The sequence below is a fragment of the Staurois parvus genome, unplaced genomic scaffold (genome assembly GCF_062004578.1).
Source record: "Staurois parvus isolate SC_StPar_1 unplaced genomic scaffold, SC_StPar_1.0 ptg000216l, whole genome shotgun sequence".
In the NCBI taxonomy this organism is placed as follows: Eukaryota; Metazoa; Chordata; class Amphibia; order Anura; family Ranidae; genus Staurois; species Staurois parvus.
Window position 1 is genome coordinate 1,980,692 of NW_028318012.1, and position 144,179 is coordinate 2,124,870.

Sequence of the window (144,179 nt, forward strand, 5' to 3'; positions counted from 1 at the left end):
TTTTCCAATCCAAGTGCCTACATTATCTGGTGTTTCAAATCCAAGGCTTTTCCAATCCAAGTGCCTACATTATCTGGTTTTTCCAATCCAAGGCTTTTCCAATCCAAGTGCCTACATTATCTGGTTTTTCCAATCCAAGGCTTTTCCAATCCAAGTGCCTACATTATCTGGTTTTTCCAATCCAAGGCTTTTCCAATCCAAGTGCCTACATTATCTGTTTTTTCCAATCCAAGGCTTTTCCAATCCAAGTGCCTACATTATCTGGTTTTTCCAGTCCAAGGATTTTCCAATCCAAGTGCCTACATTATCTGGTGTTTCCAATCCAAGGCTTTTGCAGTCCAAGTGCCTATATCTGGTTTTTAGTCCCGATGAAGGGGTGTGTTGAGCCCATTGACTGTGCAAAATAACAATCTTTTAAAAGGTCTATACAAGTTGGTGTGGTGCTCCCATCCTTTCAAAACTAGAATAGTTCCAGAAGGCAAGGATTGGTTAGGAGAGCCTCACATTATAAAGTTTTGAGAAATTTAAAGGGGAATGTACAGTGATTTTTTTTACAATTAGATTGTAAAGTATATGGTCAGCTTAGGAAATCAATGGATGATTCAGATCCGTGCCAACCACACAAAATGAAATACCGGCTTTTAGCTGACATAAACTTTATAAAGGAAATTGTGCTTTGGCCATGCAGAACAAAGGAACATGTTCACTCCAATGCATTCCCCTACAGATACTGTACATTTTTATGTTCTTTTTGCTCTTCTGCTGCTTCATTCAGCATCCAGAAGTGAGAGAAAAGTCCAGTGCAAGATATGAGTTGCTGGAGTTGTACCTCACGGAGGACTATGGACTCTCCATATGACAGCACTGATTGGGCCAGCACCAGGGGTGGACTGACCATTTGGGAACTCGGGCACTGCCCGAGGGCCCGGGGTCAGAAGAGGGCCCCATGAGATGCCCCTGGTACCTTTCATAGGCTTTTTTGGGTGTGGTTTGAGTGTGGGCAAGGACACAGGGGCCCCATGATCCCCTATTGCCCGGGGACCCTATGAGTTGTCAGTCCGCCCCTGGCCAGCACTAGTACACAAAGTGAGTAAAGTGCTCCTTCATGCTCAGGAGTACCTGATATTTCCTTTGACTCCTGTGGCCAAGCAGGAAAGGAGAAGGGAGTGCAAAAAAAGCTGAGTGGGTGAATTAAAATCAACCTAGTTCTTTACCCTGAATGGTCAAAACACAGGTTTGCTTTAAAGTGTATGTCAAGGCAAAAAAAAAAAAACACATGAAGTACATCTCTGCAATTCATGCACATTTTCCATACCCTGAGGGTACAGAAAAATATCTGTGGATGTGCCTGAAATGCACACAGCTCCCAAATTCTTGTTGTGGGCTGACAATACACTGTGTTTTGTGGACTGAATGGTGTCAGCCCTGCCCTGTTCTCTTTCGCTAAAATTACTGAATCTTCCCAATGTCCACATCTACATAGCACAGAGACTAATTATTCTGTAGTCCAAGATAAGAAGTGCAAGGGCTAAAATTACTCTAATTTAGATACCACAGGAAGTGTGTAAATGACAAAATATTGCTTTCAATTTCCTGACAAGTTCAACAGGATTTATAGAATAGATATAACAAAACACTTCCAATAGTAAGCTGAGGTTGAATATGCTTATATTTGCCTTCTCTGTTTCTTCCCTATCAACATGCTCATTAAATTATTAAATAAAACTATTCCTTTTTCAATATATACCTAATTTTAAACCAAGTGATGTCATAGCTTGATCTCTGTGCATCTCTATGCAATGCAGGCAGATCATGCCTGGTGGAAGGGGCCGACAGGGAGCTGTACATAGCTTCCTGAAAACATCACAGCACCCTGCCTGAGTACTCCACTCAAATACCTTCAGCCCTGATGCAAACAGTGGTCTGATTCTAGGAAAGAGTTATGCAAATATCAACATGCCTTCATAGGTGGGTGTTTGTCAGGTTCAGGAAGGGGGGCGCTCGCTTGTTCCCCCCATTCCTGACCTGCCAGACTGCTTGCTCAGATAAGGGTCTGGTATGGATTTTTGGAGAGGGGGACACCCCCATGCCATTTTAAAAAAAAATGTTGGCGTGGGGATTCCCCTCAAAATCCACACCAGACCTGAAGGGCTTGGTATGGATGGGGGCTTCACACATTTTTAAAAATGTTTTTTAATTGCAATGTCGGCAACTCTTTTTACATTCAGCTGTCAATGGGGAACCCCACTGGCAGCTGAACCATTAAAGAATGTTTTTAGTAGTTGTGCGGTATCTTACTGCATACTCAGATGCGGTAAGATACTGCTTAATCCCTCTATTCGAAGTTCGTAATCAAACTTTTGTTAGGATTGAATGTTCGACTGCGAACTGAGCAAGGGGGTGTTCGGCCCATCACGAATGTGCAGTGTAATCAGGGTAATCCGTTTCAGTACAGAAGACAAGCCTGTACAACTGTGCAAGATCATACAGTATGGTAAGGATGGAGCTGAACTTTAACACACTAAAAGGGAGCAAATAAGAGCAGTTCATAGTTAGTGTTTTCTAACACTTTCGTGTAAAATAAACCATAACTGATTTCAGTAGCTGCAGGCACTCTGGAAAAATTAATCTTAAATGTTTGCAGCAGAAACTTCTCAGTTTTATTTTCACTTTCTCTCTGTAGCTCAGATCTCCTCCCAGCAGTGACTTGGCATCCTGCCAGCCTTCTAATATGTAATCTGAAGAAAGAAACAAGATAGAATTGCTAAAGCCCAATAGAGTCACTGCTTCTCTGGTTGAATTTGAATATGAATTGCTCCACAGTGCCTGCTGCCACAGAGGTCAATGGGGGCTTATTTTACAATATATTTACTGCTTGTTACAAATATTTAAATATATAAACACCATAGCCTGGCCACAGTTCTACTTTCTGGCAAGAAAAGTGAAGTACTTGCACATCTGAGAATTGGATGATTTATTTTTTTTTAAGAAAGAGAAATGGATGTTTACAAGTAGAACGATGGGAGATGCAAACCTCTGGCATAAGCTTATCTGCAGGGAACAAATACAGTTGCAAGAAAAAGTATGTGAACCCCTTGGGATTACGTGGAGTTTTGTATGAATTGGGCATAAAATGTGCTCTGAACGTCATCTAAGTCACAACAATAGACGAACACAGTCTGCTGAACATAATACTACACAAACATTAGATGTTGCCATGGTTTAATTGCACATAACATGTAAACATTCACAGTGCAGGGAGGAAAAAGTATGTGAACCTTTGGACTTAATAACTGGTTGACCCTCCTTTGGCAGCAATAACCTCAATCAAACGTTTCCTGTAGTTGCAGATCAGACCTGCACAACGATCTGGAGTAATTTTGGACCACTCCTCTTCACAAAACTGTTTCAGTGTAGCAATATTCTTGGGATGTCTGGTGTGAATCGCTCTCTTAAGGTCATGCCACAGCATTTCAATCGGGTTGAGGTCAGGACTCTGACTGGGCCACTCCAGAAGGCGTATTCTGTGCTGTTGCAGCCATTGTTTTGTTGAATTACTTGTATGCTTTGGGTCATTGTCCTGTTGCATCCCCCATCCTCTGCGGAGCTTCAGTTGGCGGACAGATGGTCGTACGTTTTCCTGCAAAATGTCTTGATAAACTCTGGAATTCATTTTCCCATCAATGACAACAATCCGTCCAGGCCCTGAGGCAGCAAAGCAGCCCCAAACCATGATGCTCCCTCCGCCATGTTTTACAGTGGGGATGAGGTTTTGATGTTGGTGTGCTGTGCCTTTTTTTCTCCACACATAGTGTTGTGTGTTCTTCCCAAACAACTCAATCTTGGTTTCATCTGTCCACAGTATATTTTGCCAGTAGTGCTGTGGAACATCCAGGTGCTCTTTTGCAAACTTCAAACGTGCTGCAATATTCTTTTTGGACAGCAATGGCTTCCTCCGTGGTGTCCTCCCACGTACTCCATTCTTGTTTAATGTTTTCCTTATTGTAGATGTGTCAACAAAAATGTTAGCATGTGCCAGAGATTTCTGTAGGTCTTTAGCTGACACTCTGGGGTTCTTCTTTACCTCCTGCAGCATTCTGCGCTGTGCTCTTGCAGTCATTTTTACAGGACGACCACGCCTAGGGAGAGTAGCAACAGTGCTAAACTTTCTCCATTTGTAGACAGTCTGTCTTACCGTGGACACATGAACATCAAGGCTTTTGGAGATACTTTTGTAACCCTTTTCAGCTTCATGCAAGTCAACAATTCTTGATCGTAGGTCTTCTGAGAGCTCTTTTTTGCGAGGCATGGTTCACATCAGACAGTGCTTCTTGAAACCAGTAAACCTAAAACAGGTGTGTGTTTTTTAAGGGCAGGACAGCTGTCAGCAACACATTCAATATCATCACACTGATTGGAGTCAAGGTTGGCTCATCCCTGGCTCCAATTAGCTCTAGGAGAAGTCATTAAGCTAGGGCCTCACATACTTTTTCCTCCCTGCACTGTGAATGTTTACATGTTATATGCAATTAAACCATGGCAACATCTAATGTTTGTGTAGTATTATGTTCAGCAGACTGTGTTCTTCTATTGTTGTGACTTAGATGACGTTCAGAGCACATTTTATGCCCAATTCATGCAAAACTCCACGTAATCCCAAGGTGTTCACATACTTTTTCTTGCAACTGTAAATTGGATAAGGCTTTATCCTTCAAAGTCATTGAGAAGGACAACATATATGAGATGGTCTCTCAAAAGCATTTGAGAATCCCTCTCACTAAGTGTTGGGTACCCCTAGCCTGTGCTGCCCTTAGACACAGGTCTACAACGCCTAAAGCTAATTCTTGCTCTGAGACTTCTTGTCTCTTCTGGCAGGTAGCAGAATGTTGAGAATGTAACAAATACTTTGAAGAAGAGTTCCAACAAACTCTTTATGAATGCTGAAGTTGAAATTATATTTTTAATATCAGGTCCTCTAAATATAGGATCACAAAACAGCTTCCATGTAGAATTATGCCTAAACGTCTCTCTCCTCATCAGACTTGAGAAACCCCACGAATCGAAATGAAGCGCATATTTCAACCAATAAAAGCCTAATAGCTTGAGAAGGTGTGGATCCGTGACACATACTAAGAGCCATTTAAAGACAAAATGTGTGCTATTAATCAGCTGAGCTGCCCAATATGTGCAGATTAGCCGAAGCTACGCGTTCTTTATCAGATCAGTCAATCCCTTCACATGGATTAGCATAAAATGTTTAGCCAACAAATTCTCACCTAATGTTGTTGGAAGAGATCTATGGCTTCTTCTATCTGGCGTCACAATTATTAGACAAATATTTCATGTTTAGGAAAAAAAAGAAGCAACGCTGAACGAATGTATGAGAGTATGTGTATTTCCAAGTTGTCAGCCTGCCCTCTTGAATGGGTTTGTATTCTCTATGCTAAGCCTTGCTAAGCAGTTTTGGCATCTATACTATAATGCAAATGACATAAGGTTCTTATCGTATAAGCAGAACCCCCCTACTATTCAAATGTGTTTAGGATCATTTTGGGGCTGTCACTGCTGCAGGCTAGATAGGGCCGGGGTCATGTGACATGACAACGGCCATCAGGATGACAATATCAATTAAAATATAGAATCACTTTAAACAGTGTGCAAGGTACACACATAGTGTTTTCACAAACCTAGGATAACCAATCAACTTTTGTTTTCCTTGGCAGGTTTGCACCTGGTATAAATGGCATGGAGCATTACAAAAAGGTTTTACTTAAAGTCATGTCCACTCAAAAGTGATATATCTGTTTTTGGTGGAGGCAATGGCTGAGTAACAAGTTGGCTGCTTACTGTATTTCTTGTGGAGACTCCAATGACATCGTCCTACCTTGCAATATTGAGTGTTCCCACCTAGCCAGGACTGTTGAGTGCATCTGTGTACCTTTATGTATTGAGCATTCCCACCCACATTAGGGTATTGAGCATTCATACCCACTTAGCAGTAATGAGTGTTCCCACTCATATTGGTGTGCTTGGTGTTTTCACTCACTTTTGTGGTGTTGAGTATTTCTAGCCACCTTAAAGAGCTAAGTGTTCCTGCCCACCTTTGGATTATTGAGTGTTCCCACCAATATTGGACTGCTGAGAGTTTCCAGCTACATTGGTGCGTTGAGTGTTCCCACCCATATTGGATTGCTCATAGTTTCTACCCACTTTGGTGTGTTGAGTGCTCCCACCAATATTGGACTGCTGAGAGTTTCCAACTACTTTGGTGTGTTGAGTGTTCCCACCCATATTGGATTGCTGAGTCCTGCCCCCCCTTTGGTGTGTTGAGTGTTCCCACACATATTGGACTGCTAAGAGTTTCCAGATACATTTGTGTGTTGAGTGTTCCCACCCATATTGGATTGCTCATAGTTTCTACCCACTTTGGTGTGTTGAGTGCTCCCACCAATATTGGACTGCTGAGAGTTTCCAATACTTTGGTGTGTTGAATGGAGGAAAGCAATGACAGCCCCTGTGTTTCTCTTGTAACAGTTTTTTAATCAGAAAAGTTAATCAGAAAATTGAAGAGAAGCAATGGGCCAGACTATGTCGTTCCATATAAAATGAGAAAGTGTATATACTGTATATATATTTATACACTATATTTCCAAATGTATTGGGGCACCTGCCTTTACACACACATGAACTTTATTGGCATCCCAGTCTTAGTCCATTAGTCAGTAGGGTTCAATATTGAGTTGGCCCACCCTTTGCAGCTATAATAGCTTCAACTCTTCTGGAAATGTTGTCCACAAGGTGTAGGAGTGTATCTATGGAAATGTTTGACCATTCTTCCAGAATCGCATTTGTGAGGTCAGGCACTGATGTTGGATGAGAAGGCCTGGCTCGCAGTCTCTGCTCTAATTCGTCCCAAAAGATGTTCTATCGGGTTGAGGTCAGGACTCTGTGCAGGCCAGTCAACTTTCTCCACCCCAAACTCGCTCATCTATGTTGCTATGGATCTTGCCTTGTGCACCGATGCGCAGTCATGTTGGAACAGGAAAGGCCATCCTCAAACTGTGCCCACAAAGTTGGGAGCATGAAATTGTCCAAAATGTCTTGGTATGCTGACACCTTAAGAGTTCCCTTCACTGGAACTAAGGGGCCAAGCCCAATCCCTGAAAAACAACCTCACACCATAAGCCCCCCTCCACCATGTGTTATTTGTCACTCCAGAGAACACGTCTATACTGCTCACCAAGTGTAATGCAAAGCGTTGGATGCAGTGGTGTAAAGCAAGACCCCACTGCTCCAGAGTCCAGTGGCGACGTGCTTTACACCACTGCATCCGATGCTTTGCATTGCATTTGGTGATGTAAGGCTTGGATGCAGCTGCTCATTCCATGAAGCTCTCTACAAACTGTTGTTGTGCTAATCTGAAGGCCACATGAAGGTCTTTAGCTATTGACAGTTGGCGACTTCTGTGCACTGTGCACTTCAGCATGTGCTAACCTCTCTCTGTTATTTTACATGGCCCAACCACTTCGTGGCTGAGTTGCTGTTGTTCCCAGTTGCACTTTGTTGTAATAACACTGACAGTTGACAGTGGAATATTTGGTAGCAAGGAAATTTTACAGATGGACTTATTGCACAGGTGGCAACCTATCTCGGTACCACGCTAGAACTCACTTGAGCTTCTGAGAGCGACCCATTCTTTCACAAATGTTTGTAGAAGCAGTCTGCATGCCCAGGTGCTTGATTTTATACACCTGTGGCCATGGAGGTGATTGAAACACCAGAATCCAATGATTTGGAGGGGTGTCCCAATACTTTAGGCAATATAGTGTATATATGTATTTCATCTGCATCTGTTGATTCTGCCTTATGTTTATAGTAGCATTCCCCAAAGAACAGCCTAAGGCTGTAGACTGGCCCTTGCAGTGAGAAGGCCCTGTATGTCTGTATGTACACCAAAGCTGGGAGCGGCATATTGAGAAAGGAGCAACAAGCCTTCCACTGACACTGGCACATTTCCACTCTCTGACCACTTACACTGATGCACCATTCCTTCCTCTGACACAATGACATCACCTATCTTGCTGAAACACAGGGACACCTTTTTTCCCATTGACCATTAACACAGGGTCACCATTCCACCCCCTGACCACTGACACAGGGGCACCATTCCTCCCATTGATCACTGACACAGGGTCACCATTTGTCCCACTGACCACTGACACAGAGTCACCATTTCTCCCACTGACCACTGACACAGGGTCACCATTTGTCCCACTGACCACTGACACAGGGTCACCATTTCTCCCACTGACACAGGGTCACCATTTGTCCCACTGACACAGGGGCACCATTTGTCCCACTGACCACTGACACAGGGTCACCATTTCTTCCATTGACACAGTGGCACCACTCATTCCATTGACCATTGACACAGGGTCACCTTTTCTCGCAGTGACACTGGGCCGTGATTCCTCCCAATAACCACTAATACAGGGGAAACTTTAACTTCGACTAATCAAAGATGTAGGAGCATTTTTCACAGACACAGGGGCATTTTTTAATTTTACAGGTACAGGGGCATATGTTTTTCTACTTTTAGGGATACAGGGGCATGTTGTACTCCCACTGATGCAGAGACATTTTTTACTCCCACTGACCTTTAATGCCGGGGCATTTTTGCTCCTACTGAGCACAGTCCAGCCCTCAATAAGTATGAGGGACAGTGAACTGTTTTTAAAATTTAGGGCCCCCAGTTTAAGGGAATACAAGTTAAAACAAAAGAGTGGCTTCCTTGGATTAAACAGATGCATTTCCCATACTTATTAGTATTAAATCTGAATATTGTCCGAAATCAGCCTGTACAGTAGATACTGGCCAACATTCGGCGCAGTTGTACAGGTCTTTGTTTGCCAGAAGCCAATCTCACGGCTGGCTTCTGTCGAACGAGCTTGCTGGAAAACCAGCAGCTGATCGGTGTCTGATCAGCGCTCTCAGCCAATGGCTGCGAGCACTGACCAATGTGTTCTGGTAGGGGGCGGTCCAACTGTCAGAACACAAGAGCGGGGAGATCACTGTACTGACATTGCATCATTAGTACAGAGACCTCCTTGTGAGTTACCCAATTTTATTTTGTTCAGCCCAGCTGTGTACACGGGGGGCCGAAAACGGTCATTTTGGCTGGAACAGGCTGACTTTCGGCCCATGTGTACAGTTCCCTGTCCGACAGAAGCCAGTCTCACAATTGGCTTCTGTTGATTGAGCATGCTGGAAAACCAGCATCCCATCAGCGCTTACAGCCAATGGCTGCAAGCGCTGATCAGTGTCTTCTGGTGTGTGTGTGTGGGGAGGGGGGAATCCCCCTTTCAGAACACAATAGCTCAGCAGGGAGATCACTAACTTTGGGGATATTTTAGTACAGCAATCCGTACATTTTTTCTCCATTCAGCCTGCTGGGTTAAACATGAAAAAAATTATAGTGTGTACCCAACTTATGTCTGGGTAAAAAAATGTACTCTACAAGTAAAAAACAATAACGATTGGTCCTGCTAGAAATCCAGTGACCTCCAATCTTACTGTTGTAAGCTGTAAACGCCATCAAGCCATCAATTCCTCTTTTGCACTGAATTTCCAAACAGAGTTGTCAGCCCTCTAATGGTATGGAGATAAGAGGAAGGGGAGTTGTTCTGTAGTCCAGCAATCAATAACTGGCCAGGGCTGCCAACACTGCTTGTATTTTCTGTACTGCAGTAGCACTACAATGTCAGCTTGAAGGCTTCATGCACATGGGCGCATTGAAGCAAATGAATACTGCCTATTTCTGGTACCAGGGACGTCTTGAAGTTGCATACAGCTGCCCATAGACATGAATGGGTATGCGGCTCTCCGCCATTATTAGTGTAAAGTAGGGCTTTTTTTTCTCAGAGAATAGGTGCAGGAACTCGCCCTTTCTAAACCTCCTCTTATTTCCCCCCCCCACCCTTCTCTGAGCAACGTCCCTTGTTTCCACCCCATACTCACCACCCTGTTCTGCCCCTTTTAGAGAATACAAGTATTATTTTGTGGCACTAAATCATTTGCAATTTGTTAATGATAACAAGAAAGCAGTAACATAGATCCCCTGCAGCCAGCAACAAGAAATCCCCCCAGTAACAATAGACCCCACCCCAGAAACAATAGATCCCCCATACAACAATAGACCTCCCAGCACAATGGACCCCACCCCAGAAACAATATATCCCCCACACAACAATAGACCCCCGAGCACAATGGACCCCACCCCAGCAACAATAGGTCCCCCCAACAATATACCCCACTTCAGCAACAATAGAGCCCCTGCAGCAACAATAGACCCCACACCAACAATAATAGATCCCCCACACAACAATGGACAACTCCCACAACAAAACTTCACCTCCAGCAGCAAAAGATCCACCACAGCATCATTAAAGCCCCAGCAACAACAACAGATCTCTCAGCAGCCAGCAACCTCTTCCTCGACAGTAGATCCCTACTGGCAACATAAGACCCCCCTAGCAACAATAGATTCCCTACCAGCAACAATAGACCCTCACACAAAAATAGACCCACACCAGTGACAATAGATCCCCCAGCAGCCAGCATCAGTAGATCCTCTAGCACACTCCACTCCCCTTGCCATTACATACATTCAGCGCTGGAGGTGCTGGAACTGGCTTCCCCCACGTTCCCACTGGTGTAAAGTAGCGCCTGCGCACAGATGTAATGTCCTGAATGCACATAACCTGCATTCAAAACTTTACGTCTGTACATGCGTTAATTTATGCTAACTGCCTTCATCCATTTGCACCTTGGGGCAGCTAGACACAGCTCCAGGAGATCCCAGGTTCCAGAAAAACACAGTGTTTTTATGATGCATGAGCAAATGTGCTCATGTGAATGCAGGGCTGCTGTTATAAACCACGGGGCCCTATACAGCCAACCTGAAAGGTCCCCCCTAAAAAAAATGTACAACTAGTTTACTATGCTTCAGTAATGAACGAACACAGTGAATGATTGGTATTGATCAATCATTGTGTTCATTCAGGTAAGAAAGGAGCTGGAAAATGTGACATATTTATTGGACCCTTCCCCCACTCTCCATCCTGAAGGATCCTATTGTGCGCTTGCAGCTGCCAGTGGAAAGGAAAGGAGGGAAGTCGGCAGCACTGGGAAAGGGGGGTGGGGCATACAAGGGGGCACACCAGGGGGGGGGGGTTGGGGCAGCAGCGGGAAACATATGGTGCACAGAGAGGTGTTGGGTGTGGTGGGGAGGGGGCAATTACTGAAACTGATCCCCTCTATCACTTTTCTCTCCACAGCACCTGAAAGTCAGCGGGAGGGAGAGGACAAGAAGCTGGCTACTGCAGAGAGAGCCATACAGGGGATCACTACCAATAATTGCCACCCCCACCATGCCGGTTGCCCTCCCTGCCCACATCTGACTCACCCAGCTGCCTGGGCCCCCCTGCTGGTCTGGGCCCTGTAAGGCAGGACTGGTGGTACCCCCTTATCCATGGTACCTAAAAGGTAAGTTAGGAGGTCACTGGATTTTGAGCAAATGGCCAATTATTTTTCTGTACTTGTAGTGTATTGTACGGCATAAAACGCTGGGAAATGTACACATATTGCAGAGATGTGCTAAATATGTTTTTCTTTTCATTTTGCTCAGGCACTTTAACAAATAATGACAAATTGAAACTGATTATGAACACTGTATTATTCTATTGAATGACGCTCCTGGTCACTCACTTGAAATGCGATCATAGAGAACACTTATTGGTGTTTAGACTTTCACCCACTGAAGGATGAAGCGTGACTGACATATTAGAGAGTCGATGGCCTTTATTTACCATTGACTAATAATAGCTTTCATTAAGTGCTCGTTCAGGGTTAGTGAAGTACAGCATTTTGCTACTATAGAACAAAGGCTGTATATCCCGATCACTGCATCTTCATACTGGGGGTTTACAACAGCCTTAGATAGCAACACAGACAGTTCATCTTTCAGATACTAATACAATTAATATCCATTCAGGTTTATTCTATACGGCGGTGCAAAATGTAATGACATACAAAGATCGGTAGCCCAAGTCAATGAGGTTTCACAGAACAATGAAGAAAGAATGATGATCGGTTATTAGAGATGAACAAGGTGGTTTCAATTAAATCGATTTTTGCAAAACTCTTGATTTCACTCTCAATTTAGCTCACCAAGATGCTTAGGCAAAGTTTACAGGGAAAAAATATTATCTTCTTCTTTTTTTTTTTTTGTTTTTTTAATTTCGGGGGTTATTTAATTGTTTTGTTTATTGCATTTAGGCTGCATTCACAGCTGAGAGGCTACATTCCTCTAACATGAAATCACAAAATAGCAGCAAACAAACAAAAAACAAAAAAAAAATTTGGAGATATTGGGAATACTGAGAACAATAGAAGGGTTTTTTTAGTTAAAAATATATACTTGAATAGAAAGTTTTTAACAAAGCGTTTAGGTATTTAAGCTCTCAATTTGTTCAAGCACTGTGCTCCACAATGGTACTACTCATGGGTCTTTCTACTTGCCTACTGGATGGAGGAAGAGCCAAAGTTTACCCTCTTCAAGTCCGGACACTTTTACCCCCTTCCTGCCCAGGCCAATTTTCAGCTTTCAGTGCTGTCGCATTTTGAATGACAATTGCGCGGTCATGCAACATTGTACCCATTTGACATATTTAGCTTTTTTTTTTCCACAGAAATAGAGCCTTCTTTTGGTGGTATTTAATAACCACTGGGTGTTTTATTTTTTGCTTAACAAATGAAAAAGAGCAAAAATTTTGAAAAAACAAAAAGGTTTTCTTAGTTTCTATTATAAAATTTAGCAAACAGGTATTTTTTCTCCTAAACTGATGTGCGTTGATGAGGCTGCACTGATAGGCAACACTGATGAGGCGGCAGTGGTGGGCATTGATGAGGAGGCACTGATGAGGCTGCACTGATATGTTGCCCTGATGGGCACTGATAGGTGGCAATGATGGACACTGATAGGCGACGCTGATGGAAACTAATAGGCAGCATTGAAGGGCACTGACTGGTGGCACTGATAGGCGACACTGACAGGTGGCACAGACTGGCAGTACCAGGGGCAGACTGACAACTCATGGGGCCCCCGGGCAATAGGGGATCATGGGGCCCCTGTGTCCTTGCCCACACTCAAAAAAGCCTATAAAAAAGGTATCTGGGGCATTTCATGGGGCCCCCTACTGACCCCGGGCCCTCGGGCAGTGCCCGAGTGCTCGAATGGTCAGTCCGCCCCTGGGCAGTACTGATGGGCATAGATTGGCAGCACTGATGAGTACAGACTGGCAGAACTGCTGGCCACAGATTGGCGGCATTGATGGGAGGCACTGTTGGGCAATGATGGGCACTTTTGGGGCTGCACTGATAACCAGGGGACTGATAATCAGTGCCCTGATTATCAATGTAGATGTCTCCTTTCATAGTTATTGGTTATCAGCAGTACTTTCCTCACGCTGTGACAGCGTGAAGAAAGTACTACCGATAACCGGCAAGTGCATTTACATGGTGATCAGCTGTGATTAGACACAGCTGATCACGTAGTAAAAGACTGCTGTGATTGACCCTTTGCTGTATCATTTGATCAGGCACCCTACCAGAACTGGACAACCATGCTGCAGCTTTCATTTGGCTATGGTGCGGTCAAGAAGTGGTTAATGGGTTTAGCGCACCAACCAATCCCACCACAGGGAACCTCTTCTTGCACTGAGCAGTGTTCCTGAAAAACTCTGCACCATGGCAGGACTATCTGTTCTCTGGGATCTCCACCCTCCTGACTGAAGGTTGTGACTGCAACACAGCCCTAAATGTCCCTCACAAGACAGGGTCCTTTCACTACCTGAAAGTTACACATTGAAGGGTTCCTTTGATGACCCTGATTGTGCTATTTATAGTACATCTGCATCCCGAAACGGCCACCAAATTCTCATGATAGCTCATAATAGTGTTAAAACTAGACATAGACTTTCCCAAGATGGTGTATCATGGTCAGGTGTCAGGCTCGGAGAACAGTCGCTACAGCAGTAGAGAGGCTCCCACCAACCTACTGGATAAGTACATAAGCAGGTCACCCTGGTGGATGACACAGGCTCAGCCAAGGTGCGGGGTCTAAGCACTAATCAGTATTCACCCGAGCTCCTGATGGTGGATATGGGTTTTGTTTCGTGTCAATACCAAGTCGCAGTCCTCAGGATCACCCCACCAGGAGGTGAGCATGCCGGGGTCCAGAAGTAGACATAGCAGGTAGAAATCAAGTAGAAGCATAGTCAGCAAACAAGTCAAAGGTCGACAAAGAATGGTTGCAGGTTGGGATCAGGCAGAAATATAGTCGAGGAACAAGCTAATGGTTAGTAACAAGTGGTAGTAGATGTGGCGCCCCTCTAGTTAGCCAGGGGGAGCTATACAAGGTTTTTAGGCAGAGGCTGAATAGCAGCCTGGGCATGCATCAGCCTGGGTATGAGTCAACCAGGTCACCTGGGGTCAGGACCGCCCTTAGATATAATTGGGCCTGATCAGCAGGAACGGAGTCAGTGTGTGTTGGGTGGAAGATGGAGTAGGACGCTGGAGTGTGGAGCATGGGAAGGGGCCTACTTACAGGCAGGTGCCATTGTGCCACCGTATACCAAGAGGAACAGCCTAAGCAGCAGGGCAGGAGCCAGCCCAGCAGAAGGCCTGAAGGCAGCCACCAACCCATAAAGCTCTCAGGAAGGACAGTGTGAGTAACCTTACACCCCCTGTGCCGGATAAGGGGAGAGGGTAGTCAGGTGGGGAACTCAACTAGCTCCTCAGCTGGGACTGTTCGATTTGATCCCCTTGCCCAGGGAATACCCTTAGTACTGCTGGGTAATAAGGAAGATTCATCTGGGGTCTGAGGAAGTACAATGGAGAGCAGGAGTGCTCTCAAAGAAAAGAAGAGATTTTTTTGCTTGCTATCCATAGATTTGTACAGTACATAGTTTGTCCTCGTAGTTCACAGTTCCTTGGCCATGTATCCCTCAACCCCATCCAAGTTCATTACCCTTTAGTAAAATCACAAAAACAAGTCTAAGGACCAGTTATTGTACCTGTAATGATAAATAAATGAATGTAGCAGCAGTAACACGAGTCTACGCTCATTTCATTCTTCTTTGGAAGACTTTTAGATCTTTGTGTGAGCTCAGCGAGCTTTAGGAACCAAGAACAGATAAAGGGCAGTATCGCTAAAATCTTCTGATAGCGGCGCTATCTTTACAAATCTCTTACATTCATGATTTTTGGTTCAGAAATTATCTTCAAACCTGGCAGTTACTCCAAGTGACAGTTAAGAAAACACCCTTATCTGCCTGTGTGTGCGTTATCTCCTGTGTTCAGTTATTGTTGAGATGGCGACCAATCAGTGATAAGCATTGACAGGAAAGATACACCCTTACATTTGTAGCTTCAGTACATTTTAAAAAGAGGTTTTTTTTACACGATTGTATTCAACTCACCTAATGATCCAGAATGTGTCATTACCCATTGGTTTCTGTTACTGTTGAGCAATGGTTAAAGCTGAACTCCAGACAGGTAGACATGACACAGACTAATGCTGTTCTCTATTCAATTATACATCCTTAAAACTGTATTAAACCCAAAAGCAAACACTTACTATATTGCGGTTTACTAATCCTTATATGTTATGGCTGCATTGGGTTTCTTTTTTAGGCTTTCTTTCTTCCATTTTCATCTGGTGATCTGGCTAGGAAGTCTCTTGTTTTTTGGAAAAACAAGCTCTCCAGCAGAATGTATCAGTTACAGAGATGACACAAACTATTAAGAACTGATAGGGGTACTTACAAGCTTTTATTTATTCTTGTAAAACCCATATCCCAAAAGGAAATTAAAAATACTGTAACTGCTTATGAGCAGGAGTTTCAATTTGTTAGTGTATTTAAATCTGCTAGTACATCTAACACTCGCTCCAGACTGACAATACTTCTGTCCAAAGGTGCCCCCTGTGTTCCTTCATTCAGAGTGGGGGCACTCTAAAACAGGAGGTGTGTTACTGGCCAAATCGCCTGGTGAAAACAAAGGGAATAAAGCCTAAGAAAGGAAAACTAATGCAGCCACCACATCTAATGACTGGTAAGCTGCAATACATTCCATTTTTTTTAGATTTTCAGTACCTAAATTTGACCTGGTATCAGCCTCTTGCAGTCCCTGTGCAGCAGAGCTTAGACCGGGGAAGGAAGAAGCAGCAAAAGAAGCCAACTAGTTGTGCTGCAGAGCAAGGTCCATGCTCATACAGTAGAAGGGGCGATTATAGTGGTTGTTATCCCTTACATACTGTATACCCAGTGAAGTGACTGGCCTCAGGTGATACACAGAGATGAAACAAATCCTCCTACATAAGTTGTACCTGTTTGTAGCACTCTCTTCTCTACATCCATTTAAAGTCCAGAAGTTTGTTTTAGCTGTCAGAAAAAAGGGGGCAGTGAAATGAAATTTTGCTCTGCAGAGCTCAGTGAGGAGAGCTCTAAGAGCTGATTTGAGAGAAGAGACCCCCTCCCCCCCTCCCCTTCATCCAAACAGCTCACAGGAACAGAGCTGTCAATCTGTTGCAGGCCCCTCCTCTGTCACCATTTTTCTCTTGGTGTCAGGAAAACTTGTCAGAAGTGACTCATGGTGATAGCAGAGGAACAAAGCAGCAGCCAGAAATGACGCTTAGTGCTCTTAATTGCGACAAGTACACACTATAGAGGGATATGTTGTGTTCATATTTCATGTCTGAGGTTTACAACCACTTTAACCAGATACAGCCAAATCATCACAACTACACTACCAACATAATCTAATTTTGGGAAGGGAAACCCCTGAAATGGGCCTAACCCACTATTTTAAACAGCACCACCAAAGACACAGAAACCCCTGCCTTCTGCTGTATCCCAAAACTGTTGCTAAAAGGACTAACATTGACAATAGGGAAATAGGGAGGAGACAAAAAGAAGAGCCTCGGGGGAGGGAGAGCAGGAGGAACCTGTCTGATGTTGGCTAACCTCCGAATCTCCCACCCCTCAGCCACCAAGATCCAACCCCTTGTGACTCCCATCCCGTCAATCAGGTAAGTTCCTTTTCTCCTTATTTAAAACTGAATAAAATGAACATGGACCACTCCTCCGTTCTGTAAGCCCCAGCCATGCGCTAGCTGTGCTTATAGCTCCAGGCCTTGTTCTTTCTCATCGTTGACTTAAATCCATTGTTATAGTAATACACATATCTCTATGGCATAATGTTTGTCATGAGGTCATGGCTAATTACAGATGCACAAACACTCTGCAGGCACAGAACATACGTGCCATAGCTTCCAGTACTTAGATAGTATTGATTGCTTGTAATGCATGCACTGGGAAGGATAGATAGACCACTATATAAAAGACAAACTTTCCCAACGCACCCACACCTACTAGCCAGCAAAGAGTACCTGTCTAATCTGTTTCTAAACTAAAATAAAATCTGAGGCCTCCAAAGTGAAACTCCACTATATCTAAGCACTAACTAAGAACACTATTTATATTCAAATATTCTTTATTGAAGGATTTTAACAAACAAGTGAGGATATACAAACATCAACATGAGAAGGTTCACATTTGGGAAGAGCAATTGCATGAAAGAGAAAAGATGGAAGATCCCCACCATTTGGCCGGGGACCTAGGGGTCCTCGTCTTATGTACATGAGAGGTATGCTCGGTGTAATGTGAACCATGTTGGTGCATTAGTAAAATGTAGGTAGGGATAAAACACAGGGGGGGATGGAGGCACCATTTCAGTGGGTATAGGAAATGTTAGATCGGTATTTATTAGCCATCAATGTATTGAGCAATTGGGATTTTTTAACCATCGAGACCATTGAATCGTAAATTTGTGGTAGGAGGAGTTGTGAAGGGCTATTCTTCTTTCCATCTCACATTGGAGATTAAGGTCGGATATGTGAGAACACTATTTAAAGTGGTTATAATAGTTAGGTTTTTTTTATCTTTAAAATAACAAACGTATCATAGTTACCTGTTTGGTGTAATGGTTTTACACAGTGCCCCGATCCTCCACTTCTGGGTCCCCATTGGCGCTTCTGGCCCCTTTCATCCCTGCTGAGTGCCCCCAGAGCAAGCTGCTTGTTCTGGGGGCACTAGTGAGTGCTCGCTCCCAACCCACATCTGTGTTTCTAAGGGACCCTTTTCAGCTATAACAGCTTCAACTCTTCTGAGAAGGCTGTCCACAAGGATTAGGAGGGTGTCTATGGGAATGTTTGACCATTCTTCCAGAAGCACATTTGTGAGGTCAGGCACTGATGTCGGACGAGATGGCCTGGCTTGCAGTCTCCACTCTAATTCATCCCAAAGGTGTTCTATCAGGTTGAGGTCAGGACTCTGAGCAGGCCAGTCAAGTTCCTCCACCCCAAACTCACTCTTTCATGTCTTTATGGACTTGCTTTGTGCACTGGTGCGCAGTCATGTTGGAACAGGAAGGGGCCATCCCCAAACTGTTTCCACAAAGTTGGGAGCATGAAATGTCTTGATATGCTGACACCTTAAGTGCTAAGGGGCCAAGCCTGACCCCTGAAAAACAACACCACACCATAACCCCTTTCCACCAAACTTTACACATTGGCACAATGCAGTCAGGCAAGTACCTTTCTGGCAACCACCAAACCCAGACCCGTCCATCGGATTGCCAGACAGAGAAGTGTGAGTTGTCACTCCAGAGAACACGTCTCCACTGCTCTAGAGTCTAGTGGCAGCATGCTTTACACCACTGCATCCGACGCTTTGCTTTACACTTGGTGATGTAAGGCTTGCATACAGCTGCTCGGCCATGGAAACCGATTTCCTGAAGCTCTCTACGCACTGTTGTTGTGCTAATCTGAAGACCACATGAAGTTTCGAGGTCTTTAGCTATTGACTCTGCTCACAAATGTTTGTAGAAGTAGTCTGCATGCCTAGGTGCTTGATTTTATACACCTGTGGTCATGGAGGTGATTGGAACACCTGAATCCAATGATTTGAAGGGCTGGCCCAATACTTTTGGCAATATAGTGTATCTTCCTAACTAATTACTGATGCTAGCAGCATAAGGATTTAAAATAATCAATGTTGATTGAGGGGGTTTAGTAGAATTTTGTTAGAAATGTTTTGTTTTCTAATCAGTGGGGTCAAATTGTAGTTCGTTTTCAATCGAGATGTTTTCTCGTGATTAGAAAATTCAAAAATAGCAGGATAGAAAATTTTCTCAAAGCATTTTGGACAGTGACCGTGGTTTTCATTCAGGAGCTTACTTCAGGAAGTACTTTTGAACAACGTTCATCAAGTCATCAAATACACCGATGAGAATTTCCGTTCGAATGTTCATTTGAAAATCTACTTGTGTATGGTAGGCTGTAGAGTAGTAGAATCTTCTATCGTGTTGGCCAGGAAATTGTAGAACAAAAAGGCTAATTATTCTGTATTTGCAGTAAGAACTAGGAGGGTTAATTACTGTCAATGAGATAACACAGGAATTGTGCAAAAGACAAAGGAGAACTCTGAATTTCTAATTTAATCAACAGGTATGTTTGGCAATTTTCAAATATATATAACAAAAGGATCTGTATATTTAACAGACCAAAAGTGAGCAAATAACAGAAGTTCACTGTTATGGATTAAACTTACATATATCCAGTGAAGTGACCGGCCTCAGATGATATACAGAGATGAAAAAAATCCTCCTACATGAGTTGTACCTGTCTATCTACAACTGTTTGCTCCCTACATCCATTCAAAGTGCAGGATTTACACAGGTTCTCTTAGTGCTAAAAAGCAGGGGGTGGAGAGCTGAAGTTACATCAGTGGGGAGAGCTCTGAGAGCTGATTGGAGGGAAGGGACACATCCCACTTCATACAGCTCACAGGAACAGAGCTATGGCTGTCAATCACAGGCTGTGCCCTCCCCGTCACCATTTTTCTATTGATGTCAGGAAAACTTGTCTGAAGTGATTCTTTGTGCTAAATATATAGGGGTTGATTTATTAAAGACGAATAGACTGTGCACTCTTCAAAGTGCAGCTGACCCAGAACTTAGTAAATAAGATAAAGCTTTAGTTTGCAAAAAATATCCAATCACATACATGGAAAATTTAAAAAGAGCATTTTTGCTTGCACATGATTGGATGATGGAAGTCAGCAAAACTTCTGCTCATTTACTAAGCTCTGGAGCAACTGCACTTTGTAATGTGCACAGTTTAGTAAATTACCTTTAGTAAATCAACCTCATAGTATATGTCTGTTTTTTTGTGCATTATGGTGCATTTGCTGCCAAATCAAATGTATTGGCCTGCTTAACACAATGCACGTTAATACATGAATATTGCACTTTAACCATGTGGGCGGTTCTGCAACTTATTAGTGTCAACAGCAGGGGCAGACTGACAACTCATGGGGCCCCCGGGCAATAGGGGATCATGGGGCCCCTGTGTCCTTGCCCAAACTCAAAAAAGCCTATAAAAAAGGCACCAGGGGCATATCATGGGGCCCCCTACTGACCCCAGGCCCTCGGGCAGTGCCCGAGTTTCCAAATGGTCAGTCCGCCCCTGGTCAACAGCCAATTACTGCTGACTTTTGTCTCAGTTAAAGTTTTCTTTGAAGCTGTGTCCAAAAAAAGGCAGAAAGAGGGCAATGGACTAATCATCAGTACCTTGCACGGTTTTGCTTCCTCATGCAAGCCTCCAGCAAGAAGAAAAGTGAGCAGCACAGCAGTGATACCACCAAATCTCACTTCATATCTTCTGAGACTACCAGTCACAGGCTGTAGACTCAGGAGTGCCTAGGCACACTTGTGGGCAGGGCCAGGCACTTGGTACCCAGAAAGGAGAGAATGCACACAGAGACCAGAGATTGCGTGTATTACTAGAAAAGTCCAGACAAGGTGGTAACAGAGACAATGTAATGTAGCCCCCTCTAGTGTACATGGGTTTTTTTGTGTTCAGTTAGAGTGGTGTTTCTCAAACTTTTTAACCCAGAGGAACCCCTAAAATAATTTTCAGGTCTCGGGGAACCCTTACTTAATCACTTCAAGTCCGCACACTTTCACTCCCTTCCTGTCCAGGCCAATTTTCAGTTTTCAGTGCTATCACACTTTGAATGACAATTGCGCGGTCATGCAACACTGTACCCATACGGGTTTTTTAGCATTTTTTTGAGACAGATAAAACTTTATTTTGGTGGTATTTATTCACCACTGGAATTTTTATTTTTTTGCTATATAAATGAAAAAGTCCAAACATTTTGAAAAATCTTATAAAATTTTGCAAATAAATAATCTTTCTTCATAAATCTTGGCCAAAATGTATTCAGCTATCTTTTTAGTAACAAAAAAATAACCCATATTAGTTTATAACCAAAAATGATAATTTTTACAAATTTTGCTTTACATTTTTATTGAATTTTTTATATTATTATTTATGTTTTGTTTTTTTAACATACTGTCACCCTAGCAGTACAGTGTCACCATAGTGACACTGTACTACTTGTGGGGGGTGATTAAGATTTATTTTCTTTTTTTACACTGATTGCTTTTACACCCATAAAGGCTGTAAAAGCAATCGTTCCCTCTTAGATTGTAAGCTCCGAAGAGCAGGGCCCTCCTATCCCTCTTGTATCGAACTGTATTTTTGCTGTATTTTCTCCCGTTATATTGTAAAGCGCTGAGCAAACTGTTGGCGCTATATAAATCCTGTATAATAATAATAATAATTTCTATTTCTCTCTAGTTGCATTCTTGCAGCCTTTGAGAAATACTGTGTGCAGTGTGCGGGATACATCATGGAGCATGCGCAGAGTTAGGGATACATCATGGAAAATGTGCAGTGTGCGGGATACATCATGGAAAATGCTCAGTGTGCGGGATACATCATGGAGCATGAGCGGTGTGCGGGATACATCATGGAGCATGCTCAGTGTGCCGGATACATTATGGAGCATGAGCAGTGTGCGGGATACATCATGGAACATGCTCAGTGTGCCGGATACATTATGGAGCATGCGCAGTGTCCGGGATACATCATGGAGCATGAGCAGTGTGCGGGATACATCATGGAGCATGCGCAGTGTCTGGGATACATCATGGGGCATGAGCGGTGTGCGGGATACATCATGGAGCATGAGCGGTGTGCGGGATACATCATGGAGCATGCTCAGTGTGCCGGATACATTATGGAGCATGCGCAGTGTGCGGGATACATCATGGAGCAGGCACAGTGTGCGGGATATATCATGGAACATGCTCAGTGTGTCGGATACATTATGGAGCATGCGCAGTGTGCGGGATACATCATGGAGCAGGCACAGTGTGCTGGATACATCATGGAACATGCGCAGTGTCTGGGATACATCATGGGGCATGAGTGGTGTGCGGGATACATCATGGAGCATGAGCGGTGTGCGGGATACATCATGGAGCATGAGCGGTGTGCGGGATACATCATGGAGCATGCGCAGTGTCTGGGATACATCATGGGGCATGAGTGGTGTGCGGGATACATCATGGAGCATGAGCGGTGTGTGGGATACATCATGGAGCATGCTTAGTGTGTGGGATACATCATGGAGCATGAGCGGTGTGCGGGATACATCATGGAGCATGAGCGGTGTGCGGGATACATCATGGAGCATGAGCGGTGTGGGGGATACATCATGGAGCATGAGCAGTGTGCGGGATACATCATGGAGCATGCTCAGTGTGCCGGATACATCCTGGAGCATGAGCAGTGTGCGGGATACATCATGGAGCATGAGCGCTGTGCGGGATACATCATGGAGCATGAGCGGTGTGCGGGATACATCATGGAGTATGAGCAGTGTGCGGGATACATCATGGAGCATGAGCGGTGTGCGGGATACATCATGGAGCATGAGCGGTGTGCGGGATACATCATGGAGCATGAGTGGTGTGCGGGATACATCATGGAGCATGAGCAGTGTCCAGGATACATCATGGAGCATGAGCAGTGTGTGGGATACATCATGGAGCATGCATAGTGTGTGGGATACATCATGCAACAAGCGAGTTGTGCAGGATACATCATGGAGCATGCGCAGTGTGCCGGATACATCATGGAGCATGAGCAGTGTGTGGGATACATCATGGAGCATGCGCAATGTGCGGGATACATCATGGAGCATGCTCAGTGTGCGAGATACATCATGGAGCATGCTCAGTGTGCGGGATACATCATGGAGCATGCGCAATGTGCGGGATACATCATGGAGCATGCTCAGTGTGCGGGATACATCATGGAGCATGCGCAATGTGCGGGATACATCATGGAGCATGCGCAATGTGCGGGATACATCATGCTCTGTGTGGCATTTAGTGCCCAAAGCCTCCTGGGCTGTGTGGTGTTGCTCTCCCAAGAGACTACATTTGCTGGGGCTTCATCACTCATACCTAGGCGAGAAAGGCAGAACCCCAGTGTTCTTTAATAAAAAAATAAAAAGGTATTTGTATTAAAAAAAAAAGAAGTCAAACATATTATAGGTGGGCAGGAGGCGTCAGATAAATAAATGTAAAAGTAAAACCGAAGGTCCGCTTGAATTTGCCTGGAAAGTACATAACATATTATGTTTTCTGTCTCAGAGTTGCTTAAGTTTTTGGAACAATCTTCTCTCCCACCCCTCCCCTCCTCCTCTTCCTCCCACCCGTCCCAGAGTGTCAGTGATCAGACCACAAGATCAGCAAGCGGCCAAAACAATGGGCAATGTTGTCGGCGTTTTTTTAACTCCTGTAATAAATGAGCATATGCTTTCAGCAAATTAGTCAGTGATCTGGGGCAAAGGAAAGCAGAAGTTAAAGCTTTTTTTCTTTTCTTTATTTGTGTGACGGGTCACTGTCTTTTGTTTGCTTCTTGGACAAGAAGGAAGCATTAGAGCTTCACAGAGCAATACTGGAGGATTTGGCTTGATTTGTGGCAGAGAACATAAGGGTTTGGATTGCTGGTAAATTATTACACAAACTTCCATTTGAGAGGATTTCTCACTAGTCTTTGGCTTTTTTTTTATAATCCTGAAAGATTGAATGACAACACAAGTCAACAAGTATAGATATGTCACATATACTGTACATATTAACAGCCTAAGGGCTCTTTCAAACGGGCGTTCCGTATGTCCGTTTTTCATATGTCTGTTTACGGATGAAAAATGGACACCCATGTATTTCTATTGACGTCTATTAATGTTTGCATCCATTAACATCCGTTTTTTTGATTGGAAGAAAACCCTATATTTCTTCCAAAAAAAAGGAATGGATGAAAAACGTATGTAAATGGATGTAAACGGACAAAAAACGGATGTAAATGGATGTACATGGATAAATGGCTCATTTTTGGATTGGTAAAGAATGTAAAAAAAACGGATATAAACTGATGAAAAACAGATGTGAACTGATCCGTTTTTTCTTGGAAAGAATGTGACTGAACCGATGAAAAAACCAGAACACCCGTGTGAAAGGACCCTTAAAGATGCAAGCTTTCATATTCTACATAGCAGCTGCAATTGGAAAGCTTGAGCCTGGGTCAGGGGCAGACTGACAACTCATGGGGCCCCTGGGCAATAGGGGATCATGGGGCCCCCGTGTCCTTGCCCAAGCTCAAAAAAGCCTATGAAAAAGGGCATCTCATGGGGCCCCCTACTGACCCCAGGCCCTCGGGCGGTGCCCGAGTTTCCAAATGGTCAGTCCACCCCTGGCCTGGGTTCATATATATGCGGTGCGGTATATTGCATGTGATTCACACAGGAATTGCACCGCATTTGTGTGCAAATCACATGCGATTTGTGTGCAGTGCGATTGGAGCCTACATTTTGTATTTTGGTATTCACCAAAAAGGTGCAGGACCCTTTTTTTGGTCCGCACTAGAATCGGACCGTATGAGTATTCACATCTATGTAATCCGATTCTGCACCTCGCACTGCGTTTTGCGGACCGCTTTTGGGGTGTTGTTAACTTAACATACACACCAGCAGCGGTTAGCATGAACGGGGTGCGATTCTGATGCGGTGCGGAATTCGCACAGAAAACGCTGTGAATTACACACCGCATCAGTGTGAACCCAGGGCTCAATATTGGTGGCTCTGAACAATACACTCCTTACTCCAATACATTCCTTATTTAATACACTTTAAAGGGAAATTAAAATGGTTTAGAATCAACTTTAATTAATTGTATATACTTTTAAATATTTGATATATTTTTTTTACTATATAAAATATGTATTCCTCAATTAAACTTTATTGTAGGATACTCTGGTATCACTTAGAAATGATGTGTCTTCCTACACACCAGAATCTGTTTGCTTTCAGACTATCTCCTTATAATTAAAAGTCTGCATAAAGCCCAACAGAGTTGGTAAGGGGGAAATTCATCTGTGGGTGCAGGCAAATCTTCAGCTACTGAGATTTATAAACTATATATTCCATGTATATACTCTATAGCAGGGGCGGACTGACAACTCATGGGGCCCCCGGGCAATAGGGGATCATGGGGCCCCTGTGTCCTTGCCCAAACTCAAAAAAGCCTATGAAAAGGGTACCAGGGGCATCTCATGGGGCCCCCTACTGACCCCGGGCCCTCAGGCAGTGCCTGAGTTTCCAAATGGTCAGTCCACCCCAGCTCTATAGATAATATAAAATGTCATACCTATCCTACTTAAAAAGATAGATATTAGAGAAAAGAATATAGTTATAACTTACTTTTCCTACCTGTCTGAGCTGCCGATCTTTGCTGTAATGAAGAGAAAGTGCCACCTGAATTTATTCTCTCCTGAGAAGAGGAGATTAAGGGGGGATATGATCTCCATGTATAAATACATCAGTGGTTCATATAGTGAACTCGGTGTAGAGCTATTCACCCTGAGGTCATCACAGAGGACAAGGGGGCACTCTTTACGTCTGGAGGAAAAGAAATCTCCAAACACGGAAAGGTTTCTTCACAGTGAGAGCTGTGAAAATGTGGAATAGACTCCCTCAAGAGTTGGTTCTGGCCAGCTCAGTGGATTGCTTTAAAAAAGTCCTGGATTGTTTCTTAGATAAACAGAATATAACTGGATACTAACATTTATAGGTAAAGTTGATCCATGGAATATCCGATTGCCTCTCGGGGGATCATGAAGGAATTATTTTCCCTGCAGGAGCAAATTGGATCATGCTTTGCTGGTTTTTTTTTGCCTTCCTCTGGTTCAACTGTGGGTATAGGTCTATAACTTTTTTTTTTCTCTATGGTTGAACTGGATGAACATTTGTCTTTTTTCAGCCAGACTATGTAACCTGAAAAGCCTTGAGTATCAGATTCTTGGTCCCCCCTCTACACACTGTGGCTCTTCCCACCAGCCCCTTATGTCACTACAGGTCTTATAGGAGCTGGCAGGTTGAACCACTAAGTGCAGCGGGGGACCAGTAACCTGACACTTCCAAACGTGTTGGATTCTAAAGATTCTTTAGTTGGTGGTTTTCCTTCATTACAGCACAGATCGTTGGCATGGGCAGGGAATACTGGCTAGGGAAGATTGTCACCTTTGCTTTGAGGTTCTGTTCACACTACTGTGATGTAATTTTGCAGTAGTTTTCAGTGTGATTATGTAGTGCGACTTTGATGCGAATTGGCTGCATTTTCGCATATTCTATGGGGCCAAGCTGCATTCTAAATCACACCAAAGTAGCACAGGAACCTTTTCCAAAATCGCACCGTGCTTGATGAGAATGAGAACCATTGAATATAATGTGATTTGCCTTGTCATGCAATTCTGTGCGACTCAGAAATCGCACTAGTGTGAACCATCACTGAATGGGCAATGCGACAGGTTCTCTTTAACATTAGCCAGATAGGAGAAAGATTTATGCTTCTTGAGAACAGTTTGAACCCCACCAGATGACAATCACACACTGTAGGTCCGGGTAACCTTGCAACACGAAAATCGCTGGGCAGAATGTTTGTTCAATTCTCTTCTGGAAATCCAAGATGGCAACACACAGCAGGTCATGTACCGAATACATATGTGCAAGATTAAATACAAATATACGGTAATAAAAGATAACCATCCATTACTTTACTCTGTTTTGTTTTATTATTACTTTGCAAAATGTGTCTCAGAGGCTTCAATGAGCGCGTTTCTGTTTTTCATAAAAACAAGAATTGGTACAAGAACCACAATAATACAATATAAGTATATCGTAATGATATAAATTATTACCTAAGGGCATGTTGTAATGACCTATACAGCCCACCACTCTGTCCAATGTCAATTAAAATGTTATAAAATATCAATAAAGTTGTGTTTGAAATAATGTAACTTCAGAAGACAACCAATGTGAAAATACAAGACTTTTGCTTTGTTTATTTGTTTTGTGCAGCTCAGGATGTTTTTCTTGAAGATAAATATAAATGAAATTCAGTTACTAAAATTAAAAAAAAGAGAAAAGACATTTAAATCTGAACTTCGGCCAGCTTGTACAAATGTCCTTTTGGTAGATCCACCTTCTATAGTTAGGCTTTAAGGCTCTTTATAGAAAATCTGTCACCAACTTAAAAAAATGCAGGAAAAAACTATTTTTTTATTTTACATTTTTCAAAAATGTATGTTCAGTGTCTATGTGCAGTGTTTGCTCCCCCCGATCCCCCATTGTAATAGCTAGTGGGGGATCTTCTCCCTCCACTAGATGTCACAATTTAAAAAAAGATATCCGTTCATTTACAGAGTTCTGTAAATGGGAAACTACAAGTACTGACAGCCTTTGTGGCTGTCAGCTTGGCTTGTAGTTCTCAATGAGCTACCATGGTTAGCACTGTGGTAGTTCATTTGAGTCTTCAAGCAAGAGAGAGAAAGAGGGAGAGAGAGAGAGGAAGAGAGAGAGAGAGGGAGAGAGAGAGAGGGGGGGGGGGAGAGAGAAAAGAGAAGAGAAGGGACAAGAGAGAAAAGAGAAGAGAAAGAGAGAAAAGAGAAGAGAAAGAGAGAAAGAGAGAAAAGAAAGAAAGAAAGAAAGAAAGAGAGGGAGAGAGAGAGGGGGAGAGAGAAAAGAGAAGAGAAGAGAAAAGAAAGAGAGAGGGAGAGAGAGAAGAGAAGAGAAAGAAAGAGAGAGGGAGAGAGAAAAGAGAAGCGAAGAGAAAGAAAGAAAGAGAAAGAAAGAGAAAGAAAGAAAGGGAGGGAGAGAGAGGGGGGGGGGAGAAAAGAGAAGAGAAGAGAAAAGAAAGAAAGAGAGAGGGAGAGAGAAAAGAGAAGAGAAGAGAAAGAAAGAGAGAGGGAGAGAGAAAAGGGAAGAGAAGAGAAAGAAAGAGAGGGAGAGAGAAGAGAAGAGAGAAAGAAAGAAAGGGAGAGGGGGGGGGGGGAAAGAGAAGAGAAAAGAAAGAAAGAGAGAGAGAGAGAGAAAAGAGAAGAGAAAGAAAGAGAGAGGGAGAGAGAAAAGAGAAGAGAAGAGAAAGAAAGAGAGAGGGAGAGAGAAAAGAGAAGAGAAAGAAAGAGAGAGGGAGAGAGAAAAGAGAAGAGAAAAGAAAGAAAGAAAGAAAGAAAGAAAGAAAGAAAGAAAGGGAGGGAGAGAGAGGGGGGAAAGAGAAAAGAGAAGATAAAAGAAAGAAAGAGAGAGGGAGAGAGAAAAGAGAAGAGAAAGAAAGAAAGAGAGAAAGAAAGAAAGACAGAAAAGCTTCTAAGGCTCCCCCATAAATGATCCTTGTTCCATGGGATCATGTGTTCAGTGTCGTTACTGCTGTGGGAGCCTAGAGCAGCAATTTGTTCAGGACAGGTAAGTATTTCAAGGCGTCTTTTCTTTATTATACACTGTATAGTGTGGCAGGCGAGTGGAAATAGATGGGCTGGGTAATACAGCATAGGTCTGCTTTTAGTAGGCTCTGAACAAAAGAACAATTGTCATATGGGCTGTCACATCTCCAAAACCGTGAAGTGGTCAGAGATTCCCAGCATTCATGTGATGTAAAGATACAATGCATCTGTTCACATACTTAACGTACTATCCTGGAATGTTGTACACATGTGCAGAGGGCATATTTATTTCCTGCCACTATAAAGAGTCAGAATATCACCTCGGAATTATGAAGATGCAGGATTTGCATGGTCAGTTGACCCAGTTCCTCAGTCAGAGGGCATTACGAAGGCGAGTTACTCCTATGTTAGGTTTCATCAAGTTATGGAAAATGCAGCAGGGGGAGAGAGACTCAGTGGCTGAAGTGACATAGGTGGAAACAGGCCCTATTATACCAACAGCAAGGGTGAAAATTTTGCTTTGAGGGCAGGGGTGGACTGACCATTTGGAAACTAGGGCACTACCCGAGGGCCCTGGGTCAGTAGGGGGCCTCATGAGATGCCCCTGGTATCTTTTTCATAGGCTTTTTTGAGTTTGGGCAAGGACACAGGGGCCCCATGATCCCCTATTGCCCGGGGGCCCCATGAGTTGTCAGTCCGCCCCTGTTTGAGGGGTGCTCCCTAGATCATCTTCAAGAAAGATGAGGAGTACAACCATTGAAGTTGAAGTCTAGATATGATGAGTTTTACTAAATTACATTAATCCAGCTTGGCACGATGTACGTATGTACGCATATCTCATACGTGAGGGACCACTGTAGAAGGTGACAATCGCTGTAGTTATTACCGCTACTACAGTGATCTCTGCAACCTTCCAGGGCATGTGCTGAGTGTGCATAGTAACCACACAGGGTCACTTGCTTGGTGCCGCCACCAGTCTTCTACAGTGAACCTCCATCTCCACATAGATCAGCCAGGAATTAATAAAGATCATGCCTAGACTTCAGCTTTCAGGGGACAGTAAGGCAGAACAAAAGGAATTCCAAGTACAGATATTTTTGAGTATTAATTGGTCCAGCTTGGACCAATGTAAGTATGCATATTCCATACCTAATCCACGTGGAAGCACAGAATCACTGTAGTATCTGCTGTTACTACAGTGATCCTTGCCGATTTCCGGGTCCCACTACAAAGTAACTGGCCATCCTGCTACTTAGTAAACACATGAGGTCACTTGCTTGGCAGGGTTGCCATTCAGAAAGCCATTTGCATTTTCTCAATGAATGCAAGGTGTCTTTTGATTGGACCAGGTGGAGATTGTGACATCACTGCCCCGCCTCTGCACCTCATCCAATCAGAGAACCTTTAACTATCCATTGAGAAAATGCAAAGCATTCCCCGAAAGGCACCGAGTGACCCTCTGTGGTTACTATGCAGCAGGGCAGCCACTTGGCATTGGAACTGAAAGACTGTAAGGATCACTGTAGTATCGGTGGCTACCACAGGGATTGGCCAGATATGGAACATACAATCTTACATTGGTCAAAACCACCATACCTGGAATTCAGTTTTAAAAAAGAAGGTATTTGCGTGTCCTTACTTCCAGCACAAAACCCAAAAACAGGGAACCTAGTCTCGGCTTATAGGTACTGGTATGCTCTTGGAACCATTGGTGGATAGAACAGATATAGCCATAATTGTACAGAGCCAATCTTACTAACTTGCAAGCAGCTCTTTTAGGCTTCTTAGGCCTCATCAGTGCAAGATATGACTTTACTGACTCTATGCTGTGGGAATTTTGAGTCCAGGGGAACAGTACAACTTTTGTGTGAGGCTGTGGTGAGGCAGTGCAAAAGGAACCGAAAAGCCCACCTTTAGTGGGTTTGACAGTACCTTTTGTATTACCTTAATGGTTGTACTGTTCCTCAGGACTCAAAAGCCCCCCATCATGGAGCCAATAAAGCCAAATCTTGCAGTGATGAAGACTAAAGGTGTGGGTCTTCAGGCTTACCCTAAAGTCTAGGGGGGAGGATGTGTAGCCATCAGATTCTTTCCTCCCCTGCCTTGGCAATACTTGGCAACTCGGTTGGGTTCGGCTGATCATGGGAAGCGAGGTCTGCCAGAACCATTGGCTAGGTGGACCTAAATGTGCCTTACTCCCTTCAAGAGTTTAATACCCTTGAGGGGGTCAGGGAAGGATCATCCTCTTTGGGAGGAGCCAATTTGACACATACTACTGTGTGTGTTCACCTTTATTGGTTCACTTCAATGTTTTTTGTTTTTTTTTGTTACCCACACCATGGGCTCAAAAAAGCCCCCAAAAAGTTTACTGGCTCTGTAAAATTATGGTTAAATGGGCTATACCACAACAGTTCTGAATGCAATGATGACTAAAATGGTCAAAAAAAGAATACTTTGTATGACTCTGCCAGGGGTGGACTGACAACTCATGGGGCCCCCGGGCAATAGGGGATCATGGGGCCCCTGTGTCCTTGCCCAAACTCAAAAAAGCCTATGAAAAAGATACCAGGGGCATCTCATGGGGTCCCCTACTAACCCCGGGCCCTCGGGCAGTTTCCAAATGGTCAGTCTGCCCCTGGACTCTGCCCACATACCCATAAGCAGAGAGTAAGCTCCTTATCTTTTTAGTTTTGTTCTGGAAGTGGAAATCCCTTCTGTTTTAAAGTATTGTATATGTAAACCCTCACCCTGTAAATCAACCCGTTCAGTTTAAAACAGAAATGAAAGGCAAAACATTTGTGTATACATATAAAAAGCATTATAAATAATGTATTTCCCTTTTTATAAGTGATCACATAACCTCTGTTCTCAGCAGCATAGAGAGCTGAGGGAGGAGAAACAGCAGTACACGGATCTTCCCAGTGAATGGCTGTGCAGTGGGTGTGTCAGCAGAAGTGTGATTATTGGACTAGAGCAGACTGAGTTCATAGCAAAGCTAGAGAACTGACCACGCTGTGCTCCCATGCCTAGTGTGGTCAGTTTTTGATAGTAAAGCAGAGGGACTATCAGGAACACCAGGGATTTCTCACAAAGCCATACAAAGAGAACAGGATACTTTTTTTTATACAAGTCCATGGTACAACAGACACCTATCAGGAATATGAAATGGTGAGGTTACATATTCTTTAATAAGATGTTGTATTTTACATGACCAAGTGACTGAGCTTTCATGTTAGCAGCACTGGAGGGAGTCTGAAGCAGCATTTTGTCCTGAATAGGTAATTCAGCTGTTTTCACTCTCTATGGACCCACCCAGGGGCGGACTGACCATTTGGAAACTCGGGCACTGCCCGAGGGCCTGGGGTCAGTGGGGGGCCCCATGAGATGCCCCTGGTACATTTTTCATAGGCTTTTTTTGAGTTTGGCAAGGACACAGGGGCCCCATGATCCCCTATTGCCCGGGGGCCCCATGAGTTGTCAGTCCGCCCCTGGACCCACCCCAACAGGGCTGTCAGCACAGCTTCAAGTCAACTGGTACTTTTGCTCATTCCAGAAAAAGTAACAGGTCTGCTGCATGGTAACCATCCTCTCTGCTGCTGAAACTTACCTGTCAAAGTATGTGTATTGCTGTCCATCCAGACCTGCCAAACAGAAGAGCCAGCTTGGTGGCCAGAGGTTTCATAACTGCAGTTCAGCAACAGAGCTAGGTCATAGAAACGAAGAATGCTGATGGTAGAGAAAAAACAAAAAGTGAGGCTCTGCTCTTTTTTACCTTTTTCTTTTTTTTTTTTTTAATAGATTTTTGTCTTAGGACTGATTCACACCAATGCGTTTTTTAGTGCTTTTAACAGTCCATTTAACATGGTTTCCTATGTACATGTTCAGATCTATGCTTTTTGAGCTTTTTTGGAAAGGGTCAGGGACTTTTTTAAACCAAAAAAAGCTGCATTTTTTCTACAATAGAGTTTAATGGAGAAGCTGCTGAAACACATGTAGTGCATTTTTGCCGCATTTGTACTGTGTTTTGAGTTTTTATTCTGCCCAGCAACAAAAAAAATTCCAGAAAAAAAAGCTGACAAAAATGCAAAACACGTCAAAAACGCGTATGCAAAGACGCAAAAATGCACTGCAAAATGCACAAGAAGCACAATGCATTGATGTGAACCAGGCCTTAGGATGGACCTAGGTTTATCCCAATCAAATTTCCATTCACTTTCTGTTGACAAACTCACTACCTCTGCTGGAAGTCTGGAAGCATCCTTTAGGGTCCTTTGACACTGATGTGCATTGGATGCATTCCAATTTGGGCGCTTTTGAAAAACTGCTTCAAAAGTGCAGCATGCAGTACTTTCCAGTTTGCCTGCAGTGTGAACAGTTACATGGGTTACAGGGTTTAATGGGGAATATTTTTCATGCGCTTTTATCTCATTGGAAAAGGGCGGTAAAAGCTCAGCAGTGTGAAAGAAGCCTTACTCTTAAGGTAAAATTATACTTTAGAAGGTGACTTTTCCCCCCCGCCCTCAGTCTACAAGTGGATGGTAAAGGATCAGCAGCAGAATAAGTCATCACTCTGCTCTGTCCTCCTGTCAGCATATTCCTGTTCAGCGCATGTCCATGCAGCAAACCTGATTGGCCCCAAGTGTTGCCCCTCCCTCTCCCAGAGAGCTGATGCACAGGGTATTACAAGTGGCTAATACTTATTCAAATGTAAGTAATTTTGCTAATTGCTTGAATCGGATACAGAGCTTACACAGAGATTTTTTTTTTTCAGCAAGGTAAATTCCAGTAGCAGAGGGACCCCTGCATTGCAGTGATCCTGTTTCTGTTCCCTTGATGGGCAAAGGACAAGTCTGTTTTAATGGTAAACTCCAAGCAAACAGAAATATATAGAAATACATATATTTGAGCTGTTTTGCTTTCCAAAGGATTGTATTTCGGTCCATCCAGTCCTGAGATTTCCACAGCTCTGGCACACAGCACAATCCTATCTGGCAGAGCAGGAAACTTAAATTGCTGTTCAGTTACACTTAAGGTCTTGTCCCTCCTAGGGTTGCCACCTCATCCCTTTAAAACCGAACACATATTAATGACATAGGTTGTGGGGCTAATTTAATGCAGATAAGGCACTAAGTGAGTTTAATTACCACCTTAATGCGTCCTAGAACCTGTGTAATTAATATGTTTTCGGTTTTAAAGGGATGAGTTGGCAACCGTAGTCCCTCCCCCAGCCTGTGAATGGACAGTGACAGGAGAAGCAGCAGACTGATGAGCTCATCTCTCTGTCACTATGCTCTCTCCTGCTATCAGCATTTTCTCCTTGTGTACCACTGACTTGCTGTTGTGCTGCTTCTCTCTCTGTCTCTCTCAGGGGCGTCCCTAGGATTGGTGTCACCCAGTGCGGTAACACATGGTGTCACTCCTCCAGAGAGGAAGGAGCGGTGCCACAGTAGCAGTAAAATGAGTATCCCAAGAAGATATGTATCCCCTGAAGCAACTGCGCATGTGCCGGTTTCAGGCCGAAGAAGCAACTGAGCATGTGTGCACCGATACGGGGTTAACTGATCTTGCAACTAGGGGCGGACTGACCATTTGGAAACTTGGGCACTGCCCGAAGGCCTGGGGTCAGTAGGGGGCCCCATGGGATGCCCCTGGTACCTTTTTCATAGGCTTTTTTGAGTTTAGGCAAGGACACAGGGGCCCCACGATCCCCTATTGCCCGGGAGCCCCATGAGTTGTCAGTCCGCCCCTGCTTGCAACCCATAGTGATCCATGGGATCAGCTTCAGCAGTTTTCAGCCTGTAAGGGGTTAACTGTGGCAGCTCTGAGCTAAAGTCGGAGATCGGCGATCGACTTCTTCGGCCTGAAACCGGCACATGTGCAGTTGCTTCAGAGGATACATATCTTCACGGGGCTTTACCGCTACATTGGGGGCAGCTGTTACTGTGCCGGGAATCCGGGATCACCCCAATAACTGACCAGGACCTTCACAGAGCCCAGAAGGTCTGCTGGCATCCTACTCCTGCACCCCTTGTGAAGGTGTCACCCGGTGCAACCCGCACCCCCCCTAGGGACGCCACTGATCTCTCTCACTTTGAGCTCTGCAGTGAGAATTGCAATATATTGATAGCAAATTAAATACAGTTTTATACACGGTCATCCTGCTCTCCTCCTATCAGCACATTCCTTGTGCATCCCTAACTGGCTTTTTGTGCTGCTTCTCTTTCTCTCAGCTTGAGCTCTACCATGCCAAGATTTGCAATTTGTTGATAGCAAATCAGATTCGGGTACTTACACTGTCAGTCTGCTCTCTACTTCAATCAGCATATTCCTTATTAGCTAATGCGGCCTTTCTCAACCAGGGTGGCCAGGCCCACCCTGGTGTGCCTTGAGGTTTCTTCAGGGGTGCCTTGGCAGAATGTCTAAAAATTGCTCAAAACCTGTATACAAGCCAGCGAGTGGAACAAGCCTGCCTTTTAGTTACACACCATTACGACCTTCTAGCCACCGGCGTCCTGACAACCAATGACATCATCAGGTGATAAGGAGCATGTCAGTTGCCTGCACAGCATCCTAGTTTGACCCTCCTTTACCCCTCTTCATCAGTGCCGGGGTCACATTAAAGACGGCCATACACGGGTCGAATTCTGAAAGTGTGTCACAGAAATGGCGATTTTCGCTTGACCATCGAATTTGAGTGATCGGGCATGTTGGAAATTTTTTTAAAAAGAATACATTTCGAATCAATGATGGGAGAATCGTGAGAACATGAGCTGTGACCCGGAAAGAAAAGAAAACTCTTGATCACCAAAATTTTTTTGTGTAGCAACATGAGGTGAAATTAAAGGCTTGGTTGGTCGAATCTTGAAATCAATGGTGGCACCATTGGATTACAAAGCGCACAAAATTTCCAATTTTCTAAATAAAATTTGTTCGGAATTCGACCCATGTATGGCCTGCATTACTCAGTGATGTAGAAAAATTGAGGGAAAAGAGAAACACTGGAATACTAGTCAGTACCAATGTGCAAAGGTGTATTTGCTTTGGAAGAATAATCACCTGTAAAGTTGGGTGTTCTACATGTGTGGATGTTACTACGTTATATAAAACTATTAGAATAGTTTTTCATATTTCAGAATGAGGTGCCCCTCTTTTAAAATTAGGAACAGTCTAGAGACACCCTATTTTAGAATGGGGTGGCTCAAGACTGTCCAGAATTTTGAAGGGTGCCTTGGGACTGCCAACATTTTAAAGGGTGCCTTGGGACTGTCCATCATTTTAAAGGGTGCCTCGGGACTGTCCATCATTTTAAAGGGTGCCTCGGGATTGTCCATCATTTTAAAGGGTGCCTCAGGACTGTCCATCATTTTAAAGGGTGCCTCGGAACTGTCCATCATTTTAAAGGGTGCCTCGGAACTGTCCATCATTTTAAAGGGTGCCTTGGGATTGTCCATCATTTTAAAGGGTGCCTCAGGACTGTCCATCATTTTAAAGGGTGCCTCGGGACTGTCCATCATTTTAAAGGGTACCTTGACTGTAAAAAAGTTGAGAAACACAAAGCTAATGGGCACTGCAAGACAACAGTCTAGAGACACCCTATTTTAGAATGGAGTGGCTCAAGACTGTCCATAATTTTAAAGGGTGCCTTGGGACTGCCAACATTTTAAAGGGTGCCTCAGGACTGTCTATCATTTTAAAGGGTGCCTTGGAACTGTCCATCATTTTAAAGGGTGCCTCGGGATTGTCCATCATTTTAAAGGGTGCCTCGGGATTGTCCATCATTTTAAAGGGTGCCTTGGGATTGTCCATCATTTTAAAGGGTGCCTCGGGACTGTCCATCATTTTAAAGGGTGCCTCGGGACTGTCCATCATTTTAAAGGGTGCCTCGGGACTGTCCATAATTTTAAAGGATGCCTCGGGACTGTCCATAATTTTAAAGGATGCCTTGGGACTGTCCATCATTTTAAAGGGTACCTTGACTGAAAAAAGGTTGAGAAACACAGAGCTAATGGGCACTGCAAGACAACTGACTGTCTTATTGTGCTGCTTCTCCCTTTCCCAGTCTGAGCTCTGCTGTACAGGAGAATTCAAGAGACTGATCGCAAGTCAAATTCAGGTGCTTACACAGCTTGCCTTTAATGATGAATACAAAGCTGCATTAACCCGTGTCTTATATGTCTGCCTGGAGTTCAGCTTTCATTTTAAATGCAAACAAGCTACCTTTAATAAGCATGCTAAAAGCTGAAAGAGCCGATCATAGAATGGAACAATGGATGTCTAGAGACAGAGATGCAGTTTAATTCTGTATAGCCTATAATATAAGCACATAGGGGCAGTCATGCTTGGGGGGGGCCCTTGACCCTCATGAGCTCAAAGACAGCTGTGCCCTCTGAACCCCCCCCCCCTCCAGCACCTTGATTTACAGCCTGCTTGCTCCCCATTTGTAAAATTTGTTAAAAAGTACTATAAAGATAGCACCAGATGTCCCTGAAATGTAATCTAATTACTGGTTTATAATACACCGGGATCTCCTTGCTACCGTGCAAAACAAATGATACAAAATATCTCCAGATAGGGAAACACATTGAAATCTAAACCTGGAAAAAAAAAAGAAGACTCCTCCAATCACACTTTGCCTAATTATTTTTTAAAAGCCAAACAATTCTGGTAATCAGGGCGCGGCGTTGCCCGGCGTTCGGCCTGTCATTTTTAATCAGGTTTTTTTAGGTAATTTTTTGTCCTGTCCCTCATTACGGAATTGTTTATCAATAGGTGCACTATGTGTCAGTAGCTTTTCCCATCAAACCAGGTCTGACAAAGACTTGCTCTGCCTGGGAACGAAGCAGCTAGGTGAAACTAATTCTGTAGATGTTTGATTCATTAGGAGCTTATTGTTAACGGGGATGTCTGATTGTAAAGGCTCAGTGAAGCAAAAGAGTGCAGAGTAATCAGTTGGATTTATACTTTGCAAAGCTCGGAAAAAAAAAAAAGAATCAACATCAACCTTTTGGGATATAGCAGAATCCGTGCAATGCCCCCAGGACTCAGCCAACCTGAGAGCAGCCAAATAAGGTCATCGTCCATGAAGCTTTTCTGTAGGTGATGGGAGATATAGGAGGATTACTGCCATATGGTATGGCCTGCTATGAATCGCTCTGACTTAAAGGAGAATTACAGGCCGTTTAAAAATCCTCAGGAAATGTAGGTAATGTCAGGTTAGGTGAATTCAGAGTTTTATTTGGGATTGTGAACCACAGCGGTAAAGATTTTACATTACCACCATCCTGTTACTCCCTTCCGTATCCTGCAACATTTAATTGTTGGTTTCAGCTTCTTTATATATTTGGAGAATCTTTAACTACTTTATTGTTTGTTACTAGGGATGAGTTTGTATTTGTTCCAAACAGGACATTGGACATCGAGCAAACCTGTTCAGTCAATGGCATTGCCATGATGGGTCAATAATATTGCCGTAATATGGCCATGTGGCCATATTAGTTAAATGACATTGATCCAGTTTGCCAATATGGCCATATTAGGGCAATGACATTGACCCAATTTGCCCATGTGGCCATATTAGGGCAATGACATTGACCCAGTTTGCCAATATGGCCATATTAGGACAATGACATTGACCCAATTTGCCCATGTGGCCATATTAGGACAATGACATTGACCCAGTTTGCCCATGTGGCCATATTAGGACAATGACATTGACCCAGTTTGTCAATATGGCCATATTAGGACAATGACATTGACCCAATTTGCCCATGTGGCCATATTAGGACAATGACATTGACCCAGTTTGTCAATATGGCCATATTAGGACAATGACATTGACCCAATTTGCCCATGTGACCATATTAGTTAAATGACATTGACCCAGTTTGCCCATGTGGCCATATTAGTTAAATGACATTGACCCAGTTTGCCCATGTGGCCATATTTAGTTAAATGACATTGACCCAGTTTGCCAATATGGCCATATTAGGGCAATGACATTTACCCAATTTGCACATGTGGCCATATTAGTTAAATGACATTGACCCAGTTTGCCCATGTGTCCATAATGGGGCAATGGCATTGACTTAATTTTCCAACGTGGCCATATTAGGCCAATGATGTCACAGGCATCCCCACCTCTTTGTGTATGTCAGCTGCTCATTGGCCTAGAAATGACAGCTGACTTCCCTGTTCATACCCAAACCCATTTGTGACAAACACAAGCTCATCCCTATTCATTATAATAAAGGGCCTCATGGACACAGGTGCCTGGGGCCATATGACATAAAATTTGGGAGTATTTTCCCACCTGGGAGCCATAGGTGCTATGAACAGCCACCCGTAGAAAGTAATGGCTGTTTTATTTATTTTATTATTTATTTCAGGTACTTATATAGCGCCGTCAATTAACGCAGTGCTTTACATATATATTGTACATTCACATCAGTCCCTAACCCTCAAGGGGTGTACAATCTAAGGTCCCTCACTTACATTCATATATACACATACTAGGGCCAATTTAGACAGGATTCAGTTAACCTTCCAGCATGTCTTTGGAGGGTGGGAGGAAACTGGAGTACCCGGAGGAAACCCATGCAGGCACAGGGAGAATATGCAAACTCTGTTACTCCTTTCCCTATCCTACAACATTTAGTTGATGGTTTCTAACTTCTTTATGTATTTTGACAAACACTACTTTATTGTGCATTATTAGGAATGAGTTTGTAATTGTTCCAGACAGGTTCTTTCAAGGACATTGACCAAACCCTTTCGGCCAGCTGGCCATATTAGATCAATGAAACTGACCTAACATAGCCACGTGGCCATACAGGGCCTAAGACAATGACCTAATTTGCCTGTGTGGCCATATCAGAGCAATTAACTTCTTCCCTACCATGCTATAGCCAAAAGACAACTTCAGCACGATTTTCTAGCTCTGAGACAATGTCCTTCCAGAACACCTGTCGCCGCCGGTGATCGCTGTGTCCTACGGATACAGCTGATCATGTGATATGGTAAACGACCAATCACAGCGGCCTTTTACCACGTGATCGGCTGTGTCCAATGACACAGCAGTTCACCAGGTAAATACAGTTGCAGCTTATCGGCTGCACTTTCCTCATGCTGTCACAGTGTGAGGAAAATACTGCCGAGAACCAGCAATTGTCAGAGAAGTGATCAGCACTGATTATCAGGGCACTGATCATCAGTGCCCAGCAGTGCCACCCACCTGTGCCCATCAGTGCTGCCCACCTGTACCCATCAGTGCCACCTATCTATGCCCATCAGTGCCACCCAACTGTGCCCAGAAGTGCCGCCCATCAGTGCCGCCCATCAGTGCCGTCCATCAGTGCCCAGCAGTGCCACCCATCAGTGCTGCCCATCATTGCTGCCTATCAGTGCAGCATCATCAGTGCCAGCTCATCAGTGCCGCCTATCAGTGCCTCCTATTAGTGCCCATCAATGCTGCCTATCCATGCCACCTCATCCTTGCCCATCAGTGCTGTCTATCAGTGCCCATCAGTGCTGCCTATCAGTGCCACCTCATAAACGCACATCAGTGAAGGAGAAAAATTACCTGTTTGCAAACTTTTATAATAGAAACCAAGAAAAACTACTATTTAAAATTTTTTTGCTCTTTTATTGTTTATAGCACAGAAAATAAAACACCCAGTGGCGATTAACTACCACCAAAAGAATGCCCTATTTGTGTGAAAAAATTTATAACAGTTTCATATGGGTACAGTGTAGCATGACCATGCAATCGTCATTCAAAGTGTGACAGCGCCAAAAGCTGAAATTTGGCCTGGGCAGGAAAGGGGTATAAGTGCCCAGTAGGGTTAAATTGACTGTATACTGCTATGTGGCCATATTGGGTCAAAGACAGTCACCTAGTTTAACTGTGTGCACATATTTGGTTAATGGCATTGATCTAATTTGCTGGTACGGCTATAATAGATTAATGAAATTCAACCTCATATGGCCATGTGACCATATTGGGTCAAAGGCATGGATCTAATTTAACCGTGCCGCCATATTAGGTTAATGGCTTTGTACACACAGGTATCCCATGTACACACAGGTGTCTCATGTACACATGGGTATCCCATGTACACACAGGTGTCTCATGTACACATGGGTATCCCATGTACACACAGGTGTCTCATGTACACATGGGTATCCCATGTACACACAGGTGTCTCATGTACACACGGGTATCCCATGTACACACAGGTGTCTCATGTACACACAGGTATCCGATGTACACACAGGTATCCCATGTACACACAGGTGTCTCATGTATACACACAGGTATCCCATGTACACACAGGTGTCTCATGTATACACACATGTATCCCATGTACACACAGGTGTCTCATGTACACACAGGTGTCTCATGTACATACAGGTATCCCATGTACACACAGGTGTCTCATATACACACAGATATCCCATGTACACACAGGTGTCTCATATACACACAGATATCCCATGTACACACAGGTGTCTCATGTACACACAGGTATCTCATGTACACACAGGTATCCCATGTACACACAGATATCCCATGTACACACAGGTGTCTCATGTACACACAGGTATCCCATGTACACACAGGTATCCCATGTACACACAGGTGTCTCATGCACACACAGGTGTCGCATGTACACACAGGTATCTAATGTACACACATGTGTCTAGTGTACACACATGTATCCTGTATACACACAGTTGTCCCATGTACACACAGGTGTCTCATGTACACACATGTATCCCATGTACACACAGGTGTCCCATGTACACACAGGTGTCTCATGCACACACAGGTATCCCTTGCACACACAGGTGTCTCATGGACACACAGGTGTCTCATGTACACACAGGTGTCCCATGCACACACAGGTGTCCCATGTACACGCAGGTGTCTCATGTACACACAGGTGTCCCATGTACACGCAGGTGTCTCATGTACACGCAGGTGTCTCATGTACACGCAGGTGTCTCCTGTACACGCAGATGTCCCATGTACACTCAGATGTCCCATGTACATGCAGGTGTCTCATGTACACACAGGTGTCTCATGTACACATGGGTATCCCATGTACACACAGGTGTCTCATGTACACACAGGTATCTAATGTGCACACAGGTGTCACATGTACACACAGGTATCTAATGTACACACAGTTGTCCCATGTACACACAGGTGTCTCATGTACACACAGGTGTCTCATGTATACACACATGTATCCCATGTACACACAGGTGTCTCATGTACATACAGGTATCCCATGTACACACAGGTGTCTCATATACACACAGATATCCCATGTACACACAGGTGTCTCATATACACACAGATATCCCATGTACACACAGGTGTCTCATGTACACACAGGTATCTCATGTACACACAGGTATCCCATGTACACACAGATATCCCATGTACACACAGGTGTCTCATGTACACACAGGTATCCCATGTACACACAGGTATCCCATGTACACACAGGTGTCTCATGCACACACAGGTGTCTCATGGACACACAGGTGTCTCATGTACACGCAGGTGTCCCATGTACACGCAGGTGTCTCATGTACACGCAGGTGTCTCCTGTACACGCAGATGTCCCATGTACACTCAGATGTCCCATGTACACTCAGATGTCCCATGTACATGCAGGTGTCTCATGTACACACAGGTGTCTCATGCACACGCAGGTGTCCCATGTACACGCAGGTTTCCCATGTACACGCAGGTTTCCCATGTACACGCAGGTATCCCATGTACACACAGCTTCCTGGGGCCATATGATGTCAATTCCAGACATATTATCCTGCCCTGGAGGTACAGGTGCTACATACGGTACCTAAAGGAAGCAATGGCTGTAAGTAGGTATATACTGGCACTTGTGTAGACACATGCATGTGCATGGATATATGCCCCTGAACATAGACAGTGTACAACCAGGGATGTATGACCACAAGCATGAACTTATTTATGTAAGCACTAGCATATACCCGTGTACAGCCGTTGCTTTCTATGGGCAGCACTTGTGACTCACGGTCATACGACCAGAGGTGCCGTGTGCATGAGGCCTTATAAATGCTTCATATTGCACACGCTGTATGTCTGCAAATGTCTGCATATGATTACTTAAAATTAAAATAAAAACAAAATAAAAAACAATTCATATTATCTCCCTGTATTAGAGTTCACATTTTCCATCCAGGTGGATGGAGGAAGAGCCAAAGTTTAACCATTTCAAGTCCGGACACTTTTATCCCCTTCCTGTCCAGGCCAATTTTCAGCTTTCAGCGCTATCACACTTTGAATGACAATTGCGCAGTAATGCAACACTGTATCCATATGAATTTTTTAGCATTTTTTTGAGACAGATAAAACTTGGATGTATTTATTCATCACTGGGATTTTTTTTTTGCTATATAAATGAAAAAGTCCAAAAATTTAGAAAAAAAGGTGTTTTGCTTATAGAAATTTGGCAAATAAATAATCTTTCTTCATAAATCTTTGCCAAAATTTATTCAGTTATCTTTTTAGCAAAAAAACCCCCAAATTAGTTTATAACCAAAAATTATAATTTGTAAACATTTTTTTTTACATTTTTTTTATATTATTATTATTTATGGGGTTTTTTTTTTTACATACTGACACTGTACTACTTGTGGGGGGTGATGAAGATTTTTTTTTTATACTGATTGCTTTTACACCCATAAAGGCTGTAAAAGCATTCATTTCTCCTCTCTGGCAGCATTCTTGCAGCCATTGAGAAATACTGTGTGAGCTGTGATTGGTCACAGCTTGTCACATGGTACAAGGCTGTTGTGAATAGCCTTGTACCATGTGGCCACTTTGATCATTCACAGATTTCAAACGTAGTAAGCAATGATGTCAGAAGTGGCATCTTGCTTACTACTCTTCATGTGATCACTGATTGGCCAATCAGTGATCACATGATCGGGACCTCACACAGAGGTCCCGTACAACGATCGGTGTTCCACAGTGTCCGGAGGACACAGAGGGCACCGGATCGCGGTGCTGCACGCTCCCAGGGAGTGCGCACAAGCAGGGAGCGGGGAGGCCTTTTATAAACGGCCACCCGCCCCTGCACTGTTTATATACATGGGAGGGATGCTGAACTCCAGACAGATCCATATTTATTGAAAACACAGCAAACTCTGCACTCCTGCGTTTGGGGATGGACTCAGCAAAGGATATGGTACCAAATCAGATGTCCTGAAAAATGCACTCCTCGCTGCCTTCAATGGACCGGGGTAGTCCAATGTCAATGGATGCAAAGAAAAACAAACAGAGGGTGCACCGGTCTAGTGCATTATCATAAAAAATATTTATTAGAAAGATAAAAAGTAAGTGTGGTACTCACAATTGACATACAGGTCAAAGGCACATCACACTAAACAGTGGTGTCCAATCCACACTGCATATTATTTATTTCAGGTACTTATATAGCGCCATCAATTTACTGTAATTTTGCTTTACATATATATTGTCCATTCACATCAGTCCCTAACCCTCAAGGGGTTACAATCTAAAGTCCCTAACTCACATTCATATATACACATACTAGGGACAATTTTTTAGACAGGAGCCAATTAACCTACCAGCATGTCTTTGGAGTGTGGGAGGAAACCAGAGTACCCGGAGGAAACCCACACAGTCACAGGGAGAAAATGCAAACTCCAGGCAGGTGGTGCCGTGGCTGGGATTCGAACCAACGACCCTAGTACTGCCAGGCAGAAGTGCTAACCATTTAGCCACTGTGCTGCCCATATAAGTCATTAAATAGAACTCTGGACTTCCAATAACTAATGCGTTTCGAGGACTCAGCCTTTTCCTCAGAGCCAACAAACTGAGAGTCTGTACCTCTCTTTTATATGCTAGCTAATGCAGATTCTGAAAATACATGTGGGCCGTCCCTGGTGTGCCCAGGGGCGGAGACTGACGTCACATGAGCTGTTCTTACATGTCATCATAAATTTAATGCAAACATAAATGCAAACATCGTTTAAGCAATACCACATCAAATAAATGATAAAATGACCACAAAACACATAAAAACACCTAGAAGGCATAGAAGATATACACAAAAAATATATATAAATATAATACATATGTATATATATGTGAAAAAGCAATCTCATAGAGACAAAAAAACCCAAAACAACACATTTCTATATATAGATGATAATACAAGTGTTCATAATAGTACTCCGTATTCATTATTTCATCTGTAAAAAAATGTTTTTAATGCAAGCAGCATAAGTACCTGAATTTGACTAGGTATCAGCATTTTGCAGTCGCATGTACAGCAGAGTTCAGACTTGGAGAGGGAGAAGCAGCACAAGGAGCCAGTCATCTGTGATGCAGTGCTCATGTGCTAACAGGAGGAGTTATTGTCCTGAAAAGAAAGGAAAGCACAGTAACAGGTCATCAGTCCTTGTACTGCACAGCTCAGACTGGGGGAGGGAGAAGCAGGAGAAAGCAGAGTGACAGGTCGTCAGTCCTTGTACTGCACAGCTCAGACTGGGGGAGGGAGAAGCAGTAGAAAGCACAGTGACAGGTCATCAGTCCTTGTACTGCACAGCTCACACTGGGGGAGGGAGAAGCAGGAGAAAGCACAGTGACAGGTCGTCAGTCCTTGTACTGCACAGCTCAGACTGGGGGAGGGAGAAGCAGGAGAAAGCACAGTGACAGGTCGTCAGTCCTTGTACTGCACAGCTCAGACTGGGGGAGGGAGAAGCAGTAGAAAGCACAGTGACAGGTCATCAGTCCTTGTACTGCACAGCTCAGACTCGGAGAGGGAGAAACAGGAGAAAGCAGAGTGGCAGAGAGATGAGCTCCTTAGTCTGCTGCTTCTCTGCTTCTCTATCCACTGTTCATCCATAGGCAGGGGGAGGGATAAGACCTGTAAATTTCACCTAATTACAGTAGAAAAAATGTAGTTCCTATTCCCTGCCAGGCAGGGCTGTGCTGTTTGGCAGAGCTGTGTAAATCTCAGGACAGGATGGACAAAAATGTTTTGCCACATAAAACAGCTTGCTTATATGCATGTATTCTGTGTTTTTATTGGTGTAGTGGTCTTTTGGAACCAGCATGCAGTGGAGGATTGTCCCAGCAAGGCTTAAAGTAAATCTAAACCCTACTACACAACTTTTAGTTTATACTTTTTGTTTTACTGTTTTGTATCTCAGTGTTGCTGATCTCCTCCAGCCTCTTTTCAGCAACGTCCTGATAATGTACACTCGTTCCAGCATCAGTTGAACATCATTACCTTGGACTGGATTCCAGATAGTGACAACAGTGGAGCATGCTTGTGCAGTGTGTGTCAACCTGACCTCCTGGAGTCTCCATCATATGAGTGGGTGACAACACAGGAGCACAGTTGGCTACATGACATTTCTTAGTATGGACATCCTGATGATGACTGCAGCAGACCATGCCTATGTGATGTGTGTTGAAAAGGCCACTTGTAATCTCCATCAGAAGTCCATAAGAAAGGGTGACAACACTTTAACCCATTTGGCCGACAGGGACACAGTGTTGTCACCTTATAAACTAATGTTCCTGAACAAGAATCTTCAGACCAGGATCACCAGTTGTCAATTTAATTTCTTGAAATTTTTTGAATATGACTTTTTATTTTATGTTAATATATTAAAGTTTATACAAGAAGTTCAGTATTGGGTTTAAATGTATATATTTCTGGCTACAGTTACTGTGCATTCATAAAGTATTCAGACCCCCTTCACTTTTTTCAGTTTTGTTATGTTGGGACTGATACTACAGTTGTTTAAATTATTATTGTTTTCTCATTAATCTACACTCAGTACCCCATGATGACAAAGTGAAAACAGAATTTTAGAAATGTTTGCAAATTTATAGAAAAGTAAAAACTGAAATATCACATTGGCATAAATATTCAGACCCTTTGCAACAACGCTTGAAATTTAGCTGAGGTGCCTTCCATTTTTCTTGATTGTTGCTGAGATGTTTCTACACCTTGTTTGGAGTCCACTTGTAGTAAATTAAATTGATTGGACATGATTTGGAAAGGCACACACCTCTCTATAAAAGGCCTCACAGCTGGCAATGCATACTATATCAGAGTAAAAGCCATGAGGTCAAAGAAACTGCCTGCAGATCTTAGAGATAGGATTATTGCAAGGCACAGATCTAGTGAAGGCTACAAAAAAAAAAAAAAAGTTCTGCTGCACTGAAGGTTCCCATAAGCATATTGGCCTTCATAATTCTCAAACTGAAGATGTTTGACACAACCAGGACTCTTCAAAGAGTTGGTCAATGTTTGGAGAAGGGTCATAGTAAGAGAGGTGGCCAAGAACCTGATGGCCACTCTGACTGAGCTCCAGAGATTCTGTGTGGAGATGGCACAAAGTTCCAGGACAACCATCACTACAGCCCTCCACCAATCTGGGCTCTATGGCAGAGTGACCAGACAGAAGTCTTTCCTTGGAGTGGGAAACCTAGACTAACATGAAGCGGTGTTTAGAGGCATAAAAAAAGCCCCTCACATGCCTGTAAAACAGGTCTTTTTGAACTCACGTGTGCATGAGGCCTTTATATTGTTGCATTATACGCAATATTCATTGTTTTCTTATTATAAGCTGCAGCAGTTCCTGAATATTCTGAATCATTAACTTGCAGGGTTTTTGATCAAGGCTTTTTATGAAATGATGTCCAGTGGGAGCATTAGGGCCAGGTTTAGATCTTGGGCCTTCATGTTTGGGGGGCCCCTGTACAAAGAGTTGGTTTGTGCTCTCAATTACAGTCATAGGCGTGCTCGCTGGGTGTGCCTGGGTACACCCTAATCACCTGGTGCGCATTAGCATTATCACTCTGCTGGTGAGGAGATGGGAAAGATCTCCCTCGGACTGGCCCTGCCATAAGAGAAGTGCGGGGAGATCAATGTTTTGGTGCCAATATGTGCTGTATACGTCTGTGTGTATGTGTATATATATATATATATATATATATACACACACACCTGTCTGCCTGAGCTTAGGGGTGCATACGCTAATGCAATAGGCAGCGCACACCTATGATTATAGTCACACAATTTTTAAAATGCATGACACGTCATCCTGAGTTTACACGTGCGCACACACACACACGCAGTCATATGCCACCTTCTTTAAGAGTATAAGCACTCTATGGGGTGGATTTACTAAAACTGGAGAGTGCAAAACCTAGTACAGCTGTGCATTTTAGCCAGTCAGCTTCTAACTTCAACTTGTTCAATTAAGCTTTGACAAAAAGACTTGGAAGCTGATTGGTTTCTATGTAGAACTGCACCAGATTTTGCACTCTCCAGTTTTAGTAAATCAACCCCTATGAGTGGTTCACTTGAGCCTCAAATTCCTTTTTAAAAACAGTACAATATACCAGTCCAGAGTAAAAATATTTACAGATGACAGCCTGCAAAATATTACTTCCCAAGATATATTTATTAAAATAAAGTATGTTTTGTTATTTACTTGACATTATTTAAATTTTTAAATATAATTTTTGTATAGAGGGGTCCCCTTATGTCAGGGAGCCCAGAGCAGGTTTTCCCCTTATAAATTTGGCACTGGGTAGCGTGGTCAGGACTGTTAATTTGGGCTATACTGTTCAATGCTATAGATGCTGGGTATGGCCGGAGATCGATTTCTTACCATCTTTCCTACCACATGGCACATCCGAAAACAGGACGCATGCCGCAAACAGCTTCCAAGACAGCTTGTTCATTAGTGTCTTCTTATGCCCAGCCTGGAGTGCTCCTTTAAGATATCACCACCAAAGCTTTTGTTTTCTGCTTAGATGGGCTGTTTTTACTGACATCATCAATTTTATTTGGTGTCATCCACCTCCGGTAACAGGAAAAAATGGCTCAAGGTTGATAACAAACCGGTTGCTTTTAAGTGTTGAGATGCCTCCAAGACAGTGTTGTGCCGCAGCATTTTCAAAGTATTACTAGCTGGCTCCTTTATCACCCACCCCCTCCCCCCCAGCAACTGTCAGACCCCCCCCTTCTGACTTGTTTTTCGGTTTGTACCTTGCAAATGAGAGGCTGTCTTGTTCAGAACCAGATGTAGGCTTGCAGAGTATAAGCGTAAGCTGTTGTACTTTAAGCCTAATGGGAAGTTTTATATGCAAGGGCCTTGAACTGATTAGTATAATTCCCTCTTTAATACAGCTGTCCCTCCAGATTAAGGTAAACCAAATGTTGCAATCAGAGATTACTGTACCTTGCCAGTTATTAACATCCCCGGGAGCACTGAGATCACGTCAGACACTAATGCCGTGTATTTATTTGCTGTTTCCACGCCGTAACTTGAACTTCTGCACCTGTCAGTGCATTCCTTAGTTCAGGGGCGAAAAAAAATAAAAAACATAAAAATACATTTTGGTTTGGTTTTGGTACCTGTACACCTGTTTTGTTTTGTCACACTTAGCATTTTGGGAATTTTTGCCAAGGCTGGCAGGTGGCTTAATCCGTCCTTCAGCTGGTATCATAAAGAAAGACTTGTACTCTGAATTTCAAATCCCCTTCTCCCTCTTTATTTATTTATTTTTTGTTAACATAATTTTATTTTATTTTCTAAAGCATTATTTTTGTAAATGATTTAAAAAAAAAAAAAAAAAAACAACAACCCCCCCCCAAAAAAAAAAATCATATAGGTGAACATAGCCAGACACAAAGTACCCTATGGGCAGCTTCACACTGATCCACTGCAGTTTGGCTGTATACTGGTGGTTTTCGTGTGAGTCAGCCGTGCTTTCCCATAGACTTCTATTAGATTGGCAGTTTTGGTGCTTTTTCAGAAAATGCACCAAGACTGCCTGATCTAATAGAAGTCTATGGAAAAATGCAGGTGACCCACACTAAAACTGTCGGTATACCTGCATGGCAGCCAAACTGCAGTGGATTGGTGTGAACGCAGCCTTAAGGCCCCCCCCCCGGTAGGTGAATTGACTCAAAGGAGTATGACCAAGATGGCTGCCTAGCCTCCTAAGTAGGAAAAGTGCAGTAGAACTACCAATAAATGAAAATTTATGTTTAGTAATTTTTTTTAATCAGCAGAGGGGATGGTACTTACATTACATGAAAAGTGTCTCTTGGGCTACTGACTGCTCTCTTCCAAGTCTTGTGAACCCATCCGCCATGTCACCCCTCCGTATACCCGTATATCCATAATAATCTATTGCTGTGGGGGTTATTAGGATTGGTTGGACCTCATATGGCATGCTGTTCCTCATCAGTCCCTCCTCCTCTCCTTCCCATCCCTGGTGCCTGTATATGCCATCACCTGGGATGGGCAGGAGGGGTGGAGGTGCCAGCGGAACAGCACGCCACAAGAGGACTCATCACAGCCTCTTTCCTGTATTGTTCTGCATATGAAGGAAACCGCTGTTAGTTTAATGGGCCTTGCTCTGTGCCCCGTAATCTGCCTCGCTCTGTGCCCAGTAGTGTGCCCTGCTCCCATGCAGTGCGCCCTGTTCTCCCATGCAGTGCGCCCTGTTCTCCCATGCGGTGCGCCCTGTTCTCCCATGCAGTGCGCCCTGTTCTCCCATGTAATGTGCCCTGTCCCCATGTAGTGTGCCCTGCTCCCATGTAATGTTCCATGCTCCCGTGTAGTGCGACCTGTGACATATTATCTCCTCACCTCTTGTCAAACGCCCTCTGAAAAGTGATCAACTATGAATCGCTTTTTCAGAGGAGCCCCAGAATTGCTGCACATATCAATAAGCCCTAAGAGTATTCCTGAATTCAGCAGTAGCCACACGTGAGACGGGTATCAATAATGGTAGTTTATATTTAATAAGCAAATGTAAAGAAAATTTTTTTTTAACTTAGGTTTCAAATTTAAATAAAGCTTTTAAAAAAAAGAAGCGCTGTGATGTATTTTAACAATGTATTACAGCACACACCATCACATGTGTGTTATGTGTCCGATAATGGGGCTGGGCAGCACAATGGCTTAGTGGTTGGCCTCTCCAACTTGCAGAGTGGGGGGTCTCAGGTTCAAATCCTGGACAGGACACTATCTACATGGAGTTTGCATGCTTTCCCTGTGCTTGTGGATTTCCTCTCACACTCTAAACATACTAGTAGGTTTATTGGCCCCGGTATGTGTATGTGAGGTAGGAGCATTAGATTGTAAGCTCCTTGAGGACAGGGACTGATGTGAATGTACAGCACTGTGTAAACTGTTAGCACTCTATAACTACCTGTATAAATAAATCTAGTGTGATTGACCCTAAACTGCGACATGTAGTCAGCCTAGAATTCCTCTTTAGGGCAGATAGGTTTGTCGGGTGATAAGACATTATTAGGCCCGGCACCTATTCCCGCTGTGCCGCGACGGTTCAGGCCTGTCATTCTCACAAGGTGGGTCACGCAGTTGTCTCCTCACATTTGCCAGGAAATCCTCAGCAGAAAAACACAGATGTCATGGAGGACAATGCCTGAGCTGTCACAGAAAATATTTTATTTTCACAGGGGATTAGAAACACACATTCGTACCGTAACCAGAACTAAACCCTGAGATAGAGGATGAGGAGCTCAGGATAATTCTGTTTATGTGCAATACCTTGTGACCCCCCCCATCCCGCAACCTAGCTTAACCCCTTCTGTACACCGCCGCAAAGAATGCTACTGTCATCAGAGGAGCTAGGCTTTAAGTGTGTGTATCTACAATTGTGCAATAGAAACACACATACTATACGTATATGATATACATACACATATTATATACAGTATATGATATAAACACACATAAAAAAAATATATATATATATATACACACACACAGGGGCGGACTGACAACTCATGGGGCCCCCGGGCAATAGGGGATCATGGGGCCCCTGTGTCCTTGCCCAAACTCAAAAAAGCCTATGAAAAAGGTACCAGGGGCATCTCGTGAGGCCCCCTACTGACCCCGGCCCCTTGGGCAGTGCCCGACTTTCCAAATGGTCAGTGCGCCCCTGCACACCGCCATTTAATATCTAAACCACTGGCAACAAAAGTGAGTACATCCTTAAGGGAAAATGTTCAAATTGGGCCCAATTAGCCATTTCCCTTCCCCGGTGTCATGTGACTCGTTAGTGTTACAAGGTCTCAGGTGGGAATGAGGAGCAGGTGTGTTAAATTTGGTGTTATCCCTCTCACGCTCTCATACTGGTCACTGGATGTTCAACATAGCACCTCATGGCAAAGAACACTCTGAGGATCTTTATGTTGCTCTACATAAAGATGGCCTTAGGCTATAAGAAGATTGCCAAAACCCTGAAACTGAGCTGCAGCACGGTGGCCAAGACCATACAGCGGTATAACAGGACAGGTTCCACTCAGAACAGGCCTCGCCATGGTCGACCAAAGAAGTTGAGTGCAAGGTGTTCATTTGGGTTCAGATCAGGAGACATACTTGGCCACTGAATCGCTTTCACCCTGTTCTTCAGAAATGCAACAGTGGCCTTAGATGTGTTTGGGTCATTGTCATGTTGGAAAAGTGCACGATGACCAACGACACAGAGTGATGGTAGCATCTTCTCTTTCAATATAGAGCAGTACATCTGCGAATGCATGATATCATCAATGAAATGCAGCTCCCCAACACCAGCAGCACTCATGCAGCCCCACAGAAGGACACTGCCATCTCCATGTTTCACTGGAAGAACCATGCATTTTCTTTGTACTCCTCCCCTTTCCGACGCCATACAAGCCATCAGTTCCAAAAGCGTTTATCTTGGTCTCGTCACTCCAGAGTACAGAGTCCCAGTAGTCTTCTTCTTTTTCAGCATGGGCCCTGGCAAATTCTAGGTGGGCTTTTTGTGCATGGGCTTTAGGAGAGGCTTCCTTCGTGGACGACACCCATGCATGCCATTCCTCTGCAGAGTACGCCATATTGTGTCATGGGAAACAATCACCCAAGTTTGGATTTCTATTTACAGAGAACTTGCATGGTGATTTTATTCAACCCTTCTCATCAAAAGACGCTCCTGTCGAGGTGCTAACGTCTGTGGACGGCCTGGACATCTCTTTGAGATGGCCGCAGTTTCATCTTTGTTAAATTTTTGTATCACTTTTGCTACAGTATTTTGACAAGTAAAGCTTTGCTGATCTTCTTGTAGACTTCACCTCACTTGATTAAATAAATTATTTTCTTTCTCAGGCCTTGTGACATTTCACTTCTATGTGGTGCCATTGCTGACAGCATGAATGGGAAGGGGTTTTCTTTGTTAAGTAGCACCTTTTTATAATCAACTGTCAGCTGGATACCTGTTTACAGTAATGAATAATTAGACTCGTCTGTAGTTGAATTCTAAAATTTAGCTTTGCTCCTAAGACTTTCATTGGGGTGTATTCATTTTTGCAACATGGTCTTGAATGAATTTGTTAGGAAAAATACTTTTTGTATGTGCAAATTAACAAATCTTCTTTGCAATCAATGGCTCGCATTTGTGGGAGTATTTTGTTTTCTGACAAATCTGGTGGGGTGTACTCATTTATGCTGAGCACTGTATATACACATTATATTGCCAAAAGTATTGGGACACCTGCCTTCACATGCACATGAACATTAATGGCATCCCAGTCTTAGTCCAAAGGGTTCAATAGTGAGTTGGCCCACCCTTTGCAGTTATAACAGCTTCAACTCCTCTGGGAAGGCTGTCCATAAGGTTTAGGAGGGTGTCTATGGGAATGTTTGACCATTCTTCCAGAAGCACATTTGTGAGGTCAGGCACTGATGTCGGATGAAAAGGCCTGGCTCGCAGACTCCCAACTAAGTAATTCCAAAGGTGTTCTATCGGGTTGAGGCCAGGACTATGTGCAGGTCAGTCAAGTTCCTCCACCCCAAACTCACTCATCCATGTCTAAGGACCTTGCTTTGTGCATTGGTGCGCAGTCATGTTGAAACAGGAAGGGGCCATCCCCAAACTGTCCCTACAAAGTTGGGAGCATGAAATTGTCCAAAATGTTTTGGTATGCTGACGCATTAAAAGTTTCCTTCACTGGAACTAAGGGGCCAAGCCCAACTCCTGAAAAACAACCCCACATCATAATCCCCCCTCCACCAAACTTTTTACACTTGGCACAATGCAGTCAGGCAAGTACCGTACTCTGGGGAACCGCAAAACCCAGACACGTCCATTGGATTGTCAGACAGAGAAGTATGATTCGTCACTCTAGAGAGCACGTCTGCACTGCTCTAGAGTCCAGTGGCGGTGTACTTTACACCACGGCATCCGACGTTTTGCATTGCACTTGGTGATGTAAGGCTTGGATTCAGCTGCTTGGCCATGGAAACCCATTCCATGAAGCTCTCTACACACTGTTGTTGTGCTAATCTGAAGGCCACATGAAATTTGGAGGTTTTTAGCTATTGACTCTGCAGACAGTTGGCGATTTCCATGCACTGTGCCCTTCAACATGCACTGACCCCTCTCTTTCATTTTACGTGGCCTACCACATGGTGGCTAAGTTGCTGCTGTTCCCAGTTACTTCCACTTTGTTATAATACCACTAACAGTTGACCGTGGAATATTTAGTATCAAGGAAATGTCACAGATGGACTTATTGCACAGGTGGCAACCTATCACGGTACCACACTTGAATTCACTTAATTCCTCAGAGCGACCCATTCTTTCACAAATGTTTGTAGAAGCAGTCTGCCTGTCTAGGTGCTTGATTTTATACACCTGTGGCAATGGAGGTGATTGGAACTCCTGAATCCAATGATATGGAGGGGTGTCCCAATACGTTTGGCAATATGGTGAATATGATATACACCAGGGGACTGTGGCCAATAGAAGTAGAAAATGCCCTGGTGTCAGTAGCAACACCCCATTGTTTGTTTGTGTCATTGGGAGGAATAATGCCTCATCATTGGTGTTAGCGGGAGGAATAGTGCTGCATCATTGGTGCCAGTGGGAGGAATAGTGCCCCCTCATTGGTGACAGTAGGAGGACTAGTGCCCCCCATTGGTGACAGTGGGAGGACTAGTGCCCCAAGGGCCGGATAAAGGCAAGCAAAGGGCTGCAGTTTAGAGACCACTGATACACTGATATACACACCACACATACTATATACAAATGATATAAGCACACATGCTATATATTTATATATATACAAGCTCTGAGGAAGATGAGCTTGTGCCTCATCGAAACACTGTAATAAAATCCTCTCAAGACCCATGAATACCACTTCATCTTTTGGAAAAAAAATATATATATATTTATTTTTTTGCAAAGAGGAGAAAAATCAAAGTAAAAAATCAAATCCTTATTTGGTGTAACGGTCCTTCAAACCCGCATAAGTTCTTACACTTGAATACTTTGTACACTTGCACAAAGTCAGAGATTTTGTAGGATTAGAGTCAGGCGTATGATTAACCAATTATACCAAGCAGGTACTAACGTTCATCAATTTCATATGGGAGTTGAAACACAGTTATGAAGGAAACTTAATGCAGCAGATGAAAGACACATCAAGCTTACTTCCCTTCAACATCGGAAGATATCCAGCAGTGCCATCAACACAGAACTGACAGAAACCAGTGGGACCCAGGTACACCCATCTACTGTCCGGAGAAGTCTGGCCAGAAGTGATCTTCATGGAAAAATTGTGGCCAAAAAGCTTGACGTGGAAACAAAACTAAGTGACTATGCACGAAAACATATGAACTAGGGTGAAGAAAAATGGCAGCAAGTGGTACATTAATGCATATTCGGTATGGTACTGCATGTTTGTCAAACAACAACAAAGAAAAATGCCCAGCTCAACTTACCAACCAGCCTGCAACCAACCAAATTGTCCTGTCTAACAGTTCACATTAAAAACAGGGGTTTAGTTTGCACACATTTCCAAATACATGTGTAAGCTACAGATCCTCTTCATGGCACCCCACTTTTTCAGCAGTCCTAGCTCTATAAATGTTGAGAGTCTCCATAGTGGAAGCACATGTATAATAATGGATAGACCGAGGGCAGGTAAGCCTGGAGGGAACCCACTCTTCTTAAAGGCACAGGGGTGCACTGGACATCCAGCATATAGCACAATGGCAGCCAAGGTATCCATTGCACCCCTCAGCAATATACCAACAGTACAAACAAATGGCAGCTACCCCAATCTATAACTGTAGAAAGGACTGCACAAAATACTGGGGTGTCGCGAAGAGGCTCTGCAGCTTACTCCTGTATTTGCAAATGTGTGCAAGCTAAACTCCTATTTTTAATGTGAACTGTTAGACAGGACAATTTGGTTGCAGGCTGGTTGGTAAGTTGAGGTGGGAATTTTTCTTTGTTGTTGTTTGACATGCGTGCGCCTTGCTGCAAAGACCAGGTTTAGATTGGGACAGTTGCTGTTTGTTTGTAATGCTACTGCATGTTGCAGTACCGTGGGTAATAACATAAGTTATTGCGACACAACACTATTAACTGGACTTTAGGGCCATGTTCATGAGGTCATAAATACAGTATATGGGTTATCTTTTAGCATTCGAGTGAGGGAAGGGTTTAGCATTAGGATCAGTATAAACGTTAGCTCAGTTAAGAGTGAGGACACTTTACTTGCTTATTGCTTGTCTATAGCACCAAAAACCCTGTGCCAAAAATGCCAGTGCAAGGTTTCAATGCCAAAACATCCGCAATGAGATAGCAAAACTGGTTCACAGTAGGAGTGTCTGGACTGGATACTAAAATGACAGAGATGACTCAAGGCTGAAGGAAATAACTCCATCCGTGTCCACTAAATGCCTCTGGGTAATATTTAAAGTACATAGACCGTCTGACAGTCTTTTGCTGCAGGCACATGAGGACAGCGTGTGTGTGAAAGAAAGATATGTCTCATTAAACTTTATATAAAACAGGTCATTAAAACCTCATGTAAGCTTCAACGTATCTGATATCTGCATAGTTTGTACATTCACCTTGTGCATTGTGGGTTTTTGCCAGGTCCTTTGATTTTCACCTACAACTCCAAAACTAGTTGGTAGGTTAACTGGCAATTGACTATATGAGCTCCATCCTGAATTTCCTACTGGAGGACAGTCTCTTGCTAAAAATACAAGATTGCTGGACTTGGAGCTTGCATCCCCATCCCATAAAACACACTGGTCTGCTGCCTGGGTGGGGAACCCTCATACATTCTTGGTGGGAATACCCTTAAATATTGCCTTTTTGGCAGAATTTCAGTTTGTGGATTAGGAAAATTTCAGAAATCAGTCTCCTCAATGCTCTGCTATACTTTTTATTACAAGCCTTCTTATGGCAAGCAAACCATATAGGGAATCCTCTTTACCATACCTCTGAAATAAAGCAAAACAATTAATCCCAATAATCTCTCATTCCTACCAAAATATATTGGGTTAGGAAGGTGATTGATATTATCAAGTCTGACCATTGGGACGGTACTTGCAAGGGCCAGTATAAAAGTTTTTTTTGCATATGGGCTACCTGGCTTCACAATAGCTCTACTACAAATGGCAGTTCACTCTGGTATATCTGGGCTGATCCCACATCCACTGGATGATGGGTTTCAACCACTTGGGCAGTGTTGTGCAGCCAGATTACTTTGTATAGATCACTTGTCAATGCCATGGAGGGAGGCGCCACACAGGCTCCTGAAGTAGTAAAATTGTAAAAAGTTGAGAGCCCCAAGGTTTTTGTTTCTGTTAATGTTAATAAAGAACACTTGCATTTGAGCTGCCACTTTGATGAAATACAAACAAATGTATGGTCTGTAGCACCCTCCTAGATATTTGCTAAGGTAAGTAAATGTAGTTCTTAGCTCTCCTGTTATTAATGAAGTTGCCTGTGATTATTTAGGTCTGCTATGAGGTTTCACAGGCTGAGAGTTTGACTGCTTCCCCTGCCTTTTGGATGGTTTTGGAAGATAGTGGGCTGGGAGAGTCAAATTTACAGTATGAACATTTATGTGGACCTAGCCAATCCTTGGGAGAGGACCAATAAGGTGGCTTGGATGGAGCATAAATAGTTTGATGCCTGAAGCAGAGTGTTCTTGTCCAAGAGGAGGAGATCCCAGCCTGAAGGGTTGCTGCCCTTTTGGGCAGTCCAGGTGTGCTTTTCTACTACTCAACAAGGTCTCACCTATGTTAGCTGGGGAGTCTATTCTACTGAGCTTTGCTAGAACTAACTGAGGAACCTCTTCCAAACATCCAAGGACATTAGTGAGTTCAGACTGGTGTGTGAGATTCCAGTGACTGTGTGCTGCTATCCCTCTTGCACATTAGACAAGAGTCCGCTTGTGCTTAAAAATGGACGTTGTTTCTGTTGTTCCAGTGTAGCCTGGCCCGGTCCATTATTTGCTTTTGCTCTGAATTTTCAGGTGGAAGATAGGTGTCCTCAAGTTACTACTTCACATTGCTGGAGTATCCTGTGGTTATCCTGCATCCATCCAAGTTCAAGTTTTTCATTAAAGCATCAAAAAGAATACCCCTGGACTGATCATTGAGCCAGAAGCATGACCGAGACTATGCGCCTGGCTGCTAGGCACTTGCTTGGGAAAAAACCTTGGGACCAAATCAGTGGGCCTTTTAGTGAGTTGATTGCTACAGGTCTATCTAGACATAGCCTGATTAAGCTATTGAAAAAGGGCTGGATAATAATATTCAATGTACCTTTCACATTCATGCTTAAATTAAACATCTTTGAACTATTTTACAGATTTATTTTTCTAGCATTTGTACATTTTTTAGTTTTTTTGTGGGTGTCTCATTTTTATAAATTATTTTTAGTCAATGGAAAGCTAGTTAATAGGCAGTAAAAAATGCTTGAAGCTTGTAGCTAAAATTAAGCCCTTGTCCTTTTTCGAGCTACAAGCTTCAAGTGACACTATGCAGAAGTATGAACAGGGACAAAACCATGGGATTCTGGATGTTGAACATTTTTTGAAATACAAAACACTCAGGTGTGAATGAAGCCTTATTTTTCAGAAAAGCACTAGGTATATAACTGCAATTGCTCAAGCAGTGCAATTACACTGCTCAAAAAAAATAAAGGAACACTTTTTAATCAGAGTATAGCATCAAGTCAATTCAACTCCTGGGATATTGATCTGGTCAGTTAAGTAGCAGAGGGGGTTGTTAATCAGTTTCAGCTTCTTAGGTCTTAATGAAATTAACAACAGGTGCACTAGATGGGCAACAATAAGTTGACCCCCAATACAGGAATGGTTTTACAGGTGGAAGCCACTGACATTTTTTTCCCTACTCATCTTTTCTGACAGTTTTTCACTAGTTTTGCATTTGGCTAGGATCAGTGTCACTACTGGTAGCATGAGGCGATACCTGGACCCTACAGAGGTTCCATAGGCAGTCCAACTCCTCCAGGATGGCACATCAATACATGCCATTGCCAGAAGGTTTGCTGTGTCTCCCAGCACAGTCTCAAGAGCATGGAGGAGATTCCTCCAGGAGATAGGCAGTTACTTCTAGGAGAGCTGGACAGGACTGTAGAAGGTCCTTAACCCATCAGCAGGACCAGTATCTGCTCCTTTGTGCAAGAAGGAACAGGATGAGCACTGCCACAGCCCTACAAAATGACCTCCAGCAGGCCATTGGTGTGAATGTCTCTGACCAAAAAAATCAGAAACAGATTTAATGAGGGTAGCCTGAGCGCCCGACGTCCTCTAGTGGGCCCTGTGCTCACTGCCTGACACCATAGAGCTCAATTGGCATTTGACATTGAACACCAGAATTGGCAGGTCTGCCACTTGTGCCCTGTGCTTTTCACAGATGAGAGCAGGTTCCCTCTGAGCAAATGTGACAGACGTGAAAGGGTCTGGAGAAGCTGTGGAGACTGTTATGCTGCCTGTAACATTGTTCAGCAAGACCATTTTGATGGTGGGTCAGTGATGGTCTGGGGAGGCATATCCATGGAGGGACGTATAGACCTCTACAGGCTAGACCAGCAATGGGCAAACTACGGCCCGCGGGCCGTATACGGCCCGGCGGACCTTTTAATCCGGCCCGCGGAGCGTGATACTGTCAGGATGGATGTCAGGATGTGTGTAGGCGGGGCAGCGTGACGAACGCGAGGGGAGCTAGGCTCCTCTCACAGTCCGCCCTGAAGACCGGTGTAGCATGAAAATCTGTCTCCTATGAGGATCTGTCCCCCTCGACGTATCTGCGCATGTGCCGGAGATCGCCGATCGGCTGCTAATGCCTGAAACTGGCACATGCGCAGATACGTCGAGGGGGACAGATCCTCATAGGAGACAGATTTTCATGCTACACCGGAACGGCGCGGGAACACGGCGAGAGGAACGCGCGGAGCAAAGGTAAGTGAATTGACACAGGGGGGACTTGGGGACTTAATATGGGGGATGAATTAATATGGGGGATGAATTACTATATGGGGGATGAATTACTATGGGGGATGAATTACTATATGGGGGATGAATTAATATGGGGAATGAATTACTATAAGGGGGATGAATTACTATGGGGGATGATTTACTATGGGGGATTAATTACTATATGGGGGATGAATTACTATGGGGGATGAATTACTATGGGGGATGAATTACTATATGGGGGATGAATTACTATATGGGGGATGAATTACTATATGGGGGATGAATTACTATGCTTACTATGGGGGAATATTACTATACTTACTATGGATGACACATACACATCATTCATCTACTCTTGGTCCGGCCCCCGGGTCCAATATATGAACCCATTGCGGCCCTCAAGTCAAAAAGTTTGCCCACCCCTGGGCTAGACAATGGCACCCTGGCTTCCATTAGGTATCGAGATGAAATCCTTGGACCCCTTGTCAGACCCTACGCTGGTGTAGTGGGTCCTGGGTTCCTCCTGGTGCACAACAATGCCTGGCCTCATGTGGCGAGAGTATGCAGGCAGTTACTGGAGGATGAAGTAATTGATATCATTGAATGACCCCCACGCTCACCCAACCGAAATCCAATAGAACACCTGAGACTGTCCAGGAGCTCAGTGTGGGAGGAAATACCCCAGGACAACATCCACCATCTCATTAGGAGCATGCCCCAACGTTGTCAGGCATGCATACAAGCATGCGGTGGCCATGCAAACTACTGAGTACCATTTTTTGAGTTGCTGCAATAAAATTTGAGCAAAATAGACTAGCCTGCTGCATTATTTTTTTCACTTTGAATTCAGTCCTCTGTAGGTTGATTATTTTCATTTCCATCAAACGATGGGGCATCCTTACGTTCCTAACACATTACCCAGTATAGATACCCATCATGATATTTTTCCCCATTGAGATCTGATGTGTTTTCAAAGTGTTCCTTTAATTTTTTTGAGCAGTGTATTAAATTTACAAGAGGCATGATGTATGACCATATTTAAGGTAATCAGTTTTGTATATGTACTTCTAAATAAAAGGTATACAAAAGAAAGTGCTGCCCAGAGTGTTCCCAGTGGTTCCGGTAGGACCTCTGTAAAGCTGCCCATAGACTTTATAGGCAGAGCATTATGGATTAAAATAAAATTGGTAGAAATAAAATCCTTCGTAAGTCTTCCCGGCTGCTGAATATGCTAATTCAAGGCCTAAGCAGGGATGAAGTTCTCTCTATACCACCCAACAGTTTGTGTAGGATCCTCTGCCAAGTTATTGTTCAACGTATGGCACCAGCAGGGTTTTTGCAATTCATCTTAATTGTCACAGTCACGTCAGGCCTTGTGATAAGACTCCCTTGCTCTGTTCAAGTGACAGTGCTGACAACAGGGAAAGGGGCTTGCCGTTTGAGAAGGGTTATGTGTTGTGACCTGCCATAGGTTGATACGGACAGTCTGTAAGGGGATTTCAGTTGTCACGATGTCCCCAGGCGGTTGAATAGAGTGACTGTCTGTCCTGCATTTGCCGGTTTCAATCCTGACACGTGAAACGCTGATGAACTCAGCACAAGGTTGAATGGGAGCTTTTTGGCAGCTGAGACACAAGGGCTAAGCTGCAGGTCAGAGATAACGGCGACACACATCTCCTCATGTACACACTTAGCAACATTCTTTTTCTCCTCCTCAGAGTGCAGGAAATGGCTCTCGCTAAATACGTTCACTCCTGAGTTTTTTCCTTTCTTCGAAAAATGGAGCTTGACAGATTGGACGTCTCGGCTGCCTCTATTTTTTCACCACCACAGGTTTTCTACCTCCAAATACCACTCAGGAAACAAGCCTCAGACACACTGAGGAAGCGATAAGGTGATACATGCTTTTCAAAGGAAAAAAAGGATATTCTCTAACTACCTTGGAACTTCAGAGAAACTTCCAGGCCGGGCATTTTCTTTTCAAGAAATCACATTGTTTTCCAGGCTAATAAACATGATAACTTGACAATGTAGTACATGTAAAGCTTATCTACACCCAAGAACAGGAATTTGATTTATTATGGCCCACCAGTCCTTGTTGTGGCTGCATCACCTTTCTTTTTCAGGATAATTTTCCTCTATTTTCACCTGGGGATCCTCCCAGTAACATTCTCCATGTCCTAGGGTGACAATGCTAATTGACTGTTTCTATGCAAGAACATTATTGTCACCCTAGAACAGAGTAACTCCCCCACTCTTTGGCATAACACGGGGGATGAAGTGTATTCTGTAGCCCAGCCTTTCTCAACCAGGGTTCTGTGAAACTGTAGGTTCCTCCAGAGGTTTTTATGTGGAGAGAGCTGTGGCAAATTGATCTCCTGCCTATGCCCAAGAATAAGAATTTGATTAATTATGACCCACCAGTCCTTAGATGTGGTGACTGCATCACCTTTAATTTTCAGGATTTTTTTTCATCTATTTTCACTTGGGGATCCTGCCAGTAACATGCTCCCAGTTCTAGAACGACGTTGTTCACTAACTGTACAGTATCTGTGCAGGAGCAGAATTTTCACCCTTGTTGAGAAGCACAGAATAACTCCTTCCCTACTCTTTGGCATACCATGGGGGAAGGAGTGTATTCTGTAGTCCAGCCTCTCTCAACCAAGGTTCCACGAAACCCTGGGGTTCCTCCAGAGGCTGCTAAGGCTTCCTTGAGGAGAGAGCTGTGGCAGATTGACCTCCTGCTTACCACAGGGCACTGCAATGTTCACTGTTGGTTTCTTTTCTGGTCATTGTTATTCTTTATTTTATGTTATGATTATTAAGGAAACCCCATTTGTTAGTATTTTATTTAAAACACTGATCATGCTAATGTACCATGAGCTGTAGATCTAAACATTTTAGTTGGGATTCTCTGAGACCTGAAAACTATATTGAGAAAGTCTGCTGCAGTCTATATACAAAGAAAGCTAGGAGGAACAATGGTAATTGAGCACATAATCAGCTCACAAGGTATCTGGCAGGATCAACAAATATGTTTTTGCATGTACTGAACAGTAGTGAAAAGCTTGAGTTCAGTCCGAACCAAAGTTTGGCCAAATCCAGAAGGCAGCTGTCAGTGCAAGGCTGATGAACTGTAGGTGGGGGATTTCTCACCATGCAGCTGCACATAAACAAAGGGGCAAGGATCAATGTCATTGATCTACACTGCTCAAAAAATTAAAGGAACACTTTTTAATCAGAGTATAGCATCAAGTCAATTAAACTCCTGGGATATTGATCTGGTCAGTTAAGTAGCAGAGGGGGTTGTTAATCAGTTTCAGCTGCTTTGGTGTTAATGAAATTAACAACAGGTGCACTAGATGGGCAACAATAAGTCGACCCCCAGTACAGAAATGGTTTTACAGGTGGAGGCCACTGACATTTTATTCCCACTACTACTACTCTCACTACTGGTAGCATGATGTGATACCTGGACCCTACAGAGGTTGCACAGGCAGTCCAACTCCTCCAGGATGGCACACCAGTACATGCCATTGCCAGAAGGTTTGCTCCCAGAACAGTCTCAAGAGCATGGAGGAAAATCCAGGAGACAGGCAGGGCCATAGAAGGTCCTTAACTCATCAACAGGACCTGTATCTGCTCCTTTGTGAAAGGAGAAACAGAATGAGCACTGCCAGAGCCCTACAAAATGACCTCCAGCAGGCCACTGGTGTGAATGTCTCTGACCAAACATTCAGAAACAGACTTCATAAGGGTGGCCTGAGGGCCCAGCATTCTCTAGTGGGCACTGTGCTCACTGCTCGGCACCATAGAGCTTGATTGGCATTTGCCATTGAACACTAGAATTGGCAGGTCCACCACTGGCGGCCTGTGCTTTTCACAGATGGGAACAGGTTCACCCTGAGCACGTGACAGACGTGAAAGGGTCTGGAGAAGCCATGGAGAACGTTATGCTGACTGTAACATCGTTCAGCATGACCGTTTTGGTGGTGTGTCATTGAAGGTCTGGGGAGGCATATCCATGGAGGGACACACAGACCTCTACAGGCTAGACCAGGGGTGGGCAAACTTTTTGACTTGAGGGCCGCAATGGGTTCATATATTGGACCCGGGGGCCGGACCAAGAGTAGATGAATGATGTGTATGTGTCATCCATAGTAAGTATAGTAATATTCCCCCATAGTAAGCATAGTAATTAATCCCCCATAGTAATTAATCCCCCATATAGTAATTAATCCCCCATATAGTAATTCATCCCCCATAGTAATTCATCCCCCATAGTAATTCATCCCCCATATAGTAATTCGTCCCCCATATAGTAATTCGTCCCCCATATAGTAATTCGTCCCCCATAGTAATTCATCCCCCCTATAGTAATTCATCCCCCATAGTAATTCATCCCCCATATAGTAATTCATCCCCCATAGTAATTCATCCCCCATATAGTAATTCATCCCCCACATAGTAATTCATCCCCCATATAGTAATTCATCCCCCATATAGTAAGTCCCCCATATAGTAATTCATTCCCCATATAGTAAGTCCTCCATATAGTAATTCATTCCCCATATAGTAAGTCCCCCATATAGTAATTCATTCCCCATATAGTAAGTCCTCCATATAGTAATTCATTCCCCATATAGTAAGTCCTCCATATAGTAATTCATCCCCCATATAGTAAGTCCTCCATATAGTAATTCATTCCCCATATAGTGAGTCCCCCATATAGTAATTCATTCCCCATATAGTAAGTCCCCCATATAGTAATTCATTCCCCATATAGTAAGTCCCCCATATAGTAATTCATTCCCCATATAGTAAGTCCTCCATATAGTAATTAATTCCCCATATAGTAAGTCCCCCCCCTGTGTCAATTCACTTACCTTTGGTCCGCGCGTTCCTCTCGTATTCCCGCGCCGTTCTGGTCTTCAGGGAGGACTGTGAGAGGAGTTCGTCACGCTGCCCCGCCTACATCCTGACAGCTGCAGAGTCCTGACGTCCGAGAGGAGGGAGGGGGGCGGCCATCCGAGAGGGGGGGCGGCCATCCGAGAGGAGAGGAGGGGAGGGGAGAGGAGGAGAGGAGGGGAGGGGAGAGGAGGAGAGGAGGGAGGGGAGCGGGCGCCCGGCACACAGGAGAGCCGCATCTAAATTTGTAAAGAGCCGCGGCTTGCCGACCACTGGCCTTGCGGGAGCCTAGCTCCGCGGGCCGGATTAAAAGGTCCGCCGGGCCGTAGTTTGCCCATTGCTGGGCTAGACAATGGTACCATGACTGCCATTAGGTGTCGGGATGAAATCCTTGGACCCATTGTAAGGCTGGTGCAGTGGTGTCAGGAAAGGCCTGCCCATAGTGCAGGTGAAGTTCCACTGTGCACAAATATGCGCATGTGCAGAGTCCTTACGAGCCGAACAGATGTGCAGGCACTTGGACATACTTGTGCACACGTACTCAAGCGCCTGTCACTAATGCTGACGCCAAAAGGGCTATTTAAACTGGCTGAAGTAGTTGTCCCATTGCCGTTTGGTCGTATTCCTGTGATTGTCTCCTGATACCGAACCAGCTTTTTCCTGACCTCCGCTTGACCTCTACCTGCCATGACTTCTGGTTTGCCTTGGAATATCCTTCTGTCTCCGCTCCTGCCTGATTGATCTTCTGTTGCTGACCTGGCCTGTGACCTGACTACTCTTCCTCCTGCCGCTTAAACCTGATCTGCCTGACTGATACCAAACCCGGCTCGTCTGATCCTGCATCCTCAGCACGCAGCTCTCGAGTATCCATCCATCCAGCACAGCTACATCAGAACCCTGCTCCCTGCCTACAACTCATCAGCTATTGCTGGACTGATCACAGGCATTCATACCCCACCGTGCCCCTGCGATCGCTGTCTCACCATCAGCAGTCCTTGAGCCAGAGTTGTACGGGAAGCTTGCCTCTTCATGTCAGGCTCTCTATCCAGGTACGTGACAAGTGGGTCCTGGGTTCCTCCTGGTGCACGACAATGCCCGGTCTCATGTGGCGAGAGTACGCAGGCAGTTCCTGGAGGATGAAGGAATTGATACCGTTGAATGGCCCCCATGCTCGCCTGACCTAGAACACCTCTGTGATATCATATTTTGGTCCATCCGACGCCGCCAGGTTGCACCTCAGACTGTCCAAGAGCTCAGTGATGCCCTAGTCCAGATGTGGGAGGAAATACCCCAGGACATCCATCTGCCATCTTATTAGGAGCATGCCCTAACATTGTCAGACATGCATACAAGCACGGGGTGTCTTTGAATTCAGTCCTCTGTAGGTTGATCATTTTCATTTCCATCAAACAATGGGGCATCCTTACGTTCGTAACACATTACCCAGTCCATATCAGTATAGATATCCAGCATGATATTTTTCCCCATTGAGATCTAATGTGTTTTCAAAGTGTTCCTTTAATTTTTTTGAGCAGTGTATTATGGTCATGTGGCCCCACACCCTGTACTTGCATCTGCAGGGCAGAGAATCCTCCACCTGCAGCTAATTGGCCTGGCATGGGTTCAGACCCAACAAAGCAATATAACCTGGAGGCATCTTTGTACCACTTTGCAGCACACCTGATTAATCAAATAAGTGCTTGGCAGAGCAACCAATGGATTCCGCATTGCTGAATCGCAGTGTAAACTCCTTGAGGGCAAGAACTAATGTGAATGTACAATATACACTATATTGCCAAAAGTATTGGAATGCCTGCCTTTACATGCACATGGACTTTGATGGCATCCCATTCTTAGTCTGTAGGGTTCAATATTGAGTTGGCCCACCTTTTACAGCTATAAAAGCTTCAACTCTTCTGGGAAGGCTGTCCACAAGGTTTAGGAGTGTGGCTATAGGAGCTTTTGACCATTCTTCCAGAAGCGCATTTGTGAGGTCAGGAACTGATGTCAGACGAGAAGGCCTGGCTCGCAGTCTCCACTCTAATTCCTCCCAAAGGTGTTCTATTGGGCTGAGGTCAGGACTGTGTGAGGCCAGTCAAGTTCCTCCACCCCATACTCGATCATCCATGTCTTTATGGACCTTGCTTTATGAACTGGTGCGCAGTCATGTTGGAACAGGAAGGGGCCATCCCCAAACTATTCCCACAAAGGCTTGGATGCAGCTGCTCAGTCATAGAAACCCATTCCATGAAGCTCTCTATGCAATATTGATGTGCTAATGTGAAGACCACATGACGTTTGGAGGTTTTTAGGTCTTTAGCTTGTGACAGTTGGCAACTTCTGCGCACTGAGTGCTTCAGCATGCACTAACCTAGCTCTGTCATTTTACGTGGCCTACCACTTTGTGGATGAGTTGCTGTTGTTCCCAGTTCTCTCCTCTGTTATAATACCACTAATAGTTGACCATGTAATTTCACGGATGGACTTATTGCACAGGTGGCCACCTATCATAGCACCACACTTGAATTCACTGAGCTCCTGAGAGCGACCCATTCTTTCACAAATGTTTGTAGAAGCAGTCTGCATGCCTAGGTGCTTAATTTTATACACCTGTGATCATGGAGGTGATTGGAACACCTGAATCCAATGATATGGAGGGGTGTGGCAATATAGTGTACATTATGACATGGGATAGTTTGTCCATGGCAGACAGAAATTATTTTTAAGTGCTTTGTAACCCATTTTTATTTAAAAGAAAGAGAACATTCACAAACAAATGATTTCCCATGCAAGAATTCTTCACCAACTTCAACAAAAATCCATATACTGGAAAATGTCGAGCCTTCTGGCTCATAAGCTCACTCAGCTTCAGTTGCCGCACCTCCCCTGGATATTTAGCTATCTAGACTTTAGACACAGCACCCTGCTGTAAGGCCCTCCTCTGGCCTATGGATGGGGGTTCTCCTGAGCCCCCGATAGAAGCTGCCGTAACTCCTGGAGCTGAGACCTTTGGCTGTTGGTTTCCGGCTGGGTCCTCTGACCCTTCAATGAGACCTTCCATCTCCCCCACTTGCAGCGGTCTCCAATTGGCAGCCCTGAGATATTCTCAGATCTGAGTATATATTGACACCTCACACCTGTGTACATTCAGATTGCAGGCGTCTAGCAAATCCCCGATACAGGACTGTATGTTCTGATCCGGAGCTGCAGAATCCAGAGAGGGTCCATTCCACAGCTTTCTCTGCCCAGAAACACTAGTGTGGAACGTTGCATTTGCTCTAAGGACCAGATCAAACCATTGAAACGCAGACCAGATGCATTCTGGATGCGTTTCTAATATGAGCATTTTTTATGCATTTTTGATGCGTTCCGGTGAAATTTTTATATGTTTTTGATGCGTTCCCGATTATTTTCTCCCCTCTGTTTGTCTTCAACTTAGATAAGGAAATGTGCATTCCAGTGCATTTTTAATGCATTTTACTGCGTTCCAGTACAGTTCAGTGCAGAAAAAATGCAGCCTGTTCTACTTTTTTTCCTAAAACTGGAATGTGCTGGAACTGACTGCACTGGCGTGAACTATGCCAATGGAAACCATATACCCTACTATCAATACGTTTTTGAAAACAAACTGGACTTAGGGTTTTTTTGTTTTTTCTTATTTATTTCAGGTACTTATATAGCGCCGTCAATTTACGCAGTGCTTTACACATACATATTGTACATTCACATCAGTCCCTAACCCTCAAGGGGCGTACAATCTAAGGTCCCTAACTCACATTCATACATACAAATACTAGGGCCAATTTAGACAGGATCCAGTTAACCTACCAGCATGTCTTTGGAGTGTGGTAGGAAACCGGAGTACCCGGATGAAACCCACACAGGCACAGGGAGAACATGCAAACTCCAGGCAGGTGGTGCTGTGGCTGGGATTCGAACCAACGACCCTAGTGCTGCCAGGCGGAAGTGCTAACCATTTAGCCACTGTGCTGCCCATAGGGTTACCACCTCATCCCTTTAAAACCAAACACATATGAATCACATAGGTTCTGAGGCTAATTTAATGCAGACAAGGCTCTAAGTGAGTTTAATTAACACCTTAATCAGCCACAGAACCTGTATAATTAATATGTGTTCGGTTTTAAAGGGATGAGGTGGCAACCCTAACTGGACTGCCTGTGGTGTGAACTGGCCCTTCAGGCGAATCCTGTTTCACGTCTTCTCATCTTCTCACAGTGACAGGGTCTCAACCTGTCACAACATGTACTTATAATGTACAACATATATGTAAAGCGCTGTGTAAATTGATGGCGCTATACAAGTACCTATAATAAACAAGCAGATTTTCTATTATCTTCACATAAGAAAGGAAGTCCGAGAAGCCATAATGCAATTAATTGGAGATTTATGTAAGACGAAATGCACAAATCCATCAGGTACACATCTATCCCTTAGACGCGTTTCACACCTCAATAACAGCTTATGCACCTGCCAGTGCGAAACTCATCATATGGTAATATCTGAGTACCTGATGGATTTGTGCCTTTGATCTTAAATAAATCAGCGATTATTGCATTGCTGCTTCTTGGACTCCCTTTCTTATGTTGAAAATATTGGCATCCTAGGCAAGGCTGAGGCTTTCAGAGAGCAGCTGCATGTGGACTGAGCCTGAGTCCCCGGTGGCAGCAGTGTCATTTTGTTTGCAGATTTTCCATTACTCGCTCCCCTCTAATAAGGGCCCTGTAACCCTGCCCAGTTTATAGAAGGACATAGGGACACATTACCTGGGTTTTGGCCTGGTCTGGGGTTTTTTTTTCTATTACACAGCATTTCTTTGAGATAAAAGCAGACCTCCTGTAGAAGAAGGAAGAAAGGTCTTGTCTTGTACCAATTAACCAGCCCATTTGACTTCCCTTTGCCTTATCGCATCCCTGTCCCAAAATAGTTTCTCTAGACCAGAAATTCAGTAATTACAACCAGATGTTTGCAGAATGCTGAGGGAAAAGGAATACCTGAACTGGCTGTGTGCTGGGAAAATTTACCATTTCCTGCACAGATAGTTATTAGGACGGGATTTTTATTTTTTTATTTAACTTTACGTGAGTGTTAATTCTCAAGGTATTTCTGGTAATTTGAATGACTAAAATCCTCAGTCAGCAAATTTTAAAATACAGAGCAGTTTATTTTGTATTCAGTTTAAGATGCCAGATAAAGACAGCAAATCTGCTTTTTTTTTTTTTGGACTGTGAACCCCTGAAAAAGGTCACACTTTACCATGTACTCCATTGTGAGGTCACTTTATTTCATACACCCCTTTACTTATGTACTGTATTGTACACTTATCTGTGCTCCCCAGGGGCGGACTGATCATTTGGAAACTGGGGCACTGCCCGAGGGCCCGGGTCAGTAGGGGGCCCCATGAGATGCCTCTGGTACCTTTTTCATAGGCTTTTTTGAGTTTGGGAAAGGACAGAGGGGCCCCATGATCCCCTATTGCCCGGGGGCCCCATGAGTTGTCAGTCCGCCCACTGTATATTCCTGGTATATTTTTCTATGGCTTTTGTGGAACTGGAAATACTTGATCGGATGGTATTAAAATAGATTTCAATTCAAACACTAAAATCTCATATACGCTTTAACATGTTAATGTATTTAAAAAAAAAAAAACAGTTTCCAATATTTGTAAAGTGACCCTGTCAAGGGGTTAAGAGAATTACAATAGCACTGTGCCTTGAAGGCAGCATCTTTATACTTACCTGTCCGGCTACTACCTCCCTCTGTTACAGAGCTTCTGACACTTATCCTATTAAACACTTCAGTTGTAGCATTGGGCCCATACCTGGCCATCGCTGGTTTTGAAAATCCCCAAGGGCTAGGGGGCAGGAGGACTGCTGCTGTGGGTGTGGAAACTTCTGGCCGTTGTGGTTTTTCCCAGCAATTCCTAAGTCCTTACATTGTCTTGTGGGGACTAGAGCACAGGTGATAAACTAAATTTTATCCCGGGATGCATCAGCAATATGGTTACATTCAAAGGGCATGTTGTATCTGTACGACTAGATGTCCAGAGCACCTCATCACCCCATTACATCAGATGTCAAGTGCCCCCCCCCCCATTAGAAGTCAAGAGTCCCCCACACTCCCTTACATCACAGTGCGTCCCTTTACCTTGTGCTGCTGCCGGGAAGAAGCTGCGAAGCAGGGTCAGGAGGGAAGTGCAGGGTCTGGAGGAGGACCAAAGGAGGGCTGGAGTCAACTGCTGGGTGCTGCAGCTGCATAGAAAAGGTGCAGGATCTTGTGGAGGAGTTCTGTCATGATCTTTGCTGCCCACTGCTGAGACAAAATGAGGGGGGAGGGCAGAGATGAGGGGGTTGCCGCAGCTGCAGGAGAGGTGTGAGGGTCACATGAAATGGCCATTCATCCACCCAGATGCCTGGACCAACAGCTGTCTCAGCCTCTCAGCAAGCACTGGAGGGGCAGAGCAGAGAGCCAGTGACTGTTAGTCACCGACTCTTAGCAGACTGAAGGCTGAGAACTGAGCGATCAGTGGTCTTTTATCGCTCAGCTCTCGGACTTAGAAGCAGTGATGGACACATGTAACATTGGATCGATGCTGAATCTACCTAGGTAACTATCCTTTTTTTTTTTTACAATCATAAGCATCTCTTTTAAGGTAAAAAAAAAAGCTATTAAAAACTGCTCCCCCAGCCCCCCTTCCCCTTAAATACTTACCTGAGACTGATCCAGCATTGTGCCCATCTGCAGTAGCTTTTCTTCCCTCTCTCTCTCTTCTCACAGGAGCCATTGGCTCCTGCTGCTGTCATTCAAATCCAGTTAGAAGGGAGTGGGGGGGGGGGCTGAACTGTGTGTCTGCTGTTTGATGTCTATAGATGCATACTGTTTGGCTGGGGAGTGTGCCCACATAAATGACCCCACAGCAAGTGGCATGCTATGGGGGCACTTGGAGAAAAGTCAAGATCGGCAGCAGGGAAACCTAGAAGAGGAGGATCGGGGGTTGATCTGTGCAAAACCATTGCACAGAGCAGGTAAGTATAACATATTTATATACACTTACCGTCCACTTTATTAGGTACACCTTGCTATTGACGAGAACATTTCACCCACATCATTACAAATCTCAGGACCTGATGGACAGAAATACAAATCCCTTGACAAACAAAACAGCTCCAGTATATGTATTTTAACTCCTTGTGTAATGCCCTCTAGGTAAGCTAGATAGGATTTTTTGTTAGTTAGAGGCTGGGTAGCAGCCTGGGATGAGTCAGCCTGGGAGTGAGGCAGGAGTACACCTCAGGACAGGATGGGAGGTTCAAAAGGTCAGGGCTTCTGGAACCCTCCCACAGTTCCAGAAACTTAGAGAACTTTCTAGAAGAGGGTCAGAGGAGTGGAGGAGGCCTAGATCTGCATGTTTGAGGGACCTTGGCCAATTCCCAGGCAGGAGGCTGGGCATAGTGATCAAGGACATCCCATAAATGTGGCAGATCCTGCGGAGCAGGTGTACAGAGTTGAGTGGAAGATGGACTGTGGAAGGCTGGAGTGTGGAGCCTGGGAAGGGGCCCCCAGGAAGAGGAGCCTACCTACAGACTGCTTGCTGGACAGGAGGATCTCCACTATACTACCGTCTTTTTGGGAGGACATCCCGAGCAGCATTGAAGGAGGCAGCCCAGCGAAAGGCCTGAAATCAGCTACCATCCCACCGTGCTGACAGGACAGGACAGTGTGAGTGCTCCTACACCCCCTGGACTAAATAAGGGGAGAGAGCAGTCAGGTGCAATATCCAGCTAGTTCTCATCTGGGACTTCTTAATTGCTAGATCTTGGAATCCCTTACCCGGGGATAACCTCAGTGCAGCTGGGTCTGAGAAGGTACACTAAGGGGACTTTAGTGCTCCTTAAAAAGACAGTTGCCATTTTGCAGATCCACATTATTGTACATAATTATTGCTCAGAAGTTTGTCCTCAAGTTTATAGTTCCTTGGGCATCCAATATACCCCTAGCCCCCATCCAAGTTGTTAACCCCTAATAAAAACAACTAAAAACCAGCTAAAGGACTGTTTACTGACTCTGAATGTGCAAGTGTGGAAAATGCATCTTGCCTGGCCGTGAAGAGCTTAGGGACACCCAAAGAAATTCAGCAGCCCTCAAGAGGGTAGTGCTACACTTGTTTAGCTGTTTGCCTGTAATTTATCTTTACCAGCTCACTTAGTTTGCTCACTGCCCAGAGAAGCTTTTTAATGTTACATGATGACTTTTTCATTGATCATTAGCACAGCCTTCTCATTTTTTTATGTCTTTCTGATCCCAAGACTCGTTTACGAGAAACAATACAAGTAACATTGAAAAGTTTAAGACCTGTAATCAAGATATCAGTATGTATCATTATTAGCGGGATAATGCATGTATTAGTGATGAGACATAGCTCGGAATAAAAGTGAATCAATCAACTACATAGCAGAGAATGAAGCCACATAAATCAGCCGGTGTAAATCAGAACGGCACTAATGAAAAAGTGAGGTTTAATTACCTATGAAAATGGACTTCTTTTGTTCATACACAACATTAATTGAGGTCTGCGGCTAAGCAAAATGGAGTCCGCCCGCAGGCTTGCTGCAATAGCTGCTAATACATGTAAGAAAATTGCATTCCATTTAAAGGTAATGTAGCTAATCCTTAATGGGATGCTCAGATATAAGCTGATCTAATAGCTTCCGAATATTACCTATTCTGTCTTCACCCCTACAGACTTGATGGAGCAACACAGCGGCATGGTGCTGGTCATGGACATGGGCATCCGTGAGAAGGTTTTTTGGAGGTTGAGTGCAAAGATTTCCTAGCAGGAAGTGTAGTGAATGACAGTAGGTTTCATTGACAGTTGGTCAAGCCAGTTAGGTTTTAGTATCATACAGCATGTAGTTCATATATCCAGAGTCAGCATTTATGAGAATGCATACTACAGAGACATCTTGGTGGCAGGGGCAGACTGACAACTCATGGGGCCCCCGGGCAATAGGGGATCATGGGGCCCCTGTGTCCTTGCCCAAACTCAAAAAAGCCTATGAAAAAGGTACCAGGGGCATCTCATGGGGCCCCCTACTGCCCTCGGGCAGTGCCCGAGTTTCCAAATGGTCAGTCTGCCCCTGCTTGGTGGCATAAGGCATGATGGTGGAATTGCAAATTATTGATCAGTTAATATTTCTGTTTAGGTATCCTATCAAGTTCAGCTACGCTGGCCACAATTCAAGCTGTAGTAGTATTTAATAAACTGTAAAGTGCAATTAAAATGGACCTTCCATAGCTTTTTTGCCAACCCATCACCTCTAACACAGCCATTTGTGAACAAATGGCTCACGCCCTCCAAAAAATTACTTACCTCCAGGGGCGGACTGACAACTCATGGGGCCCCCGGGCAATAGGGGATCATGGGGCCCCTGTGTCCTTGCCCAAACTCAAAAAAGCCTATGAAAAAGGTACCAGGGGCATCTCATGGGACCCCCTACTGACCCCGGGCCCTCGGGCAGTGCCCGAGTTTCCAAATGGTCAGTCCGCCCCTGCTTACCTCTTCCCCAGCCTTGGAGGCATAGGTGATATCATTGTGCCTTTCGGCAGAGGTGGGAAGATTGCATGTGAACTTATTCCAGCTGATTGCAAGAGTGCATTTTCATGCATTTCAAACTTCCAGCCCTGCCAAAAGGCACAATAGCATCAACCGTGCCTCTCGGAAGTGTCAGCAACCATACACAACGTTTGTTTTGTTGAGTGGGCAGGAGCCTAGCAAAAAAGGGACCTTCCGTTTGCCATGGAAGGTCCACTGGGCCCTATAGGGTATTCTATAGTGGAATTTCAACATTTAACATGTTCTATGTCATTTAAGAATGCCTTACAGAATATGTTACCCCAACATCTCATATTCCTAATATGTGTCTGTGGTACAATGTACAATTGCTTTATTTGTGTGTATTACCTGGTGGTCCTGCCAGTCTCCCTGCTTTCCTTTTTCAGGCTGACCACACTAAGCATGAGAGCATATCCATCCCAGCATGGTCAGTTTTCTGGCTGCCTGTCCTCCAATGGTAAAGCCTTGTGCTGATATGGTTCCCCACACCCCTGCACAGCCATTCACTGAAAAGATCAGTGTTCTGCTTTCTCCTCCCCAAACTCTCTGAGGTCATTATGTAGGTGAGAACAAAGATTATGTGGTCACTTATAATAAATATATCAATACACATATATATATTTTCACCTAAGCGGTGGGTATTCCATTATTTTTTCAAAACAGGGTGCTCACAACTCTATGCTCAGTTGCTTAAAATTTGATGCTCAAAGCTTGAAAGTGTACTTGTACTTTTTTTATAGTAGTCTTGTAGTATTGCGTGTTCTTGGCCCTATAGATTTCACTGGAAGTCTACACTCTGGATATAGGAGCACAAGGGCACTTCTGGACAGCAGGAATGTCAGTGTGGGGGGAGCTTTTGATGGATCACCTGGTGAAAGTAGAAGAAAGAAAGCCTAAAAAAGAAAACTAATGCAGCTATCACATCAAAGAACTGGTAAGCTGCAATTTAATAAATGTTTGCATTTGAGTTTATTACCACTTTTTGTCTGGAGTTCAGCTCTAACATGCAAGCTTGTCCTGGGTCAGTGACTCGGAAGTGATTAAAGGCATTGGCTAGGCATTAGGCTTTGCAGTCAGGCAACTAGCATTTTCAGACTGAGGTCATCAGTGCCCACCCCTGCATGTCTCTCAGCACAGGTTTCCTTTAAGTTGAATGTCCTGGAAGTGGCTCACAAAGTCAGGACATTGTTGTTTATCCTACATGACTGCACCCAGCCTAATCTGTCCTCCCGATATCACAGGTTACAGAGCTGTTTCCGTCCTCTCTCTACCTTTCTATCTCCCCGCACAGCACAGGGGGCTGCTGATGAGAGCTTCCTGTTTGTTCTCACTCCTTCTGCTCATGATAAATACAACCAGGCTTTCTTCTTAGTGAAAAAAAAACCCAGCTGCTACATTCAAGGAAGAAGAATGTTGAAATTTCACCAAAAGTCCCTTTTGTCAGCTACTTTTCAGGTTAAAAATGTAACAATACAAAGTCTGACAGCACGGAAAAAAAGTGTCTATTTCAAGCCTTGTAATAAAAGTCCTTTTATGGGGAATGGATTGGCTACAGAAATTCAATCAACCTCAGATCCTGAAATAATAATAATAATAATAGCAACAACAATGTTCAATATTTCATCCAAACATAAAAAAAGGATAGAGTTACATTTTAAACAAAATAAATAAAAAACACACACCAAAATCTGCCAATTATTGACCTGTGGCCTTTTATGCAGGTTAAATTACACAATATAAAATATTATCTTACAACTGGAAATACTAATTTAAAGCGCAGTTCCACCCAAAAGGGGAAGTTCCGCCTTAAAGATTGGTCCCCCACTCCCTATTTAGGATTGGCACCTTTGGGGAGTGGGGTGGAGCTGGTACCCAAAATTGACAGGTACCCGCTCCCACTTCTGCTGCGATCGCCTAGCGATAGGAAGCGGAAGTTGTCCTCCCCCCTCCCTCCCCGTAGTCTTGTGGGACACATGACAGGTCCCAGAAGATGATGGGGCCATTCAGGAAGCACGCAGTGGGCACCCGGCTGTGAAGCCGCAAGCTGTCACAGCCAGGTACCCACAATGAAGATGCCAGCGCCTGGAATACATGATGACTGGTGAAAAGGGCTGCGGCGGGGGGCAACACACGGGATCGTGGATCAGGTGAGTGGTTGATTTTTAGAAGTCAGCAGCTACAGTTTTTGTAGCTGCTGACTTTTATTTTTTTACAGAGTGAGTGGAACTCCGCTTTAAAACAAAAAAATATTAAAGAATGTGTAAACCCAACATTTCATACTCCTGATATATGTCCCTGCTGTACCATGTACTTGTATGAAAATGTATCTAGTTCTCTTTGTATTGCTTCCTTTTCCCTGGTGGTTTTCCTGCCAGTCCCTTTCACCCTGCTTATAAAAGGCCGAAAAATACCTTGTTAATATAAACTGACCACACTAGGCATGAGAGCACACAACGTGGTCAGTTTTCTCAGTTTGTTTGCAAGCTGGTTGGTAAGTTGGACTGGGACTTTTTCTCTTTTATTGTTTGACATGCGTCGCCCTTCTATGTGCTCCTTGCTGTGAAGGCCAGTTATAGACTGGGCCAGTGGCCTTTTTTTGTACTTTTGACTTGCTGGTGAGGGGGCTCACTGGACACCTTGGCTGCCATAGTGCTATATGCTGGGTGTACGGTGCTCTCCTATATCTTTAAGGAAGGGTGGGCTCCCTCAGGTTCACCTGCCCTCGGTCTATCCATTAAATACATGTGCCTCTACTATGGGGGCTCTCAAATTTATAGAGTTGGGAGCTGCAGAATATTGGGGTGCCGTGAAGAGGCTCTGTAGCTTACGCATGTGTTTGCAAATGTGTGCAAACTAAACCCCTGTTTTTAAATCATACTGTTAGACAGGCTCATTCAGTTTGTTAGCAAACTGGTTGGTAAGTTAAGCTGGGAACTTTTCTTTTATTGTTTGACTTGCAAACTTTTCTTTTATTGTTTGACATGCGTCGCCCTTCAATGTGCTCCTTGCTGTGAAGGCCAGTTATAGACTGGGGCAGTGGCCATTTTTTGTACTGTGCTATGAACCCAGTCTGCTCTCCTCCAATGATCAGACGTCTGCTGACACCCCCCTCCCTGCACAGCCATTCACTGGGAAGGCCAGTGTGTTGCTGTTTCTCCTCCCTATGCAGCTGAGAACAGAGGGTGGTCACTTATTAAAAAGGGGGGGGGGGGGAAAGTATTTACAATGTTTTCAATATGTATACACAAATGTTTTATGTTTTACCTTCCATTTCTATTTTAAACTGAATGGATTGTTTTACAGGGTGAGGGATTACATATACTTTAATAATTTCAATTGATGAGGCAGAGAAGAATACTCCGGCAGTTCCAATGGCTTAGCCCGAGTGGACTTGTAGCTGCTTATGACTGCGCACCATAGCACTGTGCAGAGTATTTATGAGAACTGAATGGAAAATAAAAAAAATTGCTATGCCAGCGATTTGGTGGACTGGAGACCATCATTAGCTCCTCCAGGTGAATATTCTCTTCCACCAATGTATTAGTGAATTGGTAAAATGAGGTCCAAGTTACCACTTGGAGCAGAAGATGAATGTATTCGGTAATGTGGATAACCCCTTAGTAAAAAATAGCTTGCAATATTTAAAAAAAAATGTTTTAACAATACGATTTGTACAATGAGTTTCTATTGCAGAACAAAGGTTTGGCAGCTTTTATTTTTAGATGATTCATAACTTCCCTTTTACTATATAAATCAGTACGTATATTTTTTACAATGTTGAGAAATCTAAAGAAGTTTTGGGTCTTATAGCAACACATTTGCTTTTTCTATATTTGTATAGATGAAACCTATGGCCTTAGACCCCACCTTAAACTACTTTAATTGGTCACGCCTCCAGAACATTCTCGGGCCTTGCTGGTCTTATCACAAGTAATGCACATTGGCTTATCAGCTTATGTTTATATCAGTACATGGATCTTTTCAAGCTCAACTGAACTTTCACTTTATATCAGTACATTTTAGGTGCAAAAAAGGTGTGCAAAGACTTACAGTTTGTTCTCTTTCGACAACAGCAAAAAGTAGAAAAGCCTGTCTCCCACCAGCATAACACAGAGAAAGACCTTTGTGGAAGCAGAGGTCTTTCTGCAGAGGTTCAACACACCAACAGCTAAACCAGAGCTAGAGCTCCTAAATCAACAAAGTCTTCATTCCCTGTTGATGGGTGAGCTCAAGCTCTGACTCAGCAGATGTTGTGTTGGACCTCTGTGGAGATACCACTGCTTCCATACAAACAGCAAGGTATAAAAAGACTTACAGTTTGTTCTCTTTAGACAGCAGAAAAGTATAAAAACTCCTCTCTCCCACTAGCATACCACAGAGAAAAACTATACGGAAGCAGTGATCTCTTTGTGGAGGTTCAACACACCACCAGCTGAATAGGGGCTAAAGCTCTCCAATCAACAAAGCCTATGTTCCCTGTTAATGGGTGTGCTCAAGCTCTGATTTAACATGTGGCATGTTGGACCTCTGTGGAGATACCACTGCTTCCACATAGAGAGCAAGGTTTGGCTGACACAGTAGGCTTGAATGAGATATAGCTGGATTTTTATAATTGCCTGGAGCTGGCCTTTAATTTCAGACAAAATGTTGAAAGCAGTATTGTGGTCTTCAGAAAGGCACCAACTTTGACACAATAATATTGAATTCATACCTTGCAAAACCAATAAACAAAGGTATATTGCAGTGATCTACAAACTGTGGCCCATTTCTTGCCTTTATCCGGCCCTTGGGGCACTATTCATCCCACTGGAAAACAACTGTGACATAATTCCTGCTACTGACACCAGTCATGGGGCACTATTCTTTCCATTGAAACCAATGTTGGGGCACTATTCCCCCAACAAATACCAATGATAGAGCACTATTCCCCCAACAAATATCAATAAAGGGACACTGTATCTCCAACTAATACCAATGGTGGGGCACTGTTCCTACAACTAATACCAATGATGGGGCACTATGCCTCTAACTAATACCAATGAAGGGGCCCTATCCCTCCTACTAATAACAATGATGGGGCACTATTCCTCCAACTAACACCAATGATGGAGCACAATTCCTCTGACTAATACAAATTATGGGGCACTATTCCTTCAACTAATACCAACGATAGGGCACTATTCCTCCAACTAATACCAATGATGGGGCACTATTCCTTCAATACCAATGATGGGGCACTATTCCTTCAATACCAATGATGAGGCACTATGCCTCCAGCTAATACCAATGATGAGGCACTATTCCTTCAACCAATACCAACAATGAGGCACTATTCCTTCAACTAATACCAATAATGGGCCACTTTTCCTTCAACTAATATCAATGATGGGATACTATTCCTTCAACTAATACCATTGATTGGGGCACTATTCCTTCAACTATTACCAATAATAGGTCACTATTCCTTCAACTAATACCAATGATGAGGCACTATTCCTCCAACTATTACCAATGATGGGGCACTGTTTACCCTCTTATTGACCGCAAGTGCTATGCAATTTTGTTACCCCCAATGACCACCAAGCTTAAGGTATTGTTAACATCCACTGACCCCAAAACATTTTTTCTTACCACTGGCAAATATCCGGCCACCCTAAAGTATGAAGAACAGTAAACTGTCCCTTTTTTGTTTTGAAATTTTGTAGACCCCTGGTTTGTTTTTCAATGGTATGAATTCAATATCCAGGCACAACCATAACATGCCAAATTCCACCTGTTTTTGGCATAACAGAACAGGGACACTTGAGAGCTCAATGGGGTTGATTTACTAAAGGCAATTAGACTGTGCACTTTGCAAAGTGCAACTGCACTCTGCAAGTGCAGTTGCTCCAGAGCTTAGTAAAGGAGCACAAGCTCTGCTGACTTCCAATATCCAATCATGTGCAAGCAAAAATGAAGTTTTTTTTATTTTCCTTGCATGTAATTGGGTATTCTTGGCAAATTTAAGCTTTACCTCATTTACTAAGTTCTGTAGCAACTGCACTTGCGGAGTGCTATTGCACTTTGCAAAGTGCACAGTCTATTTGCCTTTAGTAAATCAACCCCAATCAGTTCTTCATACGGACTTCTAGTTATTTTCATCATCTACATTAAATCTTACTCACATAATGACTCTTTTAATTTGATTGAATAAACAATTTTGCTTCCTCAAACAAAAGGTCATTTGTGCAATACACCTCATGATCAGCAATCATCCACCTTCGTGGTATCTTACACAATACTGGAAACAACACAGCTGTTTATCTGCTGAAAATGCTGTACTGAAACTAATGAAATTACGGAGAAACTACTGAGACTTAGATGAATGCTTAAAGCTACACTGCCATTAAACACTTTACTTTTGATGTGGCTTTGGTGACGTAGGTCATTTGCTTGGTGGTTTCAACTTTCATCCTAGCTTTTATCTTCTGCACCTGACTTTCGAAGAGACATTGGTCTGAAGACTCAGGGCTGCCAACAGCATCTGCCATGAGGAGTGGAGTACATTCTGGCCAGTCCAACCCAAAGGGGAAGCTAACTGGGAAGGTAGACGAAGTCCCTGCTCTCTCCCTGATCATCCAGAACCTTTCCCTATTGCTAACACTGTCCCTGACAAACATAGAATCTGTCCCTGCACTAACCACTTGCTTAAAGCAGGCCAAAGCCAGGGGTCATAGTCTTAAATGGACTGTGCCTGATCCAAGATGACCACCAGGGTCCAGTGGGACATGAGCATTCAATCAGATTATTGCCCTGTGTGACTGAGGAAATCATAGAGAAATCCAACTTCCTCTCCCATTCAAATTGCCAATGCGGTTGAGTGCCACCTGCAGTGGAGAATACTGATTACACCTGCCTACTAATATGCTCATAGGTCTGCTCTCTCTCTGTAACCCAATCCTACTCCATTGTAGTGTGAGATGAAGGCTGCATGGCTCGGAAGCTTGTGACAATAGACTGCTGTTCCAGCTTCTACCTCTGTGAAAAGCCTATTGAAGGTGGATGCAGGGTTGTTTCTAAAGTATACCTAAACCCAAATGCCATAACCAAAAAATGTGATATATTGTATCTTACCAGTCCTTATATGTGGTGGCTGCATAATTTAGGCTTTTTCACGTGGTGATCCTGCTAATAACACACTTCCTGTTTTAGGGTGATAACGCTTTCTCGCCATAGTGTATTTATAGAAATCAGCATTGTAGGCTTTGGACAAGACTACAAACCATCCCCAATTTCTCCTGTCCTCAACATAAAGGAAAGGGATTTTGTGGTCCCCAGAGATAGCTGGAAACAATGTAAGTGAGAAAAGTGAAGACATAGGCAGAGACCAAAAGGAAATTATCAGCTTATGAGTTTTCTGGCAGGATCAACAGGTATTTTTTGCACTTATCAAACATATATAAAAAAAATATTATATCAACAGTATTGTATATTTTTCAGTCCAAAAAAGTACAACTAGGAGAAGTTTTATGTACACTTTAAAGCTCAGAGGAAAGCTGCACTCCAGGCAAGTAGCTAAAGACAATCATTTAAATACATATACCGTATGGGGAATGACATACCTACCAAGTGATTATTAATTTTGTTCATCTAACTCTGTGCTCCAATCAACAGACAGCCCTTTCAGGGCCCAACCTCAAGTGTAGTTTAGCATTACTGCTTGGTCAAGAACCTGCCCATGAGGCTGCATAATGGACAATGAAGGAGCAGCAGTACACCATGAGATCATCCCTGCTTACATGAGCTCTCCCCTCTTTTAAACACTTTAACAGTGCTAAGCTGGCTATACACTAGTAGCATTTCACTCAACATTTTTCACTGTAAGAACATTCTAAGAAAATGTGTTCCTTTTTTGCATTAGTTATTGGGGTCAAATCAATGTTTGTTTTCAGTCGCAGTGATGAGAAGATTTAAATAAGCAGGATGGAAATTTATTCACGAATGTACAAATTTTTAAAGTGTATGTGTTTTTCATTCAGTAAAGTCTATTCATTCTAAAATCAAACCAAAATATTGAATTATCATTGAATGACATTCAAATGTTCTGAGAAATTTCATCCAATTGTTCATTTGCAACTCTACTAGTTTATACCCAGCTTTAGACTGCAAACTATGCAAAGCAAAGGAGACTTCATTAGTTCTGGGTGCTTTTAGAGGACTATAGAAAAATAAAATAGAGAGATTGGGTCATGTGTATCAGCTATATCGGGGGTCTCCAAACTTTCTAAACAAAGATCCAGCTTAATGTCTTTTAGACTTTAGAGGGGGCCTGACTGTGGCTAGCGGGAGTCGAAATTTACCTGTCATCAGTGGGATTAAAAATTGCCACATTTGGATGTAGGGGAAGAAAAGGTGTCCCATTGTTGTCAGCTGGCAGAATAGTGTCTTGTATCAGTAGGAGGAATAGAGCCCCAAGGCAAACAAAAGGCCACTGACCACTGAGCTATATTAAAAAAAAAAATTTAATGATTAATACCTAAATTAATTAAGCAGAGTTGTATATCAACTTGGAGTCTAGCTTTAGTGCCTAACTTTATGATTTTTTTTTTTAATTCTTATTTTGGTCAAGAATTAGGTTAAGGTTTTGTTCTTCAGCTGTGATAGATTTGTTTTTTTACTGCAATTATTATTATTATATTATTATACAGTATTTTTAAAGCGCCAATGGTTCATTCAGCGCTGTACATTACAAAGGGGGACAGAACATGTGACAGAACAATACCAATACAATGCAAAACATGAGGGGATCAAGGGCCCTCAATCTAGGAGATAACTACATTTTCAGGTGAATTTTATTATGCAAAACTGAAAAATAATGACCAAAGATACTTTAGGTGAAAAAGATTCCATTTATGTTGGCATGTGAGTGGGTTCATTGGCACATGAAGTGACATACAGTAGCTCTCAGATACATTATAATCATGCCTTTGACATCTGTAAGGGCCATGTCACACTTGTGATCCTGTCACTGGAAACAAATGATCAGCAACAGGATTGCTAAAAAGTGCAGCCAGTGAAGCAGTAACACTGCGGAAGCTGGTATTTCTCCCTGTAAAGCAATCCTGTTGCTGGTGAGTTGTTGTCAGCAACAGGATCACAAGTGTGATATATGCCTAAGGGTTGGAGGGTGCCAGCAATGAACATGAAGCAGATGAGTGTGGACTTTGCCCTGGCAACAGTTACATGTACAAGGGGGTTATGGCCCAGAGAGTTCTTTTTTGTTCTTACTAGAAGTGGTGGGGGGAGACATAGGGCGATAGAGAAAAGGACAAGATGGTGGAGTGTGAGGCTCTTATTTGAGATGTGCACCTGATGAGACCTATGACCTAGGAGGAAGTTAGACCATGATTTTGGAACAGACTGGCACACAGCAACCCCCACCTCTGTCATTACCCTTAAATGCGACCACTTATGAACTGTTCCTCCATAGCTGTATACTACACTACCCAAGGTTTTAGACAGTACTTTACTACCTGGATAGAATCATGCACTGCCATTTTTTACCATGTTCCTAATATCTATAAAACATTTTTTGAAAAGCCAGTTTGCCTTCATGTAATACTGAATGTAACCAACTGCAGACAGAGTGGGTGAAATTGTCTGTCTGAAGGCTACAGGCAGTTACAAGTGGTGACCAGTAGGTTCGGTTTCCCTTGTATCGGTACAAACATCTGGTCACCTGTGGTAAATGTTAATTTCATCTTGACCACTATAATAAAGAGGTCCCTGTAGAAAATGTGGAGTTCTCCTAACCAGGCCTAGGATCTGCAAAAAGAACTAACAAGTGACTACTGTAAACCAGTGGGATGTGCTGGTGTTCCGGCACCCTGTCTTGGCAAAGCTAATGATCAAGAGCCCCCTGTAGAGTCAGTAACTGGGTTACAACTCGGATACTAGGGTGTCCTCAAAGACAGACATTGAAGGATGGACCCGCATAGTGTAGAACGTATTCAAAGAGAAGTAGTCTTTCTTTATCCCTATCTGCTGCTCCTGCTTCACAAAAAAGTTTTGGGCCTACAAAAGGGTTAATCATCTCCTCTTTGTGGTGACTCTGGCCACTGAGTTAAATGACACTTCCTGCTGAATTTCTGAGAGGATTATTTATATTAACTTGACTTCTGGTTCAGTAATATTTCCTTTTGTGCGGTTCACCTCTTCTATCTACAAGCAAAACATGCCATTTGATATGACTTAGTTATGACTAAACAAAATGTCCACAGCCCCCAATTCCTATAAATTCTAAGATATCCTGAGAAACAGACCTTTTTTTTCTCCTGCCTCAACCCTCAGACTTATCTTCTGCTAGTTTTGGTTGTATTATAATGCAATTATTCTGTCTCTTATATACAGAAGCATAAAAGGTATTTGAATCCAGCTAGGCCAGTTCTCTCCTTACTGTCAGGAGATCACACAAAATGGGAGGCCTGGAGCTATCAACAACCTGCTAGAAGAGAAATATGGGGGCGACCAGGGGTGGACTGACAATTCATGGGGCCCCCGGGCAATAGGGGATCATGGGGCCCCTGTGTTCTTGCTCAAACTCAAAAAAGCCTATGAAAAAGGTAACAGGGGCATCTCATGGGGCCCACTACTGACCCCAGGCCCTCGGGCAGTGCCCGAGTTTCCAAATGGTCAGTCCGCCCCTGGGGGCGACCATTGCTGATCTCCAAAGTGTGACGATTAAAATTAAAGTGTATGCATAGGTCTGTTTTGTTTTTGATTGAGTAGTGAAAGGATTGGAATCTGTGTCAAGTTTTTTTTCTTGATCTGTGTCCCAGCTGGAGAAAGTAATCTCTATTTGTCCTAGTGACCATTGTCCATGGGATATAAAATAAGGGCCCATTCACAGCAGTTGTGTTAGACTCCAATGGGCAGCCTTTCCCAAGCAGTCCCAGTGTATAGACAAGGCAATTTTCCTTATGATCTATTCATTCAGTTCACATCACAGAGCTGTGGTGATGTGTGCTGAAAGAAAGTAGGACTTGCTGTCCTTATTTTAAGCACAGTGGGGTTGATTTACTAAAACTGGAGAGTGCAAAGTCTGGTGCAGCTCTGCATAATAACCAATCAGCTTCCAGGTTTTATTGTCAATGCTTAATTGAACAAGCTGAAGTTAGAAGCTGATTGGCTACCATGCACAGCTGTTCCAGATTTTGCACTTTCCAGTTTTAGTAAAACAAGCCCATTGCGCTGTGATGCAGTACATTTCATCACAACCCACTGTGGTGGATGTAGATGAATGAAAAGTATTTTGCAAAATTTCATTAAAGTTGAAAAAGCAGTGTGTCATCATCACTTCACAGAGCACAAAACACAGCCGCTTGTGTGAATGAGCCCTAAAGGTTTTCACCAGAACAAGGGTTGAGGGTATATCTTCCAAATGGGAACACCTATTCCAGTGACAACAGTCCAAGTGGGAATTCCCCCGGACTGCAGAGGTTACCTCACAACTTTCCAGGACAAGAAGTAACATTTGCATAACAGTACATAGACAGAAAAAACTAAAATGCGAGGGTCGGTACAGGGGTTGTAAACACCAGGCAAAAGATCAAAATTTTTGTCTAACATGGTGTTGGACCACCTTTGGTAACTAAGACGGTCTGACCTCTGGGAATTGACAAATATAAGTTTTGGATGGTGGATAATGGAATCTGATACCACTCTTCATGCAAAAATTGTTTCAGTTCTCACAGAGATGCCAGGAGCAGAAAATGAGCCTGAGCCTTGTTCTTCAAAACTGACCATAGTGGCTCTATGATATTGAGGTCTGGCAACTGCAGCACCCAGGGAAAGTACATGCTTGTCAAACCACGACAACACCAGCTGTGTGAATCGGAGCATTATCATCTTGGTAAATGGTACTGTCTTTGGGGAAACAGTGTTTGTACCATGGGGTACACATGGTTGGCCAAAATGTATATACTGTATAGTCACTGGGTGCGACTCTACCTTTCAAGGTGATGATGAGGCCTGCAGAATACCAAGATATGGCTGCCCAGGCCATGATTGCGCTGCCACCAACAGTCCTGGTTGTAAGCTTGGGATGGTGCTTGCCACACGTAAAGACGCCCGGTGGTTGGGAACAGTGTGAAACTCAATTCAGTTGGCCATATTTGGAAGATTGAGCTCTGCTGTCACTTTTGCAGCAGCTGTTTTTCTTTTCCGGGTCACAGTCCTGCGCAAAGTCCTTTTTGTCTCTTTCAGTCAATTGACCATGTGGACTGCGCTTATGCTTATCAGATGACATTTTCCCGGAAACTGTATATGCCATCATAAGCTTTTATACTGTACCTCGTGACACCGCAAATAAATTGACAACTTTAGTCATAGAGGCACCAGCTAAGCAGCACCAACAATTTGCCCTCATTGAAGCTCAGTAAGCTCTAACATGACCCCGTATTACTAGCAGCGCACACAGTAAATGAAAGTGATGCTTTCCATCTATTAGCTAGGTGTCTCATCACACAGTGGAAGTAAAAGAATGCTAAATCACTTCCGCTTTCAAAGCGACACGTCATCACTTTCACATCCACAAATCATGCATTGTTTCCATATTTTTGTCCAATCCCGGTATTTATCTTTTCCAATCTATCCTAAGCCACATATACATAGAAAGTATTATTAGTAATTTCCAAATTTAAAGCTGTGCTCTGGGATAAGCACTTAGTCTAAATACATTTGGCATGTGTATCCTTACTTGAAATCTGGTGTGCTTTGTGTATTTCTTCCAGATCTGTGCAGTAATCAATGTAAAACTTTGCCACTCTGCAGAAACTTCCTGTAATAAAGCCCACAGAGCTGGTGCTGCTCTCTGGGGATTTGAAAGCCCCGCTGTTCTTCTCCTTCTTTCCTTAGGGCTTCTGGGAGAGATCAGAGCGATTCTGACTGGTCAAAGTGGTTATGTGCCAGCACTTGACCAATCAGAATCACTCTGATCTGTCCTGAAAGCCTTAAGGAAAGAAGAGAAAGATTAGGTGGGGCTTTTAAATCCCTGCAGTGCTGCATCGGCTGTGTGGGCACAGACAGTTTAGCATCCTTGGAGGAAAATGCAGCGGGGACCGGGGAGGTGGGGAAGCTGTAGGGTGTTAGTTCACCTTTTCATTTTTTTTGAAAAGGTGAACTTACACCTTAACATACTATTTGCACTACCAAATGCTGACATCTGCTCAAAGTTCAACATTTTCCTAGAGTAGTTTTTCTTTCAAAAGCCTCTTTTTAAGTTTCCATACACACTGGGTGTGTAGCCCCAGTTTAGCTGTGGGAGGAGCATACAGGTGTCCCGATCCAGCACCATTGATGGAAGCCTGTCAAACTCTATGAGAGTCAATGCTGGGGCTGGACAGTGCACCTAGTTTTCAAATGTTTAGGGCAGTATGCACCCAGGGACAATTGCTTTCATTCCTGGGCACATACTGCTCTAAATTTAAGGAATCACTAAGTGCACTGTGTGACGATCGCGGCGTCAGACCCCTGACCTTCTCACCAAATTCGTGACTGAAGGACTAGCCAATTTAAAACCGCGATGTCACGTGCGTAACAATGCCACACCCAGCTGCACCCTACACAACGATTTTCCAGCTAATGGATCCCCAATCGATGTACATGCAGCCTGAGCACGGTTGTTACTGGGTCAGATTAATTACGCAATTAACCCTTCACACTGCCACCACCTCCTTTTTGTACAGAGAAAGAGGAAACTCAGCGATATCAGCTATAACACTATATTGGTTGCGATAATTGTCTGTATAGCATGGTCAGGTTATACAGAGGGTTAAACAAACACAGTAGCGCTCTTTTAGAGGCAGGAATTCGTAAGTTGCAATAAAGAGCTATAGAAATAGTTCAACACTTTCAGAAGGAAAGATTTATTACAATAAGGTCAAAAGGGTGCAATAAAAATATTTACAGAAAAAAGATGTAACCAATATATATATAAATATACAGAGAACAAAAGCACAGCAAAGAGGTAACAGAAAGGAGGTTAAAGTACTTGCCAATCAGCCTTGGGTTTGCAGATCAAGTTTCAGAGCAAAAGGGCACGTCTCCCAGGTTGGTTCTGATGTTAAAAGGGAGAATTCTTCAACTTAGCTCTTTTAGGCCTGACAGCCCATTTTTTTAGTTCCCCAGCAGGGGTTGTCTCTGAAGTCAAGGACCAATGCCCCGTTTAGGGATTGTCTGGGCGGATACCTAAACTAGAGCCAAAATCTCTCAGTTCATATTTTGCTCATAACTTTTCCTATGCACAAGTGACATTCCACCCACGGGTAGATTACTATGCAGACGCATCTGAGGAACGGTTAGATATGAAATACATATTTGAAGGGTTCAAGAGATGTAATTTTCTGCTGTCCTAGGTATTCCAGTCAGGGAGTGTGACCTATCAAACTGTTGTCTTCTCGTGGCCAATCTGAAGATATACCTGGTTTTTATGTAAGTCTCTCATATTCCAAGATATGAGACATAGTGGAAAAAATGGATTTTAAAAGTGTTATCTAGTCTCTACTCCTCTGGGATGTGTTTGAACTCAGGGGAAGGCTTGGGTTATCTTTTTACGATGTGCTAGATTGCACAGGTTCTTTGGTTCAGCAAGGCCCCAGCTCCCTTGGGGGTTTTATAGCTCGGGGCTTCCTGCTGTGCTCTGGCCTCCTGTGACACTGCCAACACACAGGCCATATGTCACTGTGGCTGAACAGAGAGGAAGAATGAGAATGAGTGGGATATGTTTGTACAAGATGGAGGATCCTTTGCCAAGATGGAGATTGGAGCCAAAATTATTGAACCGCGTCCATCTCTGTGGGCAGGATTGCTACACACTGTCCAGCTCTGTCCAGCTGCAGCAGCCATCAGCCTCTCATAGCGTTTGACCGACTGTTGGCAGTGGGGCTGGGAGGCACACTTGTTCCCTCAGCCTGCAGCAAAACTCCAAAGTCTCATGATGCAGAGCTAAAGACCCAATGTGCATGGGGCCTAAGATGTCACTCCCTTGTAGTTGGATTGCCCTATAACTGTTTTTTTTTCTGCATTGCAGAGAACGCATGTCCAGGGTGTAACACCATGCTTTTGGCTTAGCTGCAGTATTTGGAGCCTCTGAAATCTGTATTGGGAATATCTCATTAAAGTCCTTTTATTTATTTTTCTTTAAAAAAAACAAAAAAACAAAAAACACTATTGGGTTCATTTACTAAAGGCAAATAGACCCTGCACTTTGTAAAGTGCAGTTTCTCTCTGCAAGTGCACTGACTCAATGGACCACTCAGTCTTTTTCCGCCATCACTTTTCTATGTTTCTATGTAGCTTAGTAAATGAGGTAAAGCTCCACTTTGCAAAGAATACCAAATCAAGTGCAAGGAAAATTTAAAAAAAATGTATTTGATTGCACATGATTGGATGATGGAAGTCAGTAGAGTTTCTACTCATTTACTAAGGTCTGGAGCAACTGCACTTTGCAAAGTGTCTAATTGCCTATAGCAAATCAACCACTATAAGTAAAATGTGAACTTCTGAATGGAACACATTGTTGGCTTTTTCTAATTTGCCCAATTTCATATTCTGTACCCAGGCTGGCTACCAGTTGTTATTATTATTCATTCAAACAGTGCCAACATGTCTTAACACTGGACCATTCATATTAGGACTTGTAGAAGTAGAGCTTGCAATTCAATGGGTCTGTACCACAATGACATAAACACTAGTGAAGGATAATCTAGGTAGAAACCAAAGAATCTACTAATATATTTGTGGTTGTAGGAGGAAACTGATCAGCGACACTTAAATGTAACCATCATTCATGGTTTTGTATTCAGCTAAAGTAAAATAAGGCCATTGTCACCAGTGAGAAATTCCAGGGACATCTCTCCAGGGCTTGGGGCTATTGCTGGAGACTCTGGACAAATGATGACTTCACATTCGCAAATTCATTAACCACACGTGTTTGTTCTAAGCAGTAAACTAGGGTTACATCCCCTCTATAAAGCATACATGCATTTCATGCTTACAAAACTCTTCTGTGAATGTTAATTACTTTGAAATCTACACAATGGAGCACATTGATCTAAAACCTCAACAACAACGCCAACATGTCTCAGTGCTGTAAATTATATATAAATATTAGAGTGGTACAGATCAGCAGGATCGGGATGTCCATGGATATGTAAAGGGATGTAACTGATCAACACTAAGCAAGTGTACAATCCAAACGCACACGTTCCTGCGTTAAAAATGGCTGTGTGTATAAGTGGGTGGTGCAGCGACCGTCGGCTGGAACCAAACAGAATCAGCATGTGCCTGATGAAGGGACCCTGCAAGACTCCGAAGCGTTCCCTTGCTGTAACTATATGATCGTTTATTAAAACCTTTCGACCCATATTGGTGATCCTCGGTGTGCTGGTGACATTCTCCCTTGCTGATCCACACTAAGCACACAAGGGCACACAGGTGACTACAACTCCTGTGGGAGAACACTTTATTCTTGGATTTAATCAGAATAGTATAAAGGACAACATTTACCTAAGACCTCAACCCCAATGATAGAAATGGCCCGGTTTTTGCTCCAACATTGGGAACTCACTGGACAATCCAAGGTGTTCCTTGTTGTGATCACCTGTGTCCCACACTCCATTGGACTATGCAATTCCTTTTTCAGTCCCAACAAGTGTCCTGTCCCTGTTCAATGTTCTCACCACCCATGCCCTTATCAATGGTCAGCTATCCCTGGCCCCAGGACTTAAAGTAACTCTAAACTCTCAGCATTTTAGTTAAACACAACTGTGTTTAGTATGTTTCAGTATGTGAATGAACAGGAAGCTCTGTACAGAGCTATTCCCATTCATTCATTCAGTGCAGCTGAGGCTGCAGAGAAGGATATTGAGGGCTGTGTCCTCAATCTCGATTCTCTTTCTCAAAGGTGGAACATCATAGGTCTGTTTAGACCCCTGATTTCTCACCAAAGCCCCCCAACGTGACTTTTAAACATTTTTTAAAAATAATCTAAAGAACTGTAAAAAAATTGTAAACCCCCCCCAGGATCACAAAGTTCTCACTTCTGATTGGGTTCTGGCGGAAGGGCCTCCACCAAGGGTCCGGGAGCCCTTCATGGTTTCTTACATCGAGGACCTGCAGGTTCTAGTTACGCCACTCCTAGGTAAGGATTAAAAAATAAAAGAGCTGAATACTCTGTAAATGAGTAAATCAGCTGCTGAAAGTCCTTAAAAAGCTGAGGGTTTAATATCACTTTAGGAGCTACTCAATCTGTCCCATCTTACACTGATTAAACATTTCTCCAAGGTAAATGCACACATCTTAACTTCTGATAGAGCATTCCATTCCTCTCCATGATCAGTGCATAGTGATGGCCAGCAGGTCCTTGGTGCTACTCAAGCTCATCAGAACAAGCCCAAAGTAACACAACCTATGCTCCTGGGAGACACTACTTGGATAACTAGGAAGGAACCAAGAACCACCAAACCACAAACAACAAAAGTTACTAACATTTAACACCAGGCTATATATATCCCTTATAGATATTCTTAGGGTACGTACATGGCAGGTTTTCGGAGAGAATACTAATTCCAGTATTGAGGTTGAAGTGCCCAAACATACTTCTCTCATACTAGTGTACATATGCATACACTAAACTTAGTGGCTTAGGAGCAGAGCCCCCAAAGGTCCCCAGACCTGCTTGTCAGATCTCACTATTCTCTCCAGGATATATTATATAACAGATGATCAGAAACAAAGTGAAGCTAAATCAGAGAGGTGCACAGAAGGGGCACATTAATGTTTAGCAGGCATCTTGCTGTGTTTGCACGTATGCCATTTCACATAAACCTAGTGGACCTTCTGACTTCTGATTATAGTTGGAGTGGGTAAAATATGTGGTTGGTTGCTTGGTTCCACTTGTTGTTTTTTTGAGTTGCCCTTAAAGACTCCATCTTGTGGAGTCCATTGTACATGCACACAAGATCTGCTCCCCTGACCCCCCCCCCCCCCATCCCCATTCCTGGGATGCTACCGGCGTGTGTAGATACTGCTTATAGCAATGTGGTTTCAGGGGCAACTGGTATGGGTTAGTAGATTCAGGCTTTATATGTAGATCTCTTGGACTGGAAATGAGCATTATTTAAAAATCCACACACGGATTCATCATATGGAGGAAACATTTCTCTTGTATATCCATCTGCCAGCACATCCGATACCATCATTATGTTTACATTTAAACACAGATTTACCTACTACAGTTTCTACTTGATGCTAATGATGATTTGCATTCAGCGTTTGCATTTAAGTTAGCACTGTGCCATTTCTATTTAAGCCACGCTTATTCTGCCAAAAACATTAGTGATAAAAATAGACATGAAAGAGAAAACATTTGTGTATGCATACAAAAAAAAATTAACAATACCATTTTTTTCTTTTTTGTAAGTGATCACATAATCTCTGTTCTCAGCTACATAAGAGGCTTAAGCCGGCCATACATGTATTGACGTTTGACTGGGTCAGCTGGGAGCAGCCGAATTTTGATCCATGTTTGGGTGGTTTGGTTGTACAGAAGTTGATCACTTTTTACAGAAGTTTTACTTCTGTAAAACTGCCCTGTGAGATTTTTCTCACTTGACTAGTGCCCCCGGCTATAGCCAGCAGTGCTGATCAGTGTATTCTAACAGCAGGGAAGTTTTCCCACTGTCAGAATACAAAAGCCCAGCAGCAAGGAATTCGCCATCCACATCAAGTGTGTGGATGGGAGATTTGAGTCACTTTTTTCATTTAACCCACTGGTCACCTATGGGCTGCTTAGAGGGCTGTGGGTGGAGAAGCAGCAGAACACTGATCTTCCAAGTGAATGGTGGACGGTATCGTTGTGCGGAGGGGCATGTCAGCACAATTCTGATCATTGGAGGACAGACAGGCTGTTCTTCCAGCACAGCCAGAAAACTGACCATAAATACACACTATATTGCGAAAAGTATTGTGACACCCCTCCAAATAATTGGATTCAGGTGTATAAAATCAAGCACCTAGGCATGTAGACTGCTTCTGCAAACATTTGTGAAAGAATGGGTCACTCTGAATTCAAGTGTGGTACCGTGATAGGTTGCCACCTGTTCAATAAATCCATCCGTGACATCTCCTTGCTACTAAATATTCCACAGTCAACTGTTAGTGGTATTATAACAAAGTGGAAGCAACTGGGAACAACAGCAACTCAGCCACAACGTGGTAGGCTACGTAAAATGACAGAGCGAGGTCAGCGCATGCTGAAGCACACAGTGCGCAAAAGTTGCCAACTATCTGCAGAGTCAATAGTGAAAGACCTCCAAACTTCATGTGGCCTTCAGATTAGCACAACAGTGCGTAGAGAGCTTCATGGAATGGGTGTCCATAGCCGAGCAGCTGCATCCAAGCCTTACATCACCAAGTGCAATGCGAAGCGTCAGATGCTGTGGTGTAAAGCACGCCACCACTAGACTCTAAAGCAGTGGAGACGCATGCTCTGGAGTGACGGCTCATGCTTCTCTGTCTGGCAATCCAATGGACGTGTCTGAGTTTTCTTGCCAGGAGAACGGTACTTGCCTGACTGCATTGTGCCAAGTGTAAAGTTTGGTGGAGGGGGATTATGGTGTGGGGTTGTTTTTCAGGGCTTGGACTTGGTCCCCAAGTTCCAGTGAAGGGAACTCTTAAGGCGTCAGCATATCAAGACATTTTGGACAATTTCATACTCCCAACTTTGTGGGAAGATTTTGGGGATGATCCCTTCCTGTTCCAACATAACCGCTCACCAGTGCACAAAGCAAGGTCCATAAAGACACGGATGAGTGAGTTTGGGGTGGAGGAACTTGACTGGCCTGCACAGAGTCCTGACCTCAACCTGACAGAACACTTTTGGGATGAATTAGAGCGGAGACTGCAAGTCGTCTGAGAACAGTGCCTGACCTCACAAATGTGCTTCTGGAAGAATGGTCAAACCTTTCCATAGACACCCTCCTAAACCTTGTGGACAGCCTTCCCAGGCGAGTTGAAGCTTTTATAGCTGCAAAGGGTCGGCCAACTCAATATTGAACCCTACGGACTAAGACTGACATGCCATTAAAGTTCATGTGTGTGTAAAGGCATACATAGATAGATAGATATATATATATATATATATATATATATATATATATAATATATATAGTCTTTTTCTGCTGTCACTCTTCTGTGTTTCTAGAATACTGTTAAGTAATAAAAATTAGAAAAAACATTTTTAAACTCAAAAGGAACATATTCTATTATACTCTGGAGTGTAAAGGTGGAGTTTCCCCATAATAACTTCCATACATTCTGCTCGGGTACCGTATAGGACAGTCGAAAATGATTACCTGGCTTACATTGGCATTTTAATTTTATCTTCACCACAATGCCGCCCTTACTCGGTGAGAAAGCAGAGCTATATTTGGGTCATAGGGAGAATGTTCCTGTTTTTCCTGTAAAGTCCAGGTCGCTGATGCAGCAAAACGAGACAAAAAACATTCTGGTTTTGTACTTCTCAATTGCTTCTTTTTTTGAAAATAGCTCAAGTTGTTATTAAAAACCCACCACCCACCTTTCCCCCTGGTCTTAACATTGTGTAATAATAGATAATGTTGATTTAGGTTCTCTGCTGGGCAGAAACACTACACTTGTGCTAAAGGTAACATTCCCTAACTATGACAAAATGTGTTTTGCTTGGACGGGACATCAGTTATTGGGCTGCGCTGAGAATGTGGCTTATTATGGGGCAACAGTTGAAACTTTCTAGATGTGGGAGAAAGTTTGTTGGGACAGTGGAAAGTGAGTTTGTGGTGGATTGCAATTTCACCAAAACTTTGGATGCAGATCAGAACCTCATATGTGGAGGGGCTGCAAGATGCACAACGTGTGGAATCTGACACAAGTCACAGAGAGATGAATGCTAAGCTCCAGGAAGAACATAGAATGTCTCAGATTCTTGAGTTTCTTTCCTCTGAGTAATTGTACATTTGTCTCTCCTGAAGGAGAAGGGATTCCTGGGTAAATTATATTTTTGCATTCTCCACCCATTGAGTTTCTTAAGACCGATTCAACCTGGTGGGTCCCATAACCATGAAAACATGACGTGCCCTTCTTATGTCATTGGAGGCATAATTACATATATTTCCCTGAATCAATAGCTACAGAACTAGGTTTAAAGTCGACATAGCATCAGTGCAAGACAAGTAATGTCTTAGGGATGTATTTATTTAAGAAAAAAATACATAGCTGTTTGTCTATCAAAATGGCATGTAAATTTGTTCAGTGTGCATGGATCAAAATTGAATGTTCTTTGGCTATATTCTTTGCAGATCGAATGTGTGAATGGTGAAAATACTGCAGTGTGGTCACTAGATGGCTCTGAGTATCATAAGAAAAAATGTGGCCATCATTTCCATCCAGTGGCCATAAAGCAGTATTTTCCCAAATACACACATCTGATCGGTAGAGAAATTTGCTAGAGAATATATGATTTTGCTCCATTTGAATGCATTAACATGCAATTTCTATGAATGAACAGCTTTGCAATTTTGTTTTAAATACACCTTAAGTATATCATTTACTGCAATTTTTCACTTCCCTTAGGGTTCACAGTGCTTCCTATGACAATGCCTTCACCTGCTTTTCTCTCAAGTAAGACTGAGACATTCCTGTTAAAACATCACCAAGGGCCCTCATGTATTAATGGAAAGAGAAGCTGGATCAATGTGTACCACAGAAGGTTCTAGACTGTCACATGACTATGATGCACTCTATGTTACCTACTTCTGACCCCTGTACCCTACTTTGCTTACTCCTTACCTCTAAATTCTCTGTTACATATAACCGACCCCTGCATTACTTGCTCCTGACCCCTTCACTGTGCACTACTACTGACTCCTGCACTCTGCATTACTTACTCCAGACCTCCTGACCTAGCAGTATGTGTTACTTGCTCCTGAGCCTGTACTCTGCGTTACATACTATGGACTTCTGAACTCTGTGCTACCTACTCCTGACCCTTGCGTTCTCCATTATATACTACTTACCACTGCACTCTGCATTACTTTTGACCCCTGCACTCTGCATTACTTACTACTGACTTCTGAACTCTACATTACATACTCCTGACCCCTTGGACTGTGCATTACTTACTACTGACCTCTGAACTCTACACTACATACTCCTGACTCCTTGTACTGTGTCACGGTCCCCCCCTCTCACTCCCTCGCTTCCCCCCTCCCCTGCTCATTACATGTCCCTGCGCCAGCACAAGCCCACATCAAAGTGGTGTGCTGGATGTCAGGGATCTGCCCCCTGCGGTGCGGTTCGCACCTCCCCTGGGCCGGACACTGAGGAGTCTGACACCCCGCTGTGTCTGCATGTGGATTTTCCATGTGCTGGCCACCTGGGTGTCTCTGCGCTCCCCTCTTCCCTTGTCTCGGCGGCACAGCGTGGCCCCGAGGTTCCCGTGCTCTGCGCTTGCCGGAGACAAAGGCCGCGCTCCCTGTGCGTGGCTGGAGTGCGGGGGCGGGGCTTGTTGCCCGGGAAACCCGACGCCGAGCTGGCTGTTGCCGGGGAACCAGGAAGCATCCTGTCTTGGCGATAAAGAAACCAGAGCAGGACCCGAGGAGGTAGTTTGTCCCCTGCTTGGGGCAGAGTGCTGTGAGGGGTCTGACTTGCTGGGAGCGTCCCTGGAAGCTGACCGCTGGGAGCGTCCCTGGAAGCTGACCGCTGGGAGCGTCCCTGGAAGCTGACCGCTGGGAGCGTCCCTGGAAGCTGACCGCTGGGAGCGTCCCTGGAATCTGACCGCTGCTGTGTGTCCCTGGAAGCTGTCCGCGGCTGAGTGTCCCTGAAAGCTGTCCGTGGCTGAGTGTCCCTGCACGCTGTCTGCTGCTGAGTGTCCCTGCACGCTGTCTGCTGCTGAGTGTCCCTGCACGCTGTCTGCGGCTGAGTGTCCCTGCACGCTGTCTGCTGCTGAGTGTCCCTGCACGCTGTCTGCTGCTGAGTGTCCCTGGAAGCTGCTGCTGAGTGACCCCGCATGCTGCTGAGTGTCCCTGGAAGCTGCTGAGTGCCCCTGGGAGCTGCTGCTGAGTGTCCCTGCACGCTGTCTGCTGCTGGGTGCCCCTGGAAGCCGCCGCTGAGGGCCCCTGCACGCTGCCTGCTGTGAGTGTCCCTGGAAGCTGCCCACTGCTGAGTGTCCCTAGAAGCCGTCTCCCATGAGTGTTCCTACAAACCGCATGTTGCGGAGTGCCCCTGAAGTCCCCTACTGGGTGCCCAGATTATCGTTGCCTGAACTGCCCCTATCGTGTGCCCGAACTATCTTTGCCTGAACTGCCCCTACTGTGTGCCCGGACTATTTTTGCCTGACTTGCCCCCTATTGTTTGCCCGGACTACCTTGGCCTGAACTGCCCCTGCTGTGTGCCTGGACTATTTTTGCCTGACTTGCCCCTAATTCTGTGCCCGAACTACCCTGGCCTGAACTGCCCCCCTATTGTGTGCCCGGACTGCCTTGGCCTGAATTGCCCCTTTCCATGGGCCCGGATGATCTTTGCCGGAACTTTCCCTCTGTTGTGTACCCTGGACGTTATCCTTGTTGCCCCGATCAAGTGTCCCACATCTCTCAATAAAAAAACCTTGTGTGCCCACTGCTCTCCGTGTGTGTTCTGTCCCGCCCACACCTCCGTCACATACTGTGCTTTACTTACTCCTGAACAGAGCACTGTACATTATTTATTGCTGACCTCTGCACTCTGTGTTACTTAGCCCTGACCTCTGCATTCTGCCAAACATACTACTGACCTCTGCATTATATACTACTGACCCCATTCACTGTGCATTATGTACTAATGACCCCTGACCGCTGTGTTATCTACAACTGACCCTCTAAACTAAACTCTGTAAACATTCTTTAATGGGGCCCTGCTAAGTTTCCTTTAAAAAAAGTTGCACTGCCCCTGGTGAACTTTGATCTCTTCTATATTATACAGGTAGATCAACACCGCTCCAGGATTGTCTACCTTTATGTTAAAGGGAATATGTTGTTTTCCTTAAAAAATGCAAAGCTTGACTTCTGGGTGACAATCCCTGACCCCGCTGTCTTCAAGCAATACAACCTCCAGCAAAGTGTTTATCAGTCATCACTTCTCTCCCTTCAAGCAGAGCAGTGAAAATGTATTCTGGTTATCACTTGTAACACCCTGCTATAACTCAGATGGCAGGATAATAAAAGAGACACAAGTTGGCAGTGTCCTGCAGCTCAGTGGCACACAGACTCTGGTGAAAAGCTTTGTGGATTTTGTAGGCTGAACCGCAGGACCTTGCTGGGAGACAGCGAATTACGAGACTACATTTCCCAAAGGAGCTGGCATGTGGGCGTAGGCAGATATATACAGAAGCCTGGGAACCCCATGTTGGAGGAGTTGGGAGGAAGGTGTGAAGAGAAGGCTGTGCAGAACACCAAAGGAACAGATCAGGTCGCAGAGTTCGAGAATGGAGAAAAATGGAGGAATAGCAGACTGCTGTCATCACCAGCAAGTCTAGGGAACTACCCTGTCAGCTGGTGACCCAGAGTGCTGCTGTCAGGAACGGACTCTGCAGGAGGGCCCAAAGGACCAATGGGGGCATCTATCTACAGAGAGACCGCCTGGGACCTGAAATATGCACCAGATCAGGTGAGAGAGTTCCATTCTCCAGCCAATTAGGTTGACACTGACGTTTTCTCAAATCAGCTATTCTCTATCTAGTTACAGATATTGTTCACAAGTTATCTGCTTGACGACCACCCTATAGCAGAAATACTGCTACAGGGCAGCAACGGTGCGCAAAATCACACACACGCACAATATATATATATGTGATTTTGCATTTCCGGGTAGGCTGCGGCTGTCAATCACTGGGCCCCGGCCAGTAATTGCTCACCGGCGCCCAGTTATTTCCGAGGATCTCCGACAGGGAGGAGGACTGTTTTGTCTACTAACAGTCCCCCTCCCTGTCAGCACACCACAGCCATCCACAGCAGTGTGATTGCAGTGAATCACACACATTCCGCCCCCTAGTAAAACACTCCCAGCACACAATTAACTCCTTGATCGCCCCTCATGTTAACCCCTTCATGCCCAGTGTCATTAGTACAGTGTCAGTACTTTTTTTTAGTACTGATCACTGTATTGGTGTCACTGGGGATGTCAGTGATACCAAGTCAGTTCCCCCCAGTGTCAGAATGTCTGCCGCAGTCCCGCTATAAGTCGCTGATCACCGCCATTACTAGTAAAAATGAAAAAAGAAGAACACCTTGTATATATACTGCCATGTGTAAATGCTATAACTTTCAGACAAACCAGTTAGTTTACACGTATTGGGAATTTTTTTAGCAAAGATGTAGCAGAATGTATTTTAGCATAAATTTATGACAAAATTTGATTTTTTTCATTTTTTTACTGTACATGTTTAATAGCAAAAAGTAAAAAAATATTGTTTTTTTCTCAAAATTGTCGGGGTTTTTTTATATATAGCGCACAAACATAAAAAAAGCACAGGTGATCAAATACCACCAAAAGAAAGCTCTAGTCATTGGAAAAAAAGGATGTAAATTTCATTTAGGTGCAGCATTGCATGGCTGCGCAATTGTCCATTAAAGTAACGCAGCTCCATAACGCAAAAAATGGCCTAGTCAGGAAGCGGGGTAAATCCTCAGGAGGGCAAGTGGTTGAACCTGTTGAGGCCCAGATCACTTGGGCCTATTGGCAAACACATCTTTGGCATAATCCATCAGAGCCAACTGCACTGTCTGTCCTCTGCAGGCCAAGCCACACCACTGCTTATCTTGCAATTAGCATACATTTATCAAGGGACGCTTTTCATTATTGCCATTTGCTACTGTGGCCTAGAGAATGATTGACCCTTACAAACAAGTGCTTCTGCCCATCCCTTAAACCTCTTGTTTAAAACCTGCATCTCATCTTTTGGGGTACTGGCCAAGTTGAATATCGCTTAAAGTGGTAGTGCCTGTTTTTGCATTAATCCTTTGAGGGACTTCCACCTACTTTCATCCAAGGAGATCTGAATTCTTGCAGTGCACCAACTTGGGCCTGGGCCCCAACAAGCATGCAGAAGATTTTTCTTTCCGGTAAGTGGACATTAACCTCATTGATTAAACAGCTCTTTCTTTGCCTCAGACTTGAACTTTGCCATCAGCTTCTGAGGGCCCAAAGTGAGCGAGCCTTACTCTTTTGTATTTTCTTTTCCATTACTTACTGGGGACAGTAACATCTCAGAGCTGTGGATCTGAATTGCAGGATGTCCAGAACTAATTGAGATTTTTGCTGTGTTTGTTGACTTTTGCTTAAAGCTACTAAGAGTGCTAACTGTTATTATTTGCATACCTATTACTTTATGCTGCTTTACACTCTGACTTGTGTGTGAGTCTATTTCTGGAAGAAATCAGAGAGTCTATCTTGGCCAGACGTGTAAGGTGGTATCAGCAGGGGTTGAACTTTCAGAGTTTGGTCAAGAGTGACAGGGGGCCTAAAAGCAATGCAGCGACCCTTAAGGGGGAAGTGCTATACTCTATCTATTTACTCTTTCTATTACATTGAGGTGGGAGGGTAACTTGAGCTCCACCTCTTGAAATACCGACCTTCCTCCGGAGAATCATTTCTGCCAGTTACTGCTCTGTAATCTGTAGTAGACCTATAATAGATCATCAGAATTGTCTTTTTATAGGTTCAGATTATATCACTGTTCCAGAACAGAGGGGATTAAGATATAGTTGACCACGTGGGTCCTCAAAACTCTACACAATAACAAACGGGAATTTTTGTATGTCATCCACTTAATATAACTTACTCCATTCAGTTAAAAATGATAGAAATTCCAACTAAATGATCATTTATTTTGCTAAAGCATATAAACAATTGCCTTTAACTTCTTCCCTCCGGCCATACACATATATGGCCTCTCGGTGGGTGGGCCTTAGCGGAGAGAGGCCACATATATGCATACCTAAAGATAAACAGAACTGTGCCAAGAGCACGCTCCATGCGCACTCCTGGTGCAGCTACCGGTGGCTAATGGAAAGCTCCTGATCTCTACTCATGTGACCGCTGTGACAGCCAATCATGGAGACCACATGATCAGAAACCCCATCTCACCTCCCGGCATCTGAAACCCCTTAAAGGGCCAGGAGGCACCGGCGCCAGGGGGTTAAATAAAATGTTTTCACCTTTCTATCATGCTTTGTTTAATCTGAGTGCTGCTGATCTTCTGAAGCCTTTTTGGAGTTACTTAGGGGATTTACTAAACTGGAGAGTGCAAAATCTGGTGCAGCTGTGCATAGTAGCCAATCAGAGTCTAAAGTCAGCTTGTTCAGTTAAGCTTTGAAAATAAAACCTGGAAGCGGTTTGGTTTCTATGCAGATCTGCACCAGATTTTGCACTCTCCAGTTTTAGTAAATACCCCCTTACTGTACAGTCCAGAGATGGCATCATGGCATTTCTTAAGGTGAGTTTCCTGATGGTGACAATAGTGGACCATGTTTGTGTAATGTGCAGAGAATCAGTCACTTGAAGCCTGTTTGACATGGTGACAACACAATAGCACAACCAGGAGATAGGGACAAAACGTTGTCATCCTATAAAAGGAAGTACCTGAACAAGGGCATTTATGGCAGGATCACAAAATATTGGTGAAGATGCGGAAGCACAGTGTAGTATCACCTTTTTGCAAGATTAGGGCTATATATAACATTTTCCAGAATCTAACCAAAACATGCAACAGTTCACTGCTGGGTGTCAGTATTGAGACCCAATATTTTACAAAATAGGGACACCACATCCTAGTATTTAAACAAGATATACAGTGTATAATGTAGTTATGGACCATATAAACACACCAGGGAAAGCAAACTTAAAACATGCAAATCTTATTGAATACCAATGATAAAAAACCAGCACTCTTTTTTTCTTTACATGATTATGGAAAGAAGAACTCCCCCTATGTACAATACAAGATCAATCCTTATAGTAGATATCCAAGATGAAAACCAGCAGAGGAGTTCCACGGTCCTTGTATTTGTGCTCTTCATGTTTTGCAGTTTCCCACTTCTTCAGGAGAATGTGAAGATCACAAATAATTCTTATTAAAAAGTAATGGGATATATATTCCATTTTCCAGGATCTGGCCAGAATGAGGATGATGTCACCCTCATCTAGGCGCCACTAAAGGTCAAGAAAAGGTATGTAGATCTAACTTTTTCACCCCATATTTTTGTTTTGCAATTTCATTCAGTGTTTTAGGGAGGGGTGCATCTTGAATAAACGACCTTATTATGACGGTGCAATGTCCACTTTAAAGCTTAAGCTTAGTTTTTTTTTGTTTTAAATAAGCTCAAGAGACAGTACTTAGATTGAATGAGGTCTGTGCCTTGTGCTGGTGGCTGCTTTATTCATCTAAAGTGATTCTTAGATTGTAAACTCTAACGATCGGGGCCTTCTGTGTCCTCTTGTACCAAATTGTATTGTAACTGTAATGTCTCCTTTTATATTGTAAAGCGCTGTGCAAACTGTTGGCACTATATAAATCCTGTATAATAATAAATAATATATTGATCCCTCCTGTTGGTGCCCCCATAGCTAGCACCTTGCTATGGGGGCACCCGCTGCTCCATGTGTCCATTCACACTGCGATTCAGCCCCGCCCTCTCTCTCTTCTCATTGGCTCACTGACTGTCATTGACAGCATTATATTCTGTGTATCTAGGAAAGAATCCAGGCCTTTTTTTAAAGCAATTGTCATTCAAAGTGTGAGAGCGCTGAAAGCTGAAAGCCTGGGCAGGAAGGAGGTGAAAGTGCCCGGTATTAAAGTGGTTAAAGAGGAACTTCATCCTCATCTAAAATAATTTAAGTCAGCAGCTACAAACACAGTAGCTGATGATTTTTAAAAATCCGGTACTTACCAGTGCCTTGAGCCCAGCGTTGTCTTCCCACACCCAGGTCTTTTCACATCTACGGGTCTCTGGCGCTGCCATCTTGGATTTGGGAGCCAGCTGTGAATTCCTGAGGAAAGACAGCCGGCTCCCCACTGTGCATGCTCAAGATAGCATGGTGCAGTGAGACTGGTCCTTCCACCTTCTGGGACTTGTAATGTGCCCCAGGGCCCTGAGGGCAGGAAGGGGAGTCGACGAATGATGTCATTCTCGCCTAAGGCTCAGTAGGGCATTATTAAGCCAAGATCAAGAACACAGAGACATGACTTCAAAGAAGCAGGAAGAAAGCTCAAAACTCATCTTAAAAAGTATTATTTTACCAAAAGGGTAGTTGATACTTGGAATAAACTTCAAGCAGAGGTAGTGAGTCAGTCAACAGTAATGCTAGCCATACACTAGTCGAAAAATCGCTCAAAGGGATTTTAGAAAAATGAACATGTGGTCATGAGAGCAAACTATATTGTCATCATGTAATGACCAAATTTTGAACAATAAATCATTCAATGGACATAAATGACTCAGTTTTTCATCTGTTTTTTTTTTTCTTCTGGGTCACATATGTGCAGTACCAACAGTTCGATTTTTAACGGGCGAAAAACACATCTACCTTTCAATTTATTGTCCATTTGGCAAAAGTTTTCCAAACTTTTCCTTCTATTTTTTGGCTCAAAAATGTCACTACTGATTTTTAATTTGTACCCATTAACTGGATGAAAAACAGAAGAACTGTCCAAATAACATATTTTCAAAGGATTTTTCATCTAGTATATGGCCCCCATTAGTGGATTTAAACATGCTTGGGACAAACGTAGAGCTAAACATAGAAAAAAAAAAAAAAGAATAAGGCAGACTTGATGGCCACTTGGTCTTTTTCCAGCTGTCACTTTCCTGTGTTTGCATGTTTCTAGATGAATTTGACGTGAGTTTCTGTCAAAAAGGTGCCCGAGCGACTTCACTCTGGCCTAGGCACCATATAAGGAAGGGGGAGGGGGTACTTGTCAAAAAAGATACCCACTGCCTGTAAAAAAAAAAATCCTCAAAAGTGTTAGGGGAGGAGATGGGAAGAAGGATTAGTGGCACTTTGACTGTTGAGTGATGGTCCACTTTAAGCTCTAAATCATTGTAATCCTGGTGCTTCTGCAATGTGGACTCGAATTCCCGTTAAAAATGTTCTTGATCTCACAAAAGGGTTAAAACGTATAAGTCGTTTTCATGACGCCTTTTCCTCCAGCGCTGGAAAACGTCTATGGGAGTGAGGCCGAACATGAGGTTTCTATTTTACAAATTAAAACCAAATCTATTGGGACTGGAATTGTAATCAGGTATTAAAAGAACAGTTTCCCATTTATGTCCTCACATAGTAGGGTGGACAATCTCCTTTTTAAAGGATGTATGTTTCTCATAATAATGTTTATATTAGGCACTTAATTGTCTGGATTTGCATTTAGTGTTTCATGGACTCCCCCCGTGTCACTGCGCCGAGGCTCCGGTTTACGGGCTGTGCTTGTGCTCGAGCCATATTTCTGTAGAACACATCGCAGTCACTTCTCTCCGGAGATGAGGGGTAGATGTGGGAAACAATACTTCACCTTTCCCCGTTATTTGATAATGTAAAGATGGGCAACAAGAATATACTGTTTGCATTAATCAGGGCTGGGGCGAGGATATTTTCCTACTTAGACAAAGGAGAGTTTTTCTGCCCTCCTCAGCGGAACTCGCCACAATCACACCGGGCCCACAGGTGAGACCACAGAGCCCACTATACATGGCGGAGGGGGGTCGGCACATCACAGCAGTTGTGGAAGTGGTTGGTGGCTTCCTAGCATTGAAGGTTGGCTTTACAAAAGTACACAAACTTGCGGCCGCTATAGCGGTTTACAGTGTGTTAAAAAAAGTCTTCAGCACCTTTAAAAATTGGAATCCCCAGTTATTATTTATTTATTTCAGGTACTTATATAGCGCCGTCAATTTACGCAGCGCTTTACATATATATTGTACATTCACATCAGTCCCTAACCCTCAAGGGGTGTACAATCTAAGGTCCCTCACTTAAATTCATACCTACACATACTGGGGCCAATTTAGACAGGATCCAATGAACCTACCAGCATGTCTTTGGAGTGTGGGAGGAAACCGGAGTAGCTGGAGGAAACCCACGCAGGCACAGAGAGAACATGCAAACTCCAGGCAGGTGGAGCCGTGGCTGGGATTTGAACCAGCGACCTTAGTACTTCAAGGCGGAAGTGCTAACCATTTAGCCACTGTTCACATATCCATGTTTCTGCGGTCCGCATTTTGCACGGGCATGAGAGCCCGTTCATTTGAATGGACTCCCATGCCCCGGGACAAACAGGGAAAAAGTCCCTGCACTTCTTCTGAAAACATAGCCTGCACGGGAACCTCGGTTCCCAGTATGGTTGCTATTTCCAGTGTGGGCGGTGTGCCATTAGAATTAATGGCACCCTCCCGTGGGTCTGCATTCCTCTGTGCAGGTGGTGCGGTTGCACAGATTTTTGTGCGGATCTGCAGCGGCACCACCCGCACATATGTGAACTTAGCCTAAGAGGCTGGGGATTTAGATTTTACCACCCTCCCCCCATACTGGCGCCCTAAGGCTATGCCGCCTTATGGTTGCACTGGTCGTGGCCTTAATTTGTGACATACAGTTGCAAGAAAAAGTATGTGAACCCCTTGGGATTACATGGAGTTTTGCATGAATTGGGCATAAAATGTGCTCTGAACGTCATCTAAGTCACAACAATAGAAGAACACAGTCTGCTAATACTACACAAACATTAGATGTTACCATGGTTTAATTGCACATAACATGTAAACATTCACAGTGCAGGGAGGAAAAAGTATGTGAGGCCCTAGCTTAATGACTTCTCCCAGAGCTAATTGGAGCCAGGAGTGAGCCAACCTTGACTCCAATCAGTGTGATGATATTGGATGTGTTGCTGACAGCTGTCCTGCCCTTAAAAAACACACACCTGTTTTGGGTTTACTGGTTTCAAGAAGCACTGTCTGATGTGAACCATGCCTCGCAGAAAAGAGCTCTCAGAAGACCTACAATCAAGAATTGTTGACTTGCATGAAGCTGGAAAGGGTTACAAAAGTATCTCCAAAAGCCTTGATGTTCATGTGTCCACGGTAAGACAGACTGTCTACAAATGGAGAAAGTTTAGCACTGTTGCTACTCTCCCTAGGCGGGGTCGTCCTGTAAAAATGACTGCAAGAGCACAGCGCAGAATGCTGCATGAGGTAAAGAAGAATCCCAGAGTCCTGACCTCAACCCAATTGAAATGCTGTGGCATGACCTTAAGAGAGCGATTCAGACATCCCAAGAATATTGCTACACAAACAGTTTTGTGAAGAGGAGTGGTCCAAAATTACTCCAGATTGTTGTGCAGGTCTGATCTGCAACTACAGGAAACGTTTGGTTGAGGCTATTGCTGCCAAAGAAGGGTCAACCAGTTATTAAGTCCAAAGGTTCACATACTTTTTCCTTCCTGCACTGTGAATGTTTACATGTTATGTGCAATTAAACCATGGCAACACCTAATGTTTGTGTAGTATTATGTTCAGCAGACTGTGTTCTTCTATTGTTGTGACTTAGATGACGTTCAGAGCGCATTTTATGCCCAATTCATGCAAAACTCCACGTAATCCCAAGGGGTTCACATACTTTTTCTTGCAACTGTACCTTGTTTTGCTATGACTGTGCAGGCTCTTGAAGTATCATAGGCTCTGTAATTGCCTTGCAGTATTTCCAGATAGAGAAATCATCTTTAGCCCTCATGCACATGTTTTTACATCGGCTGTTATTGACTTTTGAATTTTTTTTCTACAGCTAGTGAACCCCTCAGCATGTTATCCTGTGTGTCCATGCACACATAGACTGTAATCAACGTTTTTTTGATGGGACGTTTTTTGGCTGAAAAAAAAACCCAGGACCAGTGGGATTCTAGAGGAGTTTTTCTAGCTGTAAAACCGCTCTAACGCTGAAAAATGCCACAAACACGCAAGCTCGGAAAAACGCCGCTAAATGCTAATGCGAAAAAGCTAACAAAAGCTGAAAAACTCACCTTTTTAACGTGAGTTTACACAGCTAACGTTACCAGTGTCATCAAAACTTCCCGTGTGCATGAGGGCTTAAAGTGATTGCAAACCTCAAATATGAAATATATATCCCTCTATAATGTGTATATGTCTCAATCCAGAGCACAAAGGATAATTTCCGTCTGTTGCCTCATTCCACTGCTAACTGAATGAGTCACTTCTGACCAGTTTTCCTGACACCAAGAGTTAAAAAGGTGACAAGGGAGGGACCTCCAACACACAGCCGGTGTTTGACAGCCTCAGCTATGTTCCTGTGTGTTGTGTGAAGGGGGTGTCCCTTTTCTCCAATCAGCTCTCACTGAGCTCTTCAGTGTAACTTCTGTTCCCCACCCCCTGCTTTAAGAAAGTTCAGACAAGCTGTATAAATTCTGGACTTTGAATGGCTGTAGAGGAGAGAGACTGGAGATAAACAGGTACAACTTGTGTAGGAGGAGTTGTTTCATCTCTGTGTATCATCTGAGGCCAGTCACTTTACTGGTTATATGTAAGGGTGTATAACCACTTCAATGCCTTTTTTCACATGGCCGTATTTAAGCGTACACCCTTGCAAGGTCTGTGTTTTTGCGTGCACGGGATTCAGAGGTAACACCCAAAAGTGGAAGCTCCACTTATATGCCTCCTTCCCCCCCCCTCGCTGCCACATTTGGCACCTTTTGGGGGTAGTGGGTACCTGGTTTTGACTGGTACACACTCCCACTTTCAGCTCAGTTTGCTGTGGTTCGGCTCCCCCTCCTTCCCCCTGCAGCCTTCTGGGACATTTCACAGGTCCCAGAGGACAGCGGTCTATTCACAAAGCGCAGCGTGATTCACGCATGCGCAGTAGGAGACAGGCTGTGAAGCCACAAGGCTTCACTGCTGGTTTCCCTTAGTCAAGATGGTTGCGCCAGCACCTGGTAGCCGATTGAAGAATCAGCCCAGGGTGAGGACACAGCTGGATCCCTGGACAGGTTAGTGCCCTAATATTAAAAGTCTGCAGCTACAGTATTTGTAGCTTCTGACTTTTAATTTTTGGGAAGGGGGGGTGGAACTCTGCTTTAAAGAAAGATAGCCTTACAACAATCGGACTTCTATAGAAACTGGGAATCAGTTGCTTATAACTGTAAGAAGTATGAAACACCAAAAGGTAATGTTCATTATACAGTTTCCCTGCGGTACCCGCACCTGCAAATCCACTGTGGGCTGAGATACATGGGAGTGCCATTCAGGATTAAATGGTAGCCCCGCGTGTCTCATAATAGCAGCGCAATTTGGTTGTAGGTTGTTGCGGGTGTGGAAACAGATGCAATTCTTGCACCCACAACCAGCCCGCAGACTGTGGGCAAGTGTGAACCTAGCCTTAGATCCACTTAAATGCAAAATATGTTAAGTCACTATGAACAGTGTGAGGCCAGTCAAAAAAGAAAAAAAACAAGGGTGGGGGGCTCATTGGGCACCCCTTTTTCATTTTGGACAGACTGGTAGATATGTGGTCATTTCACATGTAGTAGTCACAGTGTTAATAGTTCAATAGTTTTTCTTATAAATTTACAGATGCTGAATCACCATGAATGTACAATGAATAAAAGGGAACATTGGCTCTTCCTCGTACGGGAAGGGAACAGACTATACGTATATGCAAAATAATATGGTAAAGAGTTGAAAACTATGAGATTGTGATTTCACATGTTTCAAAACGATATCAATTAAGTTAAAAAGTAATTATTATACCGACTTATTATTAAATTTTCTTATTCCAGAGAGATTCCCTGATGTAAATGAAAATGGAAAATTAACATTAAACACCGCACAGCTCATATACTCATTTTAATTGTTCGCTGTTCTTTTCTTTTTTTTTTTTAACCACTTTGTATAAAAGTCATCCTTGGTGTATTTATTAAACACCTTTGAAAATGTAAAAATATTTTTGTTTCAGGTATTTTTTACACATAGGGCAAACTCAGGTTTGTGGAGCATATTGACACAATGGAACAATTGATTTTTTTTTCTTTATGAATTCACTCTTCCTTTGCCCAGGAATCAGCTGTGAACAATCAACGGTGTTGTCTAAATGCCAGACTTAGCAGATAGCGCCAGATAGTTATCACAATAGATGTTCCAACCTCAAGACAAAAAAAAATTATACTCTGTGCTGTTCCCGAGATAAATAAAATACTTTACATGTAAGCTGTGATACAAATATCTTTATGATATAAGCAAAAATGATTAAATACATGCATTTTGTTGCCTGTCTGATCTATCATTCCTTCAAAATTGTGGCTGAAAAAAATATATTCTAAGTCTCAGTTCACACTACTGTTACCTGAAAGTTGTGCGACTTGCAGTGCGACTTTGCCAGGTGACTTCAGTACTACTTTGAAGCAACTCTGAAGCAACTTCGAGTCCTCATGCACACTTGACATTTTTACAGCGGCTGTTTTTGGCTTTTGATGTTTTTTTCTACAGCCAGTAAACTCCCCAGCAATTTATCCTATGTGTCCATGGGCACATAGACTGTAATCAATGTTTTTTGGCTGGGACGTTTTCTGGCTGGAAAAAAAACCCAGGACTAGTGGGTTTCTAGAGGAATTTTTTAACTTTAAAAATGCTCTAACGCTGAAAAACGTGCCAGAATGCGGTAAAACGTGCCAAAACGAGGTAAAACGTGGTAAAATGCGGTAAAATGTCGCAAACCGTCGTTTTTCACTTTTTTTTACCAAAATAAATTTGGAAAAAGCCGCTAAACGTGGGAAAATGCCACTAATTGTGGCAAAACTCTGCTAAACGCTAATGCAAAAATGCTAAAAAAAAGCTGAAAAACTCATGTTTTTAATGAGACTTTACATAGCTAACATTACCAGCGTTATCAAAACGTCTAGTGTGCATGAGGGCTAAAGCAACTTTCAGGGAATGCCTGGGTAATCTTCCTGTAATGTCGGATCCAAATCACAGCTAAAAAGATGAGGATCCGACTTGGAATCAACTTCTATTAAAGTCTATGGGCACAAGATAGAAGTCGCCTTGAATTAGTACAGGAACCTTTTCTAAAGTCGGATCGGCATCAGTAGTGCTAATTAAGACGGCTCTCATTGATTAACATGGGATTTCACATGTCATGTGACATTGGGGTCTCACAAGTCCGATCCCAAGTCGCAGCAGTGTGAACCAAACCTAAGGCTTTTCAGTTTATTTTTATTGTTTTACTAAAAGTGGTATTGAACCCAAAAGCAAACATTTATTATATTGCAGCTTACCAATTCTTAGATGTGATGACTGTATTCATTTTCTTTTTCAGACTTTCTCTCATCTTTTCATCTGGTGATCCAGCCAGGGATTGTTGTTTTTCTAAAGAACAAGCTCTCCAGCAGAATGTATCCATTTACAGGGATGGGGCAAACCATTTAACACTGATAGGGGTGCTCACAATGATCAGATTTTACTTATTTATGCAAAACCTTTATCCCAGAAGGAAAAAAAATGTTTTCTGTAACCACTTAAAAGGTATTGTCTGAAGTTTGGCTTCAATTTGTTAGTGTATCTAAATCTGCTAGTGCAGCTAACACTCCCCTCTCCTTAGACTGACAATGCTGCTGTCCAAAAGTGTCTCTGTTGCTCCTCCATCCAGAGTGGGGGCACTCTATTACAGGAGGTGTGCTACTAGCCAGACCACCAGGTGAAAACAGAGGGAAAAAAAGCCTAAATAAAAAAAATGCAGCAACCACATCTTCTGAGTGGTAAGGTCCAGTATTTTACATTTCTGGTTTTGGGTTTAACACTGCTTAAGGAGATGGTGTAATGCAATTAATCTCATCAATGCACCTTCATGATTTAAAATGTAAAAAAATGAAGTTTCTACAGAATGTACAGATTGCAGGTGTATATGTAAATGGGCACAGCCATATTTGCACATTACATGTTTAAAAACCAGGCTAATCTTCAAATTTCTACATTAAGGGTTCGTTCACATTACAAATGCGGTGCTGGAGAGCTGTGTTCCTGTGCTGCTTCCCGCACCACATTCTGATAGCAATGCCATTGCGATCTGCTGCAGGGGTCACTTAGAGTTAATGACACCCTGAATGCAGGTCGCAAACGCATTGCATTTGCCCAGCATCGGTTCGCACCAAACCGCATGGTACAAAGTACCATGCAATGAAGTTGCCGTGCATTTAAAAAAGTAGTGCATGCACTACTTTTAGTGCGGTGCCATTTCAGCCCATTCAAATGAACGGGCTTGAAATCGCACTGCATAGACCCGCATATGAACCACATTCAGACCAGGGCATACTGTGAACCGGCCCTGAGTACAATAACAAGTACAGTGGATATAAAAGTCTACACACCCCTGTTAAAATGTCAGGTTTTTGTAATGTAAAAAAATAAGACAAAGAAGTAATTTCAGAACTTTTTCCACCATTAATGTGACCTATAAACTGTACAACTCAATTGAAAAACAAACTGAAATCCTTTAGGGGGGGAGTAAACATAAAAAACTAAAATAATGCGGTTGCATAAGTGTGCACACCCTCTTATAAGTGGGGATGTAGCTGTGTTCAGAATTAGGTAATCACATTCAAAATCATGTTAAATAGGAGTCAGTACACACCTGCCATCATTTAAAGTGCCTCTGATTAACCGCAATTAAAGTTCAGCTGTTCTAGTAGGTCTTTCCTGACATTTTCTTCGTCGCATCCTACAGCAAAAGCCATGGTTCGCAGAGAGCTTACAAAGCATCAGAGGGATCTCATTGTTAAAAGGTCAGGAGAAGGGTACAAAAGAATTTACAAGAAATTAGATATACCATGGAACACAGTGAAGACAGGCATCATCAAGTGGAGAAAATATGGCGCAACGGTGACATTACCAAGAACTGGATGTCCCTCCAAAATTGATGAAAAGACAATAAGAAAACAGAAGGCCTACAGTATCATTAAAGGAACTGCAGGAATATCTGGCAAGTACTGGCTGGTATGGTACATGTGACAACAGTCTCCCGTATTCTTCATATGTCTGGGCTATGGGGTAGAGTGGTAAAACAGAAGCCTTTTCCTATGTCGAAAAACATCCAAGCCCGGCTAAATTTTGCAAAAACACATTTGAAGTCTCCCAAAAGCATGTGGGAAAATGTGTTCTGGTCTGATGACACCAAGGTTGAACATTTTGGCCATAATTCCAAAAGACATGTTTGACACAAAAACAACACTGCACATCACCAAAAGAACACCATACCCACAGTGAAGCATGGTGGTGGCAGCATCATGCTTTGGGGCTTTTTTTCTTCAGCTAGAACTGGGACCTTAGTCAAGGTAGAGGGAATAATGAACAGTTCCAAATACCAGTCAATATTGGCACAAAACCTTCAGGCTTCTGCTAGAAAGCTGAACATGAAGAGGAACTTCATCTTTTAACATGACAATGACCCAAAGCATACATCCAAATCAACATAGGAGTGGCTTCACCAGAAGAAGATTAAAGTTTTGGAATGGGCCAGCCAGAGCCCAGACCTGAATCCAATCAAAAATCTGTGGGGTGATCTGAAGAGGTCTGTGCACAGGAGATGTCCTCGCAATCTGACAGATTTGGAGTGTTTTTGCAAGGAAGAGTGGGCAAATATTGCCAAGTCAAGATGTGCCATGCTGATAGACTCATAACCAAAAAGACTGAGTGCTGGAATCAAATCAAAAGGTGCTTCAACAAAGTATTAGTTTAAGGGTGTGCACACCATATTATTTTAGTTTTTTATTTTTTCTTCCCTCCACCTAAACGATTTCAATTTGTTGTTCAACGGAGTTGTACAGTTTATAGGTTACATTAAAGGTGGAAAAAGTTCTGAAATGATTTATCTTTGTTTTATTTTTTTACATCACAGAAACCTGACATTTTAACGGGTGTGTAGATTTTTTATATCCACTGTATATACAGTAGAAAAGTCACAATGTAAGAATGTGAAAGTCAAACACTATGCTGCTAAAGTATGTGAATGCCCCACTTGAGTGGCCTGCACAGAGCTCCTACCTTAAAGTTTATCTATGGTTAAAGTGTAAAATCGTGACTTCACAAATCTTTTTTTTTTGGCTTAATGGGTACAAATTCTCACAGTCCCACTTCAAAATCTTGTAGAAAGCCTTCCCAGAAGAGTGGAGGCTGGAGGAACAGCAAAAGAAGGTGCTAGGGGACTACTCCATATTAATATTCATGGTATCGGAATAGAATGCACAACAAACTCATATCGCAGTGATGGTCAGTTGCCCACATATTCTTGTCCATATTCTACATTAACATTTACTTTAAGGCAAGGGTCTCCAAACTACGGCCTGCCAGCTACATTTGGCCCGCTACAACATTTTCGTAGATCAACGTGCACTGATTGAGGATTAAAGTCAGCATAGGCAGCCTATGGTCTTTGCTTCTGAAGTACAGGGGAGAAGATCAGATGGCGACCCTGAAGGAAGTAGGGACTCCTAAGGCAGAGGCCCTGATGGGAACTTGATATATGGGGGAATCCAATGGGGACTGTGATTTATGGGAGAATCTAATGGGGACCCTGATGTATGGGTGAATCTAATGGGGAACCTGATATACAGGGGGAATCTAATGGAGACCCTGATGCATGGGGGGAATCTAATGGGGAAACTGATATATTGGGGGAATCTAATGGAGACCCTGATGTATGGTGGGAATCTAATGGAGACCCTGGTGTATGGTGGGAATCTAATGGAGACCCTGGTGTATGGGGGGAATCTAATGGAGACCCTGGTGTATGGGGGGAATCTAATGGAGACCCTGGTGTATGGGGGGAATCTAATGGAGACCCTGGTGTATGGGGGGAATCTAATGGAGACCCTTATGCATGGGGTGAATCTAATGGAGACCCTGATGTATAGGGGGAATCTAATGGGGGCCGTGGTGTATGGGGGGAATCTAATGGAGACCCTGATGTATAGGGGGAATCTAATGGGGAACCTAATATACAGGAGGAATCTAATGGGGAACCTGATATACAGGGGTAATCTAATGGGGGCCCTGATGTATGGGGGGAATCTAATTGGGATACTGATGAAAAGGGACCCTGATGTAAGGTGGGACTCCACTGGAGACCCTAATGCAAGGGGAGACTCTGAGGTAAGGGGGTGTGGGGATTTTGTTCAGCCCACAATTATTTGTAAAATATACAATGCGGCCCTCGTACTGACCCCTGCTTTAAAGTAAACAGTAAAAAAAATCTCAAAATACATATTTGCTGAAAATAAACAGTTCTTTCCCTGTGAGAGTTCCATGGACATAAATTGGCGGTTGTTTGTAAGGACACGATCCAACTCTATTTTTTTCATAAAGTCTGCAGCTTGTGAAAATCCCCTCATTGCCACAAATTCTTAGTAAACCAAGTAATACCAACTCAGCCAATAGCTACCCCGGTTTTGCATGTGAGAGACAGGTACACTTTAATAAAATCTGATTTTTCTTTTCGAATATGTAGGCAGCTCGCAAGTGACAAAACCGAACAGTTTTCTTTTTTTTTCATTATTCAACTCTGGCTTGTTATAAGCGGAATATACCCAAGGAGTAAATCACTATTACTGGAAGCGGCTGCTGAAAATCCCCAGCGATGTAAAAATAATTCCTTTTATCAGATGTGTCAATTTATAAAGGAGAGAAAGGTGAAATCTCCATCTGCTGAGTTTTCTGAAAAAGAGAATGGGATCTCAGTGGTCGATTTTACATAGCACCTGTTTAATATTTCATTTCCTCCCTTAAACTACTGCCAAACTACAACGATGATAGCAAAGGTGTATGGCAAGCCATGAGATCTTGTTTATCAAACAATTTGAAAACAGAAGGATGAACAATTATTGGTCGCAGTTTTGTATTTCTTTTTATTTAGGGCTACAAAGTAAAATATTTTAATTAAATAAACAAATACATTAATGAATGAATTCATTAATTTAAAGTGAAACATTGCATATTAATAATTTTGTATTTTGCTTTAGCCACCCTTGACTCCTTTTTTCATGTATACAGTATATATAGGCTAATTAAAACAAACAAACAAAAAAAAAAAACCTGCTGTTTGCAGCGTTTTATAGCTCAAGCTGCAACTTACACACAATTCAAATGCAGTGACTTATCAAACAGCTTAGTCTAAGATTTGCAATTAACAAGTAGGTGGGTCAGTCCTCTGGGATTACATTTTTATTTGTAAAACAGAGATTAATTCTGCCTGGCAGCACTAGGGTCATTGGTTTGAATCCCAACCATGGTACAACCTGCCTGTCACGTACCTGATAGAAGTCTGAATTGACAAGGTCAGCCTCTCTTGTATCTCCAACCCAGGCCCCACTGAAGGTGAAACAGATGGTGCCGAGCGACAGGAGGAACATGAGTGCCGGTGGATATTGATTGTGGAACTTGCAGCTGGTGATGTAACCTCGGTAAATCAAGCAGGGCATCCAGTCAGGAACAGAGGAGATGCCGGAACGTGAAGTTAAGGAAGCACTCCACTGGAACTGCAAGATCTGGGTATGTGGTTTGCCGGAACTTCTGATAAACGTGAGGCCAGAGCACACCATGACAACCGGAGCTGATGTAATGACAGCCATGACAAGCACTCGGCAGGACTGTAGAGCCAACACTGGAGCCAGAAGCGTAGTCAGAGTAATAGCCAGGGTCAGCAACGAGCAGGCGATGAAGTACCAAAACATCAGATGGGGACGTGGTCAGGAGGAAGCCAGGATCAGAAACCGATGAGCAGAAGCATAAACAGGATCCAAGAGCAAGTCAATGGCAAGCCGGGTCAGTAACTGATACACACAGGATACAGCAGGAAACATGAAGTTAGCTGAAGACCAGTCAGCACTGACAGAGAGTAAGAACTTTCTTTAAATAGTCTGTCTGGCGCCAGAAACGGTGGGCACACTCCTGCGTGTGTGTGCGCATTTCTGCTGCAAGCGCGAGCCTACGCTCATTTCTATTACCCAGTTGCCGTACAGGAATTCCCTTACACTGCCTGGAGTTTGCATGTTCTCCCTGTACCTGCATTGGTTCCTCAGGGTACTCCTGTTTCCTCCCACACTCCAAAGACCTGCCAAATGATTAATTGGCCCTAATATGTGTATATATGAATGTGAGTTAGGGACCTTAGATTGTAAGCTCCTTGAGGGCAGGGACTGGTTTGGTTGTGCAATATTCAGTATATGTAAAGCACTGTGTGAATTGTCGGTGCTTTAAGTCCCTGTAATAATATATATATATATATATTATATAGCCCCAGTATCTATTTTTCAGTATGTTTTGCACCATATCTCACTTTATGCATTTTTAAAGCAAAAATAATTAAAGCACATCATTGTTTGTGAATCTTTTGGAGATCCTGATGGTACCATCACTTCCTTTTGCAAGTTCACAATGCTAAGCCACTGCCTTACACATGGCATATGTAAGCTTCTTTGGTTGGCATTTAGGCTACCTATCATGTCTTTCAGATAGTCAGCCCAATGGATATATGTCTGTCAGGCTTAGTGTTGCCAGCTTGCAGCAGGACGTGTTGTTACTTGCATGATTTTCAAGTAACAAAGTTTGCAACAGATTCACAAAAAAAGATTTGCTTAAAGTGGTTCTAAAGTTTAAATACCATAATGTATTCTCTTAATGCCAAAAGGTAAAAAGCCTTCCACTGCGTGATTCCCCCTCCGTAACACTTTCCTGACTCCTGTATCAATCCCGCTTTGTGCCCAGCTGCAGGTTTTCTCTCCCTCTCTTTATGGTCTCACAGGCTTTGTTGATAACAGTGGGAGCCATTTCTGATCCTCCCATACTGAACATTAACAAGTGAATGTCTTGCCATATTGGACGGCTTCTGAGCTTGTTGGGGTTCCCTCTTGTCCAGATATGTGCCCTTGGTATTTGCTCGCTCTGGGTTCCATTTTCCCCGTCTTGGTGGTTCTGCAATGTACGGCACCGCTCTACACTCATATGTTCCCTGCTTTCCTGAAGAAGCTCCTCTGTGTGAAACGCGTAGAGAAATATAACCTCACACCCTTTAGTAATCTACTTTTATTTAAGAAGACATCATTAGAAACTAAACTTGTTGTTATGATGCTTCTGTCATGATGAAGAGGGTTATATAGACATTTTAGATGTCGTGAGGTTATATGCAGGGCATTCCTCATGCATTTGTGTGAATTTAAATCATTTTTATGGACTACACTAATAAGTGCATTTTAATTTTGATACAATAAATTATCTTTTTTTATACTTTGTTATTTCTTTTTCCGAAAAGCGAGTAGCACCTTGAAAGTCTCAATATTTGTTCCTTTGCTCTTAAACCGAAAAATATGAAGAGCAGTTATAATCCTATATCAGTCAAGAATGGGACAACATTCCTCTCCAAAAACTCTAGCAACTAGTCTCCTCAGTTCCCAGGCATTTACAGACAATTGTTAAAAGAAGAGGGGATGCTACACCATGGTAAACATTGCTTGGTCCCAACTTTTTGGAGACGTGTTGCTGCCATCAATTTTGAAAATCTTATTTTTTTCCTGAAAATGGTACATTTTCTCAGTCTAAACATTTAATTTTTTTTCTCTATTGTTAATAATATATGGGTTTATGAGATTTGCAAATCATTGCATTCTATTTTTAAGTAGATTTTACACAACTTCTTTTTAGAATTGGGGTTGTATCACTTTAAAAATTAGACTCTCCAATGTTGTTGATAAGAAAGAGATCACAATGCTGGTATTGGTGGCAGCCTCAGTCTTAAGTCAATGGGGTTGATTTACTAAAGGCAAATAGACTGTGCACTTTTTCCCAAGAGCTTAGTGAATGTAGTGAGGCTCTGCTGATTTCCATCATCCAATTATATGCAATCCGAAATGCTATTTTTTAAAATTTTCCTTGCACCTGATTGGGTATTCCTTACAAGCTGAAGCTTCGTCACATTCACTGAGCTTTTGGGAAAATGAGTGCAGGTCTATTTGCCTTTAGTAAATCAACCCCCGTGACTCATTAAATGTTAAAGCAATCTTCGGTATAAGTCTGTCTTCTGAATCTGCACCATTTCTGACATAACCATTGGGACTTTTGGGCCTACATGATTTAAAGGAAGTGGGTGGAGTTTGGTTGGTGATAAATCCTGATCTAATCAAGCATGGTCTGGGTCTAATAAGGTGTGGAACTTGTTATTCTTTGGTTTCCTACATGGAGGGATAGACGTAACCAACGTCCATTAATCTTTCAAGCTATCAAGTATTCATCGGAACATGCCAGACAAGCAAAGCACTAGCAAGGTTATACATGAAGCCATGAAGAAAAATCTTAGGGGACAACATTGACGTTTAACCTTTCAAAATGTGAGTAATTTGTATTACAACCATCTGTTCATGTGAGTGGATCTCCACCTCTCACAGAGACTACATGAAGTTGTAACACAATGCCAGAGTTATGGGAAAGGTGAGGGGAGAAGAGGATTGGGAGTTTCGGGTTTCTCCATTTGGGTATTATGACATGTCAAGCACCTGGAGATCCTGTTTAATTTATGGATACAATTAAAGTAAAATCAGTATTACCTCTGTTGAAACGTGGTACCTTAGTATCAAAAACAGAATATCTCATTCTGAACAGTACGAAGCTTCTCTTTGATGCAATGCTCAGCCATCTATAAGAATTCCATTTGGAAAAATGAATAATTAACTTGCCTTTGGTTACTGCATCTTTTGGAATAAACTAGATATTTAAAGTTCCCAACTATTTTTCCCCATGTAGACCAACCGGTTGATTTGGAACAATTATTATTTAAAGGGTCATCCCACACAAAAAGTAATATTTTAGCTATTGGTGGTTCCTGTGGTTTAGTCAACTCCTTGCTTTTTATATGCCTTTCAACAGAAAAAACTACTCGCCATAATTATTGACTCTATTCATGTCCTCCTGGAGGTTTTGGGTGCTTCTGCTTACCTCTGATATTTCAGCTTCTTATTTTACATTATCCATAATATAAAGTAAATACAAGATCCAGTATCGATGGTGGGAACCACTCATAGTTACCCAACTAGTGTGCAGACCTAGGAACAGAGCATGAGGCTCTCATCTATAGATGCCCCAAGAGTTATAAGAAACGTTTAGATGGTTTACCTCTTCAGCATTTACCAAAACCAATATATCCGTTTAGGGTGGACTGACCTTTTAAAGTGATCTGTTAAGAGCAAAATTAGGTATCTTTCATTGGTGACTAGTTGTTAAATGTCCAGGCATTATGGGCTGTCAAGCTAATGACTTCACGACCTGGCAAGTTGCTAACCTGGAACAAGCATGCAGCAAGTGAAGTCTGAAAAGTGTGAATTTTTGCTCATGATCAGTGATGAGTTCTGAATGATGGCCCAGGAACCTGCATCTTTAAAAACAACTCCAGCAAAGGCAGTTACCATATGTCTGTCCTCACAGGCTCCCTGTCTGACGCCTTTCAGAAGGAAGGCTGAATATAAACATAACTGTGGTTTGAACTATCCAGTGTAGATTCTTTGATCTGGTTTTTCATATCTGAAAGAGGAAATGGCAGCTGGAATTTATCAATCTGTCTTATGGAAGAACTACTCTTGCTGCTAAGCTTGCTACCTTTTCTAAAAAAAAATCCTGGCAATATGATCTCTTTCCTATTAATAAAATTGGCAACATGTCTGGCCTTCACCAGCCAGGTGGTGACCCTATAGACTGGCTAAAGCAACATACTGGGGTTCATTTACTAAGACCGGGGAGTGCAAAATCTGGTGAAGTTCTACATGGAAACCTTTTGTCAAAGCTTAATTGAACAAACTGAACTTAGAAGCTGATTGGTTACCATGCACAGCTGTACCAGATTTTGCAGTTGTGTACTCTTTTGCAGTTGTGTACTCTCCAGTTTTAGCAAATCAATTGTATTATTCCTTCTGTTGTCTTGCATTGCTCTAGGAGAAAAAATGGAGAACATGATTGGTTGCTATGTGCAGAAAGAATGAGTATACCTTCAGATATTGTATGTTGCTAAATTTGGCCTGGTTTGATTTGTCCTTAGCCACCTATACTTGACTACTTGTCTGAGTTTTAACATTCTTAACGCCAACCAGCCACATTTATACATATAGTTGGTGTTCCTTTGTTGTGCTGGGAGCACATTCATTTGGCGTCCTTGGCACATTGACCACGATGTTATCATTAAAACCACCAGTCATTCTTTATTATACATCCAGTCACAGTGATTACTACACCAGCTTCACACTTGACCAGGAAGCCCATTTAATGCCTTCAGAATTACAAGGAGTGTCTGCTCCTGCTGTAACAGGTTAAACTAGGTTGAACATGTGTTTTATCCATGTGGGGCAAAAGAACAGGTCCATGTTAATGCTATCCTCCCCAACAGCACATAAACCCCTACCTTTTACTCCCCTGCTGCTCTATTCAGCTGATGGAAGTGGGAAAAGGAAGTCCTGTGTAAGCTCCAGGTTACTCCAGTCTAGGCTCCCATAGGCCTAAGTTTTTTTTTCTGCCCAAATGCAAAGGGTGACCCAACCCCTCTCCCTCTACATTCTTCTTGCCATTGCTTGTCTCAGGAAAGTCCTCATGGTTGAGACAAGCTGCAGATATGAAACAGCTATCTCTTTCATAGCTGTGGTCTGATCAGTCGTGGCAGGAGGAAAGGGGGGCAGGTCAGTACATATAACTAGGGTTAGAAAGCTCTTAGAAATATGGGGCAAAGTACTACTTGTAAAAAAAGAGATTTTAATGATAGATCTTCTGTAACTTCATGGGGTAGTTCTTTGTCATTCAGGGTATCCCAAAGGTCCCTGAGGTAGCCTGCAGAGCATTCAAAGAATGAGAGCACTACAGTGCTTGATTCGGTCCAGTAAGCATTTTATTTTTCATGACAAGTAATCAAAAAGCAAACGTGTTTCAGAGGCTCAACACTCCTCTTTCATCAGGGTTTGAGTGTTGTCAGTAAATTCAGATTTGTACTGGAATACGATGGCAAAAGGATAGCATAAGGCTGCAGGTTGGCGACCCAGATCTCCTGCTATGTGTATCAAAGTATACTTGCCTAGTGAATCAATAAACTAGATTTCTTCTATTTTCTGTGATTTATTTTTTTGTTCCCTAAAGAAAAGTGCATTTGTGCATGAGATTTAATGCATATGGACTCACCTAGTCTCCCCCCACCCAACCACTCTTTCAAAATACTTGTCCATACTCCAACAAGCAGCCATGTTGTTCCCACCACTTCCATAATAACCCTCTTTTATGGACTGTGCTGGGCAGTCCCTTCCCCTGTGATCTTTATAATTACTGTTCGATATAGCGATGCTGCATATAAGAATGTAATTCCTTTCAATGCTTCCCTCCCTTAGTGCCTATAGACTAGTGATTAGCAGTGATTAATATTCACTCATTATTACTGAAAGGATGTGAGACGGTTATTATTCAGCAGGTGAGAGATATTTACATGTATTTATTATAACATATTGCAGAGGGCTCCCACGTGCACCTATAATGAAGTGATAAATGATCATTTATTTAAGAATGACAGATCACAGAGCCAAAGATCACTACTTTCATTACACAGCCAGGTACAATAATTAATGCTTGTACACTTGTTCTATGAAACATGCCAGCTTTTCCAGCTACTCTGGGAAGGATGGATGGAAGCCACCAATGTAATACGGCAAGTTAGGTCGGTCAACTTCGCAGGTTCTTTGTTGTTGCCTTTGCTTATTCTAACTTGTACAGGTTTTTAAAATGCCTATTTTGTTTTTGAGCTTTCCAAGCTGGTACACGGGGTAATGTGGAGCTTTCTTAAAGCCAAAGGAACTCAGAAATGATGCCGGAAGGAATACTTTGTAGTGCTAAACCGAATTGCTCCAAGCTGATCAAAAGAGAATTATTAAAGCAAGGTACAGGGATTGTTACAGTGTATCTACAGCTACAACTCTTTTTTATAGTTTGGAGAGAAAAATAATTTTTTTTAAATTACTTCTTGTTCCCTTTCTATTTGTCATGGTGACCACAGAAAGTGATGGAGAAGCCAACATGTAACACCTGCCATCAGAAAAGGAGGTGAAATCTTCCATGGGGACACATGTCCTGATAACAACTGCTGGAGAACAGATTTTTGCCTACGTTATGGATATTTCTTTTCACCTCCTGTTCTACCAACAGCACTGGATGTGAAGAAATCTCCAGCAGGGGAAAAAAAATAGCCATTCCTATAGGACAATATACAATTAATATACCATCTGCTCTTCTCAATGCATTTTGTCATGATTTTCCATAAATATGTTTTTTTTCTTTATGCTTACTGGCCACTTTATTAGGGACACCTTGCAAGTGCCAAGAAAATATCCCCACACCATTACACCACCACCTCCAGCCTGAACCATTGATACAAGGTAGAATAGATCCATGCTTTCATGTTGTTTATGCCAAATTCTGACCCTACCATCTGAATGTTACAGCAACCAGTCTTCCCATTCTCCTCTGACATCAACAAGGCAATTTCATCCACACAACTGCTGCTCAATGGATATTTTTTCTTTTTTGGACCACTCTCTGTAAACCCTAGAGATGGTTGTTTGTAAAAATCCCAGTAGATCAGCAGTTTTTTAAATACCCAGCCCATCTGGCACCAACAACCATACCACATTCAAAGTCACTTAAATTCTGAACTTCAGCAAGTCATCTTCCCCACATCTTGATGTATAAATTCATTGAGTTGTTGCCATGTGATTGGCTGATTAACAATTTGTGTTACCAAGTAATTGAACAGGTGTACCTAATAAAGTGGTCAGTGAGTGTATATCAGCCACATGGTGAGAGGGGGAGTGTTAAAACATACACCCCTCTGGGGAGACTTTCGTATTTGTCCTGGTGACCATTGTCTACAGTGCAGAAAATGATGGGAAATCAAATATTTTTGAGTTGAAGGGAAAGCTTCCAATAGGGATATCTATTCTGGTTACTGTGATAATTGTGTGCACAGATATGGACAATGACAACCATAATTTGGATCATACTCTGCAAATGTCATTCTCACTTCAAATCAGTCCCCCTCTCTTTTTTTGAATGGCATGTGGTGTGTGTGTGTATGCTGAGGTGACAAGGGTATCAGGCTCAGCTGGATACACTTCATGGTTGTAAACCCAATTAGCTGGTTCCATGATGTCTGTCAGACCCTTGCCTTGGCCGGGTCGTACAGCTATAAACTAGTCAGGCACTGGACATGAAAGCATTCCAGAGGGGCAGTAAAACATACATCCCACTTGAAACCACTTGTTCATACAATTTTATAAATCCCGGCAGGAACAAGGTACAATAAAACAAAGCATATATTCAGAGAGGTCAGTTTAATACAAGTCACCTGATACCTCACACCCCTATATAACGTCTACCAGAGCGATATCTCTTTAACCATCACAGCCAATTATGTCATATTTGATGTCTGGACGTTCAGAATATGGTTCTGCATATTAACCTGCCATAATAACCATGCATGCACCTATGGATGGTTATTGACCATGGTATAAACGTGTGAGGGATTTGGTCATAGCCAGGGTCCTCACCTAAACACCCCTCCCCAAATGAGGCAATTGGTTCTCTGCTTTAAGGAGACACCCTGCTTTAAGGAGACACCCTGCTGGGTTCCTAGAAAACATGCTGTCATGCCTGGAGAGAGAGATGAAGAGATTCTTCCTTTTAACATCAGTGTCAAGAATCCCGAGGTTCGCCACAGCATGCAGGTCTGCGCACGCACGGTTTACCTAGATGCACGAATCTGTGAGTACGTAGTATCCCGACAAGACCTACAGGCAGGCGGGCACTAGGACCCAGGCGCGCCTGTCACCAATGACGGCGCCAGGCAGGCACTAGGACCCAGATGCGCCTGTCAGATCCGGGCGGGCTATTTAAACTGGCCAGTGCAATGTCCAAGTTGCCTTATGGTCTTTCCTGCTGTTCCTGTTGTATCCTGTGAGATTGCTTTGTTGCCAACCCTGCCTGACCCTGATTCTGTTGACCGTCTCCTGCTCTGATCCCTGGCTTGTCTGACCATTCTCCTGTCTATCCCTGTACGTTTTGATCACCTGTTACCGAACCTGGCTTGTGACCCGTTTATCCCTCTGCCTGCCGCTTTGTACCATCCAGTCTCCACTGTTACCGACCCGGCCTGTCTGACTTCGCTCATTCTGCCTCCTCACATCAGGCTCTCACCTGCTACGTACCACCGGCAAGTGCTTCTACCGCAGCTGGTTGCACCCAGGGGTCACGACCTGGTTTCGGCCTGCTCCAAGTCCATCCCCACCATCAGGGGCTCTGGTGAACAAGTAGGTCGAGGCTTTGATTCCGCGCCCTGGGGAATCCCGGTCTGTGGAGCGCTAGAGGCTACCGTCGGTCGGTCCATAACAATCAGGAACCAACTTCGGGACTCTGCTTATTCTACCATCTTATACTTCTTTCTTTTATCTCTCTGTTGTGTTATTGCTCTCTCTATTTATATATAAATTGGTTACATCTTTTCTGTAAGTATTTTTATTGCACCATTTTGACCTTTTTAGTAATAAATCCTATTATCTGAAAAGTGTTGAATTGTTTCTAAAGCTCTTTAATGCAAACTAAGAATCCCTGTCTCTGAAGAGTGCTACTGTTTGTTTTAAAACCTCTGCATACATCTGTCTGTGGTGACAGTGTGTATACAGACGCTTATTCAAACATCATAGTGTTACTGCTGAGATTTGTGAGTTTCCTCCTTCTCTGCAAAAAGGTGGTGGTGGCAGTGTGAAGGGTTAATTGCGTAATTAACCTGACCCAGTAACAATCGCTCTCAGGCTGTTGGCACCTAGATTGGGGTCCAGTGAGCTGGAAAATCTTTGTGCAGGGTGCAGCTGAGAGTGGCATTGTTACGCAAGTGGCAGCACGGTTTGAGATTGGCTAGTCCTTTGGTCACAAGTTGGTGAGAAGGACTGGGGTCTGACGCCGCGCCCGTCACAGTTACAACCGTTTTATCCGACTGTACATGGATTGAAATTCGGCTGAGATTCAATCCATGTATGGGCAGACTGATTGTATCCAAGTCGATCCATCAATCGTCTTGATTACAACCATAGGAAGTGAAAGAGAAATACTTCTCCCCCCAAAGACACAGACAGCAAAAAAAAGCATAGTTTCTAAATATTCCACACTTTATCCAAAACTAAAAAAAAGCAACATGTACCTTTTTCTCTTTTGATTTCTTGTCTTCTTGACCTGGAGCACGTTGGGTAATTATAGCTGAAGAATTGAGGAATTTGAAGTCTCTCTACAGCTTTGCTATACAGTCAACATTTCTTTTTTTTGCAGGTGTGCTGAAATTACGTGGAGGTAGAGGAAGCTTGCAGCTTAATGTAGCTATACGCAGCTCAACAGGAATCGGATGAAATTAAAGCAGTGGGTGGTCCTGTAGGCACCACCCGGCTTGACCAACTTCCATCAACTTTTGTTTTAAAAAGCCAAAGAGAATATTTTCAGCCATGCAGTCCTGTATCCAATCAGATGAAGGCACTGTGTGGGTATTTAGCAGCTGCATGAGCCGCGACTGCTGAATACAATGGCTGGCAGTGGGGATTCCTCTATCTATGCTGTTTAGTGTGGATGAAGGAACTGATCGATTTCTCTCATTCATCTCAGATTGGCTAAATTAGATAATCTATATCTGTAGATGGGGCAGCACAGTGGCTAAATGGCTAGCACTTCCACCTGGCAGTACCAGGATTGTTGGTTCAAATCCCAACCACAGCACCACCTGCCTGGCATCTGCATGCTCTCCCTGTGCCTGCGTGGGCTTTCCCTGGACACTCCAGTCTTCCTCCCACACTCCAAAGACATGCTGGTAGGTTATTTGGATCCTGTCTAAATTGGCCCTAGTATGTAAGTTAGGGTCTTATTGTATGCCCCTTGAGGGTTAGGGACTGATGTGAATGTACAATATATATGTAAAGCACTGTGGAAATTGACAGCACAATATAAGTACCTGTAATAAATGAATACAATTTTGTTCAGGACACCTTAGATCTCTGCTTTAGGGATTCTGGACTATGGGGCTAATATTCCTAAAAAATCCTTCAAAGCCATTGAACTTAAGGCCCCTTTGACACAATCGGTCCAATCGGGTCCGTCTGTCTGGTTTTCAGGTGGACCCTCTATTCTGCTACATGGAGAGGCGGGTGTAAACAGACTTTTATCAACTCACACCTGCCTATCTCTAATCCAGTCCGATCAACCAAAAACAAACAGAAGGGGATCTGTTCTCCTCCATCTGGACAAATCAGATTGGAGGCAGTCGAGTGTAAACAGTTGGGTGGACACTCTGGTTTCCTCCCACACTCCAAAGACATGCTGGTAGGTTATTTGGATCCTGTCTAATTTAGCCCTAGTATGTATGAATGTGAGTTAGGGACCTTAGATTGTACACCCCTTGAGGGTTAGGGACTGATGTGAATGTACAATGTATATGTAGAGTGCTGTGTAAATTGACAGTGCTATATAAGTACCTTAGGCAGATGGTCAAATATATACGGTATTTAAATTTTGCATAGCTGTTGGCACGTTGCTGCAAATGAGGCTGTTTTATCTCTCATTAAAGTGGTTGTAAACCTTTACATTTAACCATTGAAGTGACTGGCCTTTAGATGATACACATAGATGAAACAAATCTTCCTACACAAGTCCTACCTGTTTATCCATGGCCCTTTCTCCTCTACAGCCTTCCAAAACAGACAGAAATTACACTTAATGTCTCAGCAGCACAAAGCAGGGGGTGGGGATCTGAATTCACACACTGGACAGCTAATGAGGAGCCCTGATTGGATAGAAGGGACACCCCCCTCCTCACATTACACAAAGAACAAGCATGGTTGTGGGTTTCAATCACAGGCTGTGTGTTGGAGCTCTCCTCCCTTCCTCCCTCGCAGGGGCGGACTGACCATTTGGAAACTGCCCGAGGGCCCAGGGTCAGTAGGGGGCCCCATGAGATGCCCCTGGTACCTTTTTCATAGGCTTTTTTGAGTTTGGGCAAGGACACAGGGGCCCCATGATTCCCTATTGCCCGGGGGGCCCCATGAGTTGTCAGTCCGCCACTGCTCCCTTGTCACCTTTTTTCTCTTAGTGTCAGCAAAAGCTGTCAAAAGTGACTCCTGCAGAGAACCAGGCAGCAGAAATAAATCACACTCTTAGCTTTGGATAGAGACAGGCACACACTATAAAAGGATGTGTTTTATTCAGATTTCATGCCTGAGGTTTATAACCACTTTAAGTCCCCTGCTAAAAACAAGAGTTCCCAGTTCACCCCAGAAACATATATAGTGGGGTCACTCTCTCCAGTAGATTCTCTACAATAGAGATTTGGAGATTTAAGTCAAAGTATCTGAATATGTCAGTTGCTCTATGTTTGTATGGAATTAAAGGGGTTCACAATTTGGACAATACATGTATTTTTCATGTGTGTTAAACATTTAAACATGCAGAGCAGGAAAGCTCCTTGGACTCCAAGATACATGAGATAGAAAGCAATTAGGCAATGATATAACCTTTTCAAATGTTTGGACGGTGTCCTCGGTTTTTCCATTCCTTACCCATTGAGCAAATCTGCCAGATCATTCCTGTGCAGAAATTGAGCAAGGAACTTGTCAGCTGCCAGTATTTTTCGAAGCGTACAACTCCTACTTGGCTCCTCGCATGCTGACAGCCTCCTATGAGCCATTAAATAGGGGAGAGGGCTCAAAAACACAATGAGAGAGAGGGAGAAAATATGTGTTATCCTTTCTCTGTTTCTTGTCATTCTTAACAACAAGCAGACGCAAAGATGGAGCACTTTCTGTGTGTAGGCCAAAGGTCAGCGCAGCAGATGCACGTGCTGTGTGAACATCGTCACTGTATTCACTCGGCATGGATGACAGATAATTGGGCCCAAGAACTTCTCCCAACCTGAATATGACATCTATTTATAGAGATAAGTTAATCAACCTGCAAAGTGTGAGATTCAACTTGGATCGGGATCGCAGGGAATAGCTGATATTTACCATTCCGCTGCTGATTTGTCGGTATTTAAGGTGAATTTATGGCCAGGTTAAGGACATTCAAAAATGTATAGTTTCTTAACAAAAATTAAATAAGCTGTAAAGCAAGCTCTTGCTGGTCTCTGTATTTGCAGGTACTACAATGGAGGCACTTAAATGGCAGTTCACACTAGAGGCACTAAAATGGCAGTTCATATAGAGACATTAAAATGGAGTTACAAAAGAGACCGTTTACAATGGAGGCACTTAAATGGTAGTTCATATAGAGGCATTAAAATGGCAGTTCACAATAGAGACACTATAATGACAGTTTACAGTGGAAGAATTAAAATGGCAGTTCACATAGGAGGCACTTAAATGGCAGGTCAAAATTGAGGCACTAAAATGGCAGTTAACAATGGAGGCACTAACATGGCAATTCATACAGAGGCATTAAACTGACAGTTCACAATGGAGGCACTAAAATGGCAGTTTACAGTGGAGGCACTAAAATGGCAGTTCACAATGGAGGCACTAAAATGGCAGTTCACAATGGAGGCACTAAAATGAGAGTTTACAATAGAGGCACTAAAATGAGAGTTTACAATGGAGGCACTAAAATGAGAGTTCACAATGGAGGCACTAAAATGGCAGTTCACAATGGAGGCACTAAAATGGCAATTCATAATGGAGGCACTAAAATGACAGTTTAGAGCAGAGGCACTAAAATGAGAGTTTACAATGGAGGCACTAAAATGGCAGTTCACAATGGAGGCACTAAAATGGCAATTCACAATGGAGGTCCTAAAATGGAAGTACATATAGAGGCAATAAAATGGCAGTTCACAATGGAGGCACTAAAATGGCAACTCACAATGGAGGTCCTAAAATGGAAGTACATATAGAGGCAATAAAATGGCAGTTCACAATGGAGGCATTAAAATGGCAATTCACAATGGAAGTACATATAGAGGCACTAAAATGGCAGTTTACAGTGGAGGCACTAAAATGGCAATTCACAATAGAGTTTTACCCACCTACAGAGTGAACACCACCAGCCAGCTACTCTGGCACTTGTGCCGCTCTTTGTCCTCACTCTCTATCTCCCCCTTCAGGAGTGTTGAGCAGGAGGTGCAAGAGAGGCCTCCATAACATTCCAGTCTTCATCAGATACGTGTACTGACAAGCAATGTTTTTTGTGACATTTTTAGACCATTGGAGGTGATTTTTTAAAACTGGAGAGTGCAAAATCTGCTGCAGCTGTGCATGGTAGCCAATCAGCTTCTAACTTCAGCTTGTACAGATCTGTTTTGACAAAAAAACTGAAAGCTGATTGGTTTCTGTGCAGAGCTGCACCTGATTTTGCACTCTCCAGTTTTAGTAAATCAGCCCCATTGTCTTCCTTGTTTCCTGCTTGTTCTCTGCTGTGATGGGATAGGCAGTTGTGCTATTTGAGCAGTCACGTCCGCTATGCCATGTTTTTTGGCAGCAACCAAAACTACTCCGGCACCATTGAGGGATAGGTGGGAATGTTCTGTGTCCCATTCTGTAGAACCTTACATACAATGTCATCCTGGGTTTTGTGCAACATGCAGTGATCCTTGTAACTGTCAATGCAAAAAGTGTGGAGCACTATCCTTGCCCTCACAAGCTTTTAATGATACTTTCCTGGTATTTTGTGTTACGTTTTGGGGTTGTTTTCGATATGTGCAAAGAGAGATCACACAAATACATATAAATACAACATTTAATAAAAGTAATGACAGATAACAAATATTAGAAAATATAATGATAATACTAAACTACACACAGCGTAACACAGGTAACCACAGACGCATGCATGATTGCAATCTCTGAAGACGAGACTGAATGTTCCAAGTGATAACTATAGTATATAGACTTGTGTGTAAGGAATGGACAACCCCCAAGCCAACTCCATTTGCAAGCATCAATATGACCTTTTAAGGAAACTGGCATATTCCTGAAAGGAGATTAGTGGGGTGGCTTGTCCATATAGTTAGTTTATAATCAAATTCTTTTGATACCGTATAAGATCATCTAAAGTAACCAGACTTTGTCCTGTATAGACCCATAGCCAAGGCTTGGGGGCATCCTTAAATATTGTGAGACAATTAGACAACTTTAAGTAAGGAAATATGTAATATGCAATTTCCCAATCACACATCAACTACATGGTACATTGATAACTGCCTGTACATCCTTTGTTACTAGAAGATTGCATTAAGAGCATTGCTTAAGAAAGGGCACCAGGCTCTGCCACACTTACAATATCTATGAAGTGATGTGGTCATGTGCAGGTTATTTACAGGGAGAGGCAAATTGGTTAGTCCAAGTGTGAATTTGCAGTGAATTGGGCTGATTCATGGGAATATATTGTTCACTGATCTTACAATAGGATACGTTTTTTATTTAGAGTTTTAACCTCCTTGGCGGTATGATTCTTTCCGATTTTTTGTGCTGAAAGCGGTACCATTTTTTTTGCATGGAAATATGTCGTTTTTTATTGTAGGCTGTAATTTTTAGGAATAACTCACTGAAATCTGTACGAACAAGAGTCTATTAAACATCCCAGGTAGGATAAAATTTGAAACACAAAATCATAAATTATAATTTAATAAATAATCATAAAAAATAATATAATAATAATAAATTTAATTCAATAATATTATCAAACCAAAAACACTGAAATTTGAAATAGAGGCAAATTCGCACATCACTGAGCAAAGTCGCAAAATTGTTTTCAGTGTCTGATGATGAATTTCCCCACGAATCATTATCACTCAATTCTGCAAGTGGTTCTGATTTACTATCGCTGTTCTAAAACCACTTTTGACTTAAAGGGACGCTTTTTGGACGCCATGGACTTTTCTAAGTTTCCAGGCAGAAAGAACATTCAAAATGCAGGCAGGGCACAGGACAAAGCAGTAGGGACAAAATATATGTGAAATGCATTGAAACAGCAATGACAAATTTCAAATTTTACGCCGGTTCCGGCGCCCGTACGTCCCGACGTCACAGGGACCGGAACACATAAGCCGGCATTGGCCAGAGGAGATGGCCAGGGACGCTGCAGGGGACACATCGCGGGAGCGAAGGACAAGGTAAGTGCTGCAGGGACCCCCTGAGCAACGCCGCATGGTAAGCTCGAGTGTAGCTCGGGGTTACCGCTCTTGGTACAGAAACTTTACCCCGAGCTACACTCGGGATTACCGCTAAGGAGGTTAAATACAGTAGAGAAGGGAAGTGGGTTTTTTTTTGTGTTTGCTATTAGGAAGATTCCCTTCTCTCCTTGCCCCAGGAACACAACAGGAAGTAAAGAAAAATTTCAAAGTGAGGGGGAATCCATCCTTCCCAAAACACATATCCCCAATGAAAGAGTTCACCCATACTCTTGTTTGGATGACTGCAGAATTTGGGATTTTCCATCACTTTCTGTGCCAGTAACAATGGTCAGCAGGACAAACATTTACAAGGTGAATCTCCCTAACAGGGACACAGATAGCAATAAAAAGCTGACAGGGGTTTTAAACCTTCCCTATTCCATTAAAGTCACATTTCTTTCACCCCACACTGCTGCATTTGACTGCTGGAAGTGAAAAGACAAAACTTGGCTAAACTCCAAGTTGCAACTTAACATTGCCCAGGGACATCACCTGAGATTGCCTTTTTGTGGCATTGATAGAGCCAAGAAAAGTGATTGCCTCCCATACCTTATTAAGTCAGAGCTTTATGTTTATTACTAGAGTACAAGTGCACTTTCAAGATCTGATAGAGTTTGCATGTTCTTCTTGTGCTTGCGTAGGTTTCCTTTCCTCCGGTTTCCTCCCACACTCCAAAGACATACTTGGCTCTTGTCTACATGTCTAAATTGGCCCTAGTATGTGTGAATGTATGCATGTAAGGTAGGGTTATAGATCAGGAAAAGATTAATTCTGATTGGTTTCTATGAGTTCCTGCATTTGCATATAATTAATTAATGGATTAAAGCTCTGACAAAGTCCTATGCTTTAAAAATGTTACCCTTAGCTTATATTGTTGTGCTAAGATCACATTATAAAAGAGAAGGATTTGTGAATGGACGACTGCTTCACTGAGTCGAAATACTTCTCATGGCTAGCAATGAAGTATGTGTATGAAGCAGAATCCTTGGCTTACTATGTGAGCGCAGATAAGATTACACTATTTCGAGGCCATGATGTAATTATTTCACTGGGTTCTAGTTTGGTTTCTATAGCAGCTACGTAAAAATACAAAAAAAGAAAAGGGAAAAACACCCAAGAGCAGAAATTTGCCATGAAGCCGAGTAGTTCAGGCCTCACATGAAATCACTTCCTCCTACTATTACACGGTTACAAATTGGTCAGTGACTGTGAGTGTTTCATGACATGTGTTTTAACTCTACCTTATCTGAGGAGTCTTCACCCAACAGTTGCTAGGCAGTTGTATTTTTGGGCCTTCTCGCGCTGAATTTAATTGGTTTAATAACAGCGCTCCAGATCCGATCATCGCCCCACCCAAGCTTCATTTAAAACATTCATATTGCAATTTTCCAACGAAAGCCCTCCAGGAGAGTGAGTCACCATTGAAAACATTCCAGAGGGAAGAATAATTAAGCCACGGCTGAAATTGATGTAATATTTTAAGGAATTCTCTAATAGGCTTGAGCGATGGCTTGGTGTTCAGTATAGTCTCAGTATCAGTTTACATTATTGGCCACCGATGAAGCCCATCTCAAGAGTCTAGAACTGCCTTTCTCAACCTTTCAACGCAGAGGAACCCTTGAAATAACTTTCCACTCTCTGGGAACCCCTACTAGTTGCTATATATACAACTCATGATACATTAGTATGATGGTCAGTGCGAAGATGCTCCTAACATCTGTGGTCTTTGGGAACGATTATCACCTTACAGATAGCTAAAAAGATAATTAGTGTCAGTGAAAGGCAGAAATTACTCATTGCTTAAGAAACCCCTAGCAACATCTGGAGGAACCCTGGTTGAGAAACCCTGGTCTAGATTAGTAACACAAGCAGTGCTGGGACGACAAAGGTAGAAAAACTAGTAACTCCCATGACCACTGGGGAGTCACATCGGGTGCGATTTGGCGAGCGATTTGCATGTCAGACGACTTGCAAATCGTATGCCAAGTCGCACCCTATTGTCCACTACTAGAACGGTCATTTTGGTGCGGTTCTGACTTGGTTGGAGCCGCACCAATTTTTAAAGTAGTGCATGCACTAATTTTGTTGGGATTTGCATCTGTGTCAGATGTCTTGCTAATCGCAAGGAAATCAGCATGTCACCAGATTTTGAAATCGTGGGTGACCGGGGTGTAAACCACTAACCAAGAACAAACTTTGCAGGTTTTGGTTTCTGACATTAGCATTATTTCCTTCCTGTTAGTTGGGGGAGATTTCCATATACTTTCTGCCCCAAAAACACAAGAAGTAATAGAAAACATCCCTACAGTTAGGGGAATTGAGTTGTTACTCAAACAGGTGTCCCCATTGAAATGTTTCGGTTTACCATTCTGGTCAGCTCTATAATTTTGCATTTCCCTTCACTTTCTGTCCCACTGACTTGGTCACCAGGACACATGATGGTAAATCTTCCCTTTGGGAGCACAGACAGCAAAAGAAACTTTGCAGGTTCTAACCCTCACCACTGTATCAAAAAGTAGAAAAGTAAAGTTTTATTTTTAAATAAACCTCCCACTCCAAACTCTAGTAATACCCCTTATAGGAGATTTACTAAAACTGGAGCACACAGAATCTGGTGCAGCTGTGGATAGTAACCAATTAGCTTCCAGGTTTATTGGCAAAGCTTATTGGCTTTATTGGCAAAGCTTAATTGAACAAGCTGAAGTTAGAAGCTGATTGGTTACTAAGCACATCTGCATTTGATTCTGTGTGCATTCATTTTAATAAATCCCACCTACGTGTCCACCTTTGAAATCCAGCACAAGCCCCCCTTTTCCTTTTTTTCTCTCTATATAATTTGTAGTTCCTTTAAATGTGTTTTATATATATAGATATAATTTATTTGTTTATTTTTTAGCTGTATTTTGATTTTTTAAATGGAGGCAATGAAGGGGCTATTTTATTGTACAGAAAAAGATTCAGAATAGTTAATAGAAGCTTCTGTAACTCTCAGGAACCACATATAGTCCACTGAAATAACTTTCATTTCCACTTTTTTCCAATAGCAATGTGGTGAAAATTTGGCTGAAATCTGGAGATTTACAACATCACTTTGGAAGAAATAAAATTAAAACTTAGTTAATTTCCGAAAAGACAAAGAATGCAATGAAAAGCCAGCTTAGGTCCAAGCTCTCTTCTTAAAATAAATAAATAAAAAAAAAGTTATTATATATATATATATATATATATATATATATAATATATATTTTGCATCCAGAAAGTATTCACAGCGCTTAACTTTTGCCACATTTTGTTATGTTACAGCCTTATTCCAAAATTCATTAAATTAATTTTTTTCCTCAACATTCTATATATAATACCCCATAATGACAACCTAAAAGAAGTTCGTTTTGAAATCATAGCAATTCATTAAAAATAAAAAATGAAAACAAAACCACATGTATATAAGTATTCACAGTCTTTGCCATGACACTCACAATTGAGCTCTGGTGCATCCTGTTCCCACTGATCATCCTTGAGATGTTTCCACAACTTGATTGGAGTCCACCTGTTGGAAATTCAGTTGATTGGACATGATTAGGAAAGGCATAATCCTGTCCATATAAGGTCCCACAGTTAACAGTGCATGTCAGAGCACAAACCAAGCTATGAAGTCCAAGGAATTGTCCGTAGACCTCCGAGACAGGATTGTATCAAGGCACAGATCTGGGGAAGGGTACAGAAATTTTTCTGCAGCATTGTAGGTCCCAATGAGCACAGTGGCCTCCTTCATCTGTAAACTGAAGAAGTTTGGAACCACCAGGAATCTTCCTAGAGCGGGCCGCCTGGGCAAAATGAGCAATCAAGGGAGAAGGGTCTTAGCCAGGGAGGTAACCAAGCATCAGATGCTCACTCTGAAAGAGCTCCAACATTTCTCTGTGGATAGAGGAGAACCTTCCAGAAGAAGAACGATCTGTGCAGCACTCCACTAATCAGGCCTGCATGGTAGAGTGGCCAGACAGAAGCCACTCCTCAGTAAAAGGCAAATGGCAGTCAGCCTGGAGTTTGCCAAAAGGCACCTGAGGGACTCTCAGATCATGAGAAACAAAACTCTCTGGTCTGATGAATCAAAGATTGAACTCTTTGGAATGACTGCCAAGCGTCATGTCTGGAGGAAACCAAGCACCGCTCACCACCTGGTCAATACCACCCCTACAGTGAAGCGTGGTGGTGGCAGCATCATGCTAGGGGGATGTTTTTCAGCAGCAGGAACTGGGAGACTAGTCAGGATCGAAGGAAAGATGAATGCAGCCATGTACAGAGACATCCTTGATAAAAACCTGTCCCAGAGTGCTCTGGACCTTAGACTGGGCTGACAGTTCATCTTTCATCAGGACAACGACCCTAAGCACACAGCCCACATAATAAAGGGCCAACTCTGTGAATGTCCTGGAGTGGCCCAGCCAGAGCCCAGACTTGAACCCGATTGAACATCTCTGGAGAGATTTGAAAATGGCTGTGCAACGACGCTCCCCATCCAACCTGATGGAGCTTGAGATGTACTGCAAAGAAAATAGGTGTGCTAAGCTTGTAGCATCATACTCAAAACAACGTGAGGCTGTAATTGGTGCTAAAGGTGCTTTAACAAAGTATTGAGCAAAGGCTGTGAATACTTATGTACATGCATTTTTGTTTTTTTCAATAAATTTCAAACAAAGATTTCAAAACAATTGTCTTTCACATTGAAATTATAGAATTGTAGAATGTTGAGGAAAAAAATGAATTTAATCCATTTTGGAATAAGGCCGTAACATAACAAAATGTTTCAAAAGTTAAGCTCTGTGAATACGTATATATAAAAAAGTTTAATTCAGATGACGGATGCTTCCATAGGGTGCTGAGCAACACTATATATATATATATATATATATATATATATATATCTCCTTAATTCCTATTCTGGGTGTGATGTGTTAGCTGCCTTTGGCCGCTGGAAGCTCATGAAGTCTTGTCACTTAGCCACTCCGTGTTAAGTAGGTCTCTCTCTTCATCTGGCGCTTGGATGGGGCCTTCACACTTGGGTAAGCCTGAGGTGCATCTGTGTAAAGGCAGATTGTTTTCGTTAGCATAATCAGTGAACTCACTGTTCTACCTGGATGTCTGGGAAAATTGCCAAAAGATTTCTCAACATTTCAATCAGTGGCAAGACTCTATAAAGCTGTCAGTTTCCTTGTAGGTCAATTTGCGCTTACAATCTCTTCAACATCGCGTTCATTAAAAAAAAAAAAAAAATCAGCACGTGTCTCCAACAGTAATATTTCATTCGATGCTCTAAAGAAGCTGAATTACTGCACAACGAAGAATCATTTTGGGATATTTTACAACTTCCATGCAAGAGAAATCGTATGAGCATTAAAACATTTTCATTTATGCCTGCAAATGTATTTTTCTAAAGGTTCACTTCGCATTCCGAGATTTGGATGTGATTTATTACAAACAACCTTGCACTTGATATCCTTATTGAAAATGTATTTATGGGCCATTAAATGTTCAAATATTTCATACTGATAGATAAAACTAGCAAAAAAAGCCCCTTCCAAAACCTGAGAACCAATTTAAAAAACTTAAAGTGATATTAAAGGATTAATTAAAAGTATTTTTTTTTTTTTTTTAAATTAAAGGAAAAAGTAGGTTATACTAATCTGCTCTGTGGAGCGATATTGCACAGAGCGGTCTCTTACTTCCTCCTCTGGAAGTCCCCTGCCAACACTGTCCACTTCTCTCTGCTGCAGTTGCTCCTTCAGCAAGTGCAGTGCTAACGGGGCAACAATGGAGGCGCTCTCCCAAGCCGGAGTGTGTGTGCCCATAGACACTACCAGTAAACCAATTTCCCACTCCCTCCTCACAAGAGTTTGAATGATGGTAGCAGACTGTCTTCTACTGGTCTCGGAGTCAATGGAGCCGTGCTGTAGCCAGGACAGCGCTGGATCGGTGAGAGGAGTCAGTTAGGGATAGGAGTCATGAACAGTTATTGGGGTGTTTTTTCATCTTAATGCAGAGAATGCCTCTATGAGTGGGTGAAACGTATCAAGGGGTGGTGGTCTGCGTAGGAGAGCTATTTGAGGCCTTTTCACATGGATACTTATACTCCTGTTTGGCTTTCTTTACATAGGTAAAAAAAAAGTTAGATTTTAGACTAAGCTGAAGCATTTTTGATAAAATGTATTCAACTTATTTATTTTTAGACACGATTTAAAGAGGAAATTGGGAGAGGGGGACTGGTGGGGCTTGTGGAGATATTGGGGCACTTGCCATATTATTTAAGTAGGCAATGCAATGTTTAGACATCCATCATGGCAGACCTACCTTCCAGCCTGCCCTCCTCCAGTGATGATAAAATTGAGTTCACTATCGCAGTTTTTTTGCCGTTGCTTTTGTTTGAAACTTCATCTGCATCCAGCATCTTTTGTCTTTGTTCATTGGCTGGTCAATGATGGTGTGTCTTCTGAGTATACACTCTGAAGTTATATCATTCTGACAACTGTCTCCATTTTTGCCATTGTTTAGACTAAACTGCTTATCCACCACACAAAGAAAATGGTAAGAGGAATGGAATGAGGTTTTTTTTGCCAGAAGAACCCTACAAAGTCTCTTCTACCAAAAATGTCTACCCCCAAACATTTTTTTAGACTTACTACTTTAAAGGGACCTAAGTACTTCTTGGGACTGATTATAAAGGGAAGGGCTTTGTTGCCCAGAGCACTCAAATAGCAGCCAGATATGACTTTTGTGGCAAATCGGAACTTGGAAGGAAAAATATAACTTATTTCTAAGGGGGGATCAGACAAGGATCAGGATCGCTTAAAGTGTTACTAAACCCACAACAGTAAAATCAGTCTGTATATGCAATAAAGCATGCTTGTTACACTCACTTTGGAACCTAAGGGGCTAATCCTCTGAATTGTGTAAAAAGGATGTTTGATTCTCTTTTCTCCGATCCTCCCTTTCTTCCAGTGGCTCCCTCTTATCTCCTCATAATACATAGTGTGTGAAGACACTGCACATGCTCAGTTTGGTGTGTATTGATAGAGGTGTTTTTTTTTCCTTGGTAGAGTGCATGTGATCAGCACAGGGCCAATCAGCACTGCACAGACAGAGGTCAGGAGTTCTACATCCTCCTAGAGAAAACTCCTCCTACAAGATTTAACCAGTGCTCTGCTGAACACTGACAGAAGTCACAAGACTAGTCTAACTGCTGATGGGAAAAGGTATTTAGCATTTAGTTTATATTTACTACAATAATTGCATTTCCATGTTCTGTGTACTGCTGGAGACCAGATATAGTGAATGCAGGGTCCTGGGTTTAGTAACACTTTAAGGACAATGATATGGAAACCTCAGTGAACCATCCTAAGCAACCAGCTATTGATTTTTAGTTGAGTTCAGTAAAAGTAAATGTAATTGGTTGCTAGGTGTGGTTATACTTTACAATCAGCTATTGTAATTTCCCTGCTTTATTGAACAAACTGGTTTGTATACCACTGCAGGGCCTCTGACCTGTCCTACTACATAAAGTACAGCACAGTCCACCCAGAACCAGGGGCGGACTGACCATTTGGGAACTCGGGCACTGCCCGAGGGCCCAGGGTCAGTAGGGGGCCCCATGAGATGCCCCTGGTACCTTTTCATAGGCTTTTTTGGGTGTGGTTTGAGTGTGGGTGAGTTGTCAGTCCACCCCTGCCCAGAACTTCTCTTTACCTTTTTAAGCTTTAAATCAACATACAGGTAAATCCCATGTACAGTCAAAACTTTTTATTTTGTTGTGAATACAGTGGAGTAGTTGGGAAGGGTTGGAGTCTCTGACAATGCTTTATTTTTTGTCCCTGTGAATAGGGAACCCTCCATTTCTTGTACGGATGTCACAGAAAAGGTAAGAAAATAGAAATAAAAACCTGATAGAAATTGTAATTGTTCTCCATGTTATCAAAACTAAAATAAAATGGCTGGAGACTGGAGCCATTAAACAGTCTCTTTGGAAGACTTAATTGAGAGTCACCAATAAATGGACTCTGCCCCTTATGAAGTGGATATTGTTGGAGGATCTCTTATACTATGTAGCGTATTAAAGCAGATTCCTCCTCTTTTTTTTTTGCAATGCACACTTATTTCTTGTGGTTAGGTCTGAGTGACTTGTTTCTTCTTGTTTACCTCACATCTGGTGTAGATCATCAGTAAGATAAATTTTCACCGCAGGAGACCTGGCTGACAATTTGGCCACACAAAACAGAAATATGAAAGCATTTTTTTGGTTTTACCAAGACCCCTTCCTGAGCAAATCAGATTGCCACATCTTTAAAGGAAGCCATTTAGGCCTCAGGTACTCCATCGTTCCCTCTCTTCATTATGTAAGGGGAGATCTGAGCAATCTCCCTTCACAGAGAACTTTTAGGGCCTGTTTACACCAATCCATTTTCTTACAGTAAAACACACATATTTCACAAAAAGTCAACCTAGGGGAGCAGTTCAGCATTGCAGGAAAAGTTGGCTGTGGCTTAATAATTTAAAGGCATTTTTAACATTTAAAAAAAAAAGTAACAAATACACCCACAATAATAAAGAAAATTGTGCATTTATTATCTTTTGCATTGCAACTTCCCTACTGTGAAACATGGTGGTGGCTCACTGATGTTTTGGAAGTGGGGTGTGAGCTCTAAAGGCACGGGGCAATTAGGTTTGTTGCAGGCTGGCTGGTAGGTGAGCGGGGAATTTTTATTTGTTATTCTTTGACATGCTTCACCCTTCCATGTGCTCCTTCCTGCGAAGGCCAGGTATAGGTTGGGTTGTTTGCCATTTGTTTGTACTGAAGGTTCTGGAGTGGCCATCACAGTCTCCTGACCCTAATATCATCAAGCCACTCTGGGGAGATCTCAAATGTGCAGTTCACGCAAGATGACCAAGCACTTTGCATGACCTGGAGGTGTTTTGCCAAGACGAATGGGCAGCTATGCCACCTGCAAGAATTCGGTGTCTCATAGACAACTATTAGAAAGGACTGCACGCTGTCACTGATGCCAAAAGGGGCAATACACAGTATTAAGAACTAAGGGAATGCAGACTTTTGAACAGGGTCATTTCATTTGTTTACTTGTTGCCATGTTGTGTTTTATGATTGTGTAATTCTGTTATGGTCAACAGCTGAATATGAATCCCATAAGAAGTTTAAGAAATGTGTTTTGCTGCTCGCTCGTATTTTCTTTAAAAATGGCACCTACTATATATTACCAATTCTCCAAGGGTATGCAAACCTTTGAACACAACTGTACTGTAAATACCTAAATATGTCTGGATATCAGTTTATTACAATCCCCTGCACAGTAGAGTTCCTACAAGTAGAGGGATGTCCAGCAGGTTGACCAATCAGCCTCTGCTGCAGAGCACATGTGCTAGCAGGGAACATGCTCACAGAAGAGTGATGACTTTATTAGTGTGCTGCTCCACCTTCAATGCCCAATGACAGCTCTGGGGATGGGGGAGTGGTGACCAAGCAGTATTACTTGAAATACAACTAAAGGCATGACAGTCTAAACAAATACCAAATCCATTTATTATGTGATGCATATACCTCACAAAATAAAACACAAAGCCTCCTTCTGTGGCTTAACCAAATCCCCCTTCATTTCTGACTCACAAGCTCCCCTTTCCAGATACGACAACTCAAAGTGGGAATGTTTCAGCAACAGAGGCAGTGATGTCAATCCAGAAAGTAATGGGCAGTGCTAGGTGTGGCCAGGTCCTGACTGACAAGCTAAACGTCCCTTACAACATTTTTTTTATCCCACTGTATTGCAGGCACAGGCTACATGAGAGTGGCAACTCTGCTCTGAATTCTGGAGCGGTGCAGCATTGTTGTCACACCATCACAGGAAGCTGACTTAGGTGGACTTCACTGGCAGAATCAACCAAAATTTGTGAGACTTTGCAGGGGGACTAAAAGAAACTTGTAACAGCAGATGACCTTATAAATAAGTGCTGGAGCACATATATTTTCCTAATGGGGAGCCATAGTTTTACTTTAATTGAAGCAGAGAAGTACAAGGTTACTGTCCTGGGCGAGCTCCCGTTTATTTATTTCAGATGCGTATTTAACAGTTTGCATATGTTTTTTGCATTTTAAATACTGCTTTTCAATAACAAGATTAGCAGTAGATAAACTTTATATTTCTTAAAGCCATTTTGTTTAAGATTACAGGCCCCCGGGCCACTTTTGAGTCTATAACCACTGTTTTTTTGTGCTGCACCCTTCTGTAAGCTATAAATGCATATTCTACATGTGATGAAATGTTACAATACTTGATGTTTTGCTCTCACAAGGTTTATGCTATGTTCATGGAACAAGGTCAATCTGCTGCGTTTGCTTCTACAAATGAAACACTGGGCATGTCCCAAGGCAGCAATAGACAGCAGAGACCAGTTAGATATGCAGACATAATAGGGCAGTCTTCAGACACCTCCATATTCCAGTTAGTTCCCAAACATGAATGGTCTTATTGGGTGACTATTTCAGCTCAGCCTGTGAAGCAGGGAAGGAGAGACATGCACCTCCAGAGCCAAATTATAATGAGAAAATCGATCAAAGGTTTTCTAACCCGTACAATTACAAATCCGCCATATGAGCCTAAGCTGGGTCCTTGTGTCAACCAAAAATCTGGAAACTCCAAAGGAAACTTTGAGTCAAACAATTATTGCTTCCACAAGACCTTAAGCTGGCCATGTACCTTTTTTTTTCAGCCTATAAACCAAACAAAAAAACAAATTTAACAAGTTTCTCCATCCATGCTAGACAGTGCAAATGGATAAATCTCCTGCTGCTGCTATTGTATTTTGACAGATGCTGTACACCTGAAAATTTCACATCTGGCTCCTTCGATTTTTCAATTAAGGGATGATGGGAAGAGACCAACAAAGCCACCCATGTACCAAATTGTGTCCATTTAATCAGGAATCATTTATAGTTCCCATAGTGTATGGCTAATAGACATGAGCAAAGGCGGTTTTGTATCGTAGTATAAACTCGATTAAGGTATCCCACTGGAAATTGTTACTATAAAGAGCCATGGATAAGTGGCCCAGAAACGCATGTATACAAGCATATAAGGAGTACTAATGCAGGTAAGCTATTTTAAGTTGTTTAGCAGAGACCCGGTCATGGCCAAATTAGGGGTTCTCTGGGTCATAAAGTCAAGTTGAGGTGTATGATTTCTCTTCTCCAGCATATACTGTAGGTCATCTACAGTAGATTGAAACTGGGAACAAATGCAAAATCTACATGTGATGAAAAGTTACAATACTTGATGCTCTGTTCTCACAAGGTTTATGATATGTTTATAAAACAAGGTCAATCTGGGCAGCCATAGACAGTATAGAGCAGTAGACATCCATGCATGATAGTACTGGTGATGGTATATTCCAGTGAATTCCTAAACATGAATGGTCTCATTGGGTGACCATTTGGGCTCTGCCTATGGAGCAAGGAAGAGAAGACATGCTGAAGACACCTCCAAGGCCAGTTTATGCTGGGAAAAACAACTGGGCAAAGTTTTCTAAAGCCTACAATCACAAATCCCCATATGAACCTAAGCCTTGTGTCAATCAAAAATTTGGAGACTTTGGAAACCGTTTTTCTGACATGAATGCTTTTAGTCAAAGATTGATTGCTTCCAAAATACCTTATACTGGCCACGTATTATTTTTTTTTTTTTTTTTTTTTTTTCAGCCTTCGGACTCAACAAAAAATTCTAACAGGTTTTTCCATGCATGCTATACATCACTGATGGCAAGCCATATCACTCTTGTTGGTCTTAGCCAAATCTGAGAAGAATGTGGGTAATGTTCCTGTTCATAATCAGAAGGCGCATCATGTGGACATCATGTTACCTTCCAGGAGGACACACAGAGCAGTTGGCAGTGTTCGGTGAAGGAATGCTGAGAGCCTAGTTACTCATCTCTGACGTGTTAATAGGACCCTGTTGCCAGATCATTCATTTCAAGAAAAATCTTGTTGAAATGATATTTGCATGTAATGCATTTTATGCATGTTATTTACCTGTAAATGCCTCCTTTGTTTAGACATCCAAAA

General features: G+C 43.1%; 2 long non-coding RNA genes across 2 annotated transcripts in view; both read left to right on the top strand.

The window, feature by feature from the left end:
• The first annotated feature begins 14,617 nt into the window (after positions 1–14,617).
• Positions 14,618–111,526, top strand: LOC149460946 (uncharacterized). The gene is made up of 5 exons (XR_016312980.1): positions 14,618–14,785; positions 17,107–17,149; positions 102,933–102,993; positions 109,393–109,489; positions 111,134–111,526. It is a non-coding gene; the product is annotated as an uncharacterized LOC149460946 (long non-coding RNA).
• A 27,633-nt stretch (positions 111,527–139,159) lies between these two features.
• Positions 139,160–144,179, top strand: part of LOC149460947 (uncharacterized) — a 5,094-nt gene continuing 74 nt past the window's right edge. The window contains exons 1-3 of the long non-coding RNA XR_016312981.1: positions 139,160–139,311; positions 139,937–139,973; positions 143,817–144,179. The exon at positions 143,817–144,179 is cut by the window's right edge and continues 74 nt beyond it. This is a non-coding gene — a long non-coding RNA (uncharacterized LOC149460947). The remainder of the gene's footprint in view (positions 139,312–139,936; positions 139,974–143,816) is intronic.